The following is a 121896-nucleotide window of genomic DNA, read 5'->3' on the forward strand; positions in this document are numbered from 1 at the left end:
TACAGTATAGTGTCCCCGTCACTATACTGGGGCATTAGGACCCACATGGACCGCAGGGTGAGCACCCCCTGCTGGCCCCACAAACACCTCTTCCAGCAGCAGCCTTAGTTTTTCCCCAGGAGGTCTCCCATCCAGGTACTGACCAGGCTCACACCTGCTTAGCTTCAGTGGGCTGCCAGTTGTGAGTTGCAGGGTGATATGGCTGATATGATCTACTATTCCCTTTAACACTGAAACGACAGTGTGGTACTTAAAATACTGCAGCAACACTGACCAATGAATGTAATCGCTTTTCGAAACAATAGTGAAAATGCTTTTCCACAGGTAAGGCATTAAAGACTGACTTATCAGATTTCTTCTGTTTCTGCAGCTCTGTCCAATCAAATTGACAAAATGTGTTTATTAACAGAACATTAAAATGAAGCAAATGGCAACCATGTCTTCTTCTGCACCTTCCGTGAAAATGTCCATCTTTTCAATCTTATCCATTTGTAGGCTTATAACTAAAGTAATGTAATAAACAGCAGGAAAGCAGGAGAAATCGGAAATGATTCCAGTCATTTTGAAAAATGTTGTTTTAATTATTAAAATGCCTGAATCACAAATGAACAAATTTGTCCTGCTGAGGGAATGTATAACCATTATCACCAGTTTCACTACAGGGCATAACAGGATTCTTTACATATTGGGGGACAATCTGTGATTATTAATCATTCTGCCTGTAAAGTGCTTCGGAAAAAAGTGTCAATATTCATCATGTCGTTATGCTATTCAGTATATAAATAGATCCAAAAAATAAAATGAAACCACATGGAGGCTCGGCTTTGCACTTTTGGTGGGGACTATTGAGATTAGCACACATATTTGATTCTTGGTGCCACACTAGTTAAATTTTATAATCAAGTCACAAAATGTTTTGATTCTTTGCTACATAGTTGTTTTACCCAGACATGATCCTACTTGCATTTGTTATCTCCAGCAGGCTATTTTTCATTCAGCAAAAAGCCAGCGTGAAGAAGTATTTGACAAGGAATGCTCTGTGCTTTAATTTTTGTTCTTCATTACTAGGTGTTGTGGCGGGTCGTCTTTCTGTTGTGATTTGTGACAGGCTTCAGGGGAGACAGTGTCGGCAGGCATGAAACAGAGACAGTCGTGGAGCTCAGAAGTATTTTAGATTTTAGTAGATACTTTAGCTCAGACTAGTTAAAACTGTGCTGTGCTATGCTTAGTCATGCCATTTCTCAGCATGTCCTTCAAATTCTTTACCTTTCTTGCCCCCCAGCCACCTGTTTGTAGAGTCTGAGTTGAGCCCTGTGACAGGCCAAGTACTGTACCTGATGGACTCTGGGAGCACAACAAAGCATCAGCATGCTCTGGGCACTCCAGACTTGGAAGAGAGCAGCCCTGCCACACTTCTGAGGTTTAGATTCACTCAACATGATCTTTCTTACTTTGTCTCCCTTACTCCATCCATCTAAATTCTTCCTGATTGTCTAACTCAGTAATGTGAAAACGTTTTTTTTCTAGATTAGCATCTTTACAGCTTGTGATGACACCTTGCTTGATTAGTTTTAGATCTAGCAGGGTTTGTTTGAAATATCTCTCGGAACTGTACTGGGAGGTCTTTAAAGCTGCTTAATATTTCTGTAAATATGAAGGCACTATAGATTTTAGTGAGGTGTGACAGAAAATTAGATCTACTCAGCTGTGGATATTAATACCTGCTTGCAGTGTGTACTCATCCTATCAACTTAATTACAGAGATACTCCTGTGGGCACAAAACCAGAACTCTAAAACATTGTCGATTTACAGCTTCACTTGAGATTTACAGCATTGAATAAGAAAAACATAGTTGTAGCTCTTAGATTTACCCCTTTTGAAGTCTAGCATTCAGTGTACAAAGATGGCAGTGCGCTCTGCATACAAAGTCAGGTTTCTAGCGTTCATTTTTTTCCCTGGTGGCCCTGTAACCGATAATCTATCATCGGCTTGCTGGTTGGAACAATGATGGCTTATGCAAATGCATCAGAACACATTTAAAATGGCATTCTTTCAATAACTGTTTATAGCACAGGGCCTTGTAAATCAATAGGACATTGCGTCACCAATACAGTACAACCATTTTAAAAGCTATTACTGGCAAATGATAAAAGTCTTAAGCTTTAGTAAAATCATACATGCAAAGTAATGTTTTACATAGAAGATTTATTATTAATGTTGACCTCAGAAAATACATTACACACTCAGGAGAGTAGCTAAGTCTTCACCAAACCAAGACTCCATTTTGTATTATTAAAAGTGATAGTGGAATATAATAAGTTGTTTTTACTGTAAATCCTTATACATACTGTATGTTAAAGTCATCTTTTTCTGACTGAATTTCAGCCTGGCTTTAATTTATTAAACTACTGTACTGTTCCTTGATTTCTTAACACATATTTTTTAAGAACTATAGTGTAGGTTAGGAAACCTAATCCATACCAAAGTGTCCCATGTCTCTACAGTGCCTCTCAGAGGACTAATAATAATATAAGCACAATATTAGAGGAATATTTGCAAGATAGCACAATTATCAAGGTTGCATATCAACATTGGGGATGAAAAACAATTTATACAAAAATGATAGTTCCAATCATTATCCAGCATTCTGCTGTTTTCAATGTAGGTTGGAACTTGGAGTTCATAAAAATGACAGGTACTGTACTTCAAGGCTCTTATGGATTAACTGCGTGTACCATGGGGATTACTGTGGGTTAATGAATAAAAGCATGCTGGTTTGTAACGAGGTGGTCTGCATCCAACTTTCAGACTGTAAGAGCAGTGTGGGAGATCGGGGAAGCAATTTCTCTTAAATACCACCCCTAAAAATATGAAAGCTTTGTAAAAACCAAAGTATTGCATGCCTAAATGAGTCCTAGTTAATTGATTCACAGCTCACACTTTTCAAATGTTCTTTAACAATTCAAGGAGGTCGCAATAAAGAAAGCTTGTTAAAAATCTCTGCTGTTCACATATGTTGCGGTTTTATAACAGCTCCACAGTTCTGGAAGCTTGGATGTGGCTAATTCTTGCTTGCTTCAGGAAAACAAACAAAATATACAGTACGAGGGAGTCAACCTTGACTATTGATGTGAAATCACAGAGGTACTCTCAATACAGTTAAAGCTGTTAGTTTAGTCTTATGTTGACGGCTATTTGTGCTAATGTTGTTTATGCCACACCAAGCCAATAGACTCTTCAAAGTCAGAGCAGTTGGATCATTTTCATTAGCATCAGGTTTTGCTTAGGAGACACTGTACTTCTGTGACCCTGTAAGTGGAAACACATCTTGAGCATCAAGTGTTAATGTGTTCCAGACATGCAGATGAAGTGTTGTACAGTAATCAGACACAACTTAATAACTCTATAAAGATAAGGACTGTCTCCCTAAACATCAGGTCCAGAACTAGAGCATTGTTGCTTAATTGGGCAGAACAAACACCCAAAGCCCTTCCTGTCTATTTTGTCAATGCCTGTTCGTAGTTGTGGCCTGTTTTATGTAGATTGATATATATGCCTTCGAGCCCTCAGCTGAAGGTTTATGACAATGTCAGATTTTCTTTTTATAGAATTACTATTTGGGACAAACAGAATATCCAGATGAAAGATGAGGTGAGATTAACAAGTCTGAATCTTGCATTGTTTGGAGGCTTGGAGTGCTTCTCAGTGAAAGGAAAAGAATGTGCATGGCTTGTTTACTTTGTAGCCTTTCTAATTTATTGTGTTGTAGAAGTGTAGTACTGAAGTTATCAGTGCTGGTTGATGTGTAGTGAAGTTGGACGCATGTTTAGATGTTTTTGTAATAATTTATGGAACAAATCTCTGAAAAGATTAATATAACTGGGTCATGTGATGAAGATTTCATGTTTTAATGGAATAATGTACAGTACCACACAATTAATGGACTACTAATACTTGAAGATGCTGATATCAGAGAATGCCCTGTAATCTAATCAGTGTGTATGGGGTACTTCTGTTGGAAGACAGTGTTTGGTTTTCAACACACAAAACGTTTCTCATTGTGGCCAAAAAGTCAAATTTGTCACTTATATGTCCAAGGAACATTCTCCTAGTAGTACAAGAGAGCTAAAATATATCAGAATATGAGCCTGCCATTGGGCTTCACAAAGTTTTTCTGTGCACTAGATATGTAAAATTTTGAATGTACTGTAAAAAGAATCAGTGATCATTATTCAAAAGACAGGACAATAATCAGTTTTTTAAAGAGTTTTAGGAGAATCAGATGAAACAATTTTGAGGTTAATATTCTGTGAGTTCTTCTGACAGTTTGTTATGTCCACAGTAAATTTTGTTTTCTTTTCTGAAAAACAAGACACAAATCTGCTGCACCAGCTTGTGAACACAAAGTATGTGGGCTTTAATGAGGAGGTAAAATTCTTACTGTGAAAAGCTCATTCATCAAAGCTCCCAGCCCACGGTTCAGATTCCTAGGGGAGTCAGGGAGCAGCGTCAAAATGAAATCAAATATTGTTAGTTCAAATCCCTGAGATTTACAATCGGCTTCACGGAAATCCCATTTTTTATGCATTCTGGTGTCCTTGTACAAGTGAAATCCTGTCATTCTGAGATGTGACCGATAATAAAAAGCCATTTCACTTACAATCATTGACAGTGAGATGACTGTACAACAGACACTTACTGTTCACAGCCATATCCCCCATCAAGAAAGCAAATAGAAATAATTTATGGGAGAGCAGAATAAAAACAGGGCGAATACAGTACATGAATAACACCCGACCTGTCAGTACTGTATATGTGCAGTGTGGAGGCTGGGACGAACTAAGCTGGGGAGTAGAACTGTTACCTCATCCCAGAACAGGAAGGATGAATGATAATAATAATAATAATAATAATAATAATAATAATAATCTGAGATCACAAACTCACAGCAGGAACAGTGATTCTAAATACTTGGAACAATCCTTTTTAGTGCTACTCCAGTTACATTCTATTGTGTCCTTAATGGATTAATACCAGTTAACGTTCAGCCAAATTGCCATTTGTATATAGTACTTTTCACTAACTGATGAAAAACTGCATTGGGAGATGTGCTTTGTCAAGGGCAAAATTAAGGAGTGGCAAGATTAAGTGCTGATGTTAGGGCTGAGGCTTTTGTTCTGAGGGTGTAGTGATGTCACTCTCTGTGCTAGACTTCCCCCTCGGCCTGCCACTGCAGGTGAGTGATGTAACCGCAGTGAATTAGAGGCAGAAGCTATTCTACACCCAGAGGCAGCTAGCAGGTAAGAGAAACAAATACAGTTGGAGTCTCTGAGGGTGGTTCTAGTCCACTTCAGAAGATTTGCAAACGAAGATGCCAGGAGATGCACACATCTCATTGTTTAAAGATTCATTCTCCTTTGCACGAAACTGGTTTCTAAAAGGAAACAGTATTAAGTTGTGTAACGCAGCTCACTTTTGTAAAGTTTATCAAAATACTAAATGTTTTTCAGATGGAATTCTCAATTGCAAAACATGACCTAACTATTGTACAGTGAAAAATATTGAATGTTTAAATATAAGCACTGGAATCGCATTTATTATAATCAAATACGTTCCAGTGCAAAGAAACAAAAGAGCAAAGAGCATTCTGTTTCTATCTCATGGAAAGAATGAAGCCTTACATGGAGGAAGCTGTTCTGTCATGGAAACACATTATGCTCTCTGCCTTCGTAGATGAGGCTCAGTGTGAGGCACTCTCGCGACCTCCTGCCAGAGTGAGCACCGCAGAGTGTCAGAGGAAAACTCTAACACTGGAGCTAAACGTCCTAAACGCCTGACGTTTAGAAGATGTGCGCAGCTTAAATGAAGCCATGCACTGACAAGGTTTTTATCTTCCTTCATGTGCAGCTTTATTTTAAATCACTCACGCTGCCAGACCTCCATGGCACAGGGCTTGTGAGAGGGTTGACAGTAATATTACAGCACAGGACAGACAGTGCTACATGGGGCCATGGTGGTTAGGACTGATGCTTCACAGCTCATGGATCCTGGGTTCTATCCTGAACTGTGGTACCGTCTGTGTGGAGTTTGCATGGTCTCTCCACATTTCACCCTGCTGCTCTGTTTCCCTTCCACCTTTCAGAGACGGCTGGTAGTCTTGCCTGGTGCTCTGTGACTAGACTCTGGGTGGCCATGACCTCCCGGAAGCAATAGAGAGATTCTGTGAATGGATGGATGGTTAATGACACAAACCATGACAGGTGTTTGTGTTAAACCTTCAAAAAACACATGCGTCTAGTGTCAGGACCCAGAGTGTCTGAATAGGGACATGACTAGCTGATGATAAATCCATCTGATGTACTGTATTCCAAACTGTTCTTTTCCTTACATCAGTATTATTTCAGCTGTTTTGATAACATGTAAGCTGTTGGTCCTGAGTGATAAAACCAGACTTACATTATTGTTTTAGACAACTGGATTCATCTACTTCTACCAAAAGTGGACTGTGGGATTTTAAAGGGCTTTTCTGCATATTGAGTAAATGTCTACTGTCAAAAACTAATCAAAAAGATTAGAATGAAAGAATGTGATAATTCTGATGTATAAAATGTATGTGTTTCAATAAATATAAATTTTATTTAAGACTGCAAGATAATTTCGCATATATGTATATGCAATTTTATATTGCCATAAAACCTGAAGAGAGGCTCTCTCTCCTCTGGGGAGCTGTGGGCTAGCAGAAAGGATTTTTCTGTTCACAAGCATATCTGCTAGGAATATTAAGACATATTTATGGAAATCATTGTAAACTGCTGACCAAAGAGAACCACTCTACAGATTTTCAATGTCCATTGTTCAGTTCAGAAAACAAAGAATGTCTTGGGGAAAAAAAGGCCAAAGTGGTACTGAATTGATTGTGAATCTTTTTTTTTGGCCTAGCAGGGAAGCGTAGGTCTTTTCAAAGTATTTATTTTGGCATTGCCTCTGTATTGACTTAAAAACATAAGGACAAGGGGCTGGGAGATCCATACTGTAAGTGAAAAAGGGTTGTGTTGTCTGTAATGTCTATCTCTATGTTTCAAGTCCGGTTAAGTTACCCTTTCATTACTTACAGGTGTAATAACAACACATCAGCAAACCGTAGTCCCTTCAGTACAGCACTTCCACATGTGAACCTGACTTTATCCCAGTATGATTTATTCAAGACACTCTGCCCAACATTCCTACAGGCTATAGAACTCTCAAGCTGCTCTTGGTTTCTTTTTCAAGAGCACTTTTTCTTATTAGTTTGAATTATTGGTGCTCTAGTCTCACAAGAACAAGGCAACGAGATCCTCATTTTATATTCATCCAGGCTGACTGTCCTCAAGGCAATTTACAAAAACAGTCGTGCTCTTTCAGACTCTTTTTTTCTCATTGATTACAAATCCATAGCGTAGAAAACTGGTCAAACACATCCATTTTCTCTCCTACAGATCTCTGCAACTCCAAATGTTTTAACTGTAGTGAGCTGCAACCTGTATGGATCAGTGTGCAGTTACAGTATGCACTCCCTCTATAGTCCTTCTACAGTCTGATAAACGACTGACTGGTATTATCTAGATCTTTAAAGAATGTAATTTCTGTTTCCTTACCAGTTTTAGCACAAGAGTCAATTGTTTTGCTCTGATCAAGATTTGATCAGCCATCTGAAGCATAGTATTCAACAATGTCCTGGGTGGCTTAGTGGTTAGCACTTCTGCCTTGCCTGGCTGTGCAGTCTATATGGCCTTGCTTTTCCCTTGCTGCTCCTGTCTAGTCCCACCTTCCAAAACCAGGAACCATGCAGGTTAAGTCTGATTGACTCCTCTATATGGTCCTTTGTTGGGGTGTGGAGGTTGTGTCCAGTACAGACAATACTGGCTATGGGACTACACAAGGGAAATAAACCACATAGGGAAACCTTTCTGATAAAGCTCTGCTCTCCATGTCTTCCAGTGGCCAGGTAGGTAGAAAGGGATCACTGAAGCTGTCATTGCTGTCTTTTAGCTGGAATGCAATAAAAAACTGGGCTGCAGTGTCTCAAGTGTAAACAAGTTCAATTTTGTTCTTTGACATTGAAGAGTTGATTATGGTCACTTTCCCTCTGGAACTCACTGAATACTGATGTTAGCAGTGGGAGAGGGACAACTTAATGTAGAAGGATCATTTAGTATGACAACTGTAAACCCCAAGTGTCCCTGTTACCGATTGTCCTCTTCCTAACCTGACAAGGGAAGCGAGCACTACATTATGTCTCTTCACTAAGAATAACAGTGCAATTTACAATATAATATTCAGTTTGTAACATGTTTTCAACCAGTCTACTGCTCTTTCATGCACTTCTGCATGGAATGTGTACTGTATATTTGTATGCCCCATGTATTTGTGTTTTCTGCACTTAATAAGAACAATTTCAGTTTTAAAAACATTTGCATGCTTTGGAATAATTTCCGTTTTGACAGCTCACTGTCCTCCTTTTTTCCCCAAAGTTCCTGATTTTACCTTCAACACAACAGCATCCTGCTTCTCCTACTGCCTCTTGAATTGATCAGTCACAAAAGGAAGTTAAAGAATTACAAATGAGTAAAATTCAAATATATACAGTAAATGATACTGTACATTACATTACATGTTTTGTTAGAATCAACTTTTTGGAGAAACAAAACATATATAACCTGATTTTTCTTATAGAGTTTCACATTTGGCAGATTTAAATTCAATTGTCTTTTAATCCTAAGAAATGCTAAGATTTTTTCAAACAAAGTGGCAGTTGCTCGTTTCTTTGCCAATGGATGTATGTGTTATCTTTCAGCTCCTAACAAACCAGTCACGGCAGCTCACACATCATAAATCACAGAACCTGCCCAGCGTCTTCTGACAGCATTCGAGTCTGAGAGATTACTTGAACGCTGCCAGAACATCTCATCCCTGGCATGATGCCATGTCCTCAGTCTGCGATTTACTCACAAACCTCTGGCTTCATTTAACCATCCTTGCTGAAATGAAGTTTCTCTTTTGAAGAAGTAAAGAAACAAAGAGATTTCTCAGTAACCTAACTTTCTTCATTACTACCCACCCAAGCATATCATGATTTTCAGTGGCAAGAGAAAAAGGCTCATAAAGTGCATTTCACATGTATAACATCTTGCTTTAAGTGGTTTGGAAGCACAAGGTAAAAAAGAGCACCATGTTTTATTTCTTTGTCACATGCAAACATCAATCTAGTTCTCATACCTTGCATGAAAAAACAAAGCTTCTAAATGGCTGGTATTTGAATAGTAATCGGTGCAGATCTCCTGAGGAGGCTCTCCTGCAGGCATAATTTACCTCTATGTCATCTTCTAAAATTTTATTCTGTAAAAGGTTTGGCAGGGGTTCCACTCCTACGCTATAATAACCTTGTAATGGCAGACGTTGGTAATCCATCTCTAATTATCTGGCATGATGCCACACTCTGGATTACTTCTTCTAATCTTCTCACTCATCAGGCATCTTGTACATACCACACTGATTTGCAACAGTAACTCCTGAGAGAAGAAGAATCATTGATTTACCTCTCCAAGACTGCTTTCAAAGAGATTTTAGTCAATTAGTATTTTGTTGACGAAAATGCTCCACTTTAAATTAAGCACCTTTCAATCAACCTCAAATTAGGCATTAATATGAAATTGACTTTAATGGATGCACTATTGGCAAATTTGATTATTTTTACTAAGTCATCGAGGCCTGAGTTGGGGTCACATGTTCACACCAGATCTTGTTAAGTACAGCCAGACTCAGACAAGACTAAGTCAGACCCCCACTGCAGTATCCTCAGATACAACATTCCTCACCACTGTGTGAATAGCAAGTTCAGAAAGATGCAAATTATTGACTAATTTCCATAAGACAATATCGCTATTATAAACCTTCACTAGGAATAACAAAACCCGAAAATTACTGTACATATACTGAAAGGATTATGCAGTGTTTAGTCACAATTTGGCTTAACGCGCTTGGCTTGAGGGCTCACCTCCAGGCCATAGGACAGAGTGATTGAGGAGTGACCAAGGGGCAGCTGCAAAGCCGGATAAGGGGTGGAGGTGGGATGCAAAAAGACGAATGCGAGGGAGAGAAGGGGATCACATACAGTATTTATAGTGTTTCAGAGAGGAAATGACTCCAGGAGTACTTGCTAATTACTGACAGCCGAGTCACAATGAACTTGGTTGTTGTCATTCCTCCTGAACTTTCATTCATTTATACTGACGTTTTCAGAGTGAGAGAAGAGGAAATTCTACCTACTTTTCTAAGTTTAAAATACATCGAGTCACAACTTACACAGGGGTTAGGGATTTTGAATAGAGTGAAGTCTATTTAAGTCAAATTGATGTATAGTCATATAAAAACCCACTACTAAACTCTTACAGTAATTCATTAGATACTAAATATAAGTATGAAAACGATAAACAAAGTAAATAATACAACTGTACCTAGCGTTTCTGTCAGAGAATAAAGCATTTTTTCCAATCTTTTTTTTTTTCCAGCGCTGACCGTGTAAGTGAAGAGCACGCAAAATGCCAGAGAATGAGAACACAGAAATAGAACAATTTACACCCTTCAGAAAATAGTAAAGTCTTCTAGTCTCATTCTTGGCACTGCTGAAAGCTTTAAAACAGAAACTTAAAACATCATGTTGGTGGCCCTTTCAGATAAACTTGACCTGATCTGCACATCAACAAGCTTTTCTGACACGCCTTAGACTTTTTTTCCTAAACAAATGTAGAATCCATACAGAGGTGAGATACAGTAGGTCTCAGTGGTTAATCTAATTCTTCTGCTTTGCCAATGGTCCCCTACCAGTGCTATGGAATTTGTGTGGAAAGTAGCACTGACAGTTATGATAACCAGTGCTCTTGGCTGCTGTACATATTTGGAGAAAACAGAAAAAAGAAAAGAGTTCTGTGAAGACCAACTTAAATGTCAAATATGTCTTAATTTTGTTTTGTTTGGTTTAATAAGTGCTCCTCAGTTTGACACCAACGCCTGATGTCTGATTAGAAACTCCCCCACAATAAGGGCTTGATCTGATATCCCCTGGAGAAGATCAGCTGTTACTATTCCTTATACAGTGTGTCTGCTAGGAGGAACACGCACTCTTCCTATAAACCTAATCAGTGAATGTGCGCAAAACCAGACATTGTGGAAGAAAACAAGCAAAACAGTGGTGTCTTGTGCAAGAGGTGTCATATCACATGCAACACTTATGGTGATGTAACCTTCTCCAAGGACTTCCAGCATCACTGAATTCTCATGGGACTGAAATCAGCCTTCCTCACAGAATGCAACTCTCCTCTGGAAGACAAAGGCCAGCCTTGCCTAGGGTCTGACAACATAAGGATAACAAGGTGATAAAGCTGCAAAAACCTACTCCACAGTGTCCCTTTGTAGCTGAATGTTCACAGGTCCTCAGTCAGCCTCTCCTGGGACTACAGTACATTTTCAAAGCACCTTTTGCAGGGATCCTCATATGGTATTCAGCGTGGTTCATCTCCAGTATCAGGGCCTTAGCAATGGTGTGGTGCTACTCTTTTTCCATTGCAGTATAAATCAGAGAAAACCTGAAGCAACAATGCTGTTTTAAGAAGATTTGTAAGAAGTTCAATACTATCACAAGATAAGCAAGACAGTACATTCTTAGCATCAAATAATCACCTAGATTAGGACATTCCACATTTTGTATTTGCCCAGATAAATAAAAAAGACTTGTAAATAGAGCTTTATAACACCTTCCCATGTAGTTGCAGTGCTTTGAAGGGTGATTCCTCTATATCCTGTCTGAAGCTACAGTGCATTACAATGTCACAGCTACAATGGCTAACAGAAATCATATCTCTTAAAATACGTCTGCCTATTTAGGTTGAAGCCAGAGAAGAGAGCACAGAGATGCTGGTGGTGTGGCCATGCTTGCTGTGCTCTATAGTAGATCCCGAACCACAGACAAGAACAAGTTGCCTCATCGCTATGACTAGGGTGGCATTCCAAGTGATGTAGCTTGTGATATACAGTAGCTTGATGTAACTACAGGCAGATCTTCAATATCACCACAACCTGGGAGTCTCAGCAGTAAAGTGCGGCCGAGATTTAAACAGTTCTAAAGCTTATTGTTCATTTGTACAAAGGTTATTTTAAGCTCCTTAGAGAATGAAGATCAGAATAGACAAGAGGGTTGACCGTTTTCCCAGGTTTCTTCTGTGCCTATAATGTTTCACAGGAAATACCAACAGATCTGATGTGTTTTACTGCCCCCTCAGAGCTCCACACATTCCTGAGACTTAAAAACTCTATTTTTCAACAGGATGGGATCACTAAGCCCTGTCTTAAAGGTTTCCGTGTAGCCAGTTGAAAGACACCACTAGTTTTGCTTTAGTGAAATTAAACTTTGATACAGGAACCAGAGGGCAAGTTCCAACATAGGCTGAGACAACTGAACCATCTGTTTTCAAGGTTAGCCTTTTGCGGTGAGTGAAAGCTAGTATTAACTTTCGGCAGCTCAAGATTTCATTTTTTTCACGTGAAATAAGGAGGAAGCTACAAGGGGGTTATACTTTTAAAACTGTTTCATCTTCTTTCCTTTATCAATTAGTCCGGATGTAGCCAGGCGGCAACTGATGACGCTTGCATGAATCACGTTGTTGTAATAAGCTTTGGGTACTGCATTTGAGATGCTCTGGTTTTAATAGTGTTAATTAAAACATAAGAAAAACAAATCATTTGAATTGTGATATGTTTTTTTTTTTGCTGTATTCTGAACCTGGTATTCAAACAGTCCTCAATGAGGAAAGCAATTCAGATAGTGCTAAACAAAACCCAAGAGTAACATTTTTTATCTTGCATAAAATGAGCGATGGATCCTGGGAGTTTAGTGAATATATCATGTGTTATCTCTGTCATCTGGGAATGGAAATAAGCTTGGTTTTAATAAAAGGACATCTGTTGATTTAGAAGTGTGCTGCAGTTAACACCATATCAGCAGAAACAAAGGATGTAAGAAAATTGCTAACTTCCCTCCCTGCCAGCAAGTTAATATCCTTACATTTTTATTGTCTCAAAAAACTATTCTATAATCTCCCTGCCAAAGATGTGCTTCACTGGAATTATACATGTAGGGAATAGTCAGAGTGAACTAACACAAAGAGTAGCCTGACTGTGTTGTCCCGTTTCCTTTTTAAGCCTGGTAATCCAGATGTGATGTGAGGGCCAGCAGCCCTATTTTCCCAGTGCTGGAATAAAACAATTCACTTTCACCTGTTTTACAGAACCAACTGGGAAGAGTCACGTTTTAAAGGGGAACAGCAATGTTATTTTTATATTTTGGGGATAGAAGGAATCCGCATTAAAGAGTGCATTTCAAACCACAATAAAACTCAAATGTACACAGTAACTTATAAAAACCTCCAATTTACATCACAAAATAGACAAAAGTCCCAGGTATGCGCAGCGCCATATTCTGCGATTCAGAATGAGGCAACACAATGTCTGGTGAGGTAAAGCAGCTCCTTTAATCCAATAGAAATATTGTTCTTGACTTCAAGAAATGGGACTTACTTGTTACTTACTCTGCATGCAGATCACATTGGAAACTTTCTGTGGTGAAATGTTTGCTGAACAACCTGGCCGTATTCACTTGTACAACACATTACATTAGTCATTACAATGACTAGTGAGCAGGAAAGGCTGCATCATGTCACAGTTAATGAGAACTCTTGCTCCAGGAGGTTGCAACTTAAAGTACTTTCACGGAGTTCACAATTTTGTGCTTAATTAGGAAATTTTATAAAAAATTTTCTGTACTGTCAATGAATTAATTTTGTTACTGAGATTTAATAACTGGTCTGAGAAATTGGGACTGCAGTTTCCCTTTAAAGCAACGATTCACAGCTCTGTGTCTTCAAATCTAAACCCCCAACTGTATCTAGAGTCTTGTGTTGCACAACATTAAAAACGTAACCACTGCCATATCATATTGCTTTTAACTGTGGTGGAGGTGAAATCTTGCCAGATTTGGGATGGTATACAAAGAGAACTTGAAAAGACATATTTGCTTCTGTCAGAAATTTATTTTTTGCAGGGATACTTGCAGAAGTACTATCACTACCTACTGGCATCAAAACTCGAGTCTCTTACAGTACATTAGAAGTGAATTGTTATAAGCTGAAAGATTACCGTGGTCACTTATTATCTTGGCCTAATTCAAGTGTCAAATTTGAAGCATTACAGTGGTGATGCATTGTCTAAAATTCTGTGGCTCCCACAAGGTCTTTTAGCTCATTGCTGTAGTTGTTTCAGTGATGTCAGTGAAAGAAGAGTGTTTTTATAGCTTCCATAAAAGTACTGGAAAACTAGTGTGCAGGATGAAAGGGGGGCTTTCATTAACAATGTGTGAAGCAAATAAGATATTCAAAGTAACATAAAAGGACACCAGATTTTTTGGTTGTGCAAACACATGCTGCAGAAAAAAGGCATAAGGTCACATTGACCTTGAAATGATGTCACATTCCCCCTGTTAATCTAACAATGTATCTTCCTTTGCATACAGTATGTGTCACTTTCACACAGCACTTTGACCCAGTTCTACTTTCAGACATTCCTAGTAATATAAAAATGTCTTGAAGTCTAGGTCAAATATCCCAAATGTCTTACTTAAATTTCACTTTTGTATTAGAACGATTCATTTCCCTGAAGTGTCTGTGCCAACAGTTAAACTTCCCTTTCCATCATCTTCTACATTTCTCATAACACCTTGCTGCCAGCCTGCTGTATGTGCACCCCATGAAAATGAAGCATAAGGCTTTTTACAGGCCATGAGGTGGAAGACTTTACTGTCAATATGTGCACTTTTTCCCTTTTTTTCTTTGTCTTGCTGTTCATAATGCACTGTCCATCACCCAAACTGAAATCCGTCTCTGTAACCTGGCAAGTCCAGAGCCTATGAGTGCAGCACAAAGGAATTTCTTTCCCATCAGGCAGTAAAACAGTCTGCCTTACAAAAGGAAGACTGAGATTTAAGCAAAACAGACTAGAACTGAGAAAGACCATCTCCAGAATCAAAAACAAGACTTGTGTCATTTATTCAAAGTTGGGCAATATCAGCTGAGAAGCAGCAGGCACCATTTCACAGCCCCTATTTTTGCTATTAAAAATATTGCATTCTCTTATCTTTAGGCTTCTATTTCCCCATGCAAACTAAGTCACCATGGCTCTGCAGTCCCACTGCTTATTTGTCCATTAGAACCCTTCATCTCTACACAGTGGTTCTAAGACCAAGTTATTCAGACAAGTTTTCAGCATTTTTGATATCTCAACAAATAAAACTGCAACGTGAATATAAGCTTACTTTATATACTGCACTTTTTATTTGTACTGCCTTTTAATTATAAAGGTCCGAATATTTTGTTTTAGTGCGCCTTATTGTAGCTGTACATGATGAAACAAAAGAAAAGAACTGGCTCATTTCCAAACAACTGTCAGAATGTTGGGTCACAAAAGATTTCCTGCTACAGACAATGTCAGAAAAAAGTGGTCTTCAAAGTGGTCCAAGAGACCTGATATTATGGCATATTCACAAAAAGCCACTTGCTTATTTAGGTTTAATGAGGAGCAATTTAGTGCCCTAACCACTCTTTTCCAGCTCTCACACACTCTCTGCCAATCCTGCCTTGACCTATCAAAACTGCTGCTGTTGTTTTTCCACATTTTCACATCACCAACACTTAAAAATGTCTCTTCTCTGTGGCCTGTACAGAGAATGTTGGGGAAAAACAGTTCTGGAATGCCTATGGTTGCATACGAATGCATTACCAAATATTTCAAACGAGCTCAGATTAAGTATCTGTAAGTGCCTCATCACTATCTGTAGTTCACACTGAGCAAAGAATAAATAAAACAGACTAGCCTCCATCTTGCAGTTGATCAAACTGATTTTGAAAACTTACAGTAGGAATGTCAAGTATGTTTTCAGAAGAAAACTATTCTATCTTGTCTGATATTAATTAATACGACAGCTAAACTATTACTGTGAAAAAAAAACAGGCAGTTGTGTCCTTGGGAGTCCTGGCTTAAGGAATTTGAGAACTCCTAGTTTCAGTGAAAAAACACATGCTCTAATTATTTTTTTTGTCTTTACAAATCCCGAATTTCTAAGCCATAAAAGGAGGAATGTAAAAGACCCCAAGGCCTTGACTCTGCTTGATGTAATTGAACCTCGGTTTTGTTGGTTCATAGCCTTCTTCATTCTACCAGTAAAAATACCTTTTGGAGTTTTTTTATCCTTTATTTAACCAGATAAGTCAAGTGAAAACAAATATGAAATTGTTATGTGATGGAGAGCACCTGTTTATATAGCAGTTCATTTTATTGGAGAAGCTCTGAATGAAGTTCCTTGTTTAGCTACAACACTAGCATCTCATTCAGGAACCGAGACCAGTACTCACTTGTCTGAAGTCCAGAGTCCAAACCACTACTCCACTCTGCTGCCCTGTATTCATATGTTGCTCTAGACTGGTTCTCTGTTTCACAAAGAGCTGGTTATGATGATGTCTCCTTATGACGCACTGTAGTGTCCAAGCTGTGATTTCTAGGAACTGTACAGTATACAGTGAAAACATATGTATTGGGGCAGTGAAGTGTCCATTTACATTCAAATGGGTGATGATGGCTATTTATACTGTATTACTGTATACTGGGCCTTGCACTAGATATTACCTAAAATGAAGCATATTAAAAGGTTTAAATCACAACCTAATCCTTTACTTGTACTTTGCAGATCTCTTAATTTAGCCATTTGAAACACAAAAGTAATCATAACTGAAGTCAAACTTTAATAGTTATTCTAACTCTAGTTCAGCATTAGGCATTATCACTCATTACTGCAAATGGAATTCCATTCGGCTGAGCCATGCATCACTTTCTGTAGGATTATGAAATTTATAACACTTTGTTGTTTAAAGAGGTTGTTTAATATCTCCGCTCTGAAATCTGGTCTTTGTAATGAGTTTGCGGGTCAATATTTATTTATTTTTTTAAATGCAAGCAACCTAACAAAGTGTTGAGTCATGAATTTGCGTAGTTATTCAACAACTCTATATTACATTTACTCTTTCTGTTCAGGATTTTTTATCTAATGCGAAGACTGAATGCATTCAGTACAAAAGGCTCAAGGTCAACTATGGCATCAAATTAGTTTCCAGCTGCTGAATTTTTCAGTCAGGTTCCAGCCCCTCCGCGACCCAGAAAGGCACCTAGAAAAACTGGTTAGAGAAAGGAAGGACGGATGAGTTTATTTACAGTGTAAGCATGGTACAAACCGAAATGAACATGCGCAGTCAACAAAATACTGTACCTCTACCTGGCCACAAAACTCACAGCTGCCCTGCATTCCCCATTTATCTCACAATTTATTTTGAAGAGGTGGAAATACTGTAATTCAGTTTCTCATTGATCAGGGTAGAGAGGCTAGTTTCAAGTTGCAACTTTTGTAGCTGTATGGACAGTATTTTGACCAGAGAGTGGCTATAACTAAACACAGTTCTCACTAAATGTGTCAAGATTGAATCCAATTTATAAAAAGAACAAAGACATCATCCCTCCCTTTATTTCCTCTGGCAAAGCTTAAAGGTATCCCATTTAACCAGGTTTAGTAACGCCTGATAGCAGACAGAAACGCCCACCATTGTTAAATACTGTAGCTTTAAACATATTTGATCAGACTGATATTGTATTATTCAGATACAGTATGTGGTGCACAGCTGAAGGCTTTATTTCTCCTTGATTGCTGAATTGCATTTGCATGAACCCCAAAAATTCCCCTCTTAGTGTTTTACTACTGGAATGGGATGCTCAGTGACAAACGTGTTCTAAATCAAGTTCTCTGGTGTAAAAGTTCATCTTTTAAACTATGGTTGTTCTAATGACTAAATATATAATTTGCATTTTTATGTTAAAACTCAGAGAAGTCTTGGCATCCTTGTCTGCTGCCACTTATGCACTTAAATATCCAAATGCAATGATAATTTAACATTTATTACGGCGAGTGAACTACTGCACTATCACCTTGAAGAGAAAATCAAAACCGACAATCAATAACTATACTATATACTATTATTTTTATCGACTGAAAGTATCAGGCACGGCCCCGCCCAGATAATAACTAAAAATACTAGATAAGACTACATGAAGGAACAAAAACTATAGTCTCTTTCCAGATGATGAACCACACCAACGTACAGCAGATAGCTTATACCAGAGCTTGGATCTCAGCTTGCCTGGTGTAAACATTAATCTTGAGCAATGTAGACAGAATCAGACCTGTTAATTTGCAGAGTCAAGGTAATAGGAAGATTAGATTACTTAATCTGTTGAGCTGTCATCTTGGCTATTTCCCAAAATGGTGAGGTCTCATAAATGACCCGACCCAACACAACTAGTGATGTACAGTTTTGGCAAAACACCACACTAGTGCACAACACTGGCTGTTTCTTGGGCAAGAGTCCAATAATGAAACAGCTGAACAAGACAAGGACTTGAAGAAAGGTAGAGAAAACCTACAGAAACTCTTCATCCTTGTATTTGTGATCCACCACTTCTTTCTTAAGTCATTTTCTCACCAGAAGAAAGAACAATATTATCTGAATTGCAGCTTTTGTGTTTTTGCAGAAAACAAACATGATGTAAAGTGAATTTGGACAGAGTATCAATGCATAATAATAATAATAATAGTGAATAATTAATTTAAGGAATTAGTAGTAGTAGTATTACCTAAATTTATATAACACTTTCCTGGACACTACACTCAATGTGCTGTACAGGTAATGGGGACTCCTGTCTACCACCAATGAGTTGTCCCCATCTGGATGATGCAATGGCAGCCAACATGCACCAGAATCCACACCACACATCAGCTCTCAGTGGGGAGAACCGAGCACTGAAGCCAATTCAGAGATGAGGATTATTAGGAGGCCATGACTGGTAACGGCCAGGGGGAAATTTGCCCAGAACACCGGGGGTAACACCTCTGCTCTTTTCGAGAAATGTCCTGGGATTTTTAATGACCATGGAGAGTCAGGACCTCACTTAAGTCTCAGTAAAGGAACAATGGCCATTTTTACAGTATAATAAAGCGCATCCCCATCACTATACTGGGCTATTAGGACCCACACAGACTGCAGGATGACCACTCTCTACTGGTCCCACTAACACCTCTTCCAGCAGCAACCTTAGCTTTCCCAGGAGGTCTCCCATCCAGGTACTGGCCAGCCTGACATCACTTCTGACTATATAACTCCTGTCCTAATGCAATAAGACAGGGATCAAATAAAATAGGACATACAAGATCCTTTTCAGCAACGAACACAATCAGGCACAGCTAGTATGGCATTTAAATGCCTTCCTCTTCCCCAACAACACTAACTGCAAGAGAAAAGCCCTCCGTTATTATGCCAGTGTTGCTGTCAATACCTGCCATAACGGACACTCCTTCGTGTCTGTATCCCAGGTTCACAGAGCACTCACAATGATCACACAAGATGGTCTAGCTTTTAAGATATTAACAATTATGGTGCCTGGGCTCTTTCCAAGCATATTCTTAAGTAGCTTGGCCCAAGTTTGTGGTCAAATGAAAATCACGCTGGCAGCAAGTTGCAGATAGCACTTCAGTCCGGTGATGGTAGCATTTCAGGGGAGCAGCAAACAGGTCATTAAAAAAAAAACTGCTTTACTTAACATAATAGAATTTTTCTTTTAACAGAAGTACAGAGTCCTTGCCGAGCCATTGAAAAAATTCAAGAGAGGGAGTCTGTACTCTCTTATTCCCTGCTATTCAGGAAGTGTTTCTTGGGATGAGTTGAACTGGAACTGGAGAGGTTTGCATTTAAGTATTAATATTCATTTATGAATATAATACTAAAGACCTTTCCTTTTAGGACCCCAAAAGATTTAATGTAATCAAAGCTTTGGGATGAATATTAATTTTGGAGGATTACTTTAAATAATCTATGAATGTAAACACATATTTCACAGGTGAAACACTCCCTCAACCTATAAGGAGCAAAGCACACTGCAGAAAGTGACCTGGACACATGAGCCTGTTTAGCAGTTTATAAACAGAGAAAGAAAAAACACTCTTACAGTCCTTCTGGTCATGTGAGCAGAGCAGTACTCTGATTGGGTCACTTTCTTCTTTGAGAGAATCTACATGTTATTAAATGCCAATATAAATTGTACTCGTACAAGTACCTGGTAGTGCACATTGACAATAGACTGGAATGGTCTAAGAACATCGAGGCCATCTATAAGAAGGGACAGAGCCGACTTTACTTCTTGAGGAGGCTCAGGTCCTTCAATGTATGTACCGTAGTAAGATGCTACATATGTTCTATCAGTCGGTGGTAGCGAGCGCCATTTTCTACGCAGTGGTATGCTGGGGCCCTGGGATTAGAGCAGTGGATTCTAAAAGGCTGAACAAGCTCATCAGGAGAGCAAGCTCTGTCATTGTGTCTGACCTGGACCCCTTGGAGGTAGTGGCTGAGAGGAGAATGGTGTCCAAACTAGAGCCCATCATGGACAACATCTCCCATCCCCTCTATGACAGGCTTGTAGAAATGAAGGGCACGTTCAGCAATAGACTGATTCATCCACGGTGCGACAGGGAGCGCTACAGGAGGTCATTCTTGCCTTCTGCCATAAGACTGTACAACGCATCCACGTTGCGTCTGGGCAGAGGCAACATCGACAGTGACCTGTTTCTGGACTGAACGCATCTACACATCTACTGCTACATCTGTTCTCTTTCTTTTCTTTTCCCGTTTACAACCGTTTTTTGTGCAATATATGCCAGGGACCCGTGCAATACATTTATATCTATATCTATATTTATATTCATATGTGTGATAGGATTTTTCTGCATACTGTTCTGTTCTAGTTTGTTCTTTGTGTGTCCGGACTGTGAGTAACTCTTTTAGTGCACCACTCACTGTACTGATTGTATTGTATGTATTGTACTATTATTATTATTGTATCATTCATTACACTGTGGCTGTGTTGTCTGTGTAAAGCTGCTGTTGCACTGCAATTTCCCTCATGGGATCAATAAAGTATCTGTCTATCAGATGCTCAAAGTGGAATTTTATATAAAAGTCACAAAACCTACACAAGGTATGAGCAAATCCTTTGAAATATTTACAATACTATTTCAGATCAGGGTAAATTTCTCCTCAACAACACCATTTATTAGTCAGTCACACAGAGATGAATCACTCCACAAGCATCAGGGAACAGTAAAAAAAACTTTCTCATAATTGGAGAAAGAAGGAATTATTTTACAAGCAAACAAAAAACCCAAGTGAACTGTGATAACAGCAGATTACACAGGGGAGAATCCAATTCTTATTTCAAAATGCTTTTTTTCCTAGTAACTAGCATACAGTACATGTTTCACACCTTTAAAGTGATGTTCAGAACACAAGTACAACCAAGGATCTGACCTCTTTCTTTGGGAAGAATCGGGTCTTCAAAATTATGCATTACAAATAATAAAATGTGCACAATAGCAAATAATTAAATTTGGCTTAATCCAAACTATCTTTAATAAAAAAGTATAAAGAAATAGGAAAAGAAGATGCCCTGTTCCCACATGCTGCTCACAGTTTTGCACATTCAAGTACCACAAACCTTTCGCCCTCCTCTCTCATCATACGGGTTCCAAAGCTTAATTTCTCGGGGACCACTAAGGGGTTAAATTTTAAGAGAGGCACATCTTCAGACAGACAGGTGCCTTCTCTTTGTTTCGAGTGACTTTCAGGTGTCTGTAAGCTCTGCTGGGACGCTGCAGGCGAGCTCCTCTGACACTGAACAACAAACGCCCCCTTGTGGTGTCTTCTATACAGCACTGCCACGATGCCCAGCAGCAACAAGAGTAACACAGTGAAGAGCAATCCCATCCCGTAGATGGTTTTCAAAAGGGTGGGTGAAAAGTTAGAGTGGGCATCTGTAACATAGGAAGGTAAAAAAAAAATACAGACGAGATTTTGGCTATTGACAATGGCACAAGTTAAAACATTAACAGATTTCTGAGAACAGAATTACAGATTGGACTAAAAAAAGATGATTGTGGGGACAATGCATGAAGAGGTTCCTTACTTGCTGGATCAATGCAGAGCGTTCCACCAGAACCAATTCGAGAAAAATCCTCAAAGCCCCTCTTACAGCGGCAGGCGTACGTGCCAAAGACATTGAAGCAGTCGGCATGGATATCACACAGGACCAGTTCCGTCCTGCACTCATTGACATCTGAAAACAGCAATAAGAGAACAGAAGGGAGTTGGTACAAGTCACCTGATAGGAGACTTAACAGTTCCCCCAATCCCCCTGGCCTCCTCAGAAAACAAGAGCCATCGATACATTCAGCCACTTACTATAAATTCAAAATGCCACCTACAGTAACTTCCAAGAAGACTACTGAAAATTATGCATTTTCACTAAATGTAGAGATATTACACGGTACAGGTTTTTCCACTTTCTCTTAAAACTATTAGCATTTTCCTGCAAAAAATCAATTTGTATAAAACATTTTCACATAAAAAACATATTTGTCTTGTAGTCAGGTTTGAAATCTCCATCTTCAAAGAGCTATCTAATTATAATAATAACATTACTTTATTAACCCTTTACAATTTCTTGCATTAGGAATTTGTCTTTTCACATACCCCAGCTTGCTCTCCATGAAACACACAGACAGGGAGAGAAGCCTGGGGTCAGAGCGCAGGGTCAGCCATTTATACGGCGTCCCTGGAGTAGTTGGGGTTAAGGGCCTTGCTCTGGGGCCCAACGGAGTAGGATTCCTCTGCCGGCTGCGGGATTTGAACCGACAACCTTCCAGCCACAGGCGCAGATCCTTAGCCACAGAGCTACCGCTCCGCCCTAATTAAGAACCTAATTAACCTTTTGAAATATAATAATCTGAAGTACGATAACTGAAGTATGGCACCTTGTACAGCTCAATATCCTGTTACTACACTGGAACGCTGATTTGAAAACTGTGGTGCACAGGCAGTTTGAATCCTACGAGTGGGCAATAAACAATTCGTCACCTTCTGCCGACACTGAAATCACACGAGCACTGCCGGGCCCCAGGCCTGCCACGGGTCTATCCACGAGTCTTTCCAGGAAAGACTTAAGCAACATGGAGATGTTTTCCTCTCCAAAACCGAACTGCAGCCACAATATAAAGAGGAAGCCTGCATTCAAGCTGTGGAGGAAATGCAAAGAGACTTTATACCCTCAAAACACTAAGTATAAAGAGATGATAGTCTGCAGATCCTTCATTTCACCCAGATCAGCACAGAACACTGAACTCTGGTTAAGGCACATGGTTTTTAACAATGTCACATTTCCAGCATCAATACTATTTCTAAATTCTTCATGTGTGTGGTGATGATAACTTGCATTTGTACAGATTTTGTGTACACAACCCCACCTTTTAACTCGTTTAGACGAAACGGATTTAAGGTGCGGTCGAAATGGTCGAAATTCTTCTTTGATCTGAAACATAAGAAAATTGATCCTGTGATACTCTCTCACAGCATGTGGTCTGAAAAGGTTTAGCAAGAAGTAAAGCTGTTGATGTCTTTCCTTAAGACAAAAGGAAAGATCATTCCAACATACCATTCTCTGAAGTGACGACAGAAGAGTCTTAACCAGCTGTTCCTGGTTTCCACTACCCCTGCGGCTTAGCTGGACTTCAACAGACACTTCATACAAGTACTCTGCAGAGGAGATCCTGGAGCTGTTTAAAGTGGTTTTACATGGGGGCTCCTGGAAAACAGACCTGAGCAAACCTCACACCTCGAGGACTAGCTGTTTGATCTGCTAGATGAACCCAGGCCCTTCTGATTCTGGAGATCATGGTGCTAGGAAGGAGTGCCCTGTGAGGGCCTGTGGTGCTGCTGAATTAATCACTGATGGCTCAGTGGGTATCTGTGGGTACCCCGTCTCACTGCAAGACAAGAGACTGATTGCTTGTACTCTGCATGGGACTTACCTTGCTAAGTGAAATTAACCTCAGGACGCCCATGGGGACTACTTGTAATCCACCTGCCCTGAAATTTCACAGTCCCCCCCCACCACCACCACCACCATTTTGCACATACTGAGTTGGGAATTCAGAATTGTTTTTGTGCCTTGCCTCACAGCAATAACTCCTATACTGCATAGAGGGCATGAGGCAAGACAGAAAAGTGCCTGGTCCCTGCTTACTCATCACTCCACGGCATCTTTTCACAGACTACAAATTCCCGAGTGCCCAAAAGCAGGGTTAATGCCAACTAGAGAAGCAGCACAGTCCCCTGTGAGTTGTTCTCTCCTACACTTCAACATTGTCCAACATATGCTTTGCAAAAGCATCTTTTTCTCTTACCTCCAGGAAAATGAGAAATCCGAGTGACATTTCTGTGGTGCCTAGAAACACTTGTGTTTTCTGCATGGAAGGAAGAGGTAGGAATTACTTACAATCCAATTCTTTTTTTTTTATGAACAAGTTGAAAAAAAATAAACATGGATCATACCATTGAATTTGTGATCTAATTTTGTGGCTGCTGTTTGTGAATGTTCACTTATTGGGTGGTTGATACTGGAACCGTCTCTTTTCTCTTCAAAAATGCTGCTGCTTTTACTCAACTGTGGACTTGTGGCTCTATTGTATACCTTGGTTGGCGTGTGGCCGGAAATTTCTTCCCAAAACTCTTTAGACATTTCTTCAGTTTGAGATTTTCTATCAAATGTTTGGCCATATAGAGATGTTTCGTGGTCAAATTCCAGAGGGGGAGTAAATTCTGGGACATTGAGGCGTTCTTGATCTTTGCTATCTGGAGATGCGTCATTCAAAGAGACAGGAGTAGTATACCACGGGTTGCTCGAAGGGATGCTTTCAGTTTCTTGTAAAACAAATCTGTGCTCAACAAAAGGGACCTGTTGGCTGACAGACAATGTAGGAGTAATCAGCTTTGTTTTAGTGCTACTGAACGAATCCAGTTCTTCCGCAGAGAGATGGACCTCTCTCCCAGAAACGGTGGGTTGTTCTCTCATCACTGGCCCCCACAAAGGAGTTGCTGTGATGCATATTATAAAGGTTCTGTCAACATCTAGGCTTTCTTCAGAGCTGGCCCACTTTAACTGTGTCAGCTGACTCTTCTGCAGAGATTCTGCAAAGCTCTTGTTTTTCAGGGAGTTCCAGGCCCAGTCACTGGTTGAATCCAACATGTCTGTTAAAGAGAGAGTTTCCACAGGAGTTGTCTGTGTCTCAGATAATATTGTATAAGACTCTGACAGAGAGGGTTGAAGATACCCATCTAAGGAGACAGTTGTTGTAGTTTCCGCCCATCGCCCCAGAGACGCTTGAACAACTCTGTCCTCATCCGACACTCGAGATATTGTGAAAATCTCTGAACCTGCAACAGTGCGCACCAGTTCTATTATTCCCCTTGGCTCTTCTCCATCTGTGGCCGAAACAAATTGTTCTTCCACGGGCGACTCGCGAGGAGAGGGAGGAACTGACGGCAGCACTGCATCTTCTGTTGTCAGGGCCTCCTCCAGCACGTGGTACTGCCCATAAAAGCCCCTGTATGGCCATCGCCGGTTTCCTCGGATAAGCAAAACCACGTGGAGAATGTTGGCTTGGGAGATATGGCGGGCTTCCTGCCAACAGGTGTCCAGTACGCGGTGCCTCCCTCTGGCAGGGGACTCCTCCAGGTGGATCTCGTCCGTTTTAAACTCACAGGAGTAAGCAGGCGTTAAGTCCAGCAAGTGCAGCACAACTCGCTTCCCAGCGTCCAGCCAAATAGTCCAGTTGCACCAGAGAGGCGGGTTCGAGCACAGGTGGTCCGGTGAGAAAAACTCTCCGCGGTCTTCACGGAATATGCTGTGGCAGCTCCTCAGGGCGAAAAAGGCATAATCCCTCTGGGACTTCCTTTCTAAAAAGCGAAATCGGTGGTATCAATTGTCATACAATAAAGAAGAGTAGAGAGGATGCAGTGTTTGTAACAGATGACATTTTAACTAAACTGAGTTCCATTAAGGTTTAAAATGCATTTCTCTCTTTGCACTCTTTGCCTTCCAAGGAATGCGAATCCAGAAAGCAGATGTCTGAGTGTGTTTGGAAGCATTTCAAATGCTCTTGCCCTGGCAATAGTGCACTGTTATGACACTTCATTTTCTGGGCATTTGTGCTGTACAGAAAAGGTAGAGATCACAGGAACTCCGACAAAGGGGAAACTTTTCCTTGTACATCACAGAAAAACAGGTCAGTATACTATCAATTAAGTATTTTTGGAAATATTTATAGCATTTGCCAGCTAATGAAGTTGCATAATCTGTGCATTTGTTTATCGTGTTTAAAATATTCGATTTAAATCATTAGAGTCAGGTATAATTGTTCTCAGTACATCTGAATGGGTTGAACTAGACCTGAGGTTATTACTGTATTTCTTGATAACAAATCAACACATATAAACACATAAGAAATAATAAAAATAACTTGTACCTCCAGGAAGGTTCTGAATGACTTCTGGTGCCACATTTACCTGTTAAAGAGAAAAGCTCAAAGTTTGTTTTGCCAGGGTGATAGTTCAACTATCGTTACAGTTTATTGACTTAATTTTCCATTTTGATTAAGATTTCCTCTCATATAGCAAAGATAATAATAATCCTTACACTTATAGTATATAGTGCTTTTCTGGACACCCCACTCAAAATGCTTTACAAATTGCTTTAATGGGGACTCCCCTCCACCACCAGCAATGTGGAGCCTCCACCTGGATGACGCAATGGCAGCCAAAGTGCACACAGCACACTCACCGCTTACCAGCTATCAGGGGGGAGGAGAATAGAGTGATGAAGCCAATTCATACATGGGGATTAATAGGACGCCATGACTGGTAAACACTGGGAGAACTTTGGCCAGGATGCCAGTGGTAACACCCCTATTCTTTTCAAGAAACACCCTGGGATTATGAATGACCATTCCAGAGTCAGGGCCTAAGTTTTATATCTCATCCGATGTAGAGTGTGCCCATCACTATACTGGGGTATTAGGATCCACACCGAAGGCAGAGTGAGTCACCCCTCCCCATTAACACCTCTTCCAGCAGCAACCTTAGCTTTTCCCAGGAGGTCTCCCATCCAGGTACCGGCCAGGCTCACACCTGCTGAGCTTCAGCGGGTTGCCAGTTGTGAGATATCTTTAATTTTACAAACTGAAGCTTAGTGTCCAACACAATGCACAACTTGTACAGCACAGCTTCTATCATAAAGATCCACTCTAGCTATATACCAGATGAAGAATAAAGCAAAGCAAACCTGAATTAAGGTTTATGAGCACCTTCAAAATGTATTCCACTAATTCAATTAGAAACTGGATAAGAATGGAACCTCCAAGATAGAATGTCCAATTAATTTTCATCCTGGATTTAACATTTAGAAACAATGAAGTTAAACAAAAATTAGGCTATAAGACTGAACATTCAATTGAATTTAATAACCTACAATGTACTGTACATTAAAGGGTGATACAATTATATAGGGAAGAGTGAGGCCAGGTAATCCACAATCATTTTATTAAAGACCAGCTTTGAAAGGTGGGGACAGATTGTCAATTACTTCAAAGAGCTGGAGAATAAGGGATTTCTTTTTATCTTTAAAAAATTCTTTGTAACAATTCCCATTAACTGTCAGGCACAGAAACAAATTGCACTGCATCAGATCTTGACTTCCTTTCTGTACAAAGTGTTACCAAGACAGTGATAACGCAATGATTTACAAGTTTAGCTTGCCTGCCTCCTGCTAAACACCTCAGAGAGAAGAGGGCCGATCTCTTCACAGCAGGCATGGCCTGTAGTCATGACACTCCTCATTGAAGGTCTCTGGAGGTCTTTTCATCAGTCTTACTCCAGTTGTATCATACTAATAGAACAGGGGCCACTTCCACCTTGTCAATGCTCTTCCAGGAGGTTACTGCTGCACAATACACTAGATTTTAAAAAGTCACCTTAGCTATCTCCATATAAGCCCCCTTTACACACCTCTTTCTGCCTAACAACCATAAAGTGTGGAATACCTATAAACCTTAAAACAACTGGCACTGGCATTAAAGTGCATTCTATAAAACCCTACCAGCAGACAGAGCCTAGTTGGACTTCCTGCCAAAATTACACTAGTCCTTAATTTTGCACAGTTGCTAGATAGCAGCTCCTAAGCTTTCTCAGACAGCACTTGACTGCCTACTTGTCACAGGACCTATCGTTTTCCCGTAAATATCAAAATGAGCCCAGATGCATCAACCACAATTAAGTTTCTCAGCCCAACATGTGTCATTTTACAACAGCCAAAAGGAACTGCTATAAGGTCTCTTCAAGAAATAAACATCCTCAACCCAAAGAGAGACACCAAACAGGAGTTTCACACTCTGAAGGAAAGGGGTTGACTTCCCAAAAGCTACTGCTTTTCCATTCTGCTGTTCTTCCAGAGTCATTCACAACTTTCGACAGAAAATCTTGTCCCTTCTCATCCTGTCAGCAAGGGAGGGGACATTGATAAGGGACTCCCAAAGTCTGCAAGCAACTCATCAATATTTAAGTACCTGAAAAAGTCCGAAGTTCATCAGTTGTCTCAGTCAAAAACGTCTTGTTTATAACAGTCATCACAGTTTCATACACAGCACAGTTCGCGTATTCAAAAATGTATGTGGTGTCCTTGCACCCTAAGGGAGCTCTCCCATCCATCTCTTTCTCATCAGAGTGGTCTTCAGAACAGGGCACAGCTGATGGAATTCCTGAAGTAAACATTTATATTAATTAAAATAATCACATCATAGTGGCTTAAGAGCGGATTTACACTCAATTCAATTAAACTTCCCTGTTTCCCTGGTAAATACAGATAGAAAATGAATGATGCATGCAACAATTTTAATCAGGGATTACAAACAACCTCTGATAGTCAGAACAAAGGGAATTACAGCAGACTGAGGTGAAAGGACTGCATTTTTATTCTAGGAATACACAAAGAACACATTCAGATGTTGAAATTTCAAAGTAGGAGGTTATGTGGCAGACTTTATAAAAATTGATAGACTTTGGTATGAATGTAAGCGTGAACAATTACATAGAGGTTTCCCTATAAAACTCTGGCCTGGCAAGTCCTCTGCTAGACATCTCAGTAACTCACTGCTTAGCTTATCACTTATGCTGTTTTGCCAGTAATTGCCAGTGCCAACATCAAAATACAAGAGAACAAAATGACAAAAAATACAAAGTGGATAGAAATGCAGCGCTATAAGCATCTGTCTTTTCATTAAGTGCAACCCAAACCTCTATCAGGACTTGTTCTGCAATGCATAACTCTGACGCTAGTCATCAGGAATCAAAATCCAACAATTTGCGATTGGGAAAATAAACTGTTGGCACATTGCACGAGAGATGGCCAAGAAATCTGAGCAGATTACTGAGGCAGCAGTTACTGCATGACAATCCATCATGGCTTCTGAATGAGGCAGAATATTAAGTCTCAGCAGGTCCGTGATGACATCTCCATCAAAGAACATTAATGTTACAAAAGAAAGATGGCCAATATGGCCATCTAGCTCAGTTGCTTGCTCATAACTAACTGAGTAGCCAGGGTACCCATCCACTTCAAAAACATGGCAAGGAAGCATGTTTCACATTCTCAATTCTGCATGTAAAAACGTGCCTCCTGTTCTCAGTTCTAAAAGCACTTCCCTGTGATGGCCACTTCTGTCTTCTTGTTCATGTTCCACTGTTGATTCTAAAGAGGTCCAATAGGCTGACCTTGTCAATGCTTTTTGGGATTTCAACTGTTTGACTCAAATGCACTCTTAGCCCAATCTGTTCACATTTTTTTTCTGCCTGTCAGAGTACAACTGTAAAAAAATCATTTTAGGCCCTTAAAAGCACATCAGGTTTCTCTTCTGTGGACCAATTCCTTTTTTTGAGGCATGGATAACAAAATAGCAGTGGTTAACATTGCTGCCTCTGGAGCTCTGGGGTCCTGGATTCAATTCGAGACCTTGGGTGCTATCTGTGAGGAGTTTGTATGTTCTCCCAGTGTCACATGGGGAGATGGAGCCCACAGTCCAAAGATATACAGGTAGGTTATTCAGCTTCTGGGAAAACTAGCCCAACGAATGAGTGACTGTGTGCAAGCCTGTGACTGCCCTGTGATGGACCGGCGCCCCGTCCAGGGCGTACCCTGCCTTGCGCCTGTTGCTTGCTGGGATAGGCTCCAGCATCCCCACAATTCTGAGATGGAAGAAGGGGTTAAATGGATGGATAACATAATATTATGAAGGGAAGGCTTCAAAAGAAAGACAGTGATTTAGATCTGGCTGACTTGACAACCAGTGACAAACCCTGGAACTCTACCAGTTCCAGCACAGCTTCGACAGCCAGACCTACAAATGTTCAGCAAACGCACATGGAAATTCTTCACACACCCATGCACTTCAACAAGAAAGCTGTCTAGCAGAGACTCTTCTTCCTGAGCAGCACAACCATAGGATGCTGGTTTCAAAATCACTGAAGCACAGAGACCCGTTCTAACTAACACAGAAAAATATTCAGTTCATTTTAGATATTGCACCTAAACAGAATCCAAAATATTAACACCTGGAACAGAATGACTCGGGGAAACCCACTCACAATAAAATAATGCTAACACTTGAATATTGCGTAAAAATCAAAGTAAGAAAGAAAGCTTCTGTGTAACGACTTGGTCAACATCCTTATAAGTCTTCAAATAACAGTACCAGCCCCGACATCACTTCTCCCTGTAGAAGATGAGCTTACTGTCGCACTGCTTGTTGTTATAAGCATTCCGATTTCGTATATGCGAGATACTGCCGTTCTGGGATTATTTCTGGTAGAATTATCATTATTTCGAAGACAGGTAAGAGATGGGCCTTTAAAATTTAAAATACTACCCTTATATAGTAGGTCTTTTCTTTCCAGTGCTCCGTTTAAAACATGCATGAGATTGAATAAAGGTGGAAACCTACAGAGAGGGGCAATAATGCAGCAGAAACACTAATAAATCTTAGACATCATCCAACATGGTGACAAAAAAAGGAGGTATCCTTTCATTTTGTCCGTTTACCGAAATAGGACATCCAAGTTGACACCTTTATTTCATAATATAAGATAACAGTGCAGAAGCTCCCACCGACGGTAATTAAGAATTGCAAAGCAGCGAAATGTTACCTGCGCCTCGATCACAAAGTACAATAATATAAACCGAATGCACATTAATACTGACATTGCATTGTATGCAACGCACACCCTCTTACGGTTATCTGCTTTGCATGCAATACGACATAGGTTTAAGCAAAAATAATTTAAAGAAAATTCTGAACAATGAAAAAGATTGCCAATATTTTCCAGCTACAGTTCTTTCGAAGCACTGATCTTTAAATGCAATGGATAACGGCAAGTGTTATTTTCGAATGTAGGCGTTTAAAATATTCGCAGGAAGTACAGATTTCTGCGTTTTCCATATTACCTTTCGGTTTTACTTTTAAGTGTATATTGCGCAATGTTCAACGGCCTTACTTTTAGGTTATTTTGTTTGTATAGAGATTGCAACTGGTTTAACACCTTACTAAATCAGAAGAGGTGAACAACTCCATGACCTTTGAAGTGTCATTTCAGAAGTAGCATTCCCAAAATACGCAGTAACATTTTGTATATATATTTCTAAAGTTTCGCGATGAAGTGTTATGAACTCAGAATACATCTTTAAATGAAAAGTTCTTTACCTACCGATGTAACACGGCCATCTTTTGTGAAGATACCATAAAGAAGCAATAAAGTAGATAAACGGGTTGACATTTGGGATCTATGAAGTACCATTTTTATTGTAGTCGTTATATATTTACAGTACTAGATTTTAAACACGAAAACTAAGAACATACTTGGTGTAAACTCCCAATTTATCAATTCTCCACAAATACAAACTTCACCAGGTTTTTTCTCCCTTAGGAAGGAAGAGGGATCAGCTGTATTCTTTGTAAATTGGCACTAATTATTCAATTTGCTTTCAAGGGAGCGCAGAAACACTGAAACGAAATAACTAAAGAATTTTAAAATGTTAGAAAGTAAGGTTACGTTAGCCACGAAAGGCTAACTGAAAAATGAATTATAGATGGATACATTTTAGTGCTGACACTACTTTCCGACCAACATGCTGTATTTGTACAAGTGTGTAACATCTACCACCATACTTGTACAAATAGTAGTAAAGTATTACTTGTTAACAGTAAATGATGGATCGACATTTTATTTTCACAGTATTGAATTATTTCACTGTAATCAAGATGCATTCACAAATAAACTTAACATAAGATCCAAATGTAACACGTTAATTATATCCTGAAGGTGGCGCCAAGTGACAATAGAAACTAGTAAAAAAAGAAAAACCTCTGGGTAGCAGTTTGATGTAGACGGACTCCTTATTGTGCCCAAGAACTAACAGTTTTGATTTATGCATGGACGGAGTTTATAATCAAGAATTAAAAGAATCAGAAGTCCGGAATACGCCTTTACATGAGGCAGAAATAGCGTCGCAGAGCATAAACAAGAACAGCGAGAACAGTGCCAGGCTTGTACGTGTTTTGGAGAAAGGCATGCAAAAATAAGCGGTCCTCTGGGAAGGGCTTTGAGCTCCTTCGCAGAGCTCTAAGTAATACACACACAGTTACGGGTCTGTCTTAAACTTTCATTGAAGAGTCGTTGGCCCCTTTAACTGGAGGGCAACGCCTTAAGGCAGAACGCTTCGGCGCTCAAGCCAAATTGTGTGACGCTACAATTCAGGTGCAAGCTGTGTGCTAATTTAACCCAGTCACGTGGATGTGCTGAGGCTCTGTGTGCTGTACAACTTGGTTTAATTAGAGACGCCAACAAACGGCCCCGGAGGAATAAATGAACGTTTTAGTTTGGAGTCAGAATGACTCAATGGAATTGGTTCCCATAGGAAGAAAGTCAACATTTAAAGAAAGAAGCAAAAACCTTGCTGTTGCGAGGTCAGTCCTCAGTTCTGTCCAGGGGCGGTGCGAGAAAATCTGTCGAGAGTTTGCGAAGACGGCTGTGCGCAATACGTTTACAGTAAGGAGCAAAGTTCAATATTCGCTGCGCACTTAAACGTGGTATAAACAAACCACCCGTTTAAGAGCTTAAATTGTGTGCATTATTTATAGCAATTACGAAATAAAATATTGCACAACTAGAATTTACTGGCACTGATGCCCACTCTCATGATGGCCCTAGGTGTACACTTACTGGAAGCTATTGGATCACTGCGTGTATGCTGCTCACACCCCCCTTAAAAGCCACAAAAATAGTTTCCACTTAGAAGTTGGTTTAAGTTATCGGGAATTCTGTGGTTCCAGTCAGCCAGACAGAATTTAAACCTGATATATTGTACATTCTTGTAACGGCCACAGTGTATTGAAATCGCGCAGTTACACTGTGAGGAACGTTAAGCCTAGAAGTCAACTACAGACACCTGTGGAAGCATGGAAATAAGGATTTTGTTATAAAATTTAGTAAGTGCAGTATGTAAAGTTGAGGCGATCTATCCTACTGCAAAAAAAGTATCACAGCATGTGTAAGGAGTTGTTTATATCGCGCTGCCAGGAAAGAATGTTTGAACTGACATGCCTTTATAGCGATCAATCAATATTGTTTGTATTAATGAAGAATGTAGTTAATCCTGTTGGGTTTTGTTCAGTTAATTTCATTTAGCTTTTTAATCAGCAGAAATCTTTCTCGGCACTTGTTATGCAGCAGACGGGAAAATAAAATTGGAAGCTTTAAGACTGTAGCAATTACTGTGGAATAAAACTGGGTTATATTAATGAAGCCAGGAAATATCTGACTCACAATGGGATTACAGCAATGCCAAAACAATATGGTTCACTTCTGTATTTAATTCTGTTCATGTCCGTTTTACTATTTATGTACTTTAAGCAGCAACTCAATCAGATGGAATGCACATCTCTTCTTATATTGCATGCTTTCAGATGGATTTCACTAATCTATGTACTTTAATAATTCCTAGAAAGTGTACTACCAACACCCAAGCTGTTCTGTAAATGAACACGTGGGTGAGAGAGTATGTAAGTAGAATAACAAATGAGTGGCTTAAAGTTGCCAACACCAGTGCTCCAATCTTAAGAAACAGCTATAGCAAACAAGAACCAAGTTCCCAAAAAATGGTGCAATTCTCTATATCTGCACTTTGTCCAGTCTGTAAAATGGTTGATGAGATTCAGTTGTTTCAGTACAACTACATTGAAAGGATGTAGTTCAGTATAAATGTAAAAAAAGTGGAATAATTTCCTACAAGCCTGAACACATAAATGGCTGCAATATTATGACTAATTCAAAGATAGTTAAAATCCAAAAGTTGAGGCTGCAAGGTTTTATAATTACAGTTTAGAGATCCCAGTGACTGCCTGCATAAATAAAAAACTATTCAAATGTCCAATGGTTTTCTCTTTAATCCAGAAGACAGCACATGTAACGCATACAAATCACATTAAGGTGAAATTTTGCAAATAATCCCAATGCATGGTGTTTTGAAAAAAGTGCAAAAAACATTTAAATAAACTTTATTAATTTCACACATTCACATTTACAAAATCAGAAATATCACTATGTGCTTCAGCAATTTTTTTACAAACACAGTACACTCAGATTTGACAAAAGGAGTACAAATGAAATATTTACAGTTTCAGATGAAGCAAAAATAAAGACACGGAAGGCACTAGGACTTTTAGCAATAAATAACAGCAGGCACTTCTTAAACAAAAACCAGAACGCTGACAAAGTCAACTATTTTGGAAAGTGGAAATAGACTTCTAAAAAAATGTAAGGCAGCGCAGTCAAGTGTCTTAAATGGAGAATTACGGTACTATAATCACCACAAAATGTCACCTTTGGTTCACATCTATATACCCGTGTTAGTTTGTGCAATTGGACCCTGCTACGCTCAGCAGGTGACATGGGTTGTAAAGAAATGCACGGAAGCTACTACACACGTAAGGAGTGCAAAGAGAATCAAGTCAAACACATCCACATAGTTCAACAGGGAGACATGGAGAGAACGAAAGACAACTTTTCATTTGATAATTCTTCATCTCCCCCATATAAAGGCACAAAAAGCGAATGGTGAAGGGAAAATAAAATCTAGAACATATTTTCCATTTACACAGAGACAAAAACAGCAGCTGGAAATGCTTAAAGACATTGTCCAAAGTTGTTGCTGTTCTCCTTCAAACTTATGTCAACATTCTTCAAGCTTGTATACTCAAAATATAGTTTAAGTTCCAACTTCATTAATGATATATTTTTTAAAACATAACAGGAAAACTGTTATATAAAAAATACCATTCAAGGCATATTGGTTCCAAATTGAAAGCTTTTTTTAGTTAAAAAGGTGTGTGATGCAGGAAGTGAAACACTGACAATGTCCTGGAATGATATGGGATGCCTATGAAGTTTCAGTGCATCTATGTTAATAAAAATACTGCTAGTTGATAAAATCAAAAACTGATAAAGTTCCGATAAGATAAAGCAAAAAGATCTACCGTCTAATAAGAGGTGTAGAAGTTCTGACAGTTTAAAATATTGCAATCATTTAATGGTGTAATCATAGAATACATTTCTTTTCACTTTTCACAGAAGATTTTTCAGTTTTATTCTGAACAAAAAAGGGTCTTCATGATAAAGAAGTTATCGTACTATTAACAGTTACATAATAGAGTCAAATAATCTGCATTTAACTGTTCTTACAGCACTGAAACCAGTGTAAAATATCTGAATAAATACCAAGAGAGCAGCACATAGGACCACTTTACAAAATAACGAAAATGCTAAAGAAGCTGTCCTGGTCCACTATAATATACAATACTGCAACGGAGGTATGCAGCCACAGATGGACTGTTTTTATTTCATAGCTGAATCCTTGACGGCATAGAATATACTGTGTATTGTGTAGTGTGCTCTGCTTTTCCCTCCAAACATGTCAATGGATCAGAGTGTATCCAGCGATGGAATGGCATTTTAAGCAGCCATCTTCCTTCACTAGGCAGCAGACGGAACATGAACGACTCCACCCTTTTGAAACACAGAGAGAGTTCAATTGCATCTCACCCCTCCTTCACTGTTTTGTAACCTATTAGGATGCTGGATGATTGGAAATCAAACCCAAGGTGCATTTCATTCAGGGTGTCGCTGTAGTCGGTACAGCCTCCCTTCATTTACAATTTAAGAGCATCACACTTATGCAGCTACATAAAAAAAAAAGAGAAAGAGGAGCACCATCTTGTGCAATGAGAAACTAAACCATGGGAGTCACTGACCCCCAGCCCCAGTTTTTCTAAATTTGACCCTCGCTCAAGTGTGTTGCTGGGTCTACCTTCGGAACAAATAATTTGTGGGGAGAAGGGCAATTTCAGTCATAATAATGTAATGTAATGTTTCTTTATTAGCCCTATACAATTTCTTGCATTAGGAATTTGTCTTTTCGCATACCCCAGCTTTTCTCCATGGAGACACAGACAGAGAGAGAAGCTTGGGGTCAGAGCGCAGTGTCTGCCATTGTACGGCGCCCCTGGAGCAGTTAGGGTTAAGGGCCTTGCTCAGGGGCCCAACGGAAAAGTATTCCTCTGCCGGCCGCGGGATTTGAACCGGCAACCTTCCAGTCACAGGCACAGATCCTGAGCCACAGAGCCACCGCTCCGCCCCTAATACCTATTCTATAAAAAGAATAAGTTGGAAAACATTCTGAAAACAGGCATCTCAACTGCACTTTGTTTTAGAAAAGTCATCCATCACTTTGCACTGAATTTGAGCAGGTATAAATGCCAAGATCTCAAATCCTTTCGGTTTTTGGATTCCAATAAGACCCAGGTAATGTTGCACCCTGTAAGATTATGCAACACCTATTTTGATTTCCAGTGCTTTAAGGTTCATGGTTGAGTTCCTAGGAAAATGAGATGGGTGCTGAGAGGAAGAACAGTCTGTAACCGCTTGAATGTGGCAAGTGCACAGTGTTCTAATAGTGTTCACTGGTGTTTATGTGGCTCAAAAAGGCAAAAAACTGTCAATTCCGTTTACAAAAAAACTTAATGACTTGTTCATGAGGGTCTTATACTTTAAAGCTGCAAAAATGATACTTGACAAGTGATGCCACTTTCTTTCCAAACAAATCCAACCCTCTTTCTCATTAGAACTTCAGCACTGAAAAAAACAAAATCCTTTATTAATCAGAGGTGCAGAAGTTTCAAGCACTCAGGGTTACATGACAAATCTGGATTGAATCAATAAAACAGACCACTGGTGATAAATTAGTTACTTAAAAAATGTACAAAACAAAAACTGCTATACAGGTTTAACAAATGACAGAACTGCTTCAGACATTCTTTTCATTATTAAGATTCCTCTGGTTCTACAAAGTAATACAAATGGCATAAATGCTCATTACCTCTACTCTGAGCAGCTCCAGAATGATTTGGTCCTCCAAGTGGTACAAGTGGGAAAACTGACCCATGGGGAATAAAGCCAAAATGCATTCCCAGCAGTTCTCTTGCACAGACGTTAACCCATATACTGCGAGAACCCTAGCCAACAACTACTTCAGTACCCTGTGACAGGGTGATTTTATTTAGATACCCCACTTAAATTCTCTGCTGATACTTCTCCCCACAAGAAAAATCCTTCAACTTTATTAGGAAAAAAATGCATGCATTCTTTTCAACTAGTTCATAAATAGCCCTATGGTTAACCAAATAAGGGAACAAATTAGATTAGCCACAAGAGACTGATTCCTGGCAGAGACTGGTGATTGTGAAGCTATAACCAGATTTCCAAATTTGTACCAAAAGAAAGCATCTTTGTCCTCAATTCCTTCCTGGACATACACACAGTAGTTTGGGGCCACATTTCCTATGCGCCTTTGGATGTCAAGAAGAAAATTAGTTGCAGACTAAACTGCAAAATTCAGCTGCCAACCCTGCCCCCCAACCCAAATACATTACATCTCAGTGACAGTTCAGTTCTGGGTCCTTCAGCCATGTCCAGATTTTGATCATTTCTTGAGGAGTTCTGCTGTGCACGAGCATTAGACTTTTATAAGCACAGGGGTTGTTTCTGTACTTGTCTTCAATATCAAAAGTCTTAAAACCTTTGTGCTTCTCTGGAACAAGGCCAAGCTTCTTAAGGCACATGCCTGTGTAGACATCATCTATGGGATACAGCGATACTTGTTGGGATATATTGTACAGTCTCAACGCCAGGCTCCCAGAGTAGAGAAAGCCACCTCCACCTGCATAAGGAGGGTATGGCCCAACGAACATGCTCTCTGGAATAAAATACTTTAACTTCTTGTCTCGATGAGGCCCGGCATTCATGATGACATCCCCTATAAATAAATCTTTGGCTTTCTGTTCATGCATGTTCTTTAAGTACTCCAGAATGCGATAGGTGTTGACAAAAACATCGTCATCGCCTTTAAACACAAACTTCACCTCAGAGCAGTACTGACTGACCCATTCGAGGAACAGAACCTCCTTAATAGTCAAGTTAAAAAACGAATCCCTGTAATCCCAAATCAGGAGATCTCCATGCATCCTACTCTCATACTGCAGCATTTCAGATAAATCAGGGAAGTGATCCTCCGCGGTAGCATTGCCCAGCAAAAACACAGTGGCCACCGTGAAGTTTTCCAGCTGACCAGTCTTTCCCCAGGACTCTCGGATGGCTTGCCTCCTGTCAAAGTGAGGTGCCAGGGATTTAACAGCTAGCAAAAGGAAAGGCTTGTCTTTGCACTTGTGTGGCTGGTTCACCACCATGGGATAGGTCCTGCACTTCATAAACAGGAGGAAGTCTTTGAAACGCTCCGGCAGAGAGTTGTAATCCTTCACATGGGTCATGACCCCGATGTCCGGGTCACAGGAGTTCAGATGGCTAGAGTTGTCCATACCGTCCTTCAAACTACTGTTGCTGCCATTTAGAACAGCAAGGATGGGGTTGTGTAAAAGGTCCAGTCTCTGCTGCTCCCTGTTCCAATAGGCATCAAGGGCAACTATTTTTTTCCAAAACAATTTATCGGGAATACGAACTCTGTGGTTTAGATCTTTCTCATGGCTTCCACTCCTGGACACTTCCACCACGATGTAAATGAAGAAATTCACCGTCATCATAATCCCCAGCACTTTCACCTTCCTCCAAGAACCGGTCATTTCTGTTACCTGAGGAAGAGCAACAGCAAGAGCAGTTAGCTTTGACACATTTTAACAAAAGGAATGAGACCAGATGAGCTCCAGCTCTGCATGCTTCTCTTAAGGATGAACCTGTGGTGTAACTGGCTGCTTTCAGCCTACAGTTTGGGGTCTTTGGAATGAGCATGCACTTTTTCTGTCAGACATTGTCAGAGCTTTAATAGACATCATGTGCTGTCTGTTCCAGACACTCATGACACCAATTACGGGGCGCAATATGAAGCTGTTTACTGGGCTGCCAACAGAAAGCAAGTTGCTGGGATGCACTAAAGCCAACAAATGGAAAGCTGGGAAGGGATTCTGTGTTGATAAAATCCCCTGTGCGAGTTGTAAAGAAGCAGGGAGTGTCCAAGTTGTCAAATTGGGAAATATTACTTTCCTACACCTGTGCAAAGCCTCTTCATGCCCAACACACACTACAATATTACAAAGCAGTACTTGTCCTAATGTGATCAACTATCTTTATAAAAACACTGAGGCAGTGCACTTATATTTCACTCTAGTATGTAGATTAAGAAGGCTTACTTGACTTTTGTTTTATCAGTCTTTAAAACTAAACTGTGAATGAAACAAACATCATCCATCAGGCACTGCATAGAAAATACCAACAAATATATTAAAGACTACAGGATGGGCACCATAAAGTCATCTGAACAAGCTAACCACTGACCAGCAACTCTGCTGTGAGTAAGTTCACTACAAAAAAAGTAAGCTACAAATGTTGAATTACAAGAGCTAGTTTAAAGAGCAGAGCTGTTTCCATATTAAAAAGAAGCCTATTTAGTTTTTATTTTTCTAGAGATTTAATAAAAAGCAAAGCCAGGAATTGTGCGACATACGCAAGCATAATGAGGACAAAGGTCTTATTCAGGTAAGATTTCTCTTAGATGAGTTCAGTGCCCCTGACCCCTAATCTCTTACCTATGCCATGCCTAAAAGCCTGGGTGACTCAGTGATTGTCTGGACTTAACCCTGACTTGCAGACAACTTACATGCATCAATAACACTGACTAATTGCAAATTCCCATTGCCTCTGCCAGTATTCTAAGGTTTTTCAGATTTGTTATTGGATGAGAAACAACCACAAAGTACAGTACATGATGCAGTAAACAGATAAGACAAGTGAAATCTTGTCATAAAAAATGAAACTGCAAAATGATTCTCTTTATTTACTTGGCACAGAACAGTAGGAACACGACCTTTATCATGTTACAGAGAAACTTTTTGTTAGTTGAATGGGTTATAGATGCAAAATTAAAGCACAGACTGGCAAAACGTTTTTTTTTTTATCTGGAAAAAAAAAATACCTTTACCTTTGTAGAACCTGGTCACAAAACGGATGGGTTTCTGAAGTGTGTCATTCCCGTCCCAAAGTCTGCCTGTGGCTCTGACTGGATTGGCTTTACATTAACCCATTCTGTGGGGCCACACTGGTGAAATGCAAGAACATTCAGGTCCTTACAACCTGGAAAGAGATACGCAAAAGGAATTCAGGTCAGTAACATGGGAAAAAAAAGGTTGGCTTGTGTTAAACAGTGCTTATTAAAAAAAAAAAAAAGACTTGTTAAAGTCTCAGTTTAACAGCCAGAAGAGAAAGGTCTTGAGAAACTGGACTACAGAATGCAATCTCTAGATCACCTACTGTTCTAAACCTAACATTTAAGAGAAAGTGTGGATGTAACTCTCAAGGCCTGTCTGTGTCCTTTTTACGCTTCTACTAACCTCTTAAGCACACACAGAACAACCTTTGTTCAGAATGGCTTGGCAGCTTTATCATTAATTCAGTAGACCATTTTTTCCACCCCGACCTTTTGCTACAAAACATTAAACCTTTTTGACTCCGGTACCAAATACTTCCACCCCTGGGTTTATTCCCACTCCTGATGAACATTTAACAAAATCCCTTGCTTATAATCACTAGAACGCGGTTCTAGTTTCTCACTTTTGCAAACAGCTCTGGTGTCCTCTGCATGATTCATGATGGGTTAATTAAAAGTTCACATAATGTCATGAACACTGATAAAGGTTAGAAAATAACTATTCATTTCAGTTCTGCCAGTTTTAACAGAAATTCAGAGACACCATCAACGAGTTAATTCTGTAATCAGAAAAAACAAGAGACTCCATAGTAACATTCTTCAAAGTTAATGATTAACACTACATTCATAACTGGTGCCAACAGCACAGAAGCTAAAACATTTTCCTTTTAAGCATTTTAAATGCTTTAGAGCTCACAACAGACAACAGTCTAAACATAACATTAAGGCTTTTAAATCAAAGTATGGCTTCTTCACATAAACATAAGAGACTGTAAATACGCATAAATCTAGGGAGTAAGAAATGTAGACGGCAAGACAGTCACACATTTTCAACCCTGTATTTGAAATAAACAACACTGGCAAAAAAAGACCATTTTCAGGAGCTCCTAAGAGAAACTGAGGTGGTCTGACCAGAAAAAGAGTGAAACACTTCCAGAAGATCACAACCTTTCAATTTAAGTTTAGGCCTTACTGGTGCAGTGCCTTTGGTTTGTCAGATCTGAATGTAAACCGAGTTCAGATCTTCCCTTCCTACAAAACTAGGAGTCTTGAGAATGTTACTTATATCGCCTTTCATATGGTACAATCTCACTTGTTGCCAATGTGCTGCCTCTGCTTATACCTGCATAATGTCTAGTAAGGCAACATGAAATGCTTAACAAAACGCCGAGGAACAGCTGGATAGTTGATCCCTTTGAAAAATGTAATCCACAAGACATGTCCTTAAAAGAAAAAAAAAAACGGGCCACTCAGCCTGATTTTTACATAAAGAGCAGAGCTAGCAATGACAGCCTTCCTGCAGTAAATGAACAGCAGTCAGGACTTGTCCTTGGTTAAGCGAGTCAAGGAGATCGTGCTCCAGCTCTGTGTGCTGCATTAACCTAACTGTACCTCTCTGAATGCCACATTGATTTCAAATCATTCTTTCCTCTGCAGTATTCAGACATTTACAGTTGTTTTAAAGTATAAAATCTGAGTTGTAACAATTATTGACATTACAAAGACTATATATATATACAAATATCCTGCAGGTCTGCATGTAAAATAGTAGCTTGACAATCAGTTCTTCTTAGTAGCTTGACAATCAGTTCTTCTTTTCAACTTTGTAGAAACCAGGTTATATTTTTCTTTGATACTGTAGCTCAGCCAGAAAGTCTGGCATCCACACAGAGCCCCCCATACACACCCTTCACTGCTGATAATGGGTGAGGCTGCATCCCACTGTGTCACTATCAAATTATGGACTATTACTAAAACAGGCTCTGGAACTGACAAAAAATTTGTCGAGAAGCTGCCACCCTGAAAATGTGTTAGAATGATTAGAGTATCTGCCTTTAGTCACAAACTAAAAGGCAGGAACAGGACATAAAAAATGAACTTATTAAATAAAATAATGCAAGTAAAGGTCGTCAAACCTACAGTGCTACAGCACGGCTGCCAAGTTGTTGTTTTTTTTTCCCCAGCAACGTTTATGAAGAAGACTGCTGACAAGACAAGCTTAAGCACTGTTTAAGGACAAACAGGCTCTTTGCCCTTTAATGATGGATTCAGTTTCATGGATGATGTCTGCTTTAAACACAGACCACCTAGGCAGGGATGCCATGATATGCTGATGTGTTTGTACCTGTAATGAGAATCACAGGGTTAAAAACATCAATTTAACAAATGAGAGAAGCCAATTTGGTAGGTAGTAGTTAAGTGAGGGTTTCATGGCTGGGTATCCGTACTCCATACTGGGTATTCTGCACTGCCATGACCCTTTGTAAAGAAGTGAGCCCTGATTTAATATTTAAATGCACTTCCGTGTAGCTTCCATATACAATCTCTCATTCACATATCACCAGGTACTAAATGTCCACAGGGACGACTCTGAAGACAAGGTGCCCTTGTAGTTTTCTCTGTATGAGGCTAAAAAAAGTTTAGTTTTAGCTGGTAAATACATGACATTTTTTCCAAGACCCAGAATATATCTGGTTGCTCTTCTCTGGACTGATTCTAGAACTGCAACAGAGTTTCGTAAAGTGACAGAAATGTACATGGTATTTAAATAAGGGCTTACTAATGTACAATTGCACAATTTTAATATAAACATCCCTTGATTTGGGGGTTAGGGTCTTCTATACCATCTTAAACTACACCTACTAAATGCACTTGCAGGTTTTACTTGATAAGTTGTTGCAATGCGCTTTCCTCAAATGATATTAAACGGGACTTGCAGGCAGGGTTCTTTAAAAACGTTTTGCAATGCCTCAGTAATGAAAACAACTTTCCTTTGGGGCCTATTAAAATGCAAAAGAAGATGCTTTCCTCTAAATTATGCTGTCATGCATTGCACAGCTGCTAATGATCCTGTCTTTAAAATATTGCATGAGCACTACCACAACACAAAACATACAACACATTTTAGGCCTGCATGAAAATTAGTCATGTTTATTTGATAAATAAATAATAAGAGAAAATAGTTGACCTCAAATGATCACAAAATTAAATTTTAATCATATGAGCTTAAAATGCTGATTATAATAAAGTTTTTAAACAAATCTGAATTTCTTTTGAACTTTCAAAAACATTTTTGAACAATTTGGATAGTAAGATTTTACTCAGAACATGAAACTGCAAGCTAAGATTCTGAAAGGTAGGAAGGATGCCTCATACTTATTTTTGGAAAAAACAGGCGTTGCAAATTGGAAACTGTGAAGTTATCAGATCATGTTAATGCTTCACGTTCAACTGTAAGCTAACAAGTAGCTTCATGCCCAAACCAAAGGGGGACTTCCATTTCGTGCCATAACGTTCCGCAAGCGTCTCAGGAAGCATTTATAGTCTACTGGAGAATGTTCTCAGAAGCCCCTTTCAGTATTAATTTAATTTTGTCCCAGTGAAGTACTGCTCCTGTCTGGTATGGAACTTTGAGCTTTTCACAAATAGATCAACAGTACCGAAGCATCCAAGACTATATTAATTTTAAAGGCCTTTCAATTAAAATGCACTAGATGGTTAAGAGGTCTTCTAAAAGTTGTTTAAATTTATGGTAACTACAACAGTAGATTACATAAATTCTAAAGTTTTGTCTCTCAGTCAACAGAACCAAGGTTATTAGGGGTCACTTTCCACAGGGTTTTGGAAAAAGTTACTGGTTACATTACAGGCATTAGGTTCTGGCATCACATCAAGCACTGCTCTACTTTACAACCTTAAGTGTTAAGTGTTGAGTGTTTGAAAAATCACAGTACACAGTTTTCATATCTAATAAACCATATAAAGAAGTCTTACAAAATCTTTAAAATGAACTTTGAGTTCTTTTCACAAACGTGAATAAGAAGTCCGATACCACCTTGCAAAGACATTTTTATTAATCCATCAGTTATGATTTCAGATTTTTCAGGATAGCACTACGTAGGTCAGATCAGACAACTGCCAGCAACTAACAATACCAATAATGACCTGCAATGACCAGAAAAAGAGTAGGCATGTTAAACAAGCACAATAGGTCAAGTTGCCTCCTCTCATATGCAGCCCCACTTCTGTGTACTGTATATGTTCAAGTCCAGGTTGCAAATAAAAATATCTTCAAAAGAGCCTTGTTGGGGCCAATCCTAAAACAAATGGCAGGCCAAACTTTGATTCTAACGACCTGAATGCTATACCATGTTATATCGGAGACATTTGAATCTGCTGACTTCATGCAGCATTTATTTTGTACACTGATGCAAGTTGGAAGTAAATTAGTAACAAAGGCTTGGTGAGTGAATGTAGAAGTTGTGGTTCCTGTGACCTATATCCGATAGTACAGATGCAGAGGAGGATCTATATTAAAGAGACCTAATCCTGGAACCCACAATCCAGAATAGTCTAAAAAAAAAAAACTGTCTGGCACACAATAAAATGCACAGTGTCAAAAAGCAATAAAGTCATGACTCTCTGCAAGCAGGAGTCACAACAAATCACTAATCAAACAAAATGGATATAACTTGCAATTTGAGCTATCTACAACCGAAACTGAGTAACCATGGATCAGCATTCTTACAAAAATAAAATATCTAGTCGTCACCATTGTTTTTTTTACCTAGCTGAACAACTGAATAACTAGGCCTCTAAACAAAACCTCTAAAGTTTTTCTAAACACAACTTGCTATTTGTAACCTAGGATATGAAAGCTTGTACCACACAACTCACCTAAACAAAAAAACCAACAGTATTTACACATTACTTTTCTAAACAATTTGCTGAAAATAAGGATTGCACAAAATTGGACATTAATTCTCTCCAGCAAAAAAAATAAAAAACAGCTACTTGTTTTTTTTTTTTGGAAGACTGAAGTTTACTTGAAGAGACTTTAATGACTGTTCCTGACAACAATCTCTTTTCTAAACAGAAACTATCACAACAACCATTTCAGATCTCTCAAGTCACTGGACAAAGGACAAAGAGTCACCATAAAGGAACTGTAATTATAAAGAGGAACTACTCTACTAAAGAGTTCTCTTCAAGATGGACCTAAAGCCCAAGAAGGGACAATGTATGGAACACTACACAGCAACAACAGCGCACAGGAAATCATGCACGGGCCTTGCAAGAAATTCTATAGCATGGTTCATTCTAAACATGTTACTGCAAAAAAAAAGATGCGTTTACTAGTGTATATAAAAGAACCTATAATTTTTGCTGCACTTCTAGCATATTGTTTTAAGACTGAAAACGAAACCTGTCTCAGCAGCAGAAGCTAAATATTGTCACTTGCCCTTCTAAATCGTGCCTTTATCAAGATATCCAGCAAAAGCTACAGTATAATGTAACCAACCACCATGCTCCAGCAGGTCTAAATGCAATTGTTACTGCTTAACAGACAATGGTAACCAAGTTTAACATTGTACAATTTGCTAATTTACTTTAGATTTGAGTGCATATTTAAAGCAAACATCTCCCAGTAAAGCACCAATTTAAAAAAGAAAACGTAATAAATAAAATCTGTGTGGGCAACCCATTTCCCCTCATACCTTCTGTGGTATAAAATAAGACTGCCAAAGGCACAGCCCCACACGTGGATCGAGAATGAAGGCGTGTTCTAGGTTCTAGGAAAAGGCCACTAGTTTGTTTCTGAAGGAATTATCTTTTAATAGTCTAAGCAGGAATTCAGCTTAATTTTCCACAATACAATGTCACTGTGAATAAACCCAAATTGATACTGCATGGGGGAAAAAAGCATTATGGCCTAATGCTATCTTTTCAGACTGGTGCATGAATCAGAATGCAACTGGTATTGCCAAAAAATTGTTGCAGATCGATTTAGACTCTTTTCAGCTAGGTGAGGTAACATTTCATTTATAATTTGACAATAATGAACCAATTTAAACCACAAACATGCCCCATTGCTGAAGACATTGAAAAAGCATCCGTTGCTAGAATCTGCACATTTAGGATAAACAGCATCTACACTGTGAAGTAGTGACATTTAAGTTACGATTATATTTCAAGAACAGGAGGAAAAAAAAATGAACTGGCTGTTTCCTTGAACTTTGTGCCACATCTGAAGTCCTTCCATGATAAAGCACTGACCAGTACAACTTCAAAAACCTACAGCCACAGTCCATATTCTCCTCGTGATACTTAAGGAAAAGAGGAAAATGTATTAACCACAGAGGAAGCTAAGCTGTTCTTATTTTCGTTCAAGTGACTTCACTTGCATATGACAAACATTGAAACACAGAGGTCTTGTGCCAAAAACAACAATGCAATCTTTTCAAAAGTCGACCTTTTTCAAAATACCAAGCTAAAATTAGAAAAATAATGATTAAAGATCTATAAACACCTGTGGGATAGCAGCTGCAATTTCATTTTAGGTAGCACGTGGGAAAAATGCTCCACCAACAAAAGAAAATGTGGAAAAACTATCAAGGATAATCCCAAAACCTTTATTTTGGAAACATTTAACTGTCACTTTTAAACGCAGCTTGAAGTCATAAAAATATTTTGTATGTTCCCTGTCGTTTGCTTTATTTAGTCATGTAAGCAGGAATTACCGTACTGATGTGTGAAAGCCCAAGGCCTGAAAAGCCTAATTTATCTCACTAAATTAAACACGTTCCACAGCGCCGGTGTTTCATCCTTTAAAGAAAACGCTGAACAAAGCGGCATACGAGACAACTCAAGAGTAGCACATACAGTAGGAAACACGTCGCTTAGTGGTGGTCTAAGACATTCACGAGTGCATTTTTGCGTATCAGAGTAGAAACTTAACTGAATGACTAACACACATCTGTAATATTTAAATTGTTAACCTGCGGCTGTCCACGACTTGTGCAAAACTGTCTTATAATAAACCTGTCATCTATATCATATGCATATCCATGCACCTTATAAGGAACACCATTCAGAGTAATTCAGGGTTCTCAGCACGCAGCGGTAATTATGGGGATGTGAATATTAATACTGTAATAAGTTAAAATGTATTTGTGAACTGGAACTAGAAGAACACTAAGTTGTTGTTGTTGGTGTTGTTGTTGTTGTTGTTGTTGTTTTTCATTCTAGCGTTGTAAAGAATCCAAAGCCAATATTGATTTACCCTTTCTTCAAAAATGTTTACATCTGTATAGAAAGTACAGCTGTTCTTACCGGAAAACTACTGATAACATGGATTTTAGTTGAGCTCCTGACAAGTGTCTTAAGTTATTTGATACATGTATATGATTCGCAGTAGTTACTTAATCAAAAGGCTGATAGTTATATGTACATAATACAATTATTCGGCTAGACGAAAAAAAAGTATTTTCCATTTTTTTTCCCGCAGAAAACTTCTAATCTACTGAAACGAGGAGTTACAGATCGTGTTTGTCAATTTATTTTAAAAAGCCTTCTACCCGCCTGTCGAATTATATCTTTGAGAAATCATCCTTGAATTATCTTGATTTCGATATATATTGATTTCTAAATGAGACTACGCCTAAATAACTCATCTTGATGGTGCCCAAGCAAGAAAATAAAGCACCGATAATTACAGTGTCAGTTCAGATTAGCTGCCGTACAAACGAGAACATTCACAGCTACGTGTTAGCGGTGTGTGTGTGCTTAAACCGCTATTTCCGAGGTCACGGAAAGAAGAACGCAAATGAAAAATAATTAAAAACCACAGTGCAGCGCTCACTGAACCTACAGTTAGAGAAAAGGTAACATGTAAAACGTCTTCGAAACGTGTTTCTCGAGACACTTTTACGCCGTGGAAAAAAAAAGTATTCATTCATTACATCTGCTTAAAAAAAAAAGAAAACGCGTTTCTTTAAAAAAAACATTGCTGCCCAAGACTTCACATTACATACGATCTTTCGTACTCATCCGACGCCCATTCCAAAACACAAAACGTCCTCTGCCGCAAGGAACCCCGAAATTCTGGCTGATCTGTGCAAGTCTGCACCCCGCAGGTGTCAAGCCACGCTATGAAGCCTCACGCACTACATTCTTTTCGGTCCATGAAAACCTGTAGTTTAAAAAATAATAATAAATTGTATTACAATTCAAAAAAAAAACCCTTCAAACAATTCGTATTTCGAAAGGTAAAAGCGCGACTTTAGTACTCTTTATCGGCCTTAAAACCATCGCAGTAAGAAATCGAGCTTTACAGACTTCAGCTAAACCCGTTTTTATCGGAATGCAGAGACAAAATGTACCTAAATGAAACAGGACTTAAATCCCTAAAGAGCCCCCAGCGGCTTCTCAGTCTGTTTTGGTGATATTAATCCAGTCCATAAACCAACAGAGAAGAAAATAAGAGTCCCCCCATCCCCACCTAACAAACCTGTGGCATATGTTATTACCGGAGAAGCGCTTAGAGGTGGTGACTGAGGTTATAGTTGCTGGTTACGATCGCCTTCGCTGCATTAAAAAAAAAGGTATTTCTCGTGACTCAGTATAAGAAAATCCATGTATTTTTTTCCTCACTCCCATTCCCAGGGCAGCAAACGTAGATTAGAAAAAGCCAACGTGTCTTCTCTCCCTTTAGAAACGGGGCGGCGCAAACAGCGGGTTTATCTTGTCTGTATCTCCTGCGTTTGCGAAATGAGACGAGCTACATATTCCACTTTTTTCCCCCCACCAGACACCGGCTCAGAAATACACTTAAAGACTGTTCTTTCAAGTGTAAAGAACCCCTCTCTTTCAGATAAGCAAGACTTGTTCCTCCATGTCCTTTTTTAAAAGGTTATCCAACTACCTCCCGAATTAAGAAAGGGGGAGGGAGGGGAATTCCACTCCCACTACACTCAAAGTAATGAGAGTCACTTCCCCACACACCCACGGCGTAAGACAAACAACCTCCTCCAAGCTGTGACGTATTTTCTTATTAAAGGGAGGAGTGTCGAAACAGTGTAGAAACGGGACACGTGAGCCGAAATCCTAAATTAGCGCCTTTTTTTGAATTCTTAGATACGAGAAACACATAAGATTCGACTGCGAGAAGTCTTGAAAAACAAAATTCAAAGTACGCAGACGTGCTCCACTTACTCCTGAAGCTGGGTTTGCGTGGGTTTGATGTAGTATAAACTCCAGTCTCTCAACCACGAGCTATCCATTAGTTATGGGTCCTATTTAATTTCGGAGTAAAATAGGTCTCTGTAATTTCTCTTATTTGTTTCATTACCAATTTTATTCAAAAATAACTCAAAATAGGGCACAAACTCTAAAGTTCCTAAACAAAGGAATGATATTATTGTCAATGGAATTAATTCTATTGGTGTGCGTATTTAAAGGCACCGTTGCACAGGAGACAACCAGAAAAGTTGCTTTTTGAATCAGCGATCTCTTAAGAAATATTGTTGATGAGGCATTGAGTCAGCAACAGAATCCGGATATATAACATCAACCTGATGAATCACTCACTTTTGTTAACCTCTTGTTCTTGTAACATTCTTAGGTAATGTGTGCATTCTTTCAGACTGAGTAATGTTGTCAAGATTTCGTAATTAGGTGACGCAAACACTGACGAGACAAAATAATGCTCTGTGCTCATCAGCGTTATGTGCTCATACCTGATTTGTGTACAGCTGGGGGACAGGTGTACAGCTGGGGGACGATTAGGAAAATGGATGATGTATAAGATAAAGAGGACATGGCTATCAACAGTTAATACACATGAGTGAAGGGAGACAAAAACCGTCTGAAGGAAGTTGGTTTTTCATTAGGCATTCACAATATTGCCCTATAAACTGAAAGGAACCTAAAGTTAAAATACTTAATTGTAGATCAGTGATGTGAGAAAGTGGCCTGTTTTGTTGCATAGAATATTCATACCATTGAGTCAAGGCCTTAATGAAGGGTGGGTGTCCTGGCTTACAAAGTAGCATTCACCCCTCTCTTTTGCTTTGGAAATGCCAGTGCTGTATCTTCTTGAAGAGGTTCTTTGCTTGTTACAATGCTAAAGCAAAAGAGTAGGGTGGAGTACAACATATCACTCTTTTTCACCCAAAGTCCAAAAGTATGACAAAGCACAACAGACTTTTCCTGTTCAGTTAGAATAGGCAACTGAAGGCTGTCTGTTTCTTTCAAACCTCGCAGGAGACTGTATTGACCTAAAAGATGAGTATCTCTTGGGTGTGACATTGCTGCTTGACTAAGAAACCAGGCCGCCTCCCCAGGTAACCGATTTAAAAGACAAAAGGAAGATCAACAAATGTTATTAAAAAAAAATCATAAAATTATCTTTTTAATATCTAAAAACAATGTCATTGATATTTGGATAGAATGAGACACTTCAATTTAGAATAAATAATTTGATGGCTTGGAATGTTTTAGAAGGTGGATTTCCGGAACATGTGGTAGAAACTAAACTAAACTTAAAAAAACGAAAACTAAACTAACCGCTCTTTAGTTTGAAATGCTTAAATTAGGGCATAGAAAACATTTTAGAATTAGTAGAAGCATCCAAATAGTCATAGTATTTAGCCCCCTTGAGACAAATACTTTCTTTAAAAGTACATTTTTCTTTTGAGTCGTGCTCAGTTTAGAGTATAGGAAGTCAGTTATGCTGTAGAGACATCTCAGTGTAACAGAATCTGGGGCAGGACCGCTGAAGAGAAGTGCTTTGACCCACATATCGTACACACGTTCTACACCCTCTAGGACAAAGCTCAAATGATAAGGACAGGGAAAAGTGAAAACAGAAAGAAATTGCACTCCCTGGAATGTCCTTAGGCCTTTTTTTTTTCTAGGACAGCTAAAGAGAACTCCTGAGTTTTTCCTTTGATGCTATTTATAAAGCATTGTAAGTGAGGTCCAAATGTTTGGGCAGCCCCTGTGTCGAGAGGAGAGAGAAAGGAAGGAGAAAATCTCTGACTTTGCTGTGGGGAGAACAAACGAAATTGTGAAGTTTAAGAAGAAAACAAATGCTCGCTGGTAATTAGACCTTGCCTTTCAATGTACAGTAAGTGGATAAGTGGTTAGTTACAGTATTTCTCCAAAGAGGAGTTAAGCATTTGTTCAGGTGAGTTGTATATTAACAATCAGCACAAAAATCATTAAAAAAATGTATTCGGCGAAAGCCTGTTTTAAAGCAGCTCCTCATTTTGACTGTTTTATACCTGTGACTTAGTAGATTGCGCATGAGGTTAGGAAAACTGTAACTAAAGACAACAGTCTGTGCCATTTTGCTGCAGGTGAAACCCAGAATCTACATGAAACCAGAGAGAAATGGGTGGCGGACAGTTTCACTGGTGACTTTCCAGTGCTAAAAGACCTTCTATTCAACCTAAAAGAAAATAATCTATTGCTATTTATAGGGGCTATTAAAAATCAAAAGGAAGGTTCTGTAATAACCTGAAGAACATTGTTTAAATTTGTGGCGGCTGATTGTACAGTAAGTCTAAGACTATCCTTTAAAACATTTTACGAAGTCTCACATTTTTCTTATCTACTTGAGGTTTCGTTAGGTGACGAACACACTCCGGTCCGCTAGTTCGCAGCTGCGGCTCTTAGTTTTAATTTGTTTTAAAAAAGAGAAGCATTAATCAGTTTGGAGAAGTCCTGTTGCAGTGCGTAATCCAGTGAGTTATGACACATGACAGAGCACTGGGCCTGCTGGGGGTCGTTACGGACCAAACAGAAGTGCACCAATCCATACGCATCTCTTTAAACAGCATCGCAAGGAACAGGACCGGTTGGCAGATGAGTTTTGAAAAGCCCCCTTTCAGACGTGTCCTACAGAGGGACTCCCAAGAGATGTCTGGGACTGTGAACTGACTGACTGCAGCTGGCAGTCGTTCAGGCAATATGCCTCCAGAACAGGTGATGAAAGATCCCCAGGAGGATAATGGCTGTTGTGTGGCAGTGAGTAGCAGAGGGGGTGCTGCCAGAATAACAAAGGACTGCAAGATGGATCCATGTCCACCCTGCACCTGATTTAGAAAAGGAACAGCTCCGAACGCCTGGGGAAACAGCCTGTCTGTTGTTAAATCATCTGCCTTCTGATAAATGTGTATTGCAGGCCACTCTAGCTTAATGAGGGAGCGGCTTCAGCACACCACGCCGTTACAGTGTGGTTTAGACTGAGCTGGCTATGAGGAATCCCCATGTTCGGATGGAAAGAAAGTACATGCACATAACTGAATTTCTAATATCCCGAGTACAATTGCAATTCAGAATTTTCGCTGGTAAATTCCCCTTTTTTACAACAGGTTTGATCTCTTATTTGCTAATTTTATTACCCCAAACTGGGCTTTAAAAGGTTTTATCTCTGTATGTAGTGGATTGGCGGTGGCTGTTTTTGCAGCAGGACTCACAATTCTCACTTCTCAGGGTAATGTGGCAATAGTTATGCAATAAAATGGTTTACTACAAAATCTGACTTTTACTACAGCAACCTTAATTTTCGTATGTATATGTTACCTCTTTGCTGAAACAGTACTTAAATATTTGTCTTAACATGTTAACATTTACTGTGAAAACGTTTGGATATCTTTAGCCAATTCTCCTGACACAAACTTTATTATTAGTTGTTTATAATTAGTGGTTACAGTACACAAGGAGAACATGAATCATGTTCATTATGGGGAACAATCAGAATCAAAACACAAAAGGCCAGGGCTAAACACTGTCTGTCTTGAAAACAGGCCAAAAGATTTAAAGTTATTTACAGAAAATGTGACTGAACTCTGCTTTATTACATTAAGCTTTTGAAAAGATAGTGCTAGGTATTTTATTAATTAAAATAACTGTATACCAGGACAGGCAGTTCCAATTCTCACAGGTGAACCTCTTCAGGCTGCTGAGGTCCCTTCAAACTATTGACACCTCATAAACATTATTTAAGCTAGTCACCAAGGTTTTAGTATTCCACATGAATAATTTGATTTTTTTTTCAGAGTGAAAAATAAAAGCACAGACACTGTGACTGCTATTGCAGTTGTCAATAAACATGATTACCTTGGTGTCAAATTTAGCTCCCAGCAACAAGAAAAACAGTACTGTAGGTTCTCTCATGGATATTAACTTCAAAATCAAAGTCTGCCACCTAGACAATGTGAAAAGGTTTGTGTGCGGAGCTGTGTGAGAGGTGTCCACAAGGGAACAAGTAAAGGTTGATTTCAAGCTAAAAAAATAGAATAAAGAAAGGTTTTGGCTATCAACCGTTCTTCAGGTGTGTTGTGAAATGGTGTCTAACATTGTTTTTCAGAGCCTCTGGATTTCCTTCCCCTTTTCACTGAAATGTAGTAGATGGTGAAATAAATGTGTCAGACAAGGAACTTGCAAGCAACACTTGCTCCACATGAGAGCACTGGCCGTCTCCCCCAGCAGAGTGTGACCAGGTGGAATGTGATGATTACTTGCTTGCTTGATTTTGATGCATTACCAAGAGGAACCGCGTTTCAGCATGGGAGACCGAACTCTTAAATAAATTAGAGACTGGCAATGGATCACTGCAGACTTACAGTACACTGCACTGTCACCAGTACCATAACAACCCATATACTGGACTTCTGATACTCTTATTAACATTGTGTTTGTTTCACGAGCCTTCTTCCTTGTTTTAAATTAACTCATATTGTGGACAAAAACAAATAGAGAAGTTATTCTCTATTATTATTATTATTATTATTATTATTATTATTATTATTATTATTATTATTATTTGTAGGCACCTATACTGGCAAAATGCAAATATGCATTCACTGCTCACAATATAGAAAGTATATATTTCTATAGGGCTGGTACATAAAATTGAAACCAGCACAATACTTCTCATAAGAACAGCCGTGTTTATTTACTGAATTCATGTTACAAGGGCATGTACAGTACTGTTATGGCCGCACTATTCATAAAACCCTTATTACCATTAAAGTTTTATTCTTACTAAGAATATTAAGAGATGTAGGAGCTCCTGAGTGGGTCTATTAGTAAAAAGGACTCATCCTAGAACGACCTCTCTAATATTGACATGTTTCAGACTTGAAGCACTTTGGATGCATTTCCAAAAATGAGAAAAATGCAAAGCTCTAAAAAATAAACGGAATAATATTCACAAGTAGAGCATTTTTATAACAAAACCTCAGAAACAGTGATTGGTTAATCGGGGAGATATGGAGCGGGTGAAGAAAGGATACGTTACAGATGTTAAGCTCATAACTAGTAATTAAATATGGATGGATGCAGAAATTCATTAAAATGACTCAAAAGTAGCTTAATAAATAACACTCATGTTTTTACAGCATGCATCACAATTCCAACTCCCTATCAGAAAATGCTGAATAGTGAAAATATTTAACTTATACAATACAATTTATTGAGGACTGCTTTTTAAGAGCCTCAAAGCGCAGAACAGGAGCTCACGCAAGAGTACACATAACAGAAGTAAAAAGAGACAAAAGAAAGGCCAGGACATTGATCCTGTAAAACCAGGAGTAAAACTAAATTATACGGTAAAAAGCTTTAATGAAAATCTAGGTCTTTGACAGTCACAGAATCTAAAATGGATGAGGGCAGAGAGTTCCACAGACAAGGGGCAGCCCAGGAGAAGATACTACTGCCTGTTGTGTGGAGCCTGTTTGTGTACAGTAAGATTAAGCACTGGACTAGTCATGCAGCAGGTCCTTAAGACAATTTGGAACTAGATCATTCAGCGACTTAACCTTGAAGTCCACCCGAAACATCTCAGGGAGCATGTGTAATTTGCTGAGGATGGGATTTCATTTAGAACGCGGGAAACAGATCTCCACTCTGCTGCTTCACACTGCTGCATCTCTGAGTCATGTGATTCTGCCTAGATTACGGAATCAAAGAAAAGTGGTTGGCCAAGGACAAACTACCCAGAGGAATTCCCTGTCTCGCTGACACTGCCATTAACAATCTGTAAAATAAGGCTGTCACGCAGCATTCTGTCTGCAGCTGAAGCTTGAGCAATATCTGCCTTTGAAGTGCTTTTAGCATGTTATCTGTGTGCAAAGAGCACATGTGTGACTTGAAGGATGGATGGTTTCACCTTGAGGTCAGGGATCGGTCCCAAACCTTTGACTGGGGCTTCTAAGCTGTAGAGATCTGCCACAATGATCCCCCCACTGACCAGGCCAGATGGATAGAGGACTGGCTCATCCCTGTGCACCTGGGATCAGCCTTCATATGTATAGGGAGCATCTGGGCAGACAATGGAAAAAGGAGCGCTGTCCCTGATCATCAGGGTGCCATGTCACATTGTGGAGAGCTCTTAGATGAGGTGCAGACTGTGTGGAGACAAAGATAGGCCAAAAATAAATCTCTCTGAAATTTTAAGAATTTAATTTATTGTTTAAGGACAAAAAATATATTATATGCAATGAAATGAACTCTACACAACAATTAAAATTAAAAGAAAATGGCTGGAGAAAAGAATATCAAAGGATCAAAAAAAGATACGAGAAAAACAGTGAGAATTAGGTCCAATCCCATCTACTACTAGAGTCATATTTTTCATAAACCAGATTTCACTTTTAGTTGGATACCTATGATCACGTCTGTCCAATCTGCAATCAATATCTTCTTGCAATTACAAAAAACAAAACATTGGCCCACGTGGAACCAGATGTACTGTTTGCATGTGGACCAATGACATACTGTAGTTCAGGAATGGTCTGGTTCTAAGAAGGGCATGACTTTTAATAAAGTAATATGTAACAGACTTTCATCAAAAAATGATTTGCTAAGGGCATCGTCAACCTCAATCATTTTCACAGGAAATCTACAATCCTCAAATTTAAAGAGCAAGAAGCAGAGGGAGATGTCTGAGATAAAGAAATGCTAGTCATAAACACAGTCATACTTTTTGTGGCTTTTGACTTTAGCAGCACCACCGAATGAAATATTCCATCTCTAACTGTGTAACTTACCTCAATGCTTTCCTAGGTGTTGCACCTCTGAAGTTTTCAAAGCAGTGTGGTGGTCTGACTATACTTCAACTGCCCCTTCCAGTTACAGGAAACCTTCATTTTGCAGATACACTGTTAGCACCACAAGATGTGGTGACAATCTCTCTCCCCCCACACAGTTCACAGCAGGTGGTGTCCACATCTGCATTACTGGGTCCAGCTCTTTGTTTGTCTGGTTTACGGTGTCACAACATTTCTCTCAAAGTATCTTGACACATTTTGCTCAGTTGATCGGCCACAAGTGAAGTCTGTGCATTAAACACTAAAATGAGCAGGTATCTCTTAAGCAGCTGAAATATATTTAAAATCATTGGAGCTAGCAGATATGTAAATTTGTTGCATACAGTAAATATATATATATACTGTGAACTATTTTAAACTTATTGTGAACTCATTTTGGCTTTCCTCTTTGCAGACAGACTTTGAAATACAAAATAATGAATAAAAAGGCTAACAATAAAATAATAATTAAACAAATGAGAGAAAAAATTGTTTAAACTTTAAATAAGGTTAAAGCGTAAGCTTTAGGGTTAGTTTCTTGCATCTGTACATGTTTTATTGTCATTCGAACTTCAACTGAGTGAAAATTGGCAATAAAAGTACAGAATCAGCTGATTCTAATGACAGGCAGTTGTGTTATTATAAACCAATCACTGGAAATTAGTTCTCACTACACTGCAGTAGAGTTTGAATGAATGACATCAATCGCGGTTGTTTTTTTATTTAAAAGAATTTATTAATCAGAAATTTTAATCTGATGACTTATTATTTAATAAGGCTTTGTAAAAGGAAGAGTCTACTTTGCTTTAACACACGAGTAAGGTAACAGATAAATGCTTCACAAAACCAATACACTTTTTATGAGGGATGAAAGAATGTGAGAATGTCTTATTGTCAAGTGAAAGGCAATACAGTAAAAAAAAAGAGCCAAAAAAAGAGTGCCACTCAAAATTGTTTACAAATTTAGAAGTGTCCATATTTCAAGCACAAAGATTAACTTTATCTAAGAGTTCCTCACAACAGACCTAGATGTAATGAGTTTGCATTAACACTGAATAAAAAAGTGTCTCTCTTTGATTTCACTTGATATTTTTATGATAATTCCACACAAGGATAGTGAAATCTGGCACCTTATTCCCATCTATTCACAGAAGACTGCAAGTATTGTGATCACTTTGCTCAAATGCCAAGAGAAAGGGTCACTCCAGAAAGTTGTGAAAATTGCACTGTTAGCATTTGTCTTTAAACAGTATGAGAATATTTTTTGACATTGTGTGTTGCTTTAGGTCACACAAAGAATGTATTTTGTGCAAACCAAGCATTGTTTTTTTGTATTTCTCCTCCTGTGGTTTTATTTTACAAATGATGTGCACATTTATTATCTAATTTGATAAGAGTTATTGCTGTAAAAGCAAAGGCCATCTGAAAGCTCTAACGGAAGAAAACAGAAATTAACAGTGGTGGATCAATTACAAGATGCTACGCAGATATATTTCCGGATAATGTCTGGATTAGTCATGGTTTAAGAAAAAAAGTCGCAGGACCAGTCATTTGCAATATCCATTGGTAAACAATACAGATTGTTGTTAACATTAACAGCCAACAAAGTGCAAAAAAAACAATACAGGGCAGAATTTTCCATGCTACCTTTAATGCTCCATAAAACTATGTAATTTATTGCAGGGGCTGATTTCCAAAACCTCTTAAGTGGTTTTAATTTTATAAAACATACACCCAACCAGAACTATCCACTGCCAATATAGCCATTTTGGATCTTTTTAATATTGAGGCTTAGTGAAATATTTATGTGGCAGCACTTTCGGTTCTAGAAGTTAGGACGAGCATACTCTGAATCCATTTAAACAGTTCTTTTTTCATTTTAGAATTATTGTCTAAACCTCAAATTGAATAAACATGGCTTGTGAGCAGTTCCCAGCAACTAAATCCATGCTGAATTGACCTTCCCGCCTTCCAACAAAATCATTTCAGATCCACACACTATCACAACAGGAAAGAGTGCCCAGTCCTAACTTCGACCACCTGTTTTGAACTGTTCAACTTTATTTCATTTTCTAGGAGCCCTGAAGGCAATAAAACACAAGGCAGCCAAATACATATTTGGGTTTGGGGTCAGCGTGATGTCAAGTTTGAGCTACAAATCCATCTTTCCCTGTCCATTACAGTATAATGAAAATAGCTTTACACTAACTGGTCCCAGTGCATCCAATTGAAATATTAGCTGCTGTGGGTAATTGCGTTGATGCTCTCCTCAATCTCCGCCATCTTCTTCAGAACGTGGTTCACTTTGGCCTCGTCAAATTCCAAGCACACAAACTCGGATTCCTGGGGGGGAAAGAGAAGAAAGGGAGAGAGGAAAAGATCATTGCGTTGAAATTCAATCACTGCTCTCAACCCTTTGGAGGGTTAAAATGTACACACAGTGGAAGAAAAGTTGTTTGGCTTTTTATGGTTTTGGAAAAATACACCTTATTTATTTTACACTGCTTTCAACGGTGACAGAGCGAAGGGCTAAGGCAGGGAAGGAATGGGGAAATCAGCTTATTTAGCTGTGCTTCTTTGGTCTGACAGAAAAAAGCAAAACCTCTACAGTCCTGGACCATTATACAGTCTTACAGGGGAAAATAGACCAACCTGAAGGACCAACATACAAATAATCCTCTTCCATGTTCCAAAGGTTTTTTATACTAGGTCATTGATAGAGCAAAGGTTTCAGACAGGAGCAGACAAGGTGGTGTACTGTATGTATTAAAGTCAATGCTATGGTTATTTTTATTTCTATAAATATATCCCTCATTTTTCAATACATATTAAAATATTCTTTGTTATGGGAATGTTGTGACCAATTTGTGGTTATGTTCTGGAACCTGGATTCTTCGTTTTTTTCCTTCATTAAAAAAATCTAAAGATTCTTTACTCTCCCAGAGTACTTCTACTAGTTGATCACCTGGATCTTGGCCTCTCGCAGCGGGACAGAAGGGGTTTGTCTGGCTGTTCTCACCACAGCTAAAACTAAGGCTGGGGCTGCTTGGGAGCTTCCTGGGAGCCTCTACGTTCCTTCCCCCGTTATAACCGGCTCCTTTCCTGTCTTTATACCATGTACACGGAGGTTTCGACCGCCTGATGGAACAGACAAAATGGGCAGCCAGTGATTTCTATCTATAGGTATGGGGTCATTGCTAGCTTTGAGCCACAGATCCATCATTCCCTGGGCATTACAGTATGATGAGAATGAATGGAGGCTTGCAGTGCTGCAGCTGGAGCGGTCCAACCCTTCCTGTGTAGCGGTTCCCTGGGTGAAGGTATGGAGGGCGAAGGTTGGTGTTGCGTTGTACTGTTCTTTTGTTATTTTGGCCTTGTGAAAATCTTTTTTACTTGCAGAAATTCATTTACATCAGTCTGAAAAAACATAAAAGGGGCATACATATAATTGTAGTATTCAGATATTATCCATTTATAAAAAACAACTATCAACAGCTGAATGAAAACAGAAACCACAACCAGTATCCTCACATACAATATTGTTTCTAGTGGCGTAAAGCTCTTTTCCTGTTCTTCCAGTTTAATAATACTACTATTGTCTTTCTTACGGTGAGGGATAACAATAAAACAATTACAGGTTTTTAATGGGTGGAATAAAAGAAGAGAAATCACGAATTAAGCATAGGTTTGTGGAGAGTTTGCAGCGATAGTGTTCCCAAAATTTTGAACTAAATTTGCTGAAGCGATGGGCAGGAAATAAACTTGACTTTGAAACGTCTCTTAACTGAAAGTACCGATAGTAACAATTGCTTTGGGATCAAATGCATCTCCCTTGTTTTTCCAAATGCTGTAGTCTTCCTCCACCAAAGATGTGTCCTAACTGGGAAACAGCCTTGTTCTGCTCTTCTGAGGAATTTAAAGCTGACAAAATCAAATGGCCCACTCAAAAAGACACCAGATAGTTTTACCCTGACTGCAGCTTTCTAAAGGAGTCAGGTTTTTAAGGTCAGCGTGTAAGGTCTTCAACACCCACACAAAAACAATTTAAACATAGGTATATGGTCCTCAGTGTACAGAGTGCATTACAATCGTGCATGGTACAGGCCTTGTAAGCTTGACCTTTCACCTTGTCAGGGAGGGGAAGAGGATGTGAAGGAGCTCTGATACAAGAGAATGACAGGAAGGCCACTCCTGCAGGCCTCACAGAATTTGTGCGGTGATAAACTCAAAAACATAAGGCTCCACTCAGGGATTGCTGTTTCTTGCTGCCCCTATACACACTTTGCCATTTTCAGATTTTTCCATTGAATCTTGATTGGAAGGTTTTCACAGTCAGGTGAAAGGAGTTGAGTGAAATCATGCATTCTGTATGGCCTAAGAGAACAGATACTGAGCGTATAAAAATGCACCGGCAAAACAATTTAACCCTTCACATGCAAAAGTACATCTTCTTGTACACAAAGTGTCAATAAAGCTCTAAAACAAGCTCTGTCTTAACTGAAAACAAAGACTACTAATTGGATAATAAATCACAACCACACTGTACATCTAAATCTTGATTTCTTATTACCTGCCTTGATGGGATTGTGAAGAAACGCAATGCTACCGACTTGGAAATAAATCTCAAGTATCACCTTCATTTCCTTATTATATAATGGTGACTGAGGTATACTTAGATGCAGTAAAATCATCCACAAATTCCTTCAAAAATATATTTGTCTGTTTTTAAGTAATATCCCTACTACATTTACTTTTAGGACACAATCTGAAGTCTCAATCTCTGGAGCTCTTTAAAAATAGACCATATTTGTACTGGTTTGACCTGACCCTTTCCCAATTACAGAAGGTACTGTACTGCCTCCTATCTCAAGAGGGCTGTGTTTAAGTCTGTCAATGCAGAAAACACAGGCATAAAAAGAGTGTGTAGAGGTTAAGGGAAGCAAAAGTCTACAAACAACTGTAAGAGGAACAAACCCTGCTCCAAAGTGCAGTGAACTAACGGTGTTTTAAAGCATTTTGATTCCTCTTATACCACTGTTGTTGAGAACAGAGCCTGTGGATTGAGATTCACGTAACCTTTGGTGCTTGTGGGTCAGCAAAAATGTCCATAGCCTCAAATATCAGCACATTCATCTCAAGGTAAAAACAGGAGCAGTACACTTGTATACGCTCAGAGTTTATGCTTAAGATTTGTTTTGTGTATTATGTATCACAATGATAAAAATGTAACCCTATCTTACCCCCCAACAAATCAAAATCTTATTCAAAGCAGATTATAAAGAAACACCTTTGATGATGTGGATTTTTTTTCTTTCCATACTACAGCTCATTTCAGAGCTGTGCAGCCCAGTCTAACTCACTGCTGCTAAAACAGGAAAAAGACTTCCTACCCACAATGGGATCAATGTAGCTGTATACTTGAGGTGGGAACAGAGGAACAGCTCAGGAAAAGAGTGTAGTTATTATTCAGAGAAGAACTAATCACACATCTCCTCCTCACTTCCAGGAGACACTACACAAAAGCCTGTGATGTCTAAAGGTGGTGTTCATTTCCCTTAGTCAGGCATATGCAGAATACAGCGTGGTGCCACAACAGAGGGTCTCCACAAAGCAGGAGACATAAAATGCCAAGGAACAAAAACGCTTTCAGAAGGCAATCAGGTGAATGCATTCGCAATCTGTTGCTTGACAGGAAAACACTTGTTCCATTCCCTGCTAAACTTTCTCACATTAACTGCACACGGGCAAGAAGAATTCTTTATCCTCTGGAAGTGGAACACTTGGATTAAGACATGCTAGAGCTGTGGTATTTGATAGTCACACAGGCGCAAAGGCTGGGAATTTAATCTGACCCCATTAGAAACTCGTTTTATTCAACAAAGCAATAGTGATTAGAAAACAAGGGAAGATGGCAGAACAAAAAGATGTAAGGTGTAACCGGTTATGGTAAAACTCCATGTCTGTTTTGTCTGTGAAAGGTTTATAAGATTTTGGGTTTGTTCTACCTTTAGCACTGATATTATGGTACCTTGAGAAATAGGGGACATTCCTGTGACTCAATTCTGAAGAGAGAACAAAAGTAAACATAACTTTTAAAACCAATAATCAAAAATAAAAGAAGGTTATGCATATCAGCACTGACACCCAGGTGAACCTTGGAAAAAAATAAAATTCACATTGAGTGAATTTTTTACAAAGTGAAAAAACAAACCTTCACTGAAGCAAAAGCATCAAAGCATTAAGAGTTGATAAACATAAAAGTAAAAAATAAATGTAAAGAGAAAAGAGTGCATATAACAAGTGGACAAGTAAATATAACAAGAAATGAAGTGTATTCTGAAAGCAAAAAATATATATAAAAAGTTCCTGTGTAACAGATGTGACCACACTCCACAAACACAATAGAAAGTGTCAACTGACAACTTCACATCAATTAGTAGAGCCTCCATGCAGGTCTTGACTCCAGGAGCACCTGTTTGTCTGGAAGGCAGATCTTCCTTCTGAGAACTTCACTCAGTCTCTGTATCAGCTGCAATCTCATCTTGCTTCATCTCTTCCTTGTGCACCTGAACACTTCAAGCCCCTGAACTCCACAGCTTTAACGGTTTCCCTTGTGAAACTGAGGCACGACTTTCAAGTAAGTTGCAGAGAAGACTTCTAAACTTCAAAGAATTAAAATACTGAATTCAGTGAAACTCTTAGCGAATAACTGCATTTGGTTGGGAAGAACTGTGGTACTTACACTATTCAATAATGTTAGAGTAAGAACGTAATAGTCTGTAAATGATAACAGGCTATCTGACCCATCTAGCCCGATGCTGTGGTTAGTAGTTAAAGAATCCAAGGATTTCATTTCAAGTTACTGGCTTCTACAATATGGCTGGGTAGGTTGTTCCAGACTCCCACAACCCTTTGAGTAAAGAAAGGCCTCTCGTTGTTGGTTTTCTATTTGGACTCTTCCCAGCAGTGCCCATCTATGTCCTCTTGTCCATGTTTAACTGTCCAGTCTGGAGGACCAGGCTGGGTTAACTTTTTCAATACCTTTGAGGTTTTTCGGGAAAAAAAAATGGTATCAGGTCACCTTGTATTCTCTGTTCAAAACTAAGAAATTTCTCAAGCCTGTGTGTTTAAGGCATTCCCTTAAGCTCCAGGATGTACTGTATCCACAGCAGCTAGATATTTTCTATAATGTGACCAAACAAAATTCGACACAATATTCTAGAACAGGCTTTACTAGTGCATTTACAATTTTAACATAACATCCCTTCATTTCAATTCTGTGCTTTAAACTGTATATCCTAGCATTTTGTTTGGCTTCTTAATTGCTTCCCCACGCTGTCTAGAAGATATAAATGATATATCAACATAAACACTTAAGTATTTTTGCTAAGAAACGTCTAGCTCACCTTTTCCCATTTTTATAAATGTATAAATTCTATCTTTACTACCTGCATACAAAACCTTGCAGAAATGTACATTAACACCATCTGCCAAATGTCTGCCCTTCTAATTGGCAAAGGAACAGATAAAAGTTAATTCCAAGCTGAAAGGTAAAGAAAATAAATAATGTTTTGGCTTCTTCAGGTGGGAAGATCAGATCCCCATATTACTCCATTAATTACATCTCCCCCATTTTGAGTATTCACCCCTTATCAGTATTAAATTACCAATTTTCCCTGTGCACTTCAAACACACTTAAACATGAAGAATAAACTGGAAATACCTTTTTTAAAATGTGTTACTACTTTTATATGTGGTTAAACTGTCCTACTTGTTGCTAATTTTTGGTTTAGTTTGACTTAAACCATTAAAAATCATGCTGAAAAGAGAAGAAAAGAAACAAAACGTTTTGGCTGTGGAGCCTTCTTCGGGTTGTGTTTCTTTTCTTCTCTTTTCAGCATGGAATAAAACGTTATTTGTTCCTTTGCAGCCTATGCATGCTGACACAGCTACCTACCTGAACTATATTAAAAAACATTTTGTAAACTTAACGCAGTGATATGTGATTTTCATTCATTGTCTGCTTTCCAACGTTTTGACCACTTTGTTAACATTAGTGTGCTTTTGATACCAGCAGGAAAAGACATTACCAATGCTGATCAAATTAGATGATTTTCATTATTTACACATTTACAATTGTCTAGACAGATAAATATCCACAATAAACATTTCTAATTGCAGAGAATACAAACCTTCACTATTGTTAGCAGTTACTCATGGAGGTCGTTTTTTTCCCCTAAAGTATAAAGTCATATGCATACAAATCACTCTGATATAAATGCACCTTTTCACAAGATTGCATGGTGCTAAGAGCAAATGAAGCCTATGGGTTACCACAATGTATATGACAGCGCCGTCTTTGCAACACTGTTATCATTGCTACTCACTGTTTCATTTTCTTTAGGGGCTGGTATATGTTTTTTTTTTACAACACTTAGAAAGCAATCCATCCTGTATCTCCTGAAGCGTGAGAGTTCAGTTTATCTAGCTGACATTGACAGAGGCGAATCCAGTCTAATTAAACCAATACAATTGCCTTAAACCTATTTCTATTTGTTCACAAACATTTTATTGAATTGTTTTACAGCTATTTCATGATTTCTGTACTTAGTGGTGGGGGTGGGGGGGGCCTTGATATCTTTTCACTTCTTGTTTCCAAGACCGCTCCGTCAAAAAACCTTAAACTGAGTGCTACGGTATGACACACGATGAGAAGGGGAAGTGACTGTTTTACTCACATGACTTTTACTGTGATTCCCTTCCTGCACAACCTATTGTCTGCTAAGTGTTTTTTTGCCATTTTTTTTTGCAAAGACAATAGGAAACATTAGAACAAAATCAGCCTGAATACAGAGGAGCCTTTGGAGAACATGATGTCCTTCACCTTCTAAATCCCAAATGTACTTCCACATGTCGCTTTGTCATCTGTATTTATGGAATCTCCTCGGCAGTTAAATTAACCTTTTTCCCAGCTATGCGAACAGCTCAGTTTCCTCTTTTGTGCCGTCTGTAATGGCAATGATGGCTTTATTGGGATGTTTGTTCATCTTTCAATGACATTACTTAGTCAACAGACTTTACAGTCAAATTTACAGTGCCCTGTAACAAATACTGGGGCTTATTTCATTAAGCTTGACTATGGTCTGAAACTGTACTGGCTGTACTCAATATCACCATTTCTCCTCAGCTCTAGATGACAGAACTGCCTCTACGGAGGAAACAATTACAAAGAGACGACAAAATCACACTAGCAGGTGACTTTCTGGGTGGGGATGGCCCTGTGAAGCTGTTCATTTCACCATTCAAACTGCTCTGTGAGCGAGTGTTTATGGTGTGTTTCTCGTTTTGAACAAGATGGAAAGCACTGCGCTGTCCCTGAAAAACTGTGGGTTTATCTACCTTTTCACCGAAAGTGTTAGCCTTCGTTTCTCAGCAACGTTATTAGTACAAAAAATGTACAACAAAGAGCCAAGTTGTTTGCTATTTTTTTTTTACAAAAACTAGTTTCACAGTTCATAGTGTATTATTTTGGAAGAGATTTGCATGAGTTATTAGCAAGGCAAAAAAAAAATCGACTCTGTTCTTCTTGAGGATCAACAGTGAATCATGGTTTTCCTGGAATCTAAGAAGGAATACATTGTTAAAGCAATTAAAGTAAATTAAAAATGTCTTCTGAGGGGTTTGTTACACATGGAAATATCAGTGACGTAAACATGACCCAGAAGTTATTTTCCCTGTCAGTCGCAATCGCTTTATTGTCTTACACCGGTAATCAGATGAACAGCATTGAGTAGACAGAACAGTATCCCTCAATTCTGCAGCAGCTTGTCTGCAAATCTGAAGAGAAGAACATATGGTTTACACTAGAGCAGTACCTCACCCCACCACCACCACCACACATGCTTTTTTTAGGAACTACGTTTTTCATTCTCACTAAAACCTTCCTGGAACAGCGCTGTGTAAAGTCCTGTGTGCCACAGCAGACCCTGATCAACTTGCACGTCCTGGCTCAGGACTGAGGTCGTTCCCCTTTCTCTTGGGAATAACGGCTGGTGAACATGCAACAGGTTCTGCTACAGTAACAGCATTTACCACATCCTGAAGGCGTGGTGGGGAGGCTGCAGCGATCCTGTGCAGAAACCTGGTGCTGTACGCTTGAGCGGCTGCAGGAAGATATCACCTGACTGTGCGAGCTGTGAGAGAGCAGCACAGGGTGCTGGGTTATTTATAAGGGTCCCGAACAACATGAGATGTTATCTGCAGGTCAGACCTTAAAAACACATTTCATTGGCGCGTGGGGCAGGGGCTGTCCTGGACATCCCCTTTCTCAGTAGCGACGTTTTCATGCTGAAATTTAGTTCACAATTATTGATATAATATTAAAGGCACAAGCAAAATTACATTAGCAAAAACAAAAAAGAGCTGGATGAATGAAATCGATTTCAAATGGAATGGATTTAATTTTGACATATCCATATCAAAAAATTATTTTTGCCCTCATTTTCTCAGATTGGGGAATCTCACACTTTTGTGAATTAGCTCTCAGGGGAAGGACTTGAACACTGCACTGCTTAACAAGATAACACAGCAAAGTATGATCAGTCACAGAATCTGTTAATTTAAATCCGAAAAAACATTTTTTGTCTGGACAATTATGAAAAATTCAATTTTTCTCCAAAGTGGTCTGAAATTTTATACACAACGCTTCTGTGTACAGTCCCCCATCTTTGATTGTAAAATGGATATTAAACATATCCAAGGGTGAGAAAACATCTGATCTGCTGCTCGGATTTCACTGCTTACACAGCCTATGCTGTACCAAAAAGTCACACCATGGGAATGTGAGCATACTGCATGAATGGGGCATGAAAAGCAAGCGTTACACATGAAGTGCACGTACTGTACATCAGGGCTGATGATTGGGGCAAGAGTCTCGGTAGTGAAGCCATTCTGGCTGTCTGCTGCAATGAGATGGACAAGCAGACTGAAGGCCCTGGTCTGGCCTCTCAGCAGAGACAACTAGGGCTGACCTGGTGCTCACAAGGCTAGGAGCTGAGTTTGTAAACCAATTGGCAGCACTTGAGCTCTGCACAGTTTTTTCCTTCTTTTTTTGCCACAAAACCGGTGACTGGCCTAATATCACCAGGGAGAAAGTGGGTTCTGCGCCTAAGATTTAGACTGCCTCCTGAATACAGGTTATAAGATTTCTGACACAGCAGGATATTCAATACGCAGTCCTTCCCTCTACCTGAATTCACACCATATAATTTGCAGTGTTCGTTTAACAGCTGCCTTAGAAAGGCAGTGTCAGGTTTCAATGCATCACTGAAATAAGACCTTGGTTATGGATAAAGCAGGTATTCTCAGGTGATGATGCGGCAAGGATGGATGTTACCCATACCTATTGTACTCACAGTTATCGTTTTGCTCTGAATTATGCAAAGCTGAGCAGTGATACATTTTGTGTTTGATCACCTCTCGGGGGAGGCACACCATGAACTTAATTTGGTCCCAAAGATGATGTAAGATCACGTGATTGTTTCAATGGCATAGCACAGACAGAGTCGCAGAATAACTTTTAAAATACTACTGAACAATGTGTGTCCTTCCCGACAGATAACTAGAGATGGTGTTGTATATGTTTTAGTACAGAGTTTTCCCTCGTAGATGTTCTATACATCATGGGACAGATGTGAAATCATTACAGTTTGTAAGAAAGAAAACATGAAAATGTAAAAAAATAAAGCTTTTGATCAAGAGTAGTTTGATCATGAATGAGCAATCATGTCAAGATAAGCTTTAAATCCTCAACTAAACTGTCACTGAGCATGATCCAGAAGTAATTAAAGACTCCTAGATACAGTATTTCATGGAGTTATGATGTGGATAGAATTTATTAAATTGTCCAAATCTCAAAATGATACCTCTTAATATACTATACTCATCCTTTCACGATTAAGACGATAAGCTCATTTAAAAGGATTTTCTGAAAGTATGGCAAATTGTTTGATTTCTCTACTGGAGTCCTGAATTAACCTCTGTGGGCCCGTCTGAGCAAAAAAAATATTAAATGCACAAGAACTACTCACTTGCACAAACAGACAAAAAAACACTGCCCTTATGATATTTATAACTAAGCACTTCCAAAACGTTGATGTGTAAGTGAAGACTATGCTGCTGTGTTAAATACACAAGGCATATATTAATGCCAGTATCTTCTCTGGGCTTTGAGAAACTCCTAGTATGAGTAAAGAATTAAGGATGAGAGAAGTCTTCATTTTTAACACATGGAGTAAAATATAACAGCATAGAAACTGTTTTGGAAGAAAGCTGTCTGCCTTTAGTTTTCCACTCGGAAAAAAGTATTGAAATCCAGAGCAATACATGTGTTAAAATACTAGTACTGCAATAACAGTGATTCTTCCTTGTACATTAAGAATTGTTGCTCAGTTATTCGGGTGTGACTACAAGAACTGCACATTTTCTTTAAAAGGTATACTGTATGTTACTTATATGTTTCCCTAAATCCAAGGCCTAGTTGAAAATCTAAGTGAGCAACTCTTGTAACCTAACTCTTAGGGCAGAACATCACACTGTTTGGTTTCCACAGCTCCTCTCTTATCAGACACAGTTATACAATATCCTAAAAAAGTACAAGGTATTATTAAGGGCCTGAGTAAAAATAGTAGATTGTTGTATGCCTCCTGCAAATTCCAGTCAGGAATACCTAGGCCCCAGAGACAATGGAATTCCTCAGATTCTTAAGAGTGAAACCTGCTTTAATACAATAAACACATTAAGCGGAACCTCTGGCCACACAGTTATAAATCAAAGTCATTTCTTCTTGGAAAGCGGCCAGGTCAAGTTGTTTGGAAACAAATCCTTTGACCAAGACCAGACAGCTCGTTTGTGTTTGCGTCTAATCACACACTTTACTTTTGTAGTGTTAGATTCTTAGTAAAAGGAACTGAATAAACTGTGTAAATGAACACGCCTGCCATGAATTTGTTATATCCAGTGTATTGGATTTTTCTCTCTTCAGCCATGTTTAACCCTGAACAAATACAAAATCAGGGGAGCATTACCAAGACCGTAAATTAAAAGAATAATTTGCAATTATTCTTAGCAACTGCATGATTTGATAATTAAATTACTGAATGTAATGATCTCTTCCCCACACAAAGAGACAAAGGGTAAGCAGCACAACGTAAACGTCTATGATCTAGTCTCAAAGAGCTCTGCTGAGTGGACAATGATCTACTGTGTGGGGCACTGATATCTATGCCTGGTTTTCATTACACCCTTTACTCTTAATGACTTCATTTAAATCAGCTAGTCATTGACCAGGTTTATATTACCACTGTTTCCTGGTTGATACTCATTGAAGAGGATTATAGGTTACCAATAAAAGCTGGTGAGCTGCTGCCTTCCAGAATCAGGAGTGAATATCGCTGTTATATGTGGAGACACTAATGCTCTGATGAAAAACATCACAAGAATAGCTCCTTGCGAAAGAAAATAGTGTAAAGTCCATTTGTTATGAATGTGTTTTCATGCGATTAGTGGAATAATTAAGAAGCAGACGTTCTACACACTAGGACAGGGCCACTGAAACTGCAGCCCTTCCAGTTCATTGCACTGCACAGTTTTGCCCTAACCACTCTGAGAAAATAAATCTCAGTAGCACTCAAGAATCAGCCTGCTTTATTCATTAAAGAGAACATCTGCACAAGACTCTGGCTTTATCTTCAAATCAACTTCAATGACCATAATATTAGATACGCTGCCCTTTGCCAGTGGAACTGCTTTAGATTTGCAACATCCTGTAATGCTGTTACTGTTCTGACATCCTGCACAGTGTTCTCCATTCATTCATAGAAGGCAAATAAGCTGGTTGCCAATTTTCAAACACAAGACCTGGGCAACCAAAATGCAATTAAGAGATGTCTTTCAGTTTTAATCAGGAAGCTGCTAGAGATCAAAGACACCTTAAAGAACAGTAGTAATGAAACAACCTTTAAGCGTCACAGTCATTCTGGCCCTTCAATCACAAGACCTGGAATGACTTTTTGTTTCAGCATGCACCTGTCTCACGACACACCACACACATCTACACACCATCTGCCATGTGCTCGGCAAGCACAAGAAATGTCCCACTCTGAATACCCCATTACACAGAACTGAGACACTGTTGGTCTGGCGTTGGGAAAACCATGACATACAGTAGTCTAATCTTCATCACTTGACACAAATATCAAAAAGAAGACTGTTATAGGTTTTTGAAATCAGTGTGAAGATTCTCCAATAGATAATGAATCAATGCAAGGCTTTTTGTTCCTGTGGGACAGAGCAAACTATGCATCACATCTTAAAAGACTGCCCACTCCACAGACTCAGTGGAGAACTGCACACCCTCAGCATAGCCAGACAAGAGCTATCGCTTGGCTCAGGGACTTTGCATTCGCTGAATAGATCATGCAAAAATATGACGCTCAGAATTGCATGTAATTAAAATCTAAAAAGGACTCTCATTCTAATTTAAGCCATCTGAGATCCTGTTTGTTTATCCATCACTGGCTTTTTATTACATTTCTGCCAACAGTGTGCAGGAGGGGCACACTGTTATTAGATTATTAGCAGTTATTAGATCTGTTTCACCTTATGTTTGCAGTAAAACTGATAATCCTAAACTTTTGTGAATTCTGGACACAATGCAAGCAAAATATGTTCGGGTACAGTATAAATAAAACCCCGGCATGATAAATTAAGGTTTATCCAAGCAGCAAGCAGACAGTCCAATGCAACAAGTCATATTTTTTCAAAAGGTATGAGATAGGATTTTTTTAGAAGAAAATTTTAAGCACTACAAAAAGGTGCTTCAAAAACTCTAAGCCAGTCTTTCATCCTCTTTGAATTTGAATAAACAGATGCTTGGGCGTCCTTACATAACACATCAGACTAAGCTCATTTGGTTCCTAATTTGAGTGTTGGTGACAGGTGTTAGACGAGAAACATTTACTACTCATGCAGTCACTTATACATGCAGTCTTTCACAGACACTGCACACACGGACACAAGTACCACTGAGCCAATATTCCTTGGAGAAATCTGTTTATAGTTGGGGAGTGGGAAATCTTTTGTTATCTTATACAAGAGTACAATCCTGTACATCACTATGCATTCATCATCATCTTCTCTTCTCACTTAAAGTCAAAACTAGTAAGGAAGCAAATAGAAAACTAATATGAATATTTATTGTTTATGTGCGAAGTACAAAACAAGTTGTTTTCAGGATGGCAGGTGTACTGTCTGCCTCAGATACTGTGAGAATTTTTTGTTTTTAAATGGATAACTGAAATATAACAAGATATACTATACAGTTGTTTTACAAAGGCTCAGACAGCAAAGTAATAAAGACAGAAATTCCTGGATACCTTCTAGGATCATTACGAGTCTAGATTTGCATCTGATGAGGAACTGTCCATTTCAACAAAGTACAGCACTATACTAGTCTAGAAACCAGCAATATCAGAGAAGCCCAAGAAGACCTTCTGAAAAGATACTGATTGATTTTGACGACATCAGTACCATTTATGTGCCATATGAAAAGCTAAAGATGAATTAAAAAAAAGATAACTTCTACCATCTTCTTGGACAGACCTGTTCTCCTGCAGGCTTAATTTGAAGCTTGAAAACACCATATTCTTTGTTTTATTGGTCTGTCTTGTCTTTTGTCTTCACAAATGTTTTTGAGGGAAAAAAATGCCCCTGGCATTGTGTGAGTGCCATTAATATTAAAACAGAAGTGTTATGATCCCCAAATCATGACAGAAATCACCTATCTTACCAATGACTCAGAGTAAGGGGAATTTAAGGGATGAAAACTTCAAGAAGGGAAAGAAGTGTATTTTTAAAGACATGTATCATACAAAATACTTTTTCATGTTAAATTGACTACCTAACATCTTCCATGTTAAACAGCTAAAAAGATCATATTCATAGTTGGATGGGAATTTCAATGTGTGCATTGTCCTTAAAAACAAAAAGAGTTTTATCTGAAGCTGCATTAAGGCAACAAATCATAGCAGCTTCTAATGCTACACTACAAACTGTCAGTGCAGTAAATTTTACTATTATGACACTCCAGTGAAGTCTGTTAGCAATTTTGAAACAGGATAATAAGCAACGCATTAGCAAGCAGCATTAAATATCATGTCTCCAAATATGTTCCCACGCACATTAGTAGGTTCTGTGCCCTTGACCCTTTAACTACATTCCGTTCAGTCAATGGGCATCAGTTGAGGCCCCTGGGAGTTTATATATTACAAAAACAAAAAGCTGTACTTCTTAGGAAAAAGAGCTTCAAATACTTTCACTAAACAAAAAAAAACTAGATTGATGACAATCTGAACGATATACCCCGTTTATTTTTAGCAAATGCTCCACAGTATCACAATTATTTTATACGATGGGGGAGGTAAGTAGAAATATCTGGTTATCTCTATTACCTTATTAAGGACTCGAAACATGTTTCAAAACGTCAGATTTTTATTTTGGGTCTTTATCTTACTTTTAATTTTCGTCCATTAATTTCTGACTCTTCTGACCTGTCAAGTACAGTTCCAGATTAAGACGTCTCTGTGCCCTGCAGTGGACTGATGTCTTCTCCAAGGTGAACCCCACCCACCCTGTGCCCCATTCCTGCCAGGCCAGCTTCCGGCTCACTGCTAGCCTCTAAGATTAAAATGGTTTCTGAAATGGATGGCTGGACAGATGACACCCATCCCACTGTCCTGCAGATGGTTCCTGTTTTGGTCACTGTGACTGCAGACGAGGACAACAGAATCTATCTGTCTCCTTTTTCAAATTTAAAATATAATTCAACATTATTTTCAGGACAACTTTTAGAACAGCTGCATGGCAGCTGCAAATACTCACCAAGAGGTGAATAAAGAAATGAAAGATTTGTATAGACTTTCTCTGAAGGCTTACAGTTTCTTGTAACCAATGCTGAAATGTACTAAGGCTGTAGTACAGTGTTGATTATATCTAAAGCAGTAACATTTACAAGTATGTCAATAGGCCTACTGTCTTTAAAAGTAACCTTACACATGATACAAGACCAATAATGTATCCTAACTTGGAGTGGAATTTAAGTAAAGAGAATTCTAATAAACACGATACAGGTGACCACAATAATGGATTTTTTCTCTTAGAAAAGTTTCTCTAAATTGCCAACTCTTCCATTTACTTCCTGGCATGTTTGACAAAGAATGTTATATACATAAGGAATAGTTCAGGAATAGATTTACCTCTGTACTTTCCACAAAACAAGTGCCAATAAATCTCTTTGCTCTCTGTGCATGAAATTTGAGAACCTCGGGTTTGTAATGTAGTCGCAGCCTTGTTAACTATGATATTTATGCTTCAAAACGAGAACAACAGGAATCACAGTGATCTTGTGAATATTAGAAAACCTTAGGCGATACGCAAGGTTACAAATTAGACGAGTCATTTCCCATTTGGGCCTTCTCACTCACTTTGGTTGTTTCTTATTAATTTTGTATATTTTTGTCAATTTACGATGGCCGATACGGATGCATTCCAAACCAGTGTCACACCAGCTACTTGAAATGTCAGGAGAGTTCAGATATTGTCAAAAGCCCATGCAGATCTGTAACTGAGTGAAAATGGCATTATTGGGTCAAGCCCTCTGGCCACCATTTTGACGTATTCAGGATTTTTGGAAGATTTGTACAACTCTTCAGCCCATGTGAGTGGTGGAACAGTGTGGTCCCCCTATCCAGGTCCTATAGCTCAAATACCCCATTTTTGATATGGGGAAGCATGGAACTTGTCACGCCCTCTGCCTACCACATTCTCACACTGAAACACACCCGCGCTAATAACACTCCAGCTCTGAGCACTTCTGCCAAACGACACCACTCCTGCAAATCAGCCAACCACGACACTCCATCAATCAACGCACCTTCTTCCTCGCACAATACTTAAACCTTTTAGAACCCCCTGTTCTTCACCTGGTATTGGTCGTTCTTCGGAGCTCCTATCTCACCTTTGTTTCTGTATTCTACTCTCCCCTTGTAGCGAACCTCAGAACTTTCCTTCGACTTACACCTTTTGAATCACGGAACTGCCCTTTGACTGCGCCTCCTGCCTTACCCTCTTCTGGATTGGAAACCTACTCGGCGACCTTTTGTTACTTCCCTTGGAACTCGACTCGGACCTCGCCTCTCGCCTAGCCCTCGTTCCCTCTGGGAACTTCACCCTTATCTCTAGATCCCCTAAGGTCCCACATGGGGCTCATCTTCCTGTTTGCTCAGCGGGTCATTCGTGACAGAATCGAGGCTGAGGCCGGACCAAGTCTGATATCAACGTTCCTAACGGTAACTTTGTCCGTTACTGCTTCACCTCACTGGATTCCCTTGTAAAGCTTATTTTAAATGATGGGAGAGCTGTACTGTGGTTCTCCCTTTCTCCTTAACCTGCAATCGAACCCACTTTTACCTTTTAATCTACTACAGAGCCAAAACGCTTCTCCCTGCATCCCTATGGAAAATTTTAACCTTTTCCGTGATCTAACTGAAACCTTAAAACTAGTCTGCCTTCATGACTAGCTGATCAGACTTTTAGACCTGTGTTTTTAACCTTTTTATAGAGAGAAAACAACTGAACACGACTACAGCAGATCTTGTCTTGCAGTCTTTTGCGAATGCCTGCATTTTTCTCTCAGGCTGGTCTCTAAGCCACGTGTCTGCAGCACAAACCAACACAGACGACTCGGGGAAACAGTTGCTCCTTTACCGACAGCTAAGAAATGTTGTGGTGTTGCCCTTATACTTACAGCTCTTTCTAGCTAAGGAAGAACACCTTACTCGACAAGCTCTGCATTGGCATATTGATGGTAGAATACTTGACAGCTTCTCAGGACCCTTTCGGTTGATTTTAGTTTATGTTAACCTTGTTAACAGTCAATATGACTGTGCGGAGAAAAAAAAGCTAATTAAATACAAGCTATTTACACATAGTTTTTTTGGGGGTGCCTTTCATAACTGCGGGATGGATTTATCAGACATTTTGAAATTGTAATCACTGTTAGGAGGGAATTGGATGTTAAAAAATATTAATTTAATCCAGTATACCTTCCTTTTTAAAATGCCTGAAGTTGAATTTGGTTTTTGATTCCCAAACAAGCAGCTGTGTTAGTTGGAAATGGCCTATAGCAGATGGTATGAGAATGCTAGCACACGGTGACATTGGCATACTTTAACCTTCACGCGCGTGTTGGTTACATTTTACTGCTGAATATCACCTAGAGCTCACAGGAAGGCTTGGAAGACATAAGTTTCTTTCAGTTTCTATTTCCTGTTGTTCCGTTACTCTGTCAGACAGAAATGAAAGTGTCTCTGGGGAGCCGAGACACAGCTCACGCATACAGCCCTGAGAGTGAGACAGAAACTCAAGTCAAGAGTCCCTCAGCCAGCCAGAGAATCAAAATGAGTGTACAAGCAACACGGCCCAGACAGGCAGACTGGAGGGGTTTTCACAGAAAGCCACCCCCTCTCCACAGTTTCGTTCATCCCACTGACATGAAGAGCTCATCTCCACGAGCAGCATGAGTGAGGGCTGCACCACAGGGGGCAAGACCCCTGAGGTCACTGGGTAAAGACTCTTCTTGCCTGAAGGATGCCCAGGGTACTGTACTGCCAGCAGCAGCTGATCTAATAATAATAATTAAGGGTTGGCGCCTTTTTAGAGTATAGAGTCCTTGTCACTACACTGGGGCATTAGGACCCACACAGACTGCAGGTTGAGTGCCCCCTGCTGGCCCCAATAAACACCACTTCCAGCTGCAACCTTAGTTTTTCCCAGGAGGTCTCCCATCTAAGTACCGACCAGGCTCACACCTGCTGAGCTTCAGTGGGCTGCCAGTTATGACTTGCAAGGTGATACGGCTACTGTCAAAGACAATGCAGCCCAGGACACCCTGTTCTTAGAAGCCATAGTGGGGATAGGGGAGTGTTACTGTCCAAGGCAAAATTATATTTCAAAACCACCAAATATCAGATATGGCCCGCAGCAAAATTTGAACAAACAACTTGCAAAAGACAGAACCCATAATTACGAAAGATATCCATCTATTTCATTTTAAAACTCAAGGCTTTCCAAATGGAAATACGGCGCTTTTCCAAGTCGCATGAAGCAGCTCAACTTCTGACTTTATGTTTATATGTAAACGTCCGAATTGTAATTAGATCTAGAAAGAAAGAAATGACAATATATTAGATGCTTTTTGATGGAGAAATAAACACATAAGAAATGTTAGCACATGAGAGGGGGACATTTTGATGTTGTAGATGTGTGGATGGCAGTAGCAAGTTCACCAGTGACCTCATTCAGCTGTGTTTTAAACGAGTCAGAGTGAGGGTTTCCATAACATGGCTGGGTAGCCTGTTCCATACTCCTAGAAACCTCTGTGCCACGATCTGTCTCCTGTCCTCTGTTTTGAAAGCACTTCCAAAGTTTCAGATCGTTTCCTCTGGTTCACATTTTCCATTCCATTTGGTGCCTTTACAGCGTTTGCTGCTCCTCTTAATTTAGTATTCTCTGCGGATGTAAATCAGGGAGACCAGTATTCCTGGAACTTATCCCCAAGGCACTCCATTGATAAGGCTTTCCATGATGAAAAGGAACTCTTAAAAAGGTGTGAAGTTCCATACACAAACTGTAACATGACTGCTTCAGTTCCAGTTCACTTCAATAGTCTGAACTTCTGCCATCCTTTAGTTAGCGACATTTAACAAGACCCTAGCAGCCCTGTTCCCCGTCACATACAATAAGAGTGAAGAAGAGAGGATTTACAAAGTGCCACTTACTTCTTAACCAGTTGCTGCATGCAGCTTGAAAAATGCCTAAATCAAGAAAAGGCATTTTTTCTATTAAGAAAAATGACTGTTCTGTTAAATTAAAAAGAAAACTATCATTTATGCTTCTTTTGCTTGTAATTCTGTTTATAGTCTGACATTCAATTAGGCAGGATTTTAACTGTAAGGTTGCGGGTTCAAATCCAGGTGGGGCACTACTGTTTATGCTTAATCAGGCTATTTCGTTTTGACTTTTCCACTTAAACTGTTCTGGTGTAAAAATTCGGTGCTCTCCAGGTCACTACTGTAAATTGAAAGTATTTAATAGAATTATCTGGTTAGTTTAAAAAAGTTGTATAGTCATTAAGTGCATCCAAATTCCTGAACACTGCTCTAAAGAAATTATAAATTAACTGATCACTGGTATAAAACAGTAGTGCCCTTGAAAGAAGTTGATAAACAAATTAGTTCCACACATTAGTTCTTTTAAGTCTAACTGCAGTTATTGCAAAACTTGCTGTTAATCTCCATTATCAGCACTGAAAGCACTTTATGTGGCAAGTATACACAATGTGTTAATTACTGTACATTACCAAGCTTAGTTTAAAAAAGGTCATTTCTTTGAAACCCAGAAATAGGCACAACAGATTGAAGAGAAGGACTTGGAGGGTCTTTTCATCTCTATTTCATCTCATTTAAACATACAAAAGGATGTCTCTTTTTAATGTTTTATAGTATTGCTCTATGAACATTAAACCTCATAAGAAAGTAAATATTTTCAAAAAAGGAAAATACAGAAGCTACCTAGTCCACATTCGCTTTTAAGACAGATAAACTAATTTCTAAAATCTGCTTCAGCAAATACAAAAAGGAAGATTGTAGTTACTGAGACTCCGTGAGAAACTGAGAAACTGAGAAACCGCTTTTTCCGAAACTGTACAGGCTTTAGGACTGCAAAAATGAAAGGCCTTTCCCATTTCAAAAGAAACAGAAAACTCCTCTAAGAATAAGGAATTAAAAAAGGAGTTTCTTTAGATGATGATATAAGACAACATGAAAATAAATGTAAAAGATCAAGACAGGGAAGGATAGTGTCATTTAAACTCAGGCACACCTGTTTAAAGAGAGAGTCCTTTTGCTTTCTAAGATCTGAATCAACCTGAACATAGTTCTGGACATTGAATCAGATGTATTTGTAGTATGACCTATCAACATTTTCCATCCTGATCTAAATTTAGACCGGTGCAGCACGTTATTAAACCGCTGTATTGGTGTCATAAGCTTCCTGCTTCTGCCGAGGTAATGTTCCATACAATCAGAAAAAAACAATGTGTAAATGCTAGTTTTAACGTTTATTCTGAACAGCTTAATGGATAGTAGCTATAAGAAATTCTGGGAATTAAATTACTAGAAAAAGGAGATCATTTGGAGTCCCGCTGAACAATGTGTGGACCTATCTAAGGAATATAAGGAAAAATAAATGCTCATTCACATTAAAAAAGAAAGCAACCAATAAAAGCAATCAACAAAAGACAGACATTCAAAGGGTGTTCTTCACACTAGCTTGTGAAAGTCTAGCTAACTGAACTGCAGCTAAGCAGTGGCCATTAAATGTGAATTTAGACTGCCCCAGCATTCCACCAACTTCACAGACTGACGTGACCCAGAAAAGAGTTTCATGTACTGGATTTGCATATAAAGCCTGTTATGAGCGGCTTAGATTTCTCTTATTGAGAGTACCATTTCAACACCATCTAAACACGTAATCCATGTTATTTTAATCGCAAACGCAAACCAATATAAAATCATACAATACCAGAAAGTCTTAAAGTACAGAAAATACTGCAGTATATTACAAAATAAGAAATATTTTAACAATTTTGGCCTAGAACTCTTTATTTTTAAATAAAAAACTTTTGATGTCTTAGAATTCCTCACAAAGATGTCATACACAGACTTTAACATGTAAATTAGTAACTTGCGTTTCAAGATAAGTGCTCTTGCCCATCTATATTTAAGCATGACTCCAATTATTCTGTAAAAGGAAAAACATCTGGAAAACAGGAAGCCCATCAAGAACAAAGTCTAAAGTACTTTTGTTATAAAATTACAAATACAGCACCTATTTGGAATGTTCAAGCTGTGTGTAGTTGGATATATCTTTAAATGTGAACTAAAAAATATTTTTCAGCAAATGTCCTATTTTCTGATACTGAGATTTCTGATAAACCAATGATAAAAATAAACAACACACAGTCCTAATGGACTTCACTGATGATCTTTATTACTCAGGTAGGTTGCATCTGTCACTGTGCTTGCATTAAATATTGAATGTCTGTTTATACAGATTCTTAATCAACTGATTACTGCAATCTTAACTCAACAGAAAAAAATCACATGACTTAATATCAGTATTTTATCTTCTCAACATTTCTTGAGATAGCAAAATAGTGAGCTCAAGTCTTATTTAAGATGTAATAAAAACTTCAGTGAGTTTGAGTCAGGATTTAAAATAATAAGTAGATGCGTTAATTGATTAAATAGTGATACCTTACAAATAAGTGATCTTATTTAAAAATCCAAATAAGATTATGAATGTGCCCGATAACCCACAGACGTAAAACACAGACTGCTATGTTTTCACTGTGCAGTGCAATACATAAATAAAGTATTTATGTTGGAGAAAACTTGGCTGCAATTTGTGTCATATACAGTAGGTATACTTTTCCAGTTTCATTTGATCCTCTCTAGTTTCCTTAGTTCTCATGGTACAATATTGTGCTTACTCTATAAGCTCCAAAACCCATTGAGAGGTAAGTAACATCTTAGAGAATATTCAATGCATAAATACACATGATACAATTTGTCATGCATTTTCACAGCACGGTGGGAAAACATTGTCCGGTGTCACTTAACGTCTCACATATTTGGAGGTCTCGGTAAGGTAAATCTGATGAACTGCGTCAAACGGCCTTTTCAAATCCAAACTAACTCGTTCACCTGCTGTTATGTTTACTTTGGTTTCCTCAGCTCCTTTAAAACTATTTGAAGTATTTCGTCTCCTTGCTCTGTCCGCCATTTCCTCAAATAGGCTCAAGAGCCCGAGGCTGACATTGACCCAGTATCGCTAAAAATGGCAGGCCAGGCAGCAGAGGCCACACGGAGCTTTAACTCATGAAGGCTCGCTCTTCTTCTTTGTAAAAAATATCAGCGGGACGTAGGGAACAACCCTCTTCATTATCTCTCAGTACCACCAGACTGACTGGTAGCAAAGAAACAGACCAGAGCACATGGAGAGCTGCATAACAAGGGACACTTTGGAGAGCTGGGGAAGAGGAATCGCCTGTACTCTCGTGCACCGATGCACATAAGGGGGCCATTAATGTCTTGAATTCCTCGTCTTGCTTGGGTCGTCGCCAAAGAGGGACTTCAGGCAACAGCCTCTGACGCCACCGGTCCAAGAAGACCTGGAGTTGATCTGCACTCTCCAAAGTTCAGCAGCTTTGCAACAAACCACTGCTTCAATTCCGTAATCACGTTCAAGATCTGGTGCGAATATTAGGAAACGCAAGAAGAAAAGTTGCCAAACCAGAGTTCGTTCTGCTCCAGATGCAATCTGACTATTAAGGATACCTAAAGCGAAATACTCAACTGCCAGAACATTTATAGCCAAGTCTTCCTCTGTGCAGGAAAGTGTGTAGTTAAAAGCCACTTCCCGTCTTGAAAACAGTCATAAATGTTACACTGAATATAAAACACACAAGCTTCTTCATTTGTGGAGGTTCTTTTCAGCCTACCTCTCTTTAAAGCTGTCTTGAACTGGTTTTAAACCACAAAGACCCCCTGCTTAACTTACTGATGTCTGCAAGCAGCAAAAGGAGATGAGAGTAGTGTAGTCATGTGGCTTATACTTAAAATAGTGTGTATTCTTCGTGCCAAATCTGTCTGATAAAACACAGATGTCAGGGTGGTATACTTTGCTGTGATACAAGGACATATTTTCAAAAGGCTGTACAGTTATTTTTAAAATAATCGTACCGTTTATGCTCAAAACTGTTATTAAAGATCTTTTAATTCAGATATAACCACAACTGTAATTACAATTTTACAGGATGGATTGAAAATTGTTACAGCAGTGTCCATGCAGAAATTTGTAGAAATTGCTCTTTTTCATTCCCAGACTATAGCAAGACAAGACCTTTACACCCTCATCTGAGCACTGTAGCTACAAAGATTACTCGCAGACAAAAATACAATTTGACCACTTTAAGGAGTTCATATCATGAGCTATTACTGGATTGAAACTGTAGCAGTCTAACCTCTTGTCCTAATAGTAATAGAAATACCTCCAAGTCCAAATAGGTATAAAATCATCTTCCAATGTTATATCTTTCAATACAGCATGTTCGACAAAATACAGATCCATTAAAGGGTCTGTATACAGATCAAAGCAATATTAAATACTTGTCAGTATCCCCAAACAATTCAACATGACTTGATCACACTTTCCAAAAAATGTGTATTCTGGAGGACAACTGCAATGATTTCTACAAGTAAACATGGCTCTGAGTTTGAAGGGGAAACACTCTTCCTGAAAGAACTTTGCCAAGGTGGAGAGGCCCCATGGGACCATTGTTTGTCATGAGCAATGCAAGCAGGGAGAGCTGAACACAAACACACACAGCAAGCGAAGGCACTGTGGAGAAAGATAACATTTTGTGTGACACAGATAAAACTACCATCCTTGTTTTTGATTGGAAATCTTCTTTGTTGATTAAGTCTTCTACCGAAAGAATAAACAGTATATCTTAAAACTACAGTGCCACCTTTGACAAAGCATTTGAGGAGACTCATTTCACTTGAGATTAAACTAAAGTCCATGGCAGGTTTTTAGAGAATAATTCTTATCTTTACCAATAGTGTGTGATGCCAGGTGCTGACCACTGACCAACATCATGCAAAGTGGTATGGGCTGGCAAGTTTCAGATGTCAGAGAAAAACTACTTTTTCAGATGAGGTTTTATGTTTGTTTCTTTACAGACAGCAAAATCAGAAAGCAGGAAATATAAACATCTTTCCGACATCTAAAATAATCGATGCACAGTTTCTCAGCTCCATACTGATCACAAGAACTCCTAGGGTGGCCCCAGAACAAATTAATTACAGTGTCTAGTTTAAAGTTATAGTCAGTTATTCTTCTGTCTACAACAACCTCTTTTACAGAACCTATAGTAGTTCCATCTTTTTGCCTCATGTGCAATTTATGCATACAACCATTTCTAAGAAGAAAAAAACTGCAAGATAATTCAGGAATGACTAACACACAGGACCAAGAGTAATCCATATCACTAGTTATTTGGTTCTTGCTGTTATTTAATATTTTGAAACATCTCAAAAATGTATTACCTCACAAGGTGTTCTAAGATTATGAAACTTAACCCCTGTTATTTGCATTCTTGTCTTGAGAAACCCTTCCTGCTTCAAAGCCCACAAGGGGGACAGCATGTTCCACTTTACCCAAAATTTTTGTTAATCTTAGATAATAAGTACCTTCAGTGCACTGCTTGTAAAACACCTCACTTTACTCAAACCTCCCAAAAAACTAGACACGTTGAGCCAGAACAGAAAGTTTAAGCTACTCAAAGAGTAAACTGTTCACAGATTTCATATCATGTTCTCATGATAAATATTGATATTACACAATTCAGAAACTTAACCGCATCTTCAAATTCTTTACTTTCAGATGCCATTATTTAAAAGTTTATTATTTGTTGAATAGCTCAGTTCACCCTTATCCTCCATATCAGGTATTATCTGAACTACTGTTTGTGCTCTGATCAGGAGCACCAGAAAAAAAAACGGATTGAGGAATTTGATATTATTAAGAAATACAATAAATGTAAGATGTAAAAAAATTAAAGTATTTAAAGTGATACCGATTAAGTTTACTTGTTTTATGTTTATTGACTTTATGATCAGGTGTGTTGAGATAATCTATCTATTTATCACAACTGTAGTAAACATCGCTCTGCTCTGTTTCTTCTGGCTATCTGATTGGAGTGGTATATCAAGTTGTAAAATGATTCAAGAGCCACTTTCACAATCTTGTTGATACTGTGATAAGGAGATAGTTGTTGTATCAGTGGCTTAACATCAACACCAGAACTTTAACAAAAAACTATAAAAGGGTTGTTCCAAATGAAAGCAATCAAAAAATTGGCATTTTTGACCTCTCCCCTTTATAATTTCAAAAAGGTTTCCATAAACGTGTGCCCATGAAAGAAACAGGAAAAATATGATTTCCAGATCTGGATGACCAGGAGACATTAAGTGCTCAGAGTTGACCAAATTTGTTGCCTCTTTCCTACTATAGGGTATCCATACATATCCTTGTCACTTGGTAAACACATGAGGGTCAACAAAGTTGTCAAACTAGGTTGAGGTTATGTTTTAAACATTTGAACTCAATTACTAAAAAAAGTTAACTTTCTTCTTTTCTTCCTTTTTACATACATTGCGGTCTAGACTCGTATTTACATCTCCTGCAGTTTTTGTGTTGTACTAACCAGTAGCTAATACACTTGAATAGGGGGCGTCAGGGCAAGTGTATTTTCAGGTCAAACCATGGGCCTCTGAGGCTCAGTTTTTACAGTGAACAAAATGGGTCCAAAATGTGTCAAGCCTGAGCATCTCCAATTCCTGAATGGATCCAGAAAGCAGATTCTGTTTCTCCCAGGAACAAACTTTTATTGAGATTTGTATTATAAACAAAACTGGTACGGTCAACAAGCAATTGATCTCATATGAAATGACCCAAAATAAAATGCCACCCAGCACTATTTCCTCTGAAGACAACAGAGAAGCTCAATATCGGAAGCCTCCTCTGTGGTCAGGTTACTTTAGCATTCAAAGAAAAGGCAATGGCCTCACAATGGCCAAAAGCTACAAAGGAAGTTCTTGTCTAGGTGGTGGTGCAAACTTAATCTCTTATTCAAAGTGTGTGCCATAAATTCCATACTCAAAGCTAACAGAACACAACAGCAAATAATCTGGTCTCCTAGCAGTTTCTGACACATAGCCAATCAAAAACCTGTTGCCATGCAAGCCTCAGGCCCCCTGAGGATCGAGTTAGGAAAATAGTGCAATGGCATTATGAATCAAGACTGTCCTACCAAATTATCTGCTCAGTGTTTTGAGGGGAAAAACTCCCTGGAGCTTCTATCAGAAGTTCACAGCTACTCAAAGCCAAGTATTGCTCTCTTTGACAAGGAGAACAAAAGAGCAAACTATGACTAAGTCACTGAACGCCCCACAGTTATCAGATGGTTTTCCTGGAGAAACAGAAAAGCTTTTTTGGTCTCTGAAGAGGGAGAAAGCCTTTGCTGTGATTTCCATGACTGGAAAGTCGATTATATTATAAGTTGTCTTATAATATAATCAGCTGCTGTAACCACCCAGAAAAAGGCACTTCAGAAACAATTCTACAGAAATATTATTTGAGAAATATATCTTTTGTATTTCATGTATTGCTTCATCTTGCACATGACAATGGTGCAGGCCTCTTCGCTATCCTGAAAAGCTGTCACTAATCATCGTGTGGTTAATGACAAGTTTGTCTCCGGTCTGTTGTTGCCTCTTCAGCAAGAAAGAGTGCAACTAAGATCAAAGGGCATCTTTGCCGTAAACGTGCTGCATCACTTTGAGAGCACTTGTGTTCTTCACAGGACAGGAAGTGAGCGGAACCACAGTGGGCCATTTGTACGCGCCACGCAGTATGAGGTGGTCTGAAGGCTTTTGCGCGAACTGAAAAGCCACTGCACAGTCTGCCCTAAAATCAAGAGTTCTCTTTGGGGTCTGAATCGCAGGGCAACTGATGCCATTGCAATCAGACACAGCTTTTAATTCTATGTATGCTGAACGTAGCCGTTACATGGTTAACTAGCCAAATGCATTTGAAAACACATCACAAACCATCATTCAATAATCAGAAAGTCAGGCTTGCATGTGAGGGTCACAGTATCTTGGAGCCCACGCCTGAAGCACAGAGTGCCAGGCAGAAGTGAGCGGAAGTAATCACTCTGGCCTAGGTCCACCACAGCTAAACCTCGCCACCATGTCTTCAGTGGGCAAGAGGATACTGGAGCCCCTGGAGAAGATCCCAAACCAGAATCAAACCAAACAGCAGTGCAGCTGCAGGGCCAACTACCACACCACCTTAGTAAGTCGGAACAGAAGCCAGAAAAGACAAAGAAAGGAAAGAAACGGCAACCGTGACCAGAAAGCGCTCTACCTGCCCGGTCCGGCCCAGCTCCAGCTCCACCAGGGCCACGGGCGAGCCGATCCGCTCGGCGCAACGGGACTGCGTCTGCAGGTCCGCCCTCCAGCTCAGGCCGCGCAGGCTGCTCTCCCAACGGCTCTGCTGAACCAGGCCGTCCCGGATCTTCGGCTTGTGGTTCTTCCAGAACCGGGAGAGGGCGGCCGCCTGCTCCCCGCTCACGCCCCCCGGCTTCTTGGTGTGGGCCGTCAGGAAGGCCTCCAGCTGGGTGAAGTCCATGTCGGCCGAGGCGATGGTCTGAAACGAGGGGACGCGGAGACAGTCAGGGGCCCAGGTCACAGCTTCTTGTTTGGGCACCGGCTGTGGCCCTCAACAGTTTATTGCTGCCCATCTTGCAAGCATCCATGCATTTATATCCCTCTTCCGCCATAAATCACTTGAGTGTGAAGAGGGTTGATATAAACAAGACAGAGGCTCTGACGTTTGGGCTGAGGCTTTCCGAATCCAAAAACCAATGCTTATAGAAACAAAACTAACACAAGCAGAACAGAACATTTTTAAATTGCTTTTTTGAAATGAATGTCGGGCATGAACAACACCTTGCATTTTGCTTATAACAGGTTTTCAGAGAAGAACAATGGCTTCCAATCCATATTCTCCCTATTTATTCTCATTGGAAACTTACTAAGATCCTCTTTTTGTAAGGTAAGGTAAAAAACTAATACTCCTAATTTTAAACAAATACTATTAATATGCTAATAATATTTTGTATATAAGAGCACTCTTGCTCCACTTCTGGAATATCCTCTGATGTTCTAAGGATGACGCAGAAAACATTGAAAACATTTTAAAGTGAAGAAACCGGAGCTGTTCGTCACTGTGAGTGCTGTGTTGTATTACAGTGTTAACATCACGTTCACATAAACCAAAATTTGATCCAGATAAGACTCAGCGGAGAACAACGTTTGCATTTTAATGAAGCAGGACTGTGTAGTTTGGTGGTTGGAATAATTTTGGCCTGGATTCATTCACTACTGAGCCCCTCCAGGACGTATTCGAAGCGCCGCTGCTTTACAGTTGACTTTTGGCCCAGATTTGACACAGTGCCCTGAAAACTTTCCACTCCAGCTCTCAGGTTGTCTTGTACCCTGTAGCCGAGACATTCTTTAGGCGGTGCACACCAAGACTGCCAGCCAAATACCGTTTGTCCAGAAGTACTGTTTGTCCTTTGATGGGGATGGTTGCGTTTGTTGTATTGTTGTGCTGCAAAACAAATTTTCCCTAGGCAATAATGAAGCTTATTGTCGCCTGCAATGCTGAACTAAAAGTCCAAACAGGAAAGTCCAAACAGTTCCCTTTTGTGCAAAAGCATATCTGCTGGAAGAAATAAAAAAACTCTATGACAGTAGATCATAGAGTAAAACTGTACCAGTTGTAATAGTTATTAATCACCGTATTATTTTTGCACTGTTCCCCAAATTACTTTTGCAATATTTTGTCCTGTTGTAAACTTTTCTGTTTGCGTATTTGCACAGTTTTTGATTACACTGTTATTGTTATTACACTGTTCTTGTTATTGTGTTACTGTCTATTGTCTTGTCTTCTGTTCTACTTATATACTGCACCTGAGAGACTAATGAGAAACACTTTTCACTATACTATGCACCCGTGTAAGTATAATGACAAATAAAGTTGAATAGAATAGATTAAACAAAAACTGCAAATATAATAAGCCCACATTGTTTCTTTGTATCCTATTTTGGATTTATGTCTGTTAAGTGGTTTAAAACAAACTACAGTGTACAAATAAGTCTTTTTAGAACTTTCTCAACAATTTGGATCCTTGCTTGCCATTTTATTTTACAAAAGCAGTATATATAGGTGTTGAGAAATGTACTATTGTGTTAGACAACACTGCCCCATGCAGGGAAATCTGAGCAGTGCAGCCTACAGGACAATATTGAAGGACTGAATGTGACCTTCTGGTGCAATCGTAGTCTCACCTCACTGGTGATTCCAATGAAGCTTTTTGCTGTTATACAGTTGAAAATGAAGTTATTATTTTTTGTTATAATAAACAATAATCGAAATATTAAGTATTACTTAAATAATAATATTATTATTTGCTACTGTTGTTATTATGTGCTACTTTAATAAAAAAAATAGCTCAAGGCTTGAATTGTGCTGTTAAATGTAATAGAATAGAATCGGATTAAAGATGTTTCAACTTTATGATCTAGGGAGTGGCCTGATCCAGGGGGGACTGTCCAGGGGAGCCTTCTGTGTGAAGTCTGTATTCCCTTCCCATGTCTGGATGGGTTTTAACCAGGTTTCATTTCATCTTTCAAGACATACTGTGATGGTAAAGGGTGTCTTTAAATTGTCCCCTTGCTGGTGTGTGTGGGCCCTTATCAGGGATAAGTGGCTCCTGTTGGATGATGAAACAATCACTTCAGGAACTCCCACAAATATCTTAAGGAATATAAATATCTTACTCAACTTGAAGCCCCACCATTCCAATTAACTGCAGTACTTCAATGCAGCCAGCTCCTTGTAATGAATAATTACTATATTCATTCTTCTGTCAATTTCGGAGGACCTGGTTGTAGCACAATTCTGCAATAAAGCAGGTGATTGGAGGGAACTGAAGCTAATAAGCCCTGCTTTTAGGGTCTCTTCTAATTAAGTTTGTTAATAGAATTGTTGCTACCAATTGCCTCCTATTTTTTCAATGGCTTTATAATTGATTTTCCTCTTAAAAAGTCATCAGGTGCATGCACTGAATTTACAGAGCCACACTGTGCAAAGAGGTAATGACCAGCTTCCAGTAATGGTCCTCCAATATCTGTTTTAGGGCAGTAATAGATGCTTTTCATTCAGGAGAATTAAAACCTTGATTGGAGTAACTCACTTCATTGTCTTCAGCTAATGCAATATTTCTCAGCCCTACTCCTGTCTCTTCTGATTTCTAACTGGGCTCTTTGTCCATTAGGCTAACTGATCCACAGCTGAGAAACTGAATGCAGTTTAATTGAGCTCCTCACAAGCAAGATGGGGTTATAATTACTATCAACCTGGAACCCGTTCAAACCTACCCTCATTCAGGTATGTAAAAAAAATGCACGCCTGCAGAACACAGTGTGATTTCCACCTGTGCCACCACCGTTAAATGGTCACCTATTAAAAGACAATTAAGGCAACATTGCTGAAGACGCACTGAGAGACAACTGGACGGAGATTTCTCACAACAGCACATGTGCAACTGAGTATGTTTGAACCCAAAGACCGGGTACAGTCCTTCTCGAGCAAGAAGATTGATTAAAAAGATATCAGTAATTAAGAGTGTAGGTGGAACGGATACTTAAAGATGGGTTTATTTTCCATGAACAGGCCGTTGATGCTAAACTCCAATTCTGAGCATAAAGAGCATTCGTGGCATTTGACAGATCTGAACCTGTATTATTTTATGAGCATCCTCATTGTAAACGTTAGAGTCTTAAGCAGCGATCGAGCAATTTACCCTTTACAATTAAGTTCTAATTACAATTACAATTACAAGTGCACTCAATAATAAATCGGGTGACTCAGTACAGCCAGCACCATGCGTTGTTAAATGTCGTTCTTTAAATGGGTAGTTATTTTAAACACCTTCATGTGTCACTTTCACAAAAAAGATTCATGCATTTCCAACACCTTATTGCCAAGCCCAGCTGACTCTAGGAATGCCAGAACGTTTCAAAATACTTTTTTTTTAAGTACAGGTAGTTAAATGACTTGAATAGTAGGGCTCACAGCGCAAGTCAAGATAGATACCTTCAATAAGCCCTTCATTTTCTCGTGTAGAGCATGGAATTCCTCCTGCGACAAGTCTGGATACAGTTCATTTTTGAGTAGTTCCTCCGTTATTTCAGAATTGTTATAGTAAACGTACTGTGCGATCCCATTCAACAGACCATTCAGAGATTTCGAGTTATCCCCTTCTGCCATGTTTGCAGCCGGTCATGTTACCGCGGTCACGTGATGTGACGGGCAGGAGGCGGTGTTCCTGCCGGCTTCATGAAGCCGTGCGGTATTTCTAATACATGAGGGCTTAGTACCGCACTGCGCGTCTCGCTCACTTCACTGCAAATTTTACGAGACATTGTTAGATGGAAGGATTTCTAAAAGTTACAATCCATTTTCGTTCGGGACCGGCTGAAAATGTTTACTGCTATTTATAACCGTACAGTAATTCACAACAGTATGTAACTTTAGTTGCCTTACAAAAAGCCTGAAAAAGCTCCTGATCTTTCCCCATTAGCTTGAAATGAGGGTGTTTGACTGGTCACTGCCTGCTGAGCCATCAGTTCCTTGTCCACAATAACAATATGTGCAATATGTAGTGGTTTTATTTGCAAATAGAAACATAATAGATATTATCTTCCAGAACATAAAAAATGCATTGATATAGTGTGCTTATGTGTGTCTCCTATTCTCTGCAACCTTCTAGAATAAAGTCTTTTCACCAGTGTTTTAATGACAACGTTTCCATCTCAGTAACATGACAAACTGTCCACAAATTTTATCTGTATAGTTGTATTGGCCTCCAGTGCTCCTGAAAATAATCCAGTATAGGCAGGGTCTAATACTAAAGAGAACAAGCAATAGGCATTAATTACACATATAACAACAACAACACAGCATATGATAGAGACTTGCAAGCAGTCGTGGGAGTTTCAGATTCTAGAATTACTCAGAATTACATAGTGCTAACCTATCAGTCATCATCAAGACTACCCTATAGCCCTTTTCAGAAGGTATAAATAATGGAAAAAGACTTGGGGTTAGAAATGTATAATTTACTGGTATACCAACATATACTGTTTTTGCTCAAGTATATGATTATTTTATAACATTTCCAAGTGAATCAAACATTTATCATGAATTGTAAAACGTAGCCTTGGGCAGCACGTTTCCCTTTTACAATACCATTAACCTTTCACGTACTATTAGAGCCTTTCCTTTAGCTCGAATGAGATCCCAACATCTCATATGATTAGGTAGATATACAAGACTGTAATTGTTCTATTTTATTAGTTGGTATACTTTTATTTGTAGGCATTTTCTGGTAAAACAACGAGTTAAACTGATCAGTTCAAATGACACTCTTACGTTAATTCATAATATACATATTTCCCTATCTACATTAAACTCGTACATTGACAATAACGTACATGATTGTGTCCTTATAAGTGCGATTTACGAGCATTCACAATTGTATTCCATAAAAGGAATTAAATTTGCGATTGCACAGACGTCACACACTATCATAAGGTAGGCGTTTCACACCTCCTGGCTAGGTGGCGCTAGCAGGTGCAATGAGGATTATGCACTTCTTTGTCTAAAGTTCACTCTAGGTTCTTGTTATGAATTCATGGTTGCTGCGGTGCAGTACCTCTTGACAAGCAGAGCGGCTATGCAGATTTATTTTTGTCTCAAATTTAATTGGAATCAGATAATATAAGTAAAGGAGAAACAGTATGCAAAACAATAATTGAACAAAAAAGACTCAGAACAAAATGTTGTATTTAGTAATGATCATTTACAGTGGGTTAAGAGTTTTACATATACCAATTGTGTTTTTGGAGAATTGGATTTCCATTACAATGGATCATTGTGCTCGACTATTTTGTTTTGTGGATGTCGTATCTACCTACTATTAATTACAGATTAATTATATATACACGTTCTTTTCCATGTTACTTTTGCAAAATATAAAATAGCATGTAACTTCTTAATTCTAACTTTCACATTGAAATACTTAATTTAAGGTTAAGAATCTACACTCTTTGTTTAAAAATTGCCCTATTAACCAAATCTTATCATGTCTGCAAGAATATCTTTTATTTTTGTACTTAATGTCCTTTTAATTCCATATATAGTACCAATGTTGAGAGAAATTATTTTTATTATCTTGAAATTTAATATATAAGATCTGCCTGTGAAAGCTGGACAACTTTATTAGGATTTTACTTATATAAAAACTACAATTTAAGAGAAAGTTGTGATCACCTATAATAATCAAGTTCTATGTTTGTAATTTGTCAAAATCATTACTAATATGTTCAGGAACATCCAGTAAAATTGAAGCATAAACACAAAGAGAAATGCCCACTAAGGACTAGATAGCGATAAAGGATTGAAACCTTTTTTTTCCCGTTTTGTTTACAATTCGATTTACACCTTTCTTCTTTAAATTCCCAGGTATATCAAACCACTTTCTTTACAGGAGTTTTATCAATTGTTCCTAATTCAGACTTTTAAGGTGAAATAATTCACATTTGTCAATATTTAAAGATCAGGCTGAATCATATGAAAACTGCATTAGCCAGCTATCCGCTGGCCGTGCACTCTTCAGCTTGTCGATACATGACATGTGATGGTTTAACTCAAGCGCCACGCCCTCTTTGAAATGAAAGTACCCCGCTCACAATGGCACATTTTATGGCTAATAATATAAAGTACAAACTAAATCAAAGAATACAACATTTTCATAAACCTATTCATAGAAACAGCAGGGTATACTTACCTTAACATCTTAGTTAAAAGAATAAACGTTTATAAATATAATAGGCAATTACATAAGCAGCACTTTGACGCAACATTCATGCGACGAGAAAACGGGGGGAGGGTCCTTCTCTTCAGTTGTCGCACTCGGCTTGTCTGGAAGGTTCCGTTACTGGCAAACTGACGTTTTACATTCATTCAACGACGAGTTCGTATCTGAATCCATCCGAGTTCAGGAATCATTATTTCGGTTCAAAACTGATCCATTTCCCTCTGGAAGACTTTTACAGCACTTAGGACAAAATATGCCCGAAGCCGCCGCACTAAAAGACTCCAGTGGTAAAAGCAAAGGAGGCGCCTTTGTGGATCGTGACAAGCCAGCGCAGATTCGTTTCAGTAACATCTCTGCAGGGAAAGGTAAAATATTTCTTTTTGACAGTTTCTTTATCGGAGGTTTTATTGGAATCGCTTGGCTTGGAGACCGAAGGAGGGCGTCAAGACGTGCGAAGATGGCTGTGGTGCTAAATGGAGCTTCTTCCTATATACACTTTGATTTGAAATGAATGAAATGCTCATTTGAATATACTCGGGTCAGTTGTAATGTAGAATAGCAATGTAGCTCGTCAATGTTGAGGAGGTGTTGCGTGCAGAAGAGCTTTTTTAGATGCAGTCTGTATTGTAAGCAGGGCCACGCTATGACTGAGTGACGATGACGGTGCTTGTATTGTAGTCCATAAATGGTGTCTTCATGTACAGCATGAGAGAGCAGTTTTTTCCTGTAAGACTAAGATCCTGAAAAAGTGCTAAACACCAGAAGTGCAAGAGAGAATCAATGATTATATCTCAATGACCCTGTTCAGATTTGCAATCGCACCTAAACGACTAAGGATTTTGTGGCGTTCTGTTTTTAGACATCAGTGTGCATCTCTTAGCGAAAGGAATAAGACGTGCAATCATGCAAGCATGATGAGTTATGGTTGGATTTATACCTACTGTCCTTATCGCCAGTGCCTTTAGTTTTACAAATTGTTAACGCACACTTAAGATGTATATTGCCACAATGAAAATACATTATATCACAGCTCATTGGGGGAAATGGGATGTTTGTTTTGCTTTTTTTTGCGGCAGGATTCGAGTATAGTGTGTACTGTATATACATTAATAGTGCAGTGTCACAACAATGGTGTTCTTGTTCTGTTCGACAGCTGTTGCAGATGCCATCAGAACCAGCCTTGGGCCCAAGGGCATGGATAAAATGGTGAGTGTTTTTCTCAAATTTAATCATACCTTAAATTTGGTTTGTTTTTCCACTGATGCTGATCTGTTTTTTCAAATGATCCTATAGATTCAAGATGGAAAGGGTGATGTAACCATTACCAATGATGGAGCCACCATCCTCAAACAAATGCAGGTTCTTCACCCAGCTGCTAAAATGGTAAGTACAGTATTGTCAAAAGATGACTTGATGTACTTTAATTGGTTGCTAAGAAGAACGTGTACATTAATGATTAATTCATTCTGTTAAAAATGTGGATTTAAGTATTTAGCTCAAAGCAACACCATTTTACAGAAATTTTAACCATCTTGAATACAACAATTGTATTTTTAACAGTAGTGTAAGTTTTCATGTAACATTTGAAAACACTCAAGAAATTTGGCAGTTAAATATTAATGCATAACAAAAAAACACAGATAATATGACCAAAACAGCCTTGATAGAGTTCCTTTTTCCGCTATGTGAAATTGTTTTTATCAAACTTCAACTGAACTTAGGCATTTGCTTTAGGGTGATCTAATCAGTTTTGGTAATATCACTTGCTTTATCGAATTGCTTCTGTTGCCTTCTAAGTTCATGGCCAGCAGTTAACCTAAACTCCTTTGCTTACTCCAGCTGGTGGAGCTCTCCAAAGCTCAGGACATTGAAGCTGGTGATGGGACAACTTCTGTTGTGGTGATTGCAGGTGCTCTTTTGGATGCTTGTGCTAAACTGCTTCAGAAAGGTAAAGAATTTCCATCTTGTTTGTTTGGAGTCAGTTATATTTTTTTAGTTTTCTAACCAGAATAAGTCAACTAGAATAAGTCCACAACCAGGAGAATACCCATTTGTACATTAAGGCATTTACTGGAGTAAATAATGTGATTAGGCTTGCATCAGAGTACAATAACATCCCACCCGGAATTTGATTCCACAGCTCTCTGATCCGCAGTTCAGAGCTCTAATCGCTAGTTTGCATTGCCACAGGTGTATGGTAAGTGTTGTCCATTTTTATTAATGTTGATTAATGTGATTTTGTTGTAGGAATCCATCCTACCATTATTTCGGAATCTTTCCAGAAAGCTGTGGAGAAGGGTGTTGAGGTTCTGACAGCCATGAGCCAGCCTGTGGAACTGAGTGACAGAGAGTCTTTGTTGAACAGTGCCACTACGTCACTGTGCTCCAAGGTAAATCATTTCAAAATCTTCTATGATAAAGGCATTATAAAATGTTTAGTCATCACATAATAGTTTCTACTAGGAATGCCCTTTTGAAGTGCAAGATGAAATGTAACTATTTTTATAGTTTAAATGACTGGTCATTTCAGTTGAATATCTTTTTTTGTTTTATCCCTGTCCAGGTTGTGTCCCAGTACTCCAGTCTGCTGGCACCAATGAGTGTTGATGCTGTGATGAAGGTGATTGATCCATCTACGGCCACGGGGGTTGACCTCCAGGACATTAAAATTGTGAAGAAATTGGGGTGAGTTGACAAGGTGCAGTAGCTGTGCTTTTGATGGGGAAATACATCTAGGGGTGTAACAAGAAATTGTCAGAATGGAAATTAACAAAGTTTTTATTCACAGGGGAACCATTGATGACTGTGAGTTGGTTGATGGACTTGTGCTTACGCAGAAAGTAGCAAACTCTGGTGTCTCTCGGGTTGAAAAGGCAAAGATTGGTCTTATTCAGTTCTGCTTATCTCCTCCAAAGACGGATGTAAGTTTAAAATTTTCACTTCTACAGTAATTGGCGTTGTGGAAGGACTATGTAGTTGTGAAGTCAGATGGTGTACTGACATTGACCTGTTTTTGTCTGCTAGATGGATAATCAGATTGTTGTGTCTGACTATGCCCAAATGGACAGAGTGCTACGTGAGGAGAGAGCTTATATCCTCAACTTGGTGAAGCAAATCAAAAAGGCTGGATGCAATGTGTTGCTCATTCAGAAATCTATTTTAAGGTAAAGTTCATATCCATTTGCAATATAAATCCATTTTGTATTATTCTTGTTATACTGCAGCTTTGTTCTGTTTTTTTCTTGTAAGTATTGTGAATTAAGTTTATTAATGATCATTTAAAATATAATTCCAGGGATGCACTGAGTGACTTGGCTCTTCATTTCCTAAACAAGATGAAGATAATGGTTGTTAAAGATATCGAAAGAGAAGATATTGAATTCATCTGCAAGGTAAAGAGATAAATTATATTTTATGTCAACATCTTGTTAGCATTTCTGAACTGAAAATGGTTAATTATGATCTAACTTTTGTCTGCTACAGTTATACTGTTTTCTTGTAAGGAATTCTTTACCACCATAGATATATTTTGTATTTGTGATTGCAGACTATTGGAAATAAACCTGTGGCCCACATAGACCAATTCACAGCAGATATGCTGGGCTCTGCAGAGCTGGCTGAAGAAGTGAGCTTGGATGGGTCTGGCAAGCTTGTCAAAGTAAGTCATTTGAATGTCAGCATAGTTTTTGAAGAAATGTGCTTTTTAGATGAAGCAAAGAGACTTAACATGATTTGTTATACAGATTACTGGCTGCGCAAGCCCCGGAAAAACTGTCACCATAGTGGTGCGTGGATCCAACAAGCTTGTGATTGAGGAAGCGGAGCGCTCCATCCACGATGCCCTCTGTGTGATCCGCTGCCTAGTGAAGAAAAGGTATTGCTACAATTTCAGTGTGGGTGCTTTCTACACCAAAGTAAGGTTGGAGTGCCCTAATTGAAAAAGGGTTTGTGTCACACGCCTTATTGACTGGCGAAGTTGTGAAGAACTTCATTTAAAATAAGTGACTTTTTAAAAAAAATACCCAGTGCAGTGTTGTTTAATAAAGGTCATATAAAAAAAAATGAAAGGGGAAAAATGTATCGACTAACAGCTAAATTACTGGTATGTGGCTTTGTATGGAATAAACTGCTTCTAGATTTACTACATCATATAAGCAGTTTTTAAAATTATTAATGAATTGTTTTACCTTGAGCATGAGCTCCTGAATGTTGGACCCTAACCTTACCCTGCCATCCCTTCACAGGGCCTTGATCGCTGGGGGAGGCGCTCCAGAGATTGAGCTGGCTCTGCGCCTGGCTGAATATGCCCGCACGCTGAGTGGCATGGAGGCCTACTGCGTCCGTGCTTTTGGCGATGCTCTGGAGGTCATTCCCTCCACGCTGGCAGAGAATGCCGGGCTCAACCCTATCTCCACTGTCACAGAGCTGAGGAATCGGCATGCGCAGGGAGAGAGGACAGCCGGCATCAATGTCCGAAAGGTAAGCTTCCTTCTTCAAGTGTAAGGGGACCGGGAAGAATAAGGGTTTTGCTGCAACTTTTCATCATGCAAAGGTGCCACAAAAATAACGCAAAAGATTTTGGTTCTAAATGTTGTTTACAATGTACTGAAGGAGTTTATTTTTGCACGTCAAAAGTTTTAGCAGGTCTGACTGAGGGAGTCCTCTGTTTTTTCCACAGGGTGGCATTTCCAACATCTTGGAGGAGCTGGTGGTGCAGCCATTGTTGGTGTCAATCAGCGCCCTGACTCTGGCCACTGAAACTGTGCGCAGTATTCTCAAGATTGACGACGTGGTAAGGGTCCTTATTACGAGAGCTGCTCTAACCAGTGCTGAAAGCTTGTTGGGGGATAAATGTGGGATGAAGACTCTAAATAAGAAAAGATAATTTGATGCACTTGTGATTCAGAAGGAAAATTCATTTTAACAGGCAAACTGGATGCCACATCCTAACTTGCTGATTGATGCCTTTCTAACTCCTGAATCGCCATCAGTACAGCACTTCTGCAGTGATTCTTTATAATGTAACTAGAAGCTGTATATTAGCTTTCAGTCATGCTAAGACCTATAGTTAAAAAAATCAGATATTTACTAAAGAGATGGATACATCTACTAAACACTTTTTCAGTAAGTTATAAACTTTTTGTTTTATAATTTAAACTGTGTTAAATATTTATTTGTGTGTTTTGTTTATGGTGCACTGATCACAGGTTTCTGACAAATAGCCAGTTTCGTTTTGTCCATATTGAATATTTAAGCAGATGACTTCTGTAATGGAAATACTCTGTAATGTGATTGATATTTAATTTTACTGTGAAGTTGTTGAGATTTCTTAAAATAGTTACTTCAAGACATTGCTTGTAGTTAACTTGGATAAAGTGCAGTAAAATATTGTTGATGACTTTAAGATTATAGTATAAACTTAAATCAGTTAAAGGTTTTTTTAAGATCTGTATTAGATTGTGCAGAGTATTTAAACACTATGTTATAAGTAAAATCTCAAACTGAAATATTCTTTTTCAGCTGAACACTCGGTGAAGTCCTCTTCTGTGGATTCAAGAAAGGTCAAAACGTCCTGGCCCTTCGTACAGACAAGGCCTTGATTTAATGTAGTGAGCCTGCAGACCAATGTCACATATGTAGTCTGTTAATCTGTACTTGTTAACTAATTTAATAAATCTTTTGAGATCAAAATGTTTGCCTTTTTTTAGCAAAAACATTATTTGGTTGCAGCTTTTGATTACCAGTGTGGTATCCGTTTGATTTTAAAATGGTGGACCTTTGTCTTAATTTGCGTTGTATTAAAACATGTTTGATCTTGCATTATTCTTCATTTAAGCTTTACATGAGCATAACACATTGGTTTAAATGTTTCATCCATGTCCACACATAAAAGAAACTTAGATTCATTGGTAAAAGTAAGCTTTTTACAGATTGCCATTTCTCAAATTGCCTCTTGGACTGTCAGGGGATCAAGAGCAATTAAAACAGCTCATCTGTTTGTTTGAAAAACACCTTGAGATGTTTTTCCAAAAATTGAATTGTAAAAGACCACTGGGGAAAAAAGTTATTGGAATATCTGCAGTGGAGACAATGCATGAGTAGGTATAGTCTACAATATTAGCTGTTTTTGTAGAAAGGTCATTAACTTAAATTTCCAGAGCAGCACCTCCTCCAGGCTTATGGATTAACACTTGCGCTGTCACTTAGACTTTTTTAAATCTTTAAATCTTATTGAACAGCTTTGTCAAATAGAATGAATCTGAAGGACTTTCCATGCTCCAAACCATTTTAGCTGCAATACGTGTAAGGGCATTACACTTTATATAGAGCGCTTAACTAACTGGTTACACCGCATTCTCTGTTCAGAACAGAAACATGATTTCGTGTAGTGGGTCCAATTAAAGAGTGTGCTTTATTATTATAGTTGGAGTTAATTCAAGGTTGCCAAATGTGAAAATGCTGAGCTGTACACGGGACTGGTGGAAACGCCGTACCTTAAGCGATTAGAGGAGTTTTGGCCCAGCGGCTGCCCCGTAGAGTTAACTGTAACCAGGGTTGCAACGCGGTTAGCATCAAACAGTAGGATTAGGAGTTACGGGCGTGTAGGACGTCAAAGCACTGGGAAGTAGCCTGAATTTCTGAAAACCGAAAGCGAGTCAAGTGCAAGACAATGGAGAACTCGCACCGTGTCAACGTCCTGGTAACTTCGTGTCTCAAAACCCCCGTGAACCCTCTTACCAAAGCACCAGTTGCTCTGTTTGAGAGGGAGAGCGCTGCTACACGGGGCGAGAGGTCCTTACCGGCGGAGCAGACCCGTACCCGAGATTATGAGGAAGAGGTAAGAGTACCGAAATTAAACATAGAATTGGCAAGAGAAATCCTGTTCCTGTGACCGTTTCACTGTAGCGCTGAAAATGTTTAATGAGTATCTCTAGATTATTTTTATATTTCTTTCTGGTTTGGGCATCGGCACTTTACCGTCGCCAGTCAAGCTAAGACTGGTAGTGAATGGTAGACTGGTAGGCTCCAGACAGTCTTGCAATTACCTTGAGCCTCAAATATTTTATTCCTCATTTCCACACCTTCGTTGTAACCATTACAGAGGAACTGTTTAAGAAAACGTTTCCTAAAGTATAGAAGACAAAGGGCCCGAAATAATAAACTTAAAACGAAGGTTTTTCTTTTCGCGTTGTTAGAATTCCACCAAAAGCTAGACTATTAATTATTTAAGAGGATTGGAGTTAAACACCCTTTCTGGAAAGAAAGCTTCTGCGATTTGTAACTATTCTAGGATGCAGATGAGACACTAACGTTTAATGGATTACAGGGGAGAAAAGTGTGGCTCTTTAATCTGTATTGTACAGAGCCACTCGAACAGCGGACAGGTACAGTGGGATACTCATTTTTCACCCTTTGTCTGCACGCTGAGGTGAGGCAAATATTTATACAGTATTTAAATGGACCAAATGTTTTAGTGGATGATTATATTTGTCATTAGAAATATTAATATGTAACTGTTTATGGCGAGGTATTGTTAAAATTTCATAGCATTTTCCCTTAGGGGGATTTTAATTTGTGCAGATAAATCACTTGTGGTATATTGCATACTTGGGTAGTCCCTTGCGACCCTAAATTGGAAGAATGGGTTAGAAGATGAATGCTTGTGACTTTCTCAGACATTCCTCTGAACACCCGAAGGAACCAATGTGTCTTGAGTTGTGAGCATCGGTGTAATGGAATAAAAAAATATATATTTTTGGCATATTGATACCTGTAACCTATTTAGTATCTTTCTTTACTTTCTGTCTTGGCTGTTCAGTATCTTGGTCATTATAGAAGATGAGCTTGTGTTAAGAATACACATGTACCTTTTATCACTGTTGCTACAAACATCTTCGCACTGCTGAGTGCCATATGGTCACTTCAACTAATGAGCTTTGTGCTCTAATGCTGAGAGGATATGGTATTCAGAGAGTGGTTTGCTCTTTTATAATATTTCCTTAGGTTAAAGTATGTGTCTTCTAGTTCAAACCTGATGTTCACCATATTGTTTGTGAATGACGAATTAAATATGAAAGGAGACCTGCTGTTTAAAGGTTACATTGTAAAACAACAAAGTTAAACTTAAACCTGTGTTTGTAAGTTCATTATGTAAAATATAATGGTTTATCAGTGATGAAGATTTTGTATTTTCAGTGGAGCCTCCAGTATGATGGTTAAATAAATGCAAAATAAAGTGTATTTCATACATATTTAAATCTTCATCACAGCGCTTAATATCCTGCCTGCAGTGTAGTTGAGCTGAAGCATAATTTCATCTGTTGCTTTAGGCTTTGCTCTTATTTGATTAATGTTAATACAATTAAAACTGGTTCAAAAATTGTTCTTGGAAACCTCGACCTTGTCAGCATGCCATCATGCCATTTTAATTGAATTATTCTTGCTTTATTTTGTGTTGCAGAATGCATATGAGTCGGGCTTAGAGTGTGAGGGCAGGAAGGACAGTCCTGTGCTGATTAAGGACTACAGAATGGCTGGAGACTGTGTGGATCTCCAGGAATTTTACTTCTCCAATGAGGAATACTACAGAAAACTGGAGGAACTGAAGAAAGCCCATCTGCAGACCATGGCAGAACTGGAAAGGATGTATCGCAATAAGATGGAACTCAAAGGAGTGGCAGCTCCTGACAATGAGTGTGCAAACCCTGAGTTGTTCTGCAGGTTTGTCTTTCTTGGTGTCCCCAGTAACCTAAACACCCCCTAAAGTGAGACTAGAAGCCACATTGGATCTTAGATTTCTCATCAACTCACATCATCACTGCTGAGAACAAAGCGAATTTCGTAACAGAGTTTGTGGTCAATATATTCTTTAGAAAGATGCATCTACATAATACGAAGTATTGTAGTTATTCAGATTTTGTCTTGCCAGGCAGTAACTTATGGTAACAAATGTATTAACATTTTCATCACATTATTAAAGTTTAAATTTGCAGCTTAACCAGTGAGACCTATGTGTGTCTATATTCCAGACTACTAAATATGTAATATATTGAGTTGCAGTATCTCAAACCCTTACTTTACCTCAGATTTAAAGCTCTGACTTGTACTTGTTCTTTTTCCTAGATTGCAGAACAATAGTCCAAAGCCAACAAAAGCATTTCGAAAAGCCTTTTCTGCGAATGACCTGAATCATACTGTTTGTTCAAGTTTGTCAGATACATCAGATGAAGACGCAGCATACAATGAGGCAGGGGATGTTGAAAAGGGTCTGCTGTCATCTCCCAAGGAGCACATTAAAAACATGTGGGATGATTTTTCAGTGGATGATTATGTGTCCTGTAAGAGAATGCAGTCGAGTTCTTCTCTGAAAAAACAGCAGACTCAAAAGAAACCCAAAGAATGGTGTCATAGGATCACTGTCCCCAAGCCATTCAACATGACTGTCAGAGAAGCCGAGAAAAAAAAAGGCAAATTCAAGTCTCGGTCAGAGATAGAGATGGAGAATTGCCTGCTGAAGAAGCAGCTGGAAGAGCTCACGGAATGTCAGAAGAAGTTCCGAGCAAGTCCAGTGCCCGCACATGTCTACCTGCCTCTGTTTGAGGAGATCAACGAGCGCAATGAAGACAGGAGGCAGTTCATAAGGGACAGGAACAAAGAGCTTCTGCTGGCTTCACAGAAGCCTTTCAGTTTCATTGAGAGGGAAAGGAAAAAGAAGGAAATGAGTCAAGCCCAGCTCAAAGACCTCACGCCCAAAACGGAAAAAAAAACGTTTAAAGCAAAGCCGGTGCCAAGGTCTGTGTATGACACCACGGTGAGCGAGCGCGTCAAAGAAGAGCAACTTTACAGAGCTATCAAAATGCAGATGAGGGCAGAGGAGCTTCTACGCAGCTCCTCCATGCCTAAAAGCATGGTCGTCCAAAGACTGAAAGTGAAAAAAAGAGAAAAAGTGGCAGAAACAGAAAAGGATATGGATTTCCATCCCAAGATTAACACAGATATACCAGACTTTGAGGCAAAGTACAGGAAATTCAAAAAGCAACTTATTAGCAAAAAGGACACCAAACCAATGACTGTTTGTGAACCCTTTCACCTTCTTACATCAGAGATCAGTTCTCATAGGGAGAAGATTCTAGCAGACATAGAAGCAGATGAAAACGGGTTAAGGGAAACACGTTGGCCATACATTTCGCCCACAAACCATGCAAAGCCCAGCTCCAGTCTTTGCTCTTCTTTATCTGGAAGTCAGGAATTTCTACCCACCAAAATCACAGATGCAGTGAAAAAGCGTCAGGAAGCTGTGAGGTGATCACCGTTCTTCTTTAACAACAATCTTGTGTTACCTTAGTAATTTGATCAATTTGACTGTACGTTTCCTAAAATAGCGTGTAACATGTGCTAATGTGTTTGAATCTCCGTGAAGAAGCTTGTCTTCCTCTAAAAGTTCCCATTTCCTCCTAGCCCAGCCCAGCATCCCCCATCTCCCTGGATTTTCCCTAAAGATGTATGTCTTAGGAAGGCCCCTCTGCTGAGAATCTTATGTTTCCAACTAGGAAATCCCTAGAACAGAGGAAAAAGGCAGAGGAAGAGGAAGCAAAATGGAGAGAAATGCAGAGGCAAAGAGAGAGGAAACTCCAGAGAGTGATTGCAAAGCGTGCTCAGGCCAACGACCCCCATCAGGCTCTGGCACAAACTTCCATGTCTAGACTGAAGCAGTTCAGGTACAAAGGAGAACTGCAGAGCTGCTGTCCTGCCAAGACTGAAGCCCTTTTGCAGTGGTACTAAAAATCTGGCAGTGGGTTGGGTCTGAACATCGCTGTAGTAAGCAGTACTCGTCCCTGTGCTGTGTGTGCAGCCAGAGGCCTGAATGTGAAAAATGCACATTCAGGAGTGGAGTTCTCCCCACTCTGATGGCAGCTGTGAAAGAAGGATCATCTATAATCCCACAGATTGTATTTTAAGGATTTCAGCCTCTCTTAAATGTTGTTGTTGTTGTTCGTGGTTTGATTGTACACAATATAAATGGAAGTTCTTTACTAAAGTTGGAGTGGGATAACAACAGAAAAACTAATTAAGTCATTAATGACTTCTGCTATAAAGTGTATATAATTCTTGCACACAACTGTTTTCTCATTAATTCCACCTCCACCCCATCTCCACACTTGGTTAACTCCACTCTCTTAATGAAAGCCGGGAGGTTACCTCTTAATCAAGCTGGTTAAGCCAAACTTCATTATACTTAAGTACTCAAACATTCGCAAAGCATCTGATTCTTGCATGGCGTTATTGCTCGCCGTTATCACAGGACTGAAAATACCGTTCTTAAATGAAGAATTCAATGTGATAGTATCTCTGCTCTACCTGTACAGTATTTATTATTCCTTGTGTAAAATGCTATTTTATTGTTTTAATAATTGAACTAAATGGGGTTTTTTTACATACAGGCATGAACACAAAAATACGAAGAGCTGATGTTGATAATAGCTTTCAATTCATTTAAATCCAAGGAATTTTTCAAGTAGATTTTTAGTATTTATCATTCCACAGAAGGCCAGCCTCAGTGCAGTTCCATCTTTGAAATTAGCTGAATTCAAATAAAATATCTAGAATCACCAAATAGTGTATTGTCAGATTACCTTCACTTAAATATAGAATTTTCTTTCTACATAAAAAGGTAACTTGTCATCCATTTTAAGCAAATATATATTTTTGTAAATGGCACTGGCTTCCTTTTCATGAGTCGTGCCCTAGCCAGGACTAATAACAAAAGAGAACGACCTACTGTAGGAAAAGTTAACTCCGTTCTGGAGAGTTAAATGGAAAATACAATGTTTGACTATAGAGTCTTGTGACAGTTGAAAGGATTTACAAACAAAACTGAATTTTATCTTTTCCATTTTCAGGATGGAGCTAACCTCTACTTCTTTTTTGAAAGCACTCCACTCCAGCCTATTCAAAAGAGAAAACAATTTAGGAATAAACTTGTTTTTTTTTTACAGGAACCTCAATATTAGCTGCCTGCTTTTGACAGACAGATTGTAGTACATTCATTCACACAGGCTTCTTACAGCTTAGGAAAGGTGACTGGAATCTGTGTTGGGACAGGAAGCAAGATCAGCAGAGAAGGAAGGAGTACCTGGAGGAGATGAGGGAAATCCAGGAGAGATTGAAGGAGAGGCCTCTTCTATTGGAACAAGTAACACAGGTGGACCCTGGGCTCTGTATTCCCATTTTAAATAACTTAATTTCATATACACTTATATTTGTATATACCTTAACTTATTCAATTGCATTCTGAATAGTTATTAATACCTAGCAGCTTTTCTTTTGAGTGACTTCCTCAAACAGTTATCGGCGAACCTTTCAATTTGTCTCATTTTAAAAGATAAAAAAATATATGTAAGGTTTTTTCTTGTTTGCACAAAATCAAAAAGTGGCATAGTTTGCTTGCCTTTCCTTTTTACAGAAGAACGCCAGACAGGCCGCAGAAAAACGCTACTGTGACACGCTTAAAGAATACGGGCTCAGTGAAGACTTTGTCAGCAGTAAAGTCCCAGGAGCCCAGAAGCACGGTGATGAATCCATCAGCAGTGTATCCCTTTCAAGTGAAGATAAAGAGAGGTGACTGTCAGCACAGAGGGAGAGAGGAGATGTCTGAACCTTCCATTTCTATAAGAATTTTTCCTATTTCACTCTATAGATTCGGACCTGAACATTAAAAAGATTTCATTTAAGTTTGGCCATTGTTTATACTATTGATTAGTATATTAGATTAATTTCTGGTTTGGAATTGATTCTGCTTTACAATCTTGTACAAAGTTCTAATATTTTGTTATTAAAAAGAGAAATGTTTTCAGCATGCTTAGATTAAAGTCTAATACACCTTTGATGTTTTTTTTTGTAGAGTGAATACTGATTCAATCTGCTTTCTTTGGCAGTGTTAACAATCAGTATGCAGAGTCGTCTGCAGGCCAAGAGGAATATCGAGATGATTTTGAAGATAATGATGACAATTTAAACAAGCATGACAATGAAGTGGACAAGGATAAACGTTATAACAAAGAGGAAAGTGAAAATAAATCAAACCATGAATCCAATAATAATTCTGTCAATGGAGAAAATCATCATAGCACAGATAGCGGAAGTGATAATGAGGACTAGGAATATGAAAAAGACATGCAAAATAGCACCTTCCCAGATTTCTCTTGTAGCAATATCGGGATTCTTTTTTAAGTTAAATCACAACAACTATTTGAAAAATATGTTGAATCAATGATTTGACTAGTATTTCAATAGAAGAGCACCTCCCCTTAAAAATAGTATAGGGTACTTCATTGTTATTCTAATAATCATGGTGATACTCAAATATGAAAACCCAAAAGATAGAAATCTATAGACAAAATCTATAGTGCAGGTGCTATATGTTTTGTGATCAAATGCAGGATTCTCAGGTGGTATTTTGATCCAAAAATGTAGATTTAATTTTTTCGAGTTGCTTTTCTTTTGCTGTGTAGTGTATTCTGTGAACAGTATTTTCCATCACGCTTGTGCACACATCCATAACAAACATGTGCTGTAGATGTAGATCTTCCTACTTGCATTAAATCTGTCAAAGTGGTGATTGATTTTATGAAGTTTTATTTAATATTTTTACATCTTAAAAAAAGGATATTCAATGTGTAATCACTAGATCAAAGCTGTTCTGTATGTCATGGGAAAATATAAAGTGTGCTTTTTGTTCTCTCTAAAGGTTTTTTTCTTTATTCCACATTTTGTGAACCTTGAGGAAGCTGAATTATTTATACTTTACTTGCCAACACACTTCAAACTTTAGTTCAGGATTACAGTGTACACAATTGTGGATTTTCAGGCTGTGCATGTCACTCTGGAAGAAACAAAAAATGTCTGCTACTCAACGTACACATGAACACAGGACATACACATTACCTTACAAAAATATTGAAAGTACCAATGCTTATTTATATAGATGTACATCTAGATGTTTAGAAAATATTTTAAAATAATGACAGAAGATACATTTCTAACCCCGTGCCAATGTAATTCCTGTGCCTCCACTTTTCTGTGGTACTCTATTTATTGCATCAGTATCAATTTAATCAAGCCTCATGTAGCCTGCAGGGTCTCAATAATGTTGAAATAGGATTCCATGCACTGCCAGACACATGGCTGTCCAATTCAATCAGCCTCTTCCAATCTCATTCCACATTTTTTTAAAGCCCTCCTGACATGAGGCATAGCATCATCCACAAACCATCTCCGTGTGTACATTATCACCATCACATCCAGAAGAAGGTTACGTTCTCTTTTTCTGTGAAAGTAAAAAATGTAAGTGTTTTGACATCTTAATTATAATACAGGTATTCATCTTGGGGAAAAAGAAACATCTGGAACCACAAAAAAACAAGTTTATTTTGTTTTATAATATTATTGTACTTTAATTATATGAAAAGTAAAAGAAACAACATTCCAATAATTAAACTGTGAGTTACATGTCCAACATAGTCCTCTCAGAAACATTACATTATTGATTAATGGATGTGTTTGAATCTGTATGTCACATTAAGGTCTAACCAGCTTCAACTTATTTAAGTACTTTAAATAGAAAAGGTCTCTTACAACTGTTTGTAGATGTCCTTTTTTAAGAGATCATCTTCATCCACTGAGAAGGCTGCTGAAGGCATGGTGGGATGGGTGAAGGTGCTACTCTGAAATCCGCTGCAACTGTTAAAACTGCACTTGCTCTCTACAAAATGAAAACCTTGGCAATTAATTTACACACAACAGAACCATCTCGAGTCATACGGATATAAAATGTTTCCTTTCATTGACCCATGGATCTGAATTTATTATTACTACTTCCAATATCAGGCTTGTTAAAATAATATAAAAGGAGCAGGAGACCTTCCTTAGACATTCCAACAAACCTTCTAGGGTAGTCTTGGAAATTGAAGAAATCTGTGGCATGTTTTTACAAATACAAAAAATGGCAGGTGTTGTATCTTCAGGATCACAGTGAAAACTCGAAAAGAGCAACTTAGGTTTTTAAGAGGAAGTACGCATGCAGCAATGCTGATCTCACCTGATGTAATCCCAACAGCACCCTGCTGGGACATGTGATGGGACACCATCATCTCAGTGTTAGTGGTGACTGTGTGGACGTGAGGGGGAATGCAGTAACCAGGAAAGGCTCTGGAGCTGAGCTGCAGCTGAACAACTTCCAGCTTCTCCACGAGGGAAGCATTTTCTGCTTTTACCTTTAGGAAAAGCATATATTCCAGTAATATTACTATTTTTCATCTATTTGACACAGAGGAAATAGTAGGAAATGTCTCCTCATGTCTGCTTTGTCTTTTGATTACATGGAAGTTAAGGTTTAGATAGACTTAGAAATTGGTGTTAACTGCTATTTGTGTTGCTTTCATCTGATGTTTGTTAAAGCCACAGGAATACAGTTATTTCTAACATCTAATTTCAACATTTGTCTCTTAACAATGTCTTTATAATAAAGTCTTATGGCTTACCTTTTCATTGTAGTTTTTTGTTTCTTCTATTTCTATTAATAGTCCATCCTGTAAATCAAACCTCTCATTACTCAGGGATTTAAGTCAACATTCACTTTGAGCACTTTGAGAAGCCACCTTTAAAGGCACTAAATAAATAAAAAAGTGTATTATTATATTATTATTATAATTCAGTCTGCGAAGATTTCTTTGGCAGGGGTATTCCTGCTCTGCAGATTAACCAGAAGATCAGTCTACTTCTGTAATAACGGTACGTTTGAGTTGGATATTGTCACTAGGGTCAATAGTGTACTTTCACAAGCACAACAGGCCTTTCTGCTGGATAAAATAGTTCTACTGCTGGACTCTAGTCCTAGAAGCATGAAAGTCATTTCATTTTAAAACAAAGCTTTTGATTATTTAAATGTTTGTTTTTTTTAAGGATTTAGGCTGCTGATAAACATTTTTCTGAAGCAATATAATTATTCTGCTATTTATGTTAAATATTGTGTTACCTTTTCTTTTTTCAGTTCAGCCAACGTTATGGTGACTCTCTCCCTGAAATTCTCGAGTTCTGCCCTAGTGTCTTGCAACTCCAAAAATATGCACTCCTTTAAAAAGATAAACTCATTACGATTAAATGTCTGCCACATTATTGCATGCACTGCATGTGTTGTGCATTGTCTTAGCTATGAAGGAAAACGGGCAGATATTTTTGTTACGTTAGATTGGTTTGGTTTTCTCTTCAAAGTGCATAACACTAACAGCACTCCTCCACAAAGCGAGGCCACTGCCCACTAGAGAAAAAAAAATGCCTTTGCCCTTCACAAGATGGGTATTATCATAAAACAAATGTAAAGTTTTGTTTATCTTCACATGACGTGTCTGTAAGAAAGAGGTTACAGTTTTTGTCAGTGTCTTCTGTTGCTCTACCTTCTGGCTTTGCAGAGTCCTGACCTGCTGCTTCTCTCTCTCCCTGTGTCTCTCCAGCTGGGCACGGAGCTCGTCTGTTTCTTGTGCGGCCCTGCTCTGCTCTGTGTGGAGCCTGAGAGCCAGTGCTCTCTCATTCCCCCTCGTCTTCTCCAGCTGTGCCTTCAGCCCCCCCATCTCGGTCGACAAGAGGTCCTGGACGCCAGACAGAAGATGGATTTGGCTGGTTGGAAGTCCTTGTAACTTCACACAAATACGAGAAGAGCAGCGTTCAGCTTGCGCTACTTTGAAATCTGTCCTGCTCCCAGGCTTTTTTCACACTTTGAAACACATTTTTTACAAGGAGCCTCTTTAGCTTCCGCTCAAACAAAGCGCGAGTGATGGTGGCTCGCTCTCTGATGTGTGAGCTCCCTGTGTGAGTGCCTGGTGTCTGAGCAGAGGGGCTTGGAGAGCGCGGTGTCTGTCTGTGAGGAGTGCGCAGGCTGGGGAGACTCGCAAGCACCTGCTCCAGCTCCTGCAGCCAGGATAGAATGACATCGACCGTGAGCATCACTCCTTAAGTAATGTGAAGTACGTAATGCTGATTGTCCAACTTTCCATACAAATGTATTTTATTCAGAGCCAAGCTCTAAGAAGTCTTGGAAACACAGCCTGGGATAACAGAAGAGACCACACACTCAGAGCGGATGGCTTACACTCACAATTTCCTGCTGCTTTTGCTTGATTTCGTTTTCCAAGTGGAGCAGTTCTGTTCCGCTGCCCATCGTGTTCCCCTGCCTTTCCGCCTCTCCCTGCAGCCTGCGCGTTCCTCTCCTGCCCACTTCCTACTCCCCCGCATTTGATGCATTTCATCAGCATTGAAAAGCAAGCCGAGAAAGGCACAGGTGGGTATATTAAAGCTTTGATCATAAAACGTGGAAAATATTAGGAGCAAACCGTTATGAACACAACCTGACAGCTGTAACTTCATAAAAGAGGACAGTCTTTAACCAGTAGAAGACAGAGCATGCTAATATTAACAAACATCTACTACAGTCTCCCATGTGGCCATTTTCAATTAACATAACTCTGTCTATGCCAAGAGACAAACACACACAGGATTGATCTCCTCTCAGTGTGAGGAGACAGGCAACGTCTCTGTTCTTCACCGCACACCATCCTCCATTACCTCTTCCCTGCGCAGGGCAGTGGTGGCCTCTTGCTCTTCTCTACACCTGCGGAGCTCAGCATCCAGCTCAGAGATCCGCTGCAGCAGGGCGTCCTTGTCTCCCCTGACCTGCACAACGTACTTGTCATACTCCTCCCTGATCTTCCTCTCCTTCTTGCAATGGGGGCACTCATGGGCCTTGAAGACATCAGCCGGTAGCCTGTCTGCGGAGATACGGGGGGAGTGCGGCTCACCTCGAGGAGGCTTGTCTCTGGGGGGCTCTGGGGCTGGGGGTCCGGCCGTGCTGCTGGAGCGAGACCACGGGCCCCTCCCCCCCCTCTCCTCCCCAGGCCTGCTCTTCAGCGGCCTCGCGGACTGGGGGCTCCCCTCGCCTGTCCCCTCCAGGTGAGGCAGGAAGGCCTTCTGCTCGGGGGCGCCCGCAGAGCCCTCCCGCCGGGACAGGCCTTCCTGCTTCCTGTGGCTCAGCCACGACGGAGGAGCTGGGCTGGAGAGGATGGGGGGCAGACACATCTGGGCCTGCAGGCCCTGCGGAGACACAACCCAGAGCCCATCCTGACAGGCACCTTCCAGGTCCCGTTTTCAAATCTCACAAAATGATGTTTTGAAATGGCATTTTTATATTATTTATACATAATAGAGTTCTGATAGAAACTGCAGTTAAGCCTTTTATAAACATCAAAAGTGGCGGCACACTGTAAGATTTGCTTTAACGTGGTCTTCAGCAGTCAGGGGATACGGCTGCCACACTTCAGGGATCCAGCTGCTCCAGTGTCAGAAGCAGAAGGTAAATCAGACCTGATTGGCAATACATTTTGAAAATGGTGATTTATAACCAAAGAAAAAAATACACCCATGGTTCACAAATTGCATTCAGAACATTAACTTTTACGAGCACTTGGACACCATACAGTAAAAATGGATATTTTTAAGTGTGACATAGCAATCCAAAATCTATCTGTTCTATAAGGAGTATGTTCAATTTCAGATGCTCAGAGCTGCTGCTGAAATCACCTTCTTGTCACTGACACATGGCAGCTCGGCCCGCTGTCTGCTGTGGCTGCTTTGGGGTTTTTCAGTCACTTTGGTACTGGTGTTCTGTAAGCAGATCCAAACAAAATCTCCCTTAAAAGTTGGACACAAATGCTTATCAAAGACTACACAAACTGAACCTCTAAAGCTGATGGCCCTGAAACAGACTTCTCTTTCCAGCCTTAAGACATGCTTTTCTGATCTTCCATGATATTCATGTTTTCTCACAACTGACTCGTTTGTCACCTGACATTGCAGTTTTAAATCTGAGGAAAATCCGAACTATTTAAAACATCGGGTAGAAACTGTTTCTAAATCTGTCTGGAGTACTTGTTAGTAAATTATCTGACTTTCAATTTCTATCTTAGAATCAACCTATTGTTATTGTTCTGTGAAGACACAGCTGTTTAGAAAAGGGACTGGACTCGCAGACAGACACGTTGGTGCAGAAATTCATGAACAGCATTCAATTTTATGGAATCTGCCTTGAAGCTGAGAAGCTCAGATCTCTCGCTGCTGTGAAAGCCAATCCGCTGGGCAATGCTGAAGGGTGACAGAATTGCAAGAGATGTACTCAAACAGGATAGCATGCCACAAACGGGGGAAATGGAAAATATGCATTTTTTAAATAAGCTACTTACAATGAGTCGAGCTGTCCAGTCGGTAATAGCATACCTGAAGCACCTGGGCCGCACCGCAGTGGAGCTGGGAGCCCCTGACAGCCCGATTGGGCACTGCCATGGCCCGGCTGGCAAACTGCAGACTGCTCAGTGTCTCCGTGACGGACGACAGGTTAGGGGACACTGTCACGATCAGAGAGGTCAGGCAGTTCCCTCCCAGACTGGAGAAGGAAAAAGGGAATCCAGCAGCCATTGGATGACTCTTACATCAGTTTCAATGCCAGGGGAAATGGAACACAGGCAGTATGGATTCTCACCAGTCCCGCAGAATCCTGGTTAGTTTGGACTCTCTGTAAGGTATATGTTGGCAACCTGCACTGCTCAGGGCAAAAATGACCTGAAAATGAAAAAAAGAAAAAAGATGACCAACATGGCAGGGATTTACAGTGGCATTCGCCATTTTTAATGGTGGCAGAGTAGACCATGTTGTGTTGAAGAGAAAAAACTGAGGTGGATAGCAGGCAGACAAGCACAGGACTGTAAAAATCAGCTTACATTTCCAAATATTGTTAGTGATCGCTTGAGCATCTTGACTTCTTGGGGGTTTGGATGTGCTGCCTGGAAAGATCTTTTTCCATCACTTATAACTCCACTTGTGGGCACCTGCACAGAGAAATCTCACAGTCTTGCCATTACAGACACTTCACCACAACCCTGAGTGACATGGGCTCCTTGCTTTTAAGAGTATCTGTGAGGCCTGCACAGAACAACAGGTTGATTCTAAAATAGATTTAAAATCCTAAAAAAGAAAAATACTTCAACTCAGATTACTTACTCACACTAGAACTGTTCAAGTACTCCAGGCAGATTCAGAAAGTCTTTTATTAGATGTAATAAGAAGGGGGCAATTTATAATTGTTTTAAAATAAGACCATAAACAATTGTTGTTGAATATTCTTATAATTGTCATTAATCCTGCCAGTTTGTTCAACAATCAGTGGCAATATTGTGATCTAAAACACTAGCACACTATTGATGTTGATTAATTTGATTTAAGGAAAGAAATTGATGAAAATACTTACTCTGCCTGAGCTAGCAAGATCAACCTGTTGAAGATATGAATACATATATAGCTTATTCTTTACATCCATATGGAAAGAAACAATGCTTCAATCATTCCAATAGCCCAAAAAAATGTTTTTATGCTGCAGAAGTTCATGAGGGCCTATGTGGTCATTATTAACACCATGCCCTATGGCCTCTTTTCGTACAGTCACTCAAGAGGACAGAAGCTGTTAAAATTATCATGGGCATCTAGAGAGGCAGACAATGGGATTCCTGAACAAACCAAGAAACATCTCATCTGGGGAAAATCAACACGTCAGATCAAAACCCACGCAGGAAAGCCCCTAAAATTAAGATACAAATACAATGCTCCAAAGCAGTATTTTCTGCGTTTTATGTTAAAAAAATAACACTGGTAATGCAAAAGTGCACTTTATTTAAACTAAGAGGCTGTTTTCAGTGGATGTAAGATGGTAAATGGTTACCAGATCAACAACATAAACAAGTTCTTGAATACAGCAGAACAACTCAAAAACTCCAAAGTTAGATTCATATCTATTAATAATTCTAGGCACACAGGGGACAATAATACTGTTCCTAAAGAGAGATACCACCCTATTCTAACAGAATGTCTAGACTCCACCAAACCATAAATAGGTTTTATTATATATATGACCACAATATACTTAAACATTAAGAATAAACACTTACCAGTGTAAGCTTGCTGGCTGTCATTGTTCCTTTATGGGCTAAAAAAATGTAAAGCCCTGTTAAATGCTTTAAATTGAATAAGCTAGGATGGCATATATATTAAATTAAACAACAAGTTTTCATCTTTTGCATCTTGCTTTAAGCTTTAAGCTTTAATCTGTACAGTGGGTGAAAACAGAATTACTACAACACTCATTCAGTGTTCAATCCTATTAATGGACAAAATATGAATATACTGGATACTGAAGTACGTCAACTACATACTACATAATTCACATTATTTAGGTCTTTGAGGAAACAGAACAGAAAACAGAAGTATTGTGACTTGCTTCATCTTCTAAACTAACTGACACAGGGAGCTTTTAGTTGTAGCTATTTGGAGCTGGCTTAAAAATCTACTAATTCTAACAGGCAAATGAAAGAAGGCTTACTATCATTTTCATTGACTGGTGTGTTGATGACGATGATATTGAATATTGTATGGCTCTTACTGGCAAACTCACCCTTCAACACTCCTGTAGATGAAAAAAAAAGAAATGACTCCTTTTCATGAAGTTAGAAAAGTAATAGAAATAAGCTTATTAAACTGGACGAATGACCCTTACATACATTGAAACATGATGCCCAGGGAAATACAGCTAAGGTGGTTAAGGCTAAAACAATTCTTTTCCTGCCCGTTGGAGCTCAAGCTGAATGCCCCAGCGTGTGCGGGCTGTCTTGACTTCATGCTGTGATGAGGCTCGAGTGGAGAGCGGTGTCAGAGAGCCAGGGCTGCAGAGGACCGTTCCACAAGGGTGGGACAGAGAAACGGCCCCAGAAATATGCAGCAAAGAGGAGAGGAAGGAGAACAGAAAAGGGGCACAGCAGGCGACAAAGAGTGTCCACGTGGCTGGAAATCTGGGGGGAGGAATCTGTCTGAAAAATCTGTGGATGAACGGAGTGGGTGAAAAGGGAATTAGTCCCTGAGAGCTGGTGTGCTCTCTCCCCTCACACATAAGAAGGCTTCATGGGTGAAATGGGTGAAATGTTGAGTCTTTTTCTTTGTGCTTCATATCCTATACTATGATACCCAAACGTCAGACGCAGTGCAGCTGTCAGGAAGAAGCCCCCCATACGACAAGGTGGGTACCCGTGTGTCTGTTGGCAGTGCCCCGTCTGTAGAGCTGCAGCAGGCTCTGGGCGGACGTCACTTCCACCTCTGTCAGCCCTTCCAAGAACACCGTCTCCTCACTCTCGTGGATGCGGCACACCTCTGCCGGCTGGCCGTCCTGGAGCAGGAAGGCAAACACGGATTACGCTGCAGGACCAGTGCGCCTGCAGAGGACTGCAGATGAACCCCGCACCTGTCCCGCTTCTGAAAGAAGGACAAAGCCAAGTGGGTCGTGTACATGGAGAAAGAGAAATCCTTTCAGGCTGAACCTGTGTCTGAAAAGGCTTGAAAACATCAGGTGTTTCTCAGATACTGGTGAGCACCTGGCAAGTAGAGAAGGGTGAAAGACAGACCGTAGCATTTATACTCACACTGGTACGGCGTGCACACAGAAACAACTTACCAAAAGGTCGTAAATCTTCTCATTAGAAATATGAATGAATGAGGCTCTAATTTTGCAGTTTGATGTTTCTGGTGCTGTGTGAGAAATTAAGGTACGGCATGATAATACTGGTAGCACAAATGAATGATAAGGTCATTCAAATAAGAGTTTTTCCCCATGGGAAATTTGTTAAAAAAATACATCAAATATCCCATAAACAGAAGCAATATGAATTAGCCAATAATTAGGCAGCAGATTTACTGTAAAAACAAGTTTTTTTAATACATATAAACAATATCCCTAAGGACCAAATAAAAGAGTTGCAGAGACTAAGATTAAAGAATGGCTTTGCATAACTGTACTGAGATTTGCTTTGCAACACCTCCCTTCATGCAGGGAACTACTGCACAGTTCACAGGGAAAAGCAGCCTGTCATTCACTGGCGTGCGTGTAAAGGGATACAGCGGAATACGTCTTCAGCCACTCTGGTTATTATTCCACGCTGTTTCCCAGTGAGACTCCCTCCCTGTAACGTGTAGGTCTTCCCACTGCCTGCAGATCCATAGGTGATGACACAGCCATTGTATCCTTGTAGCACAAAGTCTACCAGAGGCTGAAAGGACAGATAAAAGGAGACAAGAGCAACAACAGAGCTTGATCAGTGCTGGACTGCAGCGAGTGAATCCTTCCAGTCTAAAAAACTATCAGACAAGAGTTTTAAAACTAGGCTTTCCAAAGGGGCAGAATAACACAACTTTGTGGGATTACAGGTAAAAGTGTACTGTTACTTTTTTTTTGTTGTGTTTGTGTCTCCCTTCTGTTTCCCGCAGGTTATCTGTTTTCCTTCCACTTCACAAAGAAGAGCCAGATAGGATTGGCTGATTGACACCCCACCTCATTATTGTGTCCTGTCAATTAACAATCCCCCTTATTCTGAATATTCAGGCTACAATATCCCACCATGATACCAAAAGTAAGAATGCTTTCTACTAACTCTGCAGTGTCTCTGCCCTACATGCCCTACATTAGCATGGCCTGCATACTGTATATATAGAGGTTTGTCCTGCTGAGATAATGTATGCCTCTGGTAGATAAATTGACAAGACAATTTTCATCTTTGGCTCTCTCAAGACATTGTAACACCTTCTCCTAGATAAATGATCCTTATAGTGGTGAGGAAGGCTTGAAAGAAATACACTGTCTTAAGGGAAGTAAGACCTCGAAAAAGCAAAGCTCAACAGAAAAAAGCCAAGAAAGGTGAAAAGAGGCTCATCAAGTTTTCATAATCAGAATGACCATCCTGACTGTGCCTTGCAATGCTGCCACACTGCACTGAGCAAGTCAAAATCAGAATCTTGTTATTTTGTGCTGCGCTGAGAAACAAGATACTTACCTTAGCGGTTGATTCATAGACATCTTTCTGAGAAGCACTCTCATCCCAAACTGCATCGAACTCCAGCATGTGCGGCTGGTGTCCCTTTATAGAGGAACAAAGGATTTTATATCATGAATATGAATTGCTAGTGTTAGATTTAAAATACAGAAAAATAAATTCAACATTACAACCAACACAACATTAATCACAAATATTACCTGAAATCTCCTGAGATTACTTTTATCTCTTTCAAAGACACTTGTTTTCCTAATAACAGATAAGACTTTAGCTGTAAGGAGACCTCTCCTAGTCTTTTCATAGGCTCCTGCTTCCACCAGATACAAAAAACAAGTAATTAAGCTGCAATACAAAGGAGGCACTTTCCAGAATGATGTTATTTCTAAATGCTGCAGTATTTTGTCTCCTGACCAACACACTGCATAGCCAGGTCAAGTAATCACTAGTCAGACCGCTGTATTGTTAGGATCAGTTTTCACCACACTCACCCGGCCACTGTCAGCTATGATTTGATTTGGCTCTTTCACTTTAATACAGCTCCTCATATCTAAAAGGCAAAACAAGCTATAATCAGAACTGACTGAGGCCTGAATTTCCCACGGCACATGGGATGGGATTCCTTCAGATGTTCAGAGGAATGTTTAAGAAAGCCGCTCCCATCCATTCACGAACTGCTTCTTCCAATTCCGGGCTGCGGGGAGCCTGAGCCTATCCCTGCAAGCAACAGGTCCAAGGCAGGATACACCCTTGTAGAAATCTGACTCTGACCCGGGCTCATTACACCTGACCTGGCTTGAAACAAACACCTGTGACATGTCAGAAATAGCTGTTGCACATGACACTTCAGGGGTAACTGAAAGGCAGGGATGACATTATCAAGAAGAGCCATTGTGCCATAAGTGGAAGTGTTTTCTTGATTTGGATTGGTAGTGATCACTTAAACACACCTTTTCGTGGTAGTAACGTAGGGTGACCATGACAGAAATCTGGCTTATGAAACTTGCTGTAACACTGCTGTATTTTGGGAAGTTGTGGGGGATGCACCTTTCATGTGTTTTCTCCCAGTGTTCTCCAGAAATGGCCGTTTTTATCACAAATTAAACTCATCTCAACCCTTCACTCAACTGCGCCATGACTCCTCGCATCCCTGCACCCTGAAACCATCCATCACTGGCCACCACCAAACCATCATAGGGCACACACTCACACCAGGACCAATTCCTCCAGATGCCAATTAACCTACCAGTGTGTTTCTGGGCTGTGGGAGGAAGGAGCTAGTGAAAAGCCACGTGAACACAGAAAGAACATACAAACTCCACACAGATAGCACCCCAGGTCCAGGACTGAACCCAGTGCTGCAAGGCCGCAATGCCAACCACCATGCCACTGTGCCACCTGAGAAGGTCACATAGGAGAATCGAACCAAACTTCATCCTGTGTAGCTGATCTATCTTTCTCTTTCCTATCTGTGTATGAACAAAGAGAGTAAATGAAGATTGGAAATAGCACTGTCAGGAGGATTGTGAATCTTCTTTGCTGAAAATGGTGAGATTCTGACTGAAAATGCTGGGAAACCTGCATTTATAAATAACGACAAATATTTTTCCCTTAGTGCATTGCATGAACACTTTTTTCCAGAAAAAAAATGTGTACAAACATTAGCATCAATTGTACAGTGTGATCAAGGCACAACATTGATGTAATGCTCATAAACTAGCCTGAAGCCTACAGTTTCCAGTAGACATTAATGCAATCTGTCTAAATCTACAGTGTAATGTAATATTTTGAAATATATTTCATACTGAATAAAGCAAATTTCTTTAAAGGCTAAATGTCCATTACCATATAATGCATCTATATCCATATCTGAAAGAGCCCCTGGAAAATACTGGAAAATGTTTCAGAAACTGTGACATTCAGTATAATGGGATAGCTATATGTGCTATAATAAACAGGGACTTTTCCATGGATTTATGCTACATGCACCATGAGATAGCTGCCTATTTCTGGTAAGGGTTGCAGCAGGCCGGAGACTGTCCTGGACAGGACATTATCCCGGCCTTTGAAGGGAATCTGTCTCAGAGTCATTCAGGCATGATCCCACAGATGGGAGCTTTGTTCCACTGGCTCTAAACACCCCTCTCATACAGTACTGTATATACAGCCCAACCTTTGGTTTCGTGATGTACATTATGTGGGTTCTGAGTTTAAGAGGATTCATGTAATTGAAATAGGAAGGTATTTTCTTCAGGAAAACAATCTTTAACCCCCCACCACCCCTCCTCCTACCCAGGAAAGAATAAGTACACAGGATACTGAACCTTCAGGTAGTGGACTCTTCTGCTCCTGGGGGCAAAGTCTTATCACAACTTGAAAGCTTTTGTTCAAACTCCTACTCTTGGTTTCCTTAATTTCCTTTATGCTGTATTAAACAAACAAAGAAACAAAGTGCCATTATTACAAGGATGGGTCATTGCTAGAAATGTCTGTTTTACAACCCTGAACGAAAATGACATGATGCATAGATATCCCAATCTATTAAACTACAGGCTACACAAAGCAAGCGGCACTGAAGAGCAAAGAGTGAAAATCAACCAGCTAGCAAACTGAATTCTTAAATAGCCGTATTATTAAGAAGATGGACCACATCAGCAAGCAGGAAACAGACTAGGCAGTAATAATAAAGAAAGCAGTATGATTTTCTTTGTTAATTCCAGCATTCCATGGAAAAAGGCAGGAAAAGCATAAATGTAAATGCTAAAACCTGTGAAAACGATTAGATTGGACTTGGTAGTACAATCTGTGCCGGGATAGCTTTATATAATAGCTTTAGAAGTAATATTCACTAATTATTTATATAAACAACAACTCTCCAAAAACTGAAATATGAGATTTATTGAGGAACATCGTCTCAACACAAATAACCACTTCTTTGGACTGCCATCCATCTAAAATGATCAAGTCCTGACCTGCGTTTAGGCATCAGTTTCTGCTCGCTACAATGAAATGACACGGATTTGAAACCGTAGGAGTGTAATGGTACTTGTCAGTTTCTTTAACGAAAACTTGTCGGTTTCTAACGGGACTAATAGGGAGGAGGTTCACTCAACTCGGGCTCTTCCATATCACCCTTGGGGGACCCTCTGTCCAGCACAGGTTACTTTACGTTTTCCTTCTTCACACGTACAGTACATGAATCGCTGGGGTTTAGTGTGCTCAGATAACCTGAAAAAACGACAGCAAAAAAAAGATCGCTTTTATATAAAAACGTATAAAATTTCAGCAAATCACTGCACCTGAAAATCACCTGCCTTGTTTTTCATGTCCTCAGGACATTTTACAAAATGTTTGTTTGGAATGCAAAAGGGACATTTCATTGAAAACAAACTGTTAAGAGTATCACAATTTTGGTTTTCAGGAAGAAAAGTTGAAACAGTTTAAAGGATCTACAATGACTATTTCCGAAAACATATTATTGCTGTTGATAATGGGAAACAACTCTCACTGCTAAAAAATACTACGTTGGCTCCCCACAATAGGATATCACAATTAGCTTAAATATTTTAGCTACCAAAAAATAATCATCATCATTTCAATACAAACGCGCACGCTGGTGTTCTTCATCATGAAACCCCTTACTGTGGTGCAGTCAGTAAAGTAGCCAAACATACAGTGAAAGCATACATTATGCATCCCTACCACTAAAAATGCAGTCCTTCACTTTGTACGTCTTCATTGATCCCTCTCTGTGAACAGAACCTCCAGTGGAAGACTTCCTGACCGCTTCCAAGTCACTGATGCTCCCGAATCACCGCAGCGCCTCGCTGGAGCAATCCACAAAGCTCTTACAAATCTCACCAACACTCATCGCAGCTCCGTCCCAACCATACATAAAAGTAGGAAACTATTAAGCAAATGACAAATTGCTTTCAGTGCAAAATAGATATTTATACAAGTTCTTGTGCGGTTACAAAAATCCTCAGAGGATCACCAATTCATCTGATGCAGCGAAACAGCAAATACTTCGAAGGCGTCAGGAGTGGGTTCTCTCTTCGCGCGCCCCTGGGGGCATTCCTGCGTGACCCGTGTGTTGTTCCACGGTGGTCGCAGGATGCGTGCATCCACGGCCAAAAATCTGATCACGTTTTTTTTCTGGGCCAGCTTTTTAGCAATTAGAGTTACAGTACCGAATCAACCTGCTTAAAGTCTTAATATACCTTTAAAGTCGATAATAAAAAATAGGTGCATTTACCTAGAACTAAATATACACCATTAAATGTATGGTTTGGTTCAACCACAGGACAACTGCTGTTGCTATTTCGGTGATTCAAACGCTCGAAATCTTCTTCTTACTACTGGATATATTTAAGGTTCGGATAGGCGGAGTGCATGTAAAAATTGAACGTGTTGAGAAATCTACGTCAGGTCATTTTTGTTAATTAGACTTTTTTCGTAAAAGAAATTGGGAAGAGGGATAATTGAAAATGATTTAAATAACGCGCAAAAACGAATAACGTCATTATTTCTTTAATGGTCTATATGTAAACCCTGTATTTTTTACATTATGTAACGTTTGGGTTATTGTGAATGGTTTATTCACTGGAATAAATTCCATTTCCATTCCAAGTTATTTCCGTTGATTGTGTAGGTACTTTTATGATAATTAACTGATACGATAATAAAAAAGTCGATTGAAGCAAATTAATCATGTCATTTAGGGACGCTTCAATTTAGAAAAAACAGCAAATACTACCGTATTTTCTGCTTTTCTTCAGATATCCCTATAATCATTGTACTATATGTGAATTTAGTTATTTAAAGTGCTTCTTCAATTTAACTCGCATCTTACACTCCTACAGTATTACACTCAGAACTTATTTTTTTGGGGGGTGGGGTTGTTCATTAACAACCTTTAACGTTTCAGTACACTAGTACAGCATTTCCAGTGCACAAGAAACTTTTACAGCCTACACTTTCCAAATCCCTGACAAGAGTCTAATACAAAATATTTAGGGGCAGTTTCCCCAGAGTCAGAAAGGAATGTCATGGAGTTACTGTAGCTAATAGCCTTTCGCTCGGTGGCGTCCATACCATTCTTTAGGGTTCGTTTTTATTGTTTGCTTTACGAGGCGCGACCAGGAAGAAATTCCTTACATCGGCTGTGCAATTTAACTGTCCGTTGTTTTAATATATACCTCTCGAAACCAAGAGGTAATGCAGCACAGGCCGCCATGTGAGGACAGCTTTTAAGTACAGGATTTCTTATGGACCTGCGTTCGTCTAAAAAAAATGGTCTTCTTTTTCTTGGCCCAAAAGGGGAAGGAGTCTGTAGAATGGAGCAGGTTAATGGCTGTGGAGTTAAAT

The 121896-nt window shown here is 39.3% G+C and overlaps 6 protein-coding genes across 18 annotated transcripts; 2 read left to right on the forward strand and 4 right to left on the reverse strand.

Moving 5' to 3' along the window:
* Positions 1 to 17131: 17131 nt before the first annotated feature.
* On the reverse strand, positions 17132 to 32080 carry LOC102697643 (uncharacterized). Its single transcript, XM_015362722.2, has 10 exons — positions 31876 to 32080; positions 26592 to 26631; positions 24619 to 26022; positions 24471 to 24530; positions 23720 to 23820; positions 23532 to 23596; positions 23146 to 23303; positions 22196 to 22345; positions 21728 to 22043; positions 17132 to 17310 (listed from the first exon to the last, which is right to left on the reverse strand). Exons 1-10 carry the CDS (start codon positions 31963 to 31965, stop codon positions 17235 to 17237), a joined length of 2460 nt encoding a protein of 819 aa, XP_015218208.2. The 5' UTR covers positions 31966 to 32080; the 3' UTR covers positions 17132 to 17234.
* Positions 32081 to 34708: 2628 nt separating this feature from the next.
* LOC102697837 (N-acetyllactosaminide beta-1,3-N-acetylglucosaminyltransferase 2) lies at positions 34709 to 49698 on the reverse strand. Of its 4 annotated transcripts, none has more exons than XM_006638742.3 (3): positions 49243 to 49698; positions 40709 to 40860; positions 34709 to 39365 (listed from the first exon to the last, which is right to left on the reverse strand). In XM_006638742.3, the coding sequence occupies exon 3, from the start codon at positions 39354 to 39356 to the stop codon at positions 38157 to 38159; it is 1200 nt and encodes a 399-aa protein (XP_006638805.1). In that variant the 5' UTR covers positions 39357 to 39365; positions 40709 to 40860; positions 49243 to 49698; the 3' UTR covers positions 34709 to 38156. The 4 variants fall into 4 exon arrangements, with proteins under 4 accessions (XP_006638805.1, XP_015218786.1, XP_015218787.1 ...); XM_015363300.2 differs by having other exon boundaries at positions 49224 to 49698; XM_015363301.2 differs by lacking the exon at positions 49243 to 49698 and adding an exon at positions 48748 to 48900.
* An 8672-nt stretch (positions 49699 to 58370) lies between these two features.
* commd1 (copper metabolism (Murr1) domain containing 1) lies at positions 58371 to 89992 on the reverse strand. Its single transcript, XM_006638609.3, has 3 exons — positions 89782 to 89992; positions 85984 to 86265; positions 58371 to 59154 (listed from the first exon to the last, which is right to left on the reverse strand). The coding sequence occupies exons 1-3, from the start codon at positions 89953 to 89955 to the stop codon at positions 59047 to 59049; spliced, it is 564 nt and encodes a 187-aa protein (XP_006638672.1). The 5' UTR covers positions 89956 to 89992; the 3' UTR covers positions 58371 to 59046.
* A 2635-nt stretch (positions 89993 to 92627) lies between these two features.
* cct4 (chaperonin containing TCP1, subunit 4 (delta)) lies at positions 92628 to 98257 on the forward strand. The gene is made up of 14 exons (XM_069179968.1): positions 92628 to 92931; positions 93720 to 93772; positions 93860 to 93949; positions 94406 to 94514; positions 94814 to 94956; positions 95130 to 95251; positions 95355 to 95487; positions 95591 to 95730; positions 95862 to 95958; positions 96114 to 96224; positions 96310 to 96440; positions 96811 to 97045; positions 97245 to 97358; positions 98087 to 98257. The coding sequence occupies exons 1-14, from the start codon at positions 92820 to 92822 to the stop codon at positions 98099 to 98101; spliced, it is 1605 nt and encodes a 534-aa protein (XP_069036069.1). The 5' UTR covers positions 92628 to 92819; the 3' UTR covers positions 98102 to 98257.
* A 650-nt stretch (positions 98258 to 98907) lies between these two features.
* Positions 98908 to 106184, forward strand: fam161a (FAM161 centrosomal protein A). 4 transcript variants are annotated; one of them, XM_015363309.2, is made up of 7 exons: positions 98908 to 99404; positions 101028 to 101287; positions 101690 to 102868; positions 103117 to 103284; positions 104669 to 104768; positions 105030 to 105184; positions 105468 to 105552. In XM_015363309.2, exons 1-7 carry the CDS (start codon positions 99237 to 99239, stop codon positions 105505 to 105507), a joined length of 2070 nt encoding a protein of 689 aa, XP_015218795.2. In that variant the 5' UTR covers positions 98908 to 99236; the 3' UTR covers positions 105508 to 105552. The 4 variants fall into 4 exon arrangements, 3 of the variants coding, with proteins under 3 accessions (XP_015218795.2, XP_015218793.2, XP_015218794.2); XM_015363307.2 differs by having other exon boundaries at positions 98910 to 99404; positions 105502 to 106184; XR_001480370.2 differs by lacking the exon at positions 105468 to 105552 and having other exon boundaries at positions 98909 to 99404; positions 104634 to 104768; positions 105030 to 105115.
* A 6-nt stretch (positions 106185 to 106190) lies between these two features.
* LOC107079348 (uncharacterized) lies at positions 106191 to 120662 on the reverse strand. 7 transcript variants are annotated; one of them, XM_069179934.1, is made up of 23 exons: positions 120232 to 120662; positions 119643 to 119757; positions 118854 to 118954; positions 117021 to 117079; positions 116533 to 116616; positions 115602 to 115752; positions 115161 to 115234; positions 114737 to 114875; positions 114039 to 114122; positions 113608 to 113645; positions 112914 to 112937; positions 112387 to 112494; positions 112149 to 112228; positions 111887 to 112052; positions 111194 to 111277; positions 110183 to 110707; positions 109716 to 109838; positions 109018 to 109209; positions 108600 to 108695; positions 108106 to 108153; positions 107664 to 107838; positions 107201 to 107327; positions 106191 to 106892 (listed from the first exon to the last, which is right to left on the reverse strand). In XM_069179934.1, exons 2-23 carry the CDS (start codon positions 119654 to 119656, stop codon positions 106760 to 106762), a joined length of 2625 nt encoding a protein of 874 aa, XP_069036035.1. In that variant the 5' UTR covers positions 119657 to 119757; positions 120232 to 120662; the 3' UTR covers positions 106191 to 106759. The 7 variants fall into 7 exon arrangements, with proteins under 7 accessions (XP_069036035.1, XP_069036034.1, XP_069036033.1 ...); XM_069179933.1 differs by having other exon boundaries at positions 109042 to 109257; XM_069179932.1 differs by having other exon boundaries at positions 109018 to 109257.
* Positions 120663 to 121896: the final 1234 nt, after the last annotated feature.

This window comes from Lepisosteus oculatus, chromosome 17 (genome assembly GCF_040954835.1).
Source record: "Lepisosteus oculatus isolate fLepOcu1 chromosome 17, fLepOcu1.hap2, whole genome shotgun sequence".
NCBI lineage: Eukaryota > Metazoa > Chordata > Actinopteri > Semionotiformes > Lepisosteidae > Lepisosteus > Lepisosteus oculatus.

Coding starts and splice junctions, on each gene's coding strand:
- LOC102697643 (XM_015362722.2), bottom strand. CDS start 31,965: ATGGTACTTCATAGATCCCAAATGTCAACCCGTTTATCTACTTTATTG. Junction 26,023..26,591: donor CATTCAGAACCTTCCTGGAG/GTACAAGTTATT, acceptor TTCGCTTTTTAG/AAAGGAAGTCCCAGAGGGAT. Junction 24,531..24,618: donor ATTAGATCACAAATTCAATG/GTATGATCCATG, acceptor CCTTCCATGCAG/AAAACACAAGTGTTTCTAGG.
- LOC102697837 (XM_006638742.3), bottom strand. CDS start 39,356: ATGACCGGTTCTTGGAGGAAGGTGAAAGTGCTGGGGATTATGATGACG.
- commd1 (XM_006638609.3), bottom strand. CDS start 89,955: ATGGCAGAAGGGGATAACTCGAAATCTCTGAATGGTCTGTTGAATGGG. Junction 86,266..89,781: donor AAATGAAGGGCTTATTGAAG/GTATCTATCTTG, acceptor CCCTCGTTTCAG/ACCATCGCCTCGGCCGACAT. Junction 59,155..85,983: donor AGCTGGGCCGGACCGGGCAG/GTAGAGCGCTTT, acceptor TTTCCCCCCCAG/GAATCCGAGTTTGTGTGCTT.
- cct4 (XM_069179968.1), top strand. CDS start 92,820: ATGCCCGAAGCCGCCGCACTAAAAGACTCCAGTGGTAAAAGCAAAGGA. Junction 93,950..94,405: donor TTCACCCAGCTGCTAAAATG/GTAAGTACAGTA, acceptor TGCTTACTCCAG/CTGGTGGAGCTCTCCAAAGC. Junction 96,441..96,810: donor CGCTGCCTAGTGAAGAAAAG/GTATTGCTACAA, acceptor ATCCCTTCACAG/GGCCTTGATCGCTGGGGGAG.
- fam161a (XM_015363307.2), top strand. CDS start 99,237: ATGGAGAACTCGCACCGTGTCAACGTCCTGGTAACTTCGTGTCTCAAA. Junction 99,405..101,027: donor CCCGAGATTATGAGGAAGAG/GTAAGAGTACCG, acceptor TTTGTGTTGCAG/AATGCATATGAGTCGGGCTT. Junction 103,285..104,668: donor TCTAGACTGAAGCAGTTCAG/GTACAAAGGAGA, acceptor GTGTTGGGACAG/GAAGCAAGATCAGCAGAGAA.
- LOC107079348 (XM_069179932.1), bottom strand. Junction 110,708..111,193: donor CATGTGTCAGTGACAAGAAG/GTGATTTCAGCA, acceptor GTGTCTCCGCAG/GGCCTGCAGGCCCAGATGTG. Junction 107,328..107,663: donor TGCTGTTGGGATTACATCAG/GTGAGATCAGCA, acceptor TTCATTTTGTAG/AGAGCAAGTGCAGTTTTAAC.